We start from the raw sequence: 139,095 nt of genomic DNA, 5'->3' as shown, positions 1-139,095 counted from the left end.
ACAATTAAAACCAGCAGACAGTGCATCCTTCGAGGACTGGAGTTTGATTGCGATCCTGATATAAAACTTTTTTTTAAATCCCAGTAATGCGCTTTTGGGCCTCCCATGTGCTAGGTGGCGCTGTTGTTGCGTTGAGGCAGACATTTCTCCCAGGGGCTGTATGGGAGGGAAAGGATCAGGAAAAGGATCCCCCCCACGATGAGGATGGCCCCAGCGAAGCCCACACAGGCCACAGACCAGGAGAGCTCGTGGTGGAGCGGTATGGAGTGGTCAGATGACAACAGGGCCAGCACTGACTGGTGAAACACCAGTATAGACAGCAGGACCAGTAGACCTGTGGGAGGGCGGGAGGGAGGGAGGGAGAAGGGGGGAGAGGGAGTAGGAAGGTGGGAGGGAGAGGTGTGAGGGGTGAGAGAGAGAGAGAGAGAGAGAGAGAGAGAGAGAGAGAGAGAGAGAGAGAGAGAGAGAGAGAGAGAGAGAGAGAGAGAGAGAGAGAGAGAGAGAGAGAGAGAGAGAGAGAGAGAGAGAGAGAGAGAGAGAGAGAGAGAGAGAGAGAGAGAGACTGTTGAGGGTCTAAGTCTAAGTCTACTCCCAGAATAGTGTCTGCTCTCTTTGTAGTCTATTTCCCCTTACCTGATAGGATGAAGCAGAAGGAGGCGGGCTTTAGGAAGAAGGGCACTCCTTTACTGAGGGACATGGTGATACAGATAGCACCCATCACCATCATAGACAGCGCTATCATTGCTAGGATAGCAGCCGCTATGTTCAGGTCTGGGAGAGAGAGGGGAGGGGGAGAGAGGGGGGGCAGAATGAGAGGAGGAGGAGAGAGGGATGGAGAGTAAGTAAATAGAGGGAGAAGTGGTTAGAGAAAGAGTGAAGAGTTGTGTTGGAGAGGTAGACAGGGGAGAATGAGGGAGGGAGGGAGGGCAGAGTTACACCTCAGTGAGTATTGTGCATCTGAGAGTGAGAAAACGTCACAGGGGATAAATACAGCACCGTGAGAAAGAGAGAGAGGGGGAGAGGGAGAGGAAGAGAGAGAGGAAGAGAGAGAGGAGGAGGAGGAGGAAGAGGAGGAGGAAGAGGAGGCGAGACTTAAGATGCTGACTTACTCTTGTGGGTCGTCTTCTTAAATATGACTGCGTTGTCGCCATTGGTGAAGAATCTGAAGTAAGTGCAGTTGGATTCTGAGGAGAGAAACAGAGAGGGAACATCACACACACACACACACACACACACACGCACACACACACACACGCACACACACACACACGCACACACACACACACAGTATATTACTGGTCCACAGCAATGTGTTTCCCTATGCATCCATCCCCTCTGTCCTCCTAGGCATAAAGTCCTATTTTTATCTGCTGTGTACCGGGAGATAGAGTACCATGAGAAACACTGCTCACTGCTCCACACAGTCCCACATCCACAGCACATACACACACATATGGTGCCACGAGAGAGAAGGAGAGAAAGGGGGGAGGGGTGGAAGAGAGGGAGAAGGAGAGATAGAAAGAGGGGGCAGGTGGAGGGGGAGGAGAGAAAGCAAGGCAATGTGTAGGGAGGCAGAGACAGAGAAGGAGAGAGCGAGAGAACACAGAGAGCATGAGAAAGAGGGGGAAGGAGAGATAGGGAGTGATAGAGGGGGGGTGAGAACGAATAGAAAGAGGGAGACAGATGGAGGGGGAGGTGAAAGAGATGAAGGGAGGAAAAGAGAGAGAGGATCACAAGGGCTTGGTTAATACTGCATTAGACAGACACTCTTCCTCTCTGTCCTTCTCTCGCTCTCTCTGTCTTTATATATATACAGTACCAGTCAAAGGTTTGGACACACCTATTCATTCAAGGGTTTTATTTAATTTTTAACAATGTTCTACCTTGTAGAATAATAGTGATAACATCAAAACTATGAAATAACACATATGGAATCATGTAGTAACCAAAAAAGTGTTACAAAAATCAAAATATATTTTATATTTGAGATTCTTCAAAGTAGCCACCCTTTGCCTTGATGACAGCTTTTCACACTCTTGGCATTCTCTCAACCAGCTTCACCTGGAATGCTTTTCTAACAGTCTTGAAGGAGTTCCCACATATGCTGAGCACTTGTTGGCTGCTTTTCCTTCACTCTGAGGTCCAACTCATCCCAAACCATCTCAATTGGTTAGAGGTTGGGTGATTGTGGAGGCCAGGTCATCTGATGCAGCACTCCATCACTCTCCTTCTTGGTAAAATAGCCCTTACACAGCCTGGAGGTGTGTTGGGTCATTGTCCTGTTGAAAAACAAATGATAGTCCCACTAAGCCCAAACCAGATGGGATGGCATATCGCTGCAGAATGCTGTGGTAGCCATGCTGGTTAAGTGTGCCTTGAATTCTAAATAAATCCCAGACAGTGTCACCAGCAAAGTACCCCCACACCATAACACCTCCGTGCTTTACGGTGGGAAATACACATGCAGAGATCATCCGCTCACCCACACCGCGTCTCACAAAGCCACAGCGGTTGCTCGTGTTTCTTGGCCCAAGCAAGTCTCTTCTTCTTATTGGTGTCCTTTAGTAGTGGTTTCTTTGCAGCAATTCAACCATGAAGGCCTGATTCACACAGTCTCCTCTGAACAGTTGATGTTGAGATGTGTCTGTTACTTGAACTCTGTGAAGCATTTATTTGGGCTGCAATTTCTGAGGCTGGTAACTCTAATGAACTTACCCTCTGCAGCAGAGGTAACTCTGGGTTTTCCATCCCTGTGGAAGTCCTCATGAGAGCCAGTTTCATCATAACGCTTGATGGTTTTAGCGACTGCACTTGAATAAACTTTCAAGGTTCTTGACCTTCATGTCTTAAAGTAATGATGAACTGTTGTTTCTCTTTGCTTATTATAGCTGTTCTTGCCATAATATGGACTTGGTCTTTTACCAAATAGGGCTATCTTCTGTAAGAAGGCACACCTGTTAATTGAAATGCATTCCAAGTGACTACCTCATGAAGCTGGTTGAGAGAATCCCAAGAGCGTGCAAAGCTGTCATCAAGGCAAAGGGTGTCTATTTGAAGAATCTCAAATCTCAAAAATTTGATTTATTTAACACTTTTTTGGTTACTACATGATTCCATATGTGCTATTTCATAGTTTTGATGTCTTCACTATTATTCTACAATGTAGAAAATATCAAAAATAAAGAAAAACCCTTGAATGAGTAGGTGTGTCCAAACTTTTGACTGGTACTGTATACGGTGGCTTGTGAAAGTATTCAACCCCGTTGGCATTTTTCCTATTTTGTTGCCTTACAACCTGGAATTAAAATGGATTTTTGGGGGGTTTGTATCATTTGATTTACACAACATGCCTACCACTTTGAAGATGCAAAATCATTTTTTTGTGAAACAAACAAGAAATAAGAAAATGAGCCACCTTTTGCAGCAATTACAGCTGCAAGTCTTTTGGGGTATGTCTCTATAAGCTTGGCACATCTAGCCACTGGGATTTTGGCCCATTCTTCAAGGCAAAACTGCTCCAGCTCCTTCAAGTTGGATGGGTTCCGCTGGTGTACAGCAATCTTTAAGTCATACCACAGATTCTCAATTGGATTGAGGTCTGGGCTTTGACTAGGCCATTCCAAGATTTAACTGTTTCCCCTTAAACATTTTTACATTTTTACATTTTAGTCATTTAGCAGACGCTCTTATCCAGAGCGACTTACAGGAGCAATTAGGGTTAAGTGCCTTGCTCAAGGGCACATCGACAGATTTTTCACCTAGTCGGCTCAGGGATTAGAACCAGCGACCTTTTGGTTACTGGCACAACGCTCTTAACCACTCAAGTGTTGCTTTAGCAGTATGCTTAGGGTCATTGTCCTGCTGGAAGGTGAACCTCCGTCCCAGTCTCAAATCTCTGGAAGACTGAAACAGGTTTCCCTCAAGAATGTCCCTGTATTTAGCGTCATCCATCATTCTTTCAATTCTGACCAGTTTCCCAGTCCCTGCCGATGAAAAACATCCCCACAGCATGATGCTGCCACCACCATGCTTCACTGTGGGGATGGTGTTCTCGGGGTGATGAGAGGTGTTGGGTTTGCGCCAGACATAGTGTTTTCCTTCATGGACAGAAAGCTCAATTTTAGTCTCATCTGACCAGAGTACCTACTTCCATATGTTTGGGGAGTCTCCCACATGCCTTTTGGTGAACACCAAAACCTGTTTGCTTATTTTTTTCTTTAAGCAATGGCTTTTTTCTGGCCACTCTTCCGTAAAGCCAAGCTCTGTGGAGTGTACAGCTTAAAGTGGTCCTATGGACAGATACTCCAATCTCCGCCGTGGAGCTTTGCAGCTCCTTCAGGGTTATCTTTGGTCTCTTTGTTGCCTCTGATTAATGCCCTCCTTGCCTGGTCCTTGAGTTTTGGTGGGCGGCCCTCTCTTGGCAGGTTTGTTGTGGTGCCATATTCTTTCCATTTGTTAATAATGGATTTAATGGTGCTCCGTGGGATGTTCAAAGTTTCTGATATTTTTTTATAACCCAACCCTGATCTGTACTTCTCCACCACTTTGTCCCTGACCTGTTTGGAGAGCGCCTTGGTCTTCATGGTGCCGCTTGCTTGGGGTTGCCCCTTGCTTAGTGGTGTTGCAGACTCTGGGGCCTTTCAGAACAGGTGTATATATACTGAGATCATGTGACAGATCATGTGACACTTAGATTGCACACAGGTGGACTTTATTTAACTAATTACGTGACTTCTGAAGGTAATTGGTTGCACCAGATCTTATTTAGGGGCTTCATAGCAAAGGGGGTGAATACATATGCACGCACCACTTTTCCGTTATTAATTTTTTTGAATTTTTTGAAAGAAGTTATTCTTTTCATTTCACTTCACCAATTTGGACTATTTTGTGTATGTCCATTACATGAAATCCAAATAAAATCCATTTAAATTACAGGTTGTAATGCAAAAAAATAGGAAAACGCCAAGAGGGATGAATACTTTTGCAAGGCACTGTATCTTGTCCAGCTGGGGTATATCTCTCATCCTCTGCTGCTCTTCCTCGATCCCCCTCTCTAGTAGTCACCCCTGCATACTCTGTTCGGTCAGAGACGCAGAGGGACCCACAAACACACAGCCACACACACAGCCACAGCCACAGCCACACACACACACACACACACACACACACACACACACACACACACACACACACACAAACACACACACACACAAATATGTTTGTTTTACTATCCTTGTGGGGACCAAATAATTTATTCCCATTCAAAATCCTATTTTCCCTAAACCCTAACCCTATACCTAACCCTAACCCTAACCCTAACCCTAACCTTAACCCTAACACTAACCCTAACCTTAACCTTAACCTTAACCTTAACCTTAACCTTAACCCCAAACCCTAACCCTAACCCTAAACCTAAACCTAAACCTAAACCTAAGCCTAAAATATACTTTTTCCTTGTGGGGACCGGCGAAATGTCCCCACTTGTTCGACTTCTCGTCACCACAAGGATAGTAAAACCAAACACACACACACACACACACACACACACACAAGTACAAACACATACAGCAGAGTCTCCTATCAACCTCAATGCTATTCTGTCTGCAACACTGGTGCATTATAGGCAACCTGTAAATTATGACCACAGATTTATAGTGAGATCTACCTCTCAACCTCTCCACCTGTGTCACGATCGTCAAAAGGAGGAGACCAAAGCGCAGCGTGTTGAGCGAACATCGTAGACTTTATTATAAAGAAACCACGATCAAAACAACAAACCAAATATGACGAAAGTGAAGTTCAATACTGATAATGCCTAACAGCAACAAGGAAACAAAAACCCACAAAACCAAGGTGAAACCACACAGTATAAATATGGCTCCCAATCAGAGATAACGAGCCGACAGCTGACACTCGTTACCTCCGATTGGGAGTCATATGACTAAATCAACATCAAAACCAAACATAGAAATGAAACAACTAGATCCCACATAGAACTACACCCAAATGAAAATGACAACCCTGGCTCACTACTAAGAGTCCCGGAGCCAGAACGTCACAGTACCCCCCCCTAAAGGCGCGGACTGCGACCGCGCCTCACAACCCCACAATAGGGGAGGGCTGGGTGGGTGTTGCTCCCCGGAGGCGGTTCCGGCTCGGGCTTGACCACCACCCCACTATAGTTACTACCCGCCTTCTTAACCTCCTCCCAATGACCACCCTCCACTTAAACCCACCTGGATTAAGGGGCAGCACCGGACTAAGAGGCAGCACCAGGCTGAGGGACAGCACCGGACTAAGGGGCAGCACTGGACTAAGGGGCAGCACTGGACTAAGGGGCAGCACCTGACTAAATGGCGGATCCTGGCTGGCTGGCTCTGGCGGATCCTGGCTGGACGGCTCTGGCGGATCCTGGCTGGACGGCTCTGGCGGATCCTGGCTGGACGGCTCTGGCTGCTCCTGGCTGGCTGACGGATCTGGCTGCTCATGGCTGGCTGACGGATCTGGCTGCTCATGGCTGGCGGAAGGCTCTGGCTGATCCCGTCTGGCGGAAGGCTCTGGCTGCTCCTGTCTGGCGGAAGGCTCTGGCTGATCCGGTCTGACGGAAGGCTCTGGCTGCTCCTGTCTGGCGGAAGGCTCTGGCTGATCCTGTCTGGCGGAAGGCTCTGGCTGATCCTGTCTGGCGGAAGGCTCTGGCTGATCCTGTCTGGCGGAAGGCTCTGGCTGATCCTGTCTGGCGGAGAGCTCTAGCGGCTCCGGTCTGGCGGACGGCTCTGAAGGCTCATGGCAGACGGGCGGCTTTGCAGGCTCAGTACAGACGGGCAGTTCAGACGGCGTTGGGCAGACGGACAGTTCAGACGGCGTTGGGCAGACGGGCAGTTCAGGCGCCGTTGGGCAGACGGGCAGTTCAGACGGCGTTGGGCAGACGGACAGTTCAGGCGCCGTTGGGCAGACGGCCAGTTCAGACGGCGTTGGGCAGACGGACAGTTCAGGCCCGTTGGGCAGACGGCAGACTCTGGCCGTCTGAGGCGCACCGTAGGCCTGGTGCGTGGTGCCGGAACTGGAGGTACCGGGCTGAGGACACGCATCTCAGGGCTAGTGCGGGGAGAAGCAACAGGGCATGCTTGGCCCTGGGGACGCACCGTAGGCCTGATGCGTGGTGCCGGAACTGGAGGTACCGGGCTGAGGACACGCATCTCAGGGCTAGTGCGGGAAGCAGCAACAGGGCATACTGGACCCTGGGGACGCACCGTAGGCCTGATGCGTGGTGCCGGAACTGGAGGTACCGGGCTGAGGACACGCATCTCAGGGCTAGTGCGGGGAGCAGGAACAGGGCATACTGGACCCTGGGGACGCACCGTAGGCCTGATGCGTGGTGCCGGAACTGGAGGTACCGGGCTGAGGACACGCATCTCAGGGCTAGTGCGGGGAGCAGGAACAGGGCATACTGGACCCTGGGGACGCACCGTAGGCCTGATGCGTGGTGCCGGAACTGGAGGTACCGGGCTGAGGACACGCATCTCAGGGCTAGTGCGGGAAGCAGGAACAGGACGCACAGGACTCGGGGAACACACAGGAGGCTTAGTGCGTGGTGTAGGCACTGGTGGTACTGGACTGGAGACAGGAGGTGGTGCCGGAAATACCGGACCGTGCAGGCGTACTGGCTCCCTTGAGCACTGAGCCTGACCAACCTTACCTGGTTGTATGCTCCCCGTCGCCTGACCAGTACAGGGAGGTGGAATAACCCGCACCGGGCTATGTAGGCGAACCGGGGACACCATGCGTAAGGCTGGTGCCATGTAAGCCGGCCCGAGGAGACGCACTGGTGACCGGATGCGTGGGGCCGGCCTCATGACATCTGGCTCAATGCTCAGTCTAGCCCGGCCGATACGTGGAGCCGGAATGTACCGAACCGGGCTATGCCTGCGTACAGGAGACACCATGCGCTCTACTGCGTAACACGGTGTCTGCCCGTACTCTCGCTCTCCACGGTCAGTCCAGGGAGTAGGCGCAGGTCTCCTACCTGACTTCGCTACACTCCCTTCTAGCCCCCCCCCAAGAAATTTTTGGGTAGTACTCTCGGGCTTCCAGCCTTGCCTCCGTGCTGCCTCCTCATATCGCCGCCTCTCGGCTTTAGCTGCCTCCCGCTCTTCACGAGGACGGCGATATTCTCCCGGTTGATCCCAAGGCCCCTCACCATCCAGAATCTCCTCCCATGTCCATGAATCCTTTATGGGAGTCCATAAATCCTGTGTAGGTAGGTCCTGTTGCCGCTTGACACGCTGCTTGGTCTTTTTGTGGTGGGTTTTTCTGTCACGATCGTCAAAAGGAGGAGACCAAAGCGCAGCGTGTTGAGCGAACATCGTAGACTTTATTATAAAGAAACCACGATCAAAACAACAAACCAAATATGACGAAAGTGAAGTTCAATACTGATAATGCCTAACAGCAACAAGGAAACAAAAACCCACAAAACCAAGGTGAAACCACACAGTATAAATATGGCTCCCAATCAGAGATAACGAGCCGACAGCTGACACTCGTTACCTCCGATTGGGAGTCATATGACTAAATCAACATCAAAACCAAACATAGAAATGAAACAACTAGATCCCACATAGAACTACACCCAAATGAAAATGACAACCCTGGCTCACTACTAAGAGTCCCGGAGCCAGAACGTCACAACCTGTCCACCTGTCCACCTTTCCACCTTTCCACCTCTCCACCTCTCCACCTCTGAGCAGCTCAGTCAGTTAGTCAGAGGTTATGGTAATGTACAGTAGCAGTGAGTGATGTATGATGTATTAGTTGGTCTGGCGCTGACAGACAGTGACAGAGAATGACTGTGAGGTTGTTTCCCAGGGACAGGCGCCAGGGGCATGGAAACATGAATGTGAAATAGAGATGCACAGACGGAGAAACTGTTGTTTTTCTCCAAACATGAGGAGTCCGCACACACACACACAACAGAGCCTGTCTGTCAGGCGCTGTGGGCCAACAGTGTTTAGACGCGAGGAGACGAGGAAGTGTCAGAATAGATACTGAATCTACTCCAACACACACAGACCGTCATCGTAAACACAGATGTTTATCTGCTAGACAAGACACACACGGTGAGTCAGACATAGATGTTTATCGACTAGACATCCAAGGTGAATCAGCCCTCTAAAATACCTGAGGCTGATAAACAACGCACCAAATGGATATAGCGTGTAATCTACATTGTAATAGATATGAACATTCATAGGGCTCATCCATCCTAATAAAACAAGCTAACTCAAGACTGTAAAATGAAATATTGCAATTTTATATTTATACAATGTAAAATATATATACATCCTATTCAAAACAATACATACATAATTGCTAGTGTATCACAGCCAACCACTCCTAGCCTGGCTGAATATCAGACTGTTCTGGCAGATAAAGCATGAATACAGGAGATGGCTCCCTCATCCTACCGTAGGCCCTGTCTGGCCCCCTCTGTGGGACTAGTGCTTTAATACCTGCATTCATCCACCACTGAACGATCCCTACAGACAGAAACGGGTCATTCCACAGATAAGAGACTTACATGGGGGAACGTAACAGTACAGCATGGAGTAAGTGGCTAAAAATCTTAATTTATTAGCTTTCTTTTGTTGAAATTTAAAACATATCATTTTTGTTTTTTATAGAGAAGATTTTATGAAAAACACTGATATAATGAGGAATTCCTGCAATCAATATCAGAAATATATTTTTGACTGATCATACAATAAATGAAAATTCTAAAACTGAAAGGAATTTAAATTAAATAATAATAATAATGATCCATTGAAATATTACAAAAGGAAAAGCTCCATTATGCAGTAAAAGGGAAGCATCTGTCTTATATAAACTCACTGAAAGGTTGGATTTTACAAGGACACTGTAAACATCCTTTTCTGACTCACCAGCGATCATAGAAATCTGATACCTATAGCTAGATAACTAACTGACAGACCAGTAGCCACATTCAGATTTGTCAAATTCAGACTGGCTCCATTTCAAGCAGTATTCCTTTAAGGACTCAATTTGCACATTATCTGTAGGATGACCCAGATACACACACAGCAAGGCTGGCATACACGCCTCCTATTCACACACGTTTGCATAAGCACGCACGCACATACACACATAAGCGCACACACACACGCATGCATACAATACACACATGCATACACAGACCCACATATTGCTGCTGCACTGATGCAAATTCCTGGGAGACATCCACCACACTGCTTCCACCTATCCTATGTTTACAGATCAGTGCAGAGGAAGGGGAGGAAGCCCTAACTAACACACACAGCACTGCAGTGCGATCAGGGGTTGGTCATGAAATCAGTGCCCCAGTTACCTCCATCGTTACCTCCATCTCTGCGGTTGTGATTTGAGGGAGTACAGCTACGACCGGAAGTGACTTTTCGTAGCAGTTTAGGAGAGCATTTTAGCTAATCCTAACCCTTTTCCTAACCTTAACCTAAGTCTCCTAACCTGCCATGTTAATTCTCCTAACCTGCGGCGTAAATTCTCCTAACCTGCTACGAAAAAGTCACTTCCGGTCGTAGCTTTACTCCCTCTAGTTAGAACCCATTTTTACAGTGTTGTCATCAAAATGAGACACTAAGGATGTTACCTAGCCTGTCCCCAAAATCAACTCATGGCCTGCCCTAATGCAACAGACAGACAGACAGACAGGTTCCTCACCTCCGGGCAGGTCGGTGGGGCCGCAGCTCTCTCTCTCGGGGTCGATGTCGTCCACCCACAGGGTGCGGGTACACCCCTTCCACAGGCCGTAGTGGGCCGTCTGACATGTCTGGTTGTTGCTCCAGGTCTTGGGCGTGGCCAGCTCCACCCAGAACTCTGTCCCCACCCCCAGCACTGTCAGGGTCACGCCCACAATGGCCACGAAGAACGCCAGCTTGATCTTCCCCTCCTGGCTGTCACTCATCCTAGGGTTCCGCCTTGGAGCACGCCCCCCTCCCTTCACCCCTGCTAGGCCCCCATGGGCCCCAGCTCCTACCACCCCCATACGGCCATCCTCCTCCGGCTGGACAATGTAGTTGGACCACATGGTGACCTCTACCAGAGGCCGAGAGAGGCCGGATGGCGAGAGGAAGGGAGGGAAAGAGGGAAGAGGACGGGAAAGAGGGTGAAGAGAGATAAGCAGGGAAATAATTGAAGGGAGGTGAACTCAAACCCAAAAAATAAGAAAGGAAGGTTGAAGACAGGAGGAAGGTAGAGAGAGACAGATAACAGCAGTTCAGAGGTTGCTGTGGGGATGAAGAATGGAGAACGGAGAGAATGGGAGGAGGAAAGGGGAGAGAGAGATGGACGGTTCAGTATGTTAGTAGAAAAGATGGGAGAACGGAGTGATGGAGAGAAAGGAGGAGGAGAGGACAGGGTGACGAGGAAGGATGGCGTCTAATTGTTCTGGAACACCCCCTGAATAAAAATAAGGAAAGAAGAAAAAGAAAAAAAGAAGCAAACGGTTAACAACAACAAAACACTCTGTCCCCATCCATAACAAGAGAGATGATGATTCCCTAAAAAGGGGGATCAAATTCAGGTGGGAAAGAAACTCTTGACTGGGCCAACACTGACCTCTCTGTGGATAAAACTGCCAGTCTGCCTGGAGTACAGATCCTTTGTTGCTGCCCTATACACCAGAGCAGGAGCCAGATACAGCAGGTAGCCTAGTGGTTAGAGCATTGGGACAGTAACTGAAAGGTCGCTAGTTTGAATCCCTGCACTGACAAGGTGAAAAAACTATCTGTAAATGTGCCTTTGAGCAAGGCACTTAACTTTAAATGCTCCAGGGTTGCTGTTGACAATGGCTGGCTGTGACCCCACTCTCTGAAGGTGTCTCAGGGGGAGTTGGGATATGCAAAACAATTCCAATTCATGTGTGAAATAGTACAAATATAAGCACCCACCAAATTGTTTCTGATTATCAATAAACTGCTAGGATTGGAAATTCTTTGTTGCTGTCCTATGCACCTGAGAGAGTATGAGCCAGATACAAGCTATTTGAGCAGACTGCTGTCAGGGTCAAGGTGAGAATCAAATCCTCTATTAGGAACTATGTTTGCTCTGGACCAGCCAGCCATAATGGAAAGGCTAATGTTTTCACCCAGACGCATGCCAATATCCCAGCCAGGTATCCCTGGGTCAGCCCCTACAGATCCTCGCTGAGCCTGGTAGATAACAGGTTGCTACTAATACCCCTCTGAAAGTAATACTCTGCATTACACTGAGTGTACAAAACATTAGGACACCTTGCTAATATTGAGTTACACCCACTTTTGCCCTCTGAACAGCCTCAAGTCGGGGCATGGACTCTACCAGGTGTCGAAATGCGTTCCACAGGGATGCTGGGCCATGTTGACTCCAATGCTTCCCGCAGTTGTGTCAAGTTGGTTGGATGTCCTTTGGGTGGTGGACCATTGTTGATACACACAGGAAACTGTTGAGCATGAAAAACCCCGCAAAGTTGTAGTTCTTGACACAAACCGGTGCGCACATACACAATCCATGTCTCAATTGTCTCAAGGCTTAAACCTGTCTCATCCCCTTCATCTACACTGATTGAAGTGGATTTAACAAGTGACATCAATAAGGGATCATAGCTTTCACCTGGATTCACCTGGTCAGTCTATTTCAATGAAAATTTTTTGTACACTCGGTGTACATGTATCATGTATACCAACAGATACCATGAATCTTTTGCCCATGTGTGTGCGTGTGTGTGCGTGCGTGTGTGTGTGTCCTGGCTCTCTGTATAGTTTCTGTTGTTCCAAACACATCTAGGAGGAGATGAGGGAGAGGAGCTTAGTGGTGAAGATTAAACAGAGTGAGTGACAGGACACCAAGGGGTGTGTGTGTGTGTGTGTGTGGGTTCTCTACTATCAAACTGCGATCCTAAATCAACCCATTGCCTCTACCCTTTACGCACGTAAGTAAAACTGATGAAAAGTCCTCCTAGCCTATAAGAGGGTAAGTTGGTATATTGCTAATACATACAATCCTCTAACATCTACACAAGTGCCTGAGGGGTTAGGGGCAAGGGTTGAGTTGGGGCAGTGGGCATTCAAGGATGGGAGACAGCAGTTCAGTTTAAGCGTGTGAGTTTGTAAGTTGCTTTGGATGAAAGCGTCCATTGAGTGACCATCTAGATGTGATAGAACTGTGGAGAGGGAGTGTGGACACGCTGTGTAGTAGTGGAGGCTGGTGGGAGGAGGTATAGGAGGACGGGATCATTGTAATGGCTGGAATGGAATTAAAGGAGCGGAGTCAAACGTTGTTTCCATATATTTGATACCGTTCCATTTATTCCATTCCAGCCATTACAATGAGCCTGTCCTCCTATAGCTCCTCCCACCAGCCTCCACTGCTGTGTAGTAATCCATTAGGTGTGTACTCTGCTATCAATCTATAGCTCCAAGCGAAACTCAAAAGGCTGAATACTCTCTGCCCTTTTTAAAATGGTGGACTGAGACGTCCTTCTGACGGACCTGGCAACCACAGTGGAAGGGATCACTTACTATCTGTCAAATAGCATCATGCGCTCCCTATGGTACGGCCCACAGAACCAAAATAAAGAGACATTTATATCAGATATTTCCAATGGCTAGACCAAAACTTATCTTGCACATTGAGTAACCTATAGTTTATATCTATAGCATAAGGCATATCACTGAATCTAATGGAAAATAACAAGAGTAGCTGCTGATAGTTGAATTAGGAGCTGTAGAATTACACACACCTCACATGGATGGATATTCCATTACATCATGCACTGCAAAAAGTGAAATATAAGCAAGCCTAGATATGTTCTATTGAGGGATAATTCACTTAAAATTCGTTTTTTTTACTAAGCAAAATTATCTAACGTCATTGGCAGATCATTTTGCTTATTTTAATAAAACGATTCAATATCTCGAAAATATATCTTCAAATAAGATTACTTATATTTAGCCTTTTTTAGGTTAAAAGAAGCCAAATATCTGCCAATGACGTAATATATTTTAGCTTGGTAAGACAAGAAACACTAATTTTAAGTGAATTATCACTCAACATAAGATATTTAGGCTTGCTTAGATGTCACTTTTTGCTGTGCCATGTCCATGATTTCCTCATGACAATCAAAATAGGCAAAATAACACAGCAAACTGTTCCACAAATCAGATCAAACCTAATCGTGTGTACACATCCGTCAAAACTAAGTTCGACTGCAGAAATGTTTCCTTTCAAAATAATCTGTCCATTACTTGTTGAGCAGTAGAACTAAAACGGCAGACTCTAACTGGTCACACATGTTAGGAGAAAACACATCTGTTTGTGAAAATCAGCAACATTCTCTCCTACTTAACCACCATTACTGCAACCAGCACAACATGCAGCTATAAGCATGATCTAAAGCACAGCACCAATAACAACCATGAGAAAAGTAAGTCTGACCTGTTTGGGGTATGTTGTTCACTTCAGATGGAAAGAAGCTTGAAACTTAATAGAGAGGGGAAAGTTGGGAGTGTTGGCGAGGGAGTGTGTGAGAGAGAGGGAGAGAGAGAGGGGGGGTAGAGAGAGAGAGAAAGGAAGCAAGGGAGAGAGAGAGAGAGAGAGAGAGAGAGAGAGAGAGAGAGAGAGAGAGAGAGAGAGAGAGAGAGAGAGAGAGAGAGAGAGAGAGAGCGAGAGAGAGAGAGAGAAAGAAAGAGACACGTTTACACCTGGTGCTAACATGGGTCCTTTGTCCTGATTGTCTACATTCTGATTGCGCCCACATTTCCAGATTTCCTGGTTACTCCTTGTATGCAAATTAACTGAGAGCTATTCTTTCAAAATCATATTTATTTATTTATTTTAGACACATATTGATGCCATAATTCAATGGTGCCACCTGTCAATGATTTTAGAAGGTGGGATAATGATGATTTAAATGGTTTCTCTGTCCAGATCTGTCTACACTTGTAAGATATCCAGACACAATGCGTGCTTGACTACCTCCGGGGGGTGGTCAGAAAGATCTGATCACAATCAGATTGCAATGCGTCTTTTAATCGTCTACACCTGTCTAAAAATGTGGGCACAATCAGAATGTGGACAAGATCAGGACAAAGGATGCATGTTGTTAAAACCAGGTATAAATGGGGCTAAAGAGAGCGAGATAGTCAGTGTGTGTTAAGGGGGTGGGGTAAGTAAAGGATATGGAAAGAGAGAGTAAGAGGAGAGGGACTGCTGGGTAGGTTGGTTCTGTAGTTGATTAACTCTGTCTACTGGCCTCTGCCCCTCAGAATGTGTGTTTGTGTGTATCCGGGTGCATGTTCAAACTCAACACTACATTTGTTTGAAATCTTTATGGTTTTGTCACAAAATGTAGCGTTGAGTGTGAACATGCACCCGGATAAAAACGTTTGTGCAAAGGCGTTGCTATGAGTGGTCTTCCGCCATGACGACAGGCGACGTTTGTGTGGGTAAAAACATTAGTGTGTATCTGTGTCAGTCTAGCCGTGTGTCCATGCATGTGTCCATTCGTGTCTGTGCGTGTGTGTGTGTATGTGTGCGTGTGTGCGTGTGTTTGTGTGTGTGTGTGTGTGTGTGTGTGTGTGTGTGTGTGAGTGTGTGTGCGTGTGCGTGTGTGTCTATTTTAGAAAGCCACCTGTTAATGACATTAAGTGGTGGCAAAGGAGGGGCCTCTGTTTATATGAGTGGAGGCCAGGACAACACTTCACAGCAATCCATAACACACTGTTAATCAGAGAGAGAGAGAGAGAGAGAGAGAGAGAGAGAGAGAGAGAGAGAGAGAGAGAGAGAGAGAGAGAGAGAGAGAGAGAGAGAGAGAGAGAGAGAGAGAGAGAGAGAGAGAGAGAGAGAGAGAGAGAGAGAGAGAGAGAGAGAGAGAGAGAGAGAGAGAAGAGAGGAAGAGATAGAGGGAGAGAGAGAGCGAGAGAGAGAGCGAGAGAGAGGGCGAGAGAGAGGGCGAGAGAGAGAGAGGGAGCGAGAGAGAGAGAGAGCGAGAGACAGAGAGAGAGAGAGAAAGAGAGAGAGAGAGAGAGAGAGAGAGAGAGAGAGAGAGAGAGAGAGAGAGAGAGAGAGAGAGAGAGAGAGAGAGAGAGAGAGAGAGAGAGAGATACAGAGAGAGATACAGAGAGAGATACAGAGAGAGATACAAAGAGAGATACAGAGAGAGAGTCAGAGCAGACAGAGAGGGATTAGGGAAAAAGACAGAAGGAAAGAAAGGGAGAGTGACACAAACTGCAACTGACAGAATGACAGACAGAAACACACTGGAAAGAGAGCGCTACAGAGGAAAAGAAGTGGTGGAAAGGTGTGGGAAAAGAAGTTGGTTGTAGAAAAAGAGAGTGTGTTGGAGAAAGAGACAACAAGAGCAGGAAAGGTACAACTACCTTTCATACACTTTGATTTCCTGTAGACCAGAATAACCATAGTCGTTGTTCTAAAGCAGAGTGGAACCCCATTCAACATTCTAAAGAATATTATTATTATTATAATTTTTTATATATATATTTTTTTATATATAACTGTAATCACTATTCTAATGCACAGTCAGAACCCTAGTCAGTGTTCTATAGTACAGAACCTCCCTTTAGAGAAGAAGAGTGTAGATAGAGGTCCAGCCTGGTCTCATGGAAGCTTTCCTCATGACCCAGCTCCTGCTCTGCTGTATTGCTCACAGTTTGGGTTACACATGACACGTGGCACAGAGAGAGAGAGAGAGAGAGAGAGAGAGAGAGAGAGACATAGAGAAAGAGAGATAGACATAGAGAGGGAGGAAGGTAGGGAGAGGGAGAGAGAGCGAGAGTAGCGACACCGAGAGGGAAAGCTAATTGAGGTAGAGAGAGATCGAGTGGCAGAGAGTCACGGGGAACTCAGCGAATGAGGTATGGGGCTGACAGGAATACCCCCCCCAGTCACCACTCATCTCAGTTCCCAACCACTTCCTGGGATTGCAGCATATCAACACGCTTGTTCTGTAGGTGGTGATTATTTTCAGAAATTGGACAATATGGTGGACATACGTATCGGCTTGATGAATAGCCAGGGAACGTCCATTCAACTGGATTCATTTTCCTAGCACCTGGGGTGGGTGGGCAAGGGTCCAGAAACACGCAAGGCATGGGGGATGGGGGGTGTCAGATTTCCCATTGAAATGCATTGAATTAATGTGGTATCAATCATAAAAAGGTGGCCTACAGTATTTAATATTGCCTCTGCAAATTAGCTGCCCTGTCAAAATATAATTATACTTGTGTGCTTTATTTCTTAACTTTTTTCTGGTTGCTCTAGAGTGGACTCTGGTACCGTGCCTCACTGTCCTCGCTGTATGGCTTTACCTCACCTCCTCCCTCATATGGTCTGATAGGAAGACAGTGTTTATCCACAGATAATCTCTGGTCTTTAATAATACACTGTATGCTGATGTGAACAGCCTCAGGCTCTCATATACACATCACTCAAAGTCCTCCTGTAACCACCGGAGTGATGCTCACACTCACACTCACACACACAAACAAACACACTCACGCACACGCATACACACTCACGCAAGCACGCACACCAAAACGCACACGCGCACACCGTAACGCACACACACTGCATGATGTCATCTTGAAGATATGCTATAGGTGAACTAAGGACTGCATAGAAGAGAAAGAAAAGACTACGTGTTTATTTGATCTACTGCTCTGTGATGTCATGACAAGAGGAATCTGAACCTTAAACCTATGCATTTACAAATTGTGCTATGCTTTCACACACAGCCTCCATCCCCTGGTGTAGTGTTTAGTGTTGCTCTCTCCCTGTGCTACTGCAGCGTTCCATCTTTCTGAATGAAGATCAGTGGGGAGGCGTGGTGTGGAATGACAATGACAAGCACCAGTGGATTAGACTTCCCACTAGAGGGCAGCAGTGCATGGATCTACTACTGCAGCACCAGACCTGTCTATGGCTGGCTACTGGGGAAAGATCTCAATTGCATACTCCTCGCGTCCTCTCTCGTCTCCTTCTCAAAACCTATTGGAGGAGAATGTCAGAGGGGCGGGACCTCTGGCTTTCTCATCCAATGGGTTTTGAGGAGGAGACGAGGAGAGGATGCGAGGAGTATGCAATTGAGATCTTCCCTGGGTCTCTATCCTGATTTCCATTGGAGTAGGATGAAGTTGTTCCTATACACCGATCTAAGGCCAGTCTTGTTTTCCCTCTTGGGATTGGATTAGGGGTGGGTAAACTGATTTTAGATTCTGTGCTTTCTGGCAACATCTACCTGCCTGGTCTGGAGGGACTGCACCATATTGCTGGCCTTCCTCAGTGGAGTGCAACATTGCAGAGATGGGATATATAGACACGGTTCATTATTCCCATGACAGTGTCATGTCTGTGCTGCACTATACATTTCTGTAGCTGTTCCCTCCTGAATAAGCCCCAGGTGAGTATAGAGGGAGTACTGAAGGCTGCAGTGTCAACCTGTTTTCATGCCACTTAGGCAAGCCACTACCCATGAATACTGCTGACCAGTCAGCTGAGGTTTATGTGTACTGTGGTTCTGAACCTGTCACCTTGACATTTCAATGAAAAAAACTGTACCGTGTGGCTCAGTTGGTAGAGCAAGGTGCTTACAATGCCAGGGATGTGGGTTTGATTCCCATTGGGGACCAGTATGAAAATGTGTGCACTCACTACTGTAAGTTGTGGCTAAGAGCTTTTGCTAAATGACTTAAATGTAAATATACAAGCCCAGTCTATTTGCACTGTTAGTCAACTCCTGCTTTTCAGTGTGTATAACCAGAAATCCCAAGAGCAACAGAAATCCAGTTTAATCAACTTTTGAAAACGAGAAACTAATGAAAGATCCACACTTGTTATAAACTACATGTGGTTTTAGCCATTTTTAATTCCATTAATTCACTTAAGAAATCACATTTTCCCAAAAAAATAAAAGTTGAAATTAAATGACATGGTAACATTTAAAAAGCAAATGTCATAAAGGGCGGAAGTCACATTTCACTGGTACTGCCCAACTCTAGGTCTGAACCGAAAGCATCATGGGAAACTCCCTCTCAAACCCATAGTGTAACCGGTGGTCCTTGGAGTAGTAATGACAAAGGTTGCAGGAGAGATGAGGAAGAAGTGAGACCATATATACACTTGAGGGGACAACCTTTTGAAGACTATGAACATCTTTGTTGAACATTCCAATTGAATAGAACCCTTGAGAACCAGTCCAAAAGACTGCATTCCCCTTCAGTTAAAAAATAATTTGTTTCACATCTCCATCTCATCCTTTGTGACAACAGACCCATTACTTAACTAAACAGACAAGGTGTACAGTCACACAATAGTACCAGACTTTATGTTACTAAAAGCCTGATAACTTGGCCACAGTAAATACTGCATTCTATTTGTGGGCAGTAGAACAGGAGCCATTGGTATTAGTCTTTATACCTTTATTTTGTCTGCTGAGGTGAGACGTTACACAAACGCTACCCGGGCCAAAGAGATATTTCTGTATGAGCTGTCCAATATTCTATAGGTAGGTTTGAAACAGGAAGCAAAAAAGCTTAACAAAAACAAACTCATATTCCAGACAAAGCAATACAATAGTAACTTGAATATAGATTACAATCTCAAATCATTGTTACCTGAAAATACCAAAGCCATGAAATGACTCCATGTATAGACAAACTTGCTAAGCACAGACATGGAGTACTCCATATATTCTATTCTCTAATGTGACATGAAAAATAACATTAAAGCTTTTAAATCAGAATCAGATCAAGCCCTACTCAACACCAATCCTATATTTACCACTCACAATTCAGAAATAACAATTCAGAACTTCAAAAGCCTATCTTTTCTCACTCACTGCCTTTCCCCTCTCCCAGTCCCTCTCTTATGGGTAAGGGTGTAGGGACAGAATTATTTTGCCTGCTAAAAATGGTGATGGATAAATTTACACTAGATGAAAGGTTTCAATCCCAAAAATAAAAAATACAACAAAGAGACAGGCAGTTTTCTAAATGTACGGTACTCCAACTCAAACTCTGGCCCTGGTGACTGAATACAAGGTGTGTGACAGTGTAAATATACAGTATTGGAACCACAACAGCTGACATTCCGATAAATTAGTCCAATATGACATTGGAGTTGGTTATGTATGGTTACAGCTTCTCCCCCTCTCTCTACACACACACAGGGTGAGGGAGAGAGGGATGGGTTTAGTCTGATGTACATGAAAGAAAATAAACATGAGGAAATGTAAAGGTTCAAATCTGAGAAGAAAGAAAAATCCCAAAATGAGGCCATTCCTGTCAATAGCTTTCCATCCTATCCTGTCAATAGCTTTCCCCTCTTCTCTAACAAATCCTCCTTTCCTTCCCCATTTTCTCAACAAGAATCTGATCATGTTATCTATATTGGTGGGTCAAATAAAAAATGTCACCACCTCCCTCTCCGCCTCCCCCAATGAAATGATGAATACTCCTCTATCCATCTATCTATCCATCACTCTTATAAAGTAGACCAGTCCCCCTCTCCTCGGCTCACCTTCCTAAAGTACTTAAAACGGACTTCCTCCATTTAAATACAAACCATAAGGTGTGGCAAGTTCCACCCCCCCGCGCCAGAATGACCCATCCCTTCCTCCTCACAAAGTATAAAAATCATTGACCCCTGACCTGTTACGACACACAATTCGCAAAAATCTTTTAACCCCCCCCCCCCATGACCCTCTTGGTTTTCGTCAGAATACAAACCCTTCTTTCTCCATCTCTCCCTTCTTTTGCCCAATACCAAATGGATCCCTAGCCCCTACCCCCGGGTATTTCTCTTAGCTCCACCTGGCGGACTAGGTGAAACATTATGTCGCTCACACCTTTTCAGGTCAAAACAAGTGCCTAGGTGGTGGGGGGTTAAGGGTCGATTTGAAATGGGGCAATCCACCCCCCTCGCTCTCTTCGTCTGTCGTCATCCTCTACCAGAAGTCTCGGCGGTGGTAGGCGTCAGGGTCGCAGTATTTGGTCACCACCACCCGGTTGGCAAACTTCCTGCCCGTCAGACCCTGCATGGCCTTCTGGGAGTCAAACACTGACATGAACTCCACAAAGATCTATAGGACAGAGAGATGGAGAGAGGGATAGAGATGAAATGTAAGGAGTGTCAACGGAGATTATTCAAAAAGGCATGGTCATAAAGCTGAAGACAGACAGTAGCCTCTCTCTCACCTTGCCAGTGCCGGGGACCTCCAGCCCATCCACAGGTCTGGGGATCTCGATGCTCTTCACCTGGCCGTACTTGCTGCACTCGTCCCTCACATCCTCCACGATCTCCTCGTACTCCTCTTCATCCACCAGCTCCTCCACAGCCACCATGTTCATCAGACACAGCACCTCTGTGGGCAGGCCGGCCATCTGGGTCATTGAGCTGTTCATCAGGCCCGGCACCTGCAGTGTCACCGGGGTCTGGTTTATACTCGTCTGGAGGGGGAGCGAGGAGGGTTGGAGAAGGAGTGTTGATGTATCAAATCAAATTGTATTTGTCACATGCGCTGAATAGAACAGGTGTAGACCTTACTGTGAAATGCTTACTTACAAGCCCTTAACCAACAACTAAATAAACTAAAGTAAAAAAATATATAAAAAGTAACACAATAAAATAACGAGGCTATATACAGGGGTTAACGAGTCAATGTGCAGGGGTACAGGTTAGTCGAGGTAATTTGTACATGTAGGTAGGGGTAAAGTGACTATGCATAGATAATAAACAGTGAGTAGCAGCAGTGTAAAAGTCTGTAGCAGCGGGGGGGGTCAATGTAAACAGTCTGGGTGGCCATTTGATTAATTGTTCAGCAGTCTTATGGCTTGGGGGTAGAAGCTGTTAAGGAGCCTTTTGGATCTAGACTTGGCGCTCTTGTACCGCTTGCCGTCCGGTAGCAGAGAGAACAGTATGACTTGGATGACTGGAGTCTTTGCCAATTTTGGGGCCTTCCTCTGATACAGAACATGCCTTGAGGGATTGGAAAAGTAGAACAGACGCAGCACTGGTCGCCCCAAGGGCACAACATATGCTCCCCCTCGTCTCTCTCTGCTCTATCCAAGATCCTCTACCCCCTCTGCACAAGTGCATCTTCCTCAGATCTCCTGATGGCTCTCTGGATCAAGAGTTTCACTCTACCTTCTACTTCCCTCTCGACTGTATTACTCTATTCCCTGCCTACCCAGCTCTCCGTCTTACCAGAGTGGCGTTCTTGGATCCCACGCTGGCTCTCTGCACCAGGAGTTTTTTATCTCCCAGCTGCATGCCGTTGAGTCCTGCTATGGCCTGTGGGGACAGGGCATCTCCAAGTGGTTAATACAGCTGTCAATCATCAGCAGGGACAAACCCCCAGGGTCTATGCACTTCTACACATTTCAAATTGAATTTTCCCTTTCAAGAACACAATCAAAAGCTGAATTTACTTACTACAGATGGTCATTTTCAAAGGTTTTATTAAGTTTTTACTGCAATTCAGTTCAATCATAACAGATTACCCTGAAATATTGGGAGTGTAACCATATGACATCATTTTGGCAAGAGTTATGTGTCTTGCTGTGGGGGCTAAAGTATTACATGTGAAACACATAATACATTTTATTAATAATACCTCAAGCTGAGGAGCAATATAGTTCCCCTTTAATAACATTAAGAATCTTGAGTTATGCTCCTTCATTTACATTTTTATTGATACGCGAGTAATCAAAAATGTGAAGAGATATTGTACAAATGTGAACAAATCCAAAACCATTACATGGTGTGGGAAAATGAAGGGGTTGCTTAGCTACCTGATTTTCCATGGTGACCTGGTCGTTCAGGTTGACGTCCACATATTCACAGAACGCATAACCCTTAGACAAACCTGTGGCGCTATCCTTGACCAAGTTAAAGGCCTTGAGAGGCCCAAACGATGTCAGGAGCTCCTTGACCTGGAGAACACAGGGAGAGAAGGGGTGAGATTACCATAGAGGAAAAGATGGAGGGACAGGGAAAGGGGACAACAGTAAGACGAGGGAGGAGACTTTGTTGGACACTTAACATCTCAGACTATTGGATGTCTTTCAAGCTGTCTGGCTTCCATCAACAGTGTTACTCCAGTACACTGCTAACCGCGTCCAGCATTGACTAGGCATGTGAGGAAACAGGAGGTTTCCACTGGGCCAGACTGGGACGTCACGGGAGGTGAGCAGTCAGCCAGCACGCCCCAATATGGCCCATTAGGTGGCTCCAGGTGGCCTGGTTAGAAGGCTAAGCTGGTTAAGGTTAGCTCACTGACCTGGTCGTCATTTAGGTAGTTGGGCAGGCCCCCGATGAACAGCTTGTGGGCCGAGTCAGGCACCACTGTGGACACCACACCTACACAGAGAGAAGTTATTTAAAGTCAACCAAACTTTTATATAAACAGCCTACATCCAGACAGGATATAAATGTCTGATCCTAAAGAGGGGTGAAGAGGTCAAATAGGCCAGACTAAGAAGGGTTTAAAGATGGACTAAATAGAGTGAAGTAGCCAGCCAGAGACGTTTGGAGAGACAGACAGGCGGACAGACCAGGCACGTAGACGCTGGGGTTCTCGCTCATGCCGGGCAGGGGCTGGTAGTCATGGGGACGACGGATCTTCAGACTCTGTCCCTGGAAGATGATACCGTCGAACGCCATGGCCTGGGTTGTCTCATCCACTGAGCGGAACTATGGCACGACAAACACACACCAGGTTTTAGAAAGGTAGAGGGTTATCTTTCACCTGTCAGATTATTTCATACAGCTCAGATAAAAGGAAAATAGGTCATTTTGGACTATTGAGGAAGCCCAGATTTCTTCTCCAGTATTGAGTATTGTCAAGTGGGTGTTGAGACCCACCTCGAGGAAGGCAAAGTTCTTGTCCTGGTTGATCTGCACAGCAAGGACAGGGTTTCCTGGAGCCTGAGTGAGACCGCCCAGACGCATCTGAGCGTTGAAGAAATCCATCATGGACTCCTACACAGGGAGAGACATTAAGGCAATACTCTGGAAAAGACTCACTCCAACAACAACAGTATTTACTACTCACTCTCTGATCCTCCTGAGCTTGAAATACTAGTTGATAGAATCAGATGGCCCAGCCCCTATCCTTAAGCTAGAATCCTTAATTTTTCTAGGCACACTGGTCCTCCTAAATTAAAATTCCAGTTCGCACAGCTACATATTTAGGCGCATATGTGAGTAAAATTGTGGCACTGTAGAGCCCTGTTAACCTGTATCTGTGGTTTGGGGCAACTTCTACCTACTCCATCTCTCTGATCTCCGGCCCTACATCCATCCAGGAGCTAACTGACCTCTGTGATGCCGAAGGGGATGTTCCCCACGTAGAGCCGACGGGCTTGTCTGGTCATCTGGCTTCCCACCACAGGGACAGGAGTGGGGGTCACGGCCAGGCCGTCTGGGGTCATGGTGGGCAGCAGGGCCGTGGCTGGGATCTGACCCGCAGCTTGAGGAGAAGTCACACGTTTAAAACACAACATTCATACAGCCTCCACAACAAGACAGTATTAGTAAGAACTCAGTTAAATATGAGGGCAAACGAGGGTCAAAGAGTTTAATAGAGTAGATGAAAATAGAGAGAGGAGAGAGAACAAGGGAGAGAGGAAGAGGATGATGAAGTGAGGCCTCTTACCCTGCATGGCTTTGTACTGCATCACACTGATGTGTTCAAAGCCAGGAGGAGGGACGTCCCAGTACTTCTTCACTTTGTTCTTCTTCTTGGTTTCACGGTGCGGGGAACGACTGATGGAGAGAACACAGGACAGGAGGAGTGAGGACAGAAAGACCAACAAATGAGTGCAGGGGGAAACAGAGATAGAAGTCATTACTTCTGATGTCCTGTGAGTCAAGCCCTAAAAAGACGTTTAGGCCTTTAGAGAAACCTACAGCTTCTCTTTAACCCGTCTATGACAAACCCCAGGTTTACACTTCTGAATCGATGTCTTAAATTAACTATAACTTTTACAAATACAAGTGATTTCAAATTACATACTACTTTGAAATGACATTGATAGTGGATGATGTCACAGAGCCATACAAATCTATCCCATTATTACAGAGTTGACCCTACAGTTGTTTTTCTCTCTCAATAGAAACCCCTTACCAAAACCTTCCCACACAATGGTATACACAGAATATAATACGCTGCCGTAAACATGAGTGGATAGTACACAATCAGAGGAAGGATCACTAGCTAGAGTGACTGGAGTGATATTGTAATAATGCAGAAACAATCTCTGTGTTAGTTTGCTGTATTACCTTACAGCAATCTCTTGGGGTTGTTGTTGGGATGGTGAGCTGAAATGACATTGGAAGGAGTTCACATTTCATTTCACTCCAACCCTGGTCACAGGTAGTTCCACTGCAGGAAGTGGAACTAGAGTGCAATTCGAAATTAGCCCCAAGCCACTGTTTGTATGAACTTCACATAGATCCTAAAGGCTTGAATAGGTATAAGCAATATGGCCTTCTGCTGGAGCTATCACCACATCCACTCCTTTCAGATCTACTAGTAGGGATAGGGGCCGATTTGGAATTAGGCACCTATACTTCTACAGAACACTGAGGTCTAGTAAGTGCACGCTATGGCTCTTTCCACTAAAACAAATGTATCCTAAAACCACTTCAGGGTCCAGGTGTAGAATGTTCAACGTGTGTGAACACTGTTAGATGTGGGTCTTCCTCCACAATGTTGCATCTCACTGTCAGGACAATAGGTAGGCTACCTCAGACAGAGGAATAATGCTGTGCTTGTGAGAGCTTTCTATTTCACATTTAAACTTTTTGCGAGGTACAGTGATTTGCGAGGTAGAGTCAGTGTTGCCTGGGTTGCTTATTTTCCAAGTGTGCTGATACTGTTCACTCATCAGGTGTGCAGACAGTCCTACTTTAACCAGTATGTAGTACCTGCACATACTAGGTCTCTTACACCTGAGAGCGTGCAGTAAGACAATGCTGTAGTTACCTGCGTCTTGGTCTGCGCTCCTTGCTGTCTCCACGGCGATCCCTGCTGCGTCTGTCCTTGTCTCTGCTCCTCCTCTTCCTCTCTCTGCTGCGGCTGCGAGAGGGGGAGCGACGGTGGTGGCGGTTCTCCTTGTCCTTCTCCGCTGGAGGAAGGGAATGAAAAGGGAAGGACCGGTGAAACAGGAAGAGGGAGGAGAGAAAAACAGAGGAGGGAGGAGAGAAAAACAGAGGAGGGTGGAGAGAAGAGTGGAGTGGGAGGGGGGTTGAGTTAAAATAATATAGCTATGCCATTAAGCAGACGCTTTTATCCAAAGCGACTTACAGTCATGCGTGCATACATTTTACGTACGGGTGTTCCCGGGAATCGAGCGCACTATCCTGGCGCCATGCTCTACCAACTGAGCTACAGATGATCATAGAGGTGGGGAGGAGAGAAGATAGCACAGGGGGCAAGAGGATGGATAACGTGTTTACTTTCATAGGATATAGCTACTGTATGGCCAAGAGATGTTAACTTTTCATGGATTAATATTGTAACTGGCAATTTCAACATATACAGAGCTGTAAAACGTTAGCTGGCTCACAACAGGGCCTGTTAGTGACAGAAATAACGTTACTTATAAACAATGGGTTAGCTAGTTATAGCCACATCTGCCATACGAATGTGCCTGGGACGACAGCTGCGACAGTGCGGGCTCTAGCAGCTACTACTAGCAAATTAGCCAGCTTGTGTTGTGATGATATGCGATTGCTAACTAGCTAGTTTAGAACCTGGTTATAAAACATAAGTGATTAACTAACTAGCTTACCTTGTTTGTTTTCAGACAATTGTCTCTCGAATTCGTCGAAATCCGACATTGCGGTTTCTTATTTGACTGTAAAATGGACGGGAATGCGGCGCGGTCGCTAGCGAAAAAGTGCACAGCACACTTAGTAAAGTACTAACTAACTACACACCACCAATGCAACGGTTTAGAAATATCAAAATAAACCACACTTAAACATAAACAACTCCAGGTGAGTTATAAAGATGTGGTTCTAGTTTACACTAAGAACAGACAATAACATTGACGAAGAAAACGTGCTATATTGTGCTAGCCAGCTAGCTAGTTAGATAAAGCAAAGTCCAGGCTGGGGCCTGTTCTTGAGTCGTGGTAGCGAGCTAATGCTAGCAAGTCGAGTGAATAAGGATATGCTGGTACAATTGCACATCCAATGTTATGCCGTTCGTCCTGTTGATGTTATAAGAGTGTTTTGAGTCGTCCCAATATATTTTTTGCAATTAAATGTATACAAGGAGAAAATACGGGATACGTTCGTTATGCCCGCTTTTTGCGTTCCGTCACCCAGGCACCCCGTGACACCGGAAGTTGATATACACCTTTAACTTTTAGCGCCCCCTTTGGGCCTGTTATTCAACCTGCAAAACATGTAGACGGTATATTCTCTTTGCCCTAGCACCAAACAAGAACTTCTTACAAAATGCATGCTATTTTCTAACATTTGACATTATATTATGTATTGGATACGTGAAAGCTACATTCTCTTTTATTGATTTCAGAAACAACCTCGTAGATCTGTGATTACAACATACATTAGTTTGACCCAGGGGAGCTGCATGTTTTTCCTCTAGCAACTCCCTTTCTACTCACTCACTCTTCAGAGAGAAACATAAGTCAAATCATGATTTTTTAAAGAAATCAAATGCTTTAATGGCATTTCTATTTTTACAGTCCATACAATTTGTATAATCAACCAAACATTTTCAGTTTTTGAATATAGGCTACAATATTAAACATTTTTTAACGCTGCACACACAGAGACCGGTATCTTAAAAGATACAGGTTGTACTGCACCTTTCACTAAATTATTGGTTCCTTATTAAAGTCAAAATGACATCTCTGACCAGTATAAAAGGTGTTGGAACATAACATGATTTCAGCAGTTGTACACACTGATACCTGTCCATGGGTGAGTTTGTGTTGTGAATAACTAAGACATGAAGTTTAAAGTGAGAGGTACCCTGGGGTCTCAGCAATTCCTTGTACCAGTATACAGTATAAAAAACACACAATATACCACTATATTACACCATTGCCAATACTACTGCTATTGTTTTTTAACATCATTATTAAGTTCAACAACAGCTCTGTCAAAACAACTGACCAACAAGAGTTAATTTCACATGCAATTGTAATGGGGAACTGGTGATTGATATTGATATACATAGACATATGTTCAAATAAAAATCAACATTTTGCATTTTGTCCCTTTTGTGAAAATCACTGAGCTTATTGGAACACAAAAAAGATAAACCTAATAGTATGCAATCTTTTTGTAATAAATTATTCCCAAGCAAACAAAGTATTGCAGTAGAGGACTGGAAAAATAAAGCACAAATCTCAACTGATAGTGAAACAGCACAGTAAATCATACTACAATTATAGTAAAAAACGAATCTTCGTAAAACAGTACAAAGGGTATGTGATGTTACACTGCACCACACTTCAGTCAAATTACACATCTCACAACTGTATGCTACAGTGGCACTTTACAGTGACAGAATATATTCTGGTGCAAAAGAAAACTTGGTGATGTATTTGTGGTACAACAGCTTAGCCTCACAGTAGCACTGTTCCCAAAACTGTCCCCATCCTTCTTCCAAAGCAAAGAGTATCTGCTTATTCTGTTGTTCTGATGCAGACACAACACCAGTGGTCAGTCAGCTCGCTGACTTGCTTTGTTTCAGAACCTGGAAGCTTTCTGACAGAACACTGGAATTATTCTACTAGAGGTTTGAATCTGAGCAATAGAGCGTGCAGCTATTCTTTGCTTTGTTCAGTTTGTGGTCGTGTCAGTTTCCTTCTCTTTAAGAGAATCCTCTCCTCCTTTCAACCTGGAGAAATGAGAGACAGATCCAAAATCACTAGGTGTGGGCTGTTTGTTATATCTAAATAAGGTCATCATTTAAGTGCACAAATAATACACTTGTTTTTGAAGTGCTAGGAAAAAGACAATGAGGGAATGTTATCCAAACAGCAAACATTTATCTGTAAATAAAGATGTATTGGCATTGCTTTTGTGAGTGTGCAGAATATGACACCACTTTTACATGAAGACACTAAAAGGTGAAATTCTGACAGCGCAAAATAGATGATCGTCAAAAAAGACCGTATTACCTCAAATATAGTCAGCGGGGCACTTATTTCAAGTATAACGAAAATAAAGAGCCAGTTTGGAATGCAACAAATTTACGATGTGATCACTGTACCTTCATACTGCTACTGTAAGTATTTGGGAGTAGCACGGCCTCTTCAGACAATAGCACCACTTTTTGGCGTTGCAAAATGGGGCCCTGTGTATCAAAATTGCACAGAAATAAAGTACTACAAAGTTCAATAGTACTCTGGTCAGAAATAAGGAATGCTATAGTTCATGACCTCTGCTTCAAAAGGATTCTTAACAAATAGTTAAGAATAGAAAACAGATTCTGTGTATGAGATGGGCAACAACCTCCCCTAAATATCCAGCACACCCATACACAAATCGTAACTTTCCATAAATGTCTGAATCTTAGGGAGATGGTTGAGTGACGACCTTCTCCAAAAGTCACACCCTGCTCTTCTCCATGACAAAATGAAGCCCTTCTCCCCACTGAGCACCCCCCCATCACCTTGACTCCCTGATTCCCCTCATCCCCAGCGTCCCTCCCCCCCATCAGTGTCTGAACCTGTAGGAGATGGGTAGTAGCAGGTTGTTCTTCTTCAGGGCCTGCACCCTGCTGAGTGTCTCTTCGTCCAGGGCGATGTAGCAGCGGCGTGCGTAGTCCAGCAGCTTCTCCTTGGACGAGTCAAACTCGCCCACTTCCGCCACCTTCTCCGGGGCCACCAGCAGCATCTCAGCGATGGGCGTGGTGGAGGCCACCGTGTTGCGGTCCACCCCATGAATCTGGAAGGCCTTGGACATGTTCTTCAGCCGCTGGTAGGTCAGCAGGATCTTCTTATAGCGGAACAGCACCCCTGCAGCGTCTTTGACTAGAGGGGGAGGAGATGGGGATTGATTAGGCCTACTTCAAGGAAGGAAGGAACAAAGCATTTCCAAAGCATTCGAACTTGGCCTGAGTAAGACGCGTGTTAACATGGCTGCCATTGTCCCTCACCTCTCTGCCTCTCCCTGGTGATTCGGAAGACCCGCCTCCTCTTCATCCCTGGGTGCCCACCGCTGCTCATGCCCTCTGCCATCACTTCCTCTCCTGAAATCATTTCCTCCTCGTTCATGTAGCCATCCTGCTCCAGGAACTCCTCGGCCTCCCCCAGGAGGGACAGGGAATCTGAACAGACAAACAAGAACATGACAAACAAGACCGTGATAAAAAACAACTTTAGACTAGATGTGATAGACTAGATGTGCTCATAGTCTGGATTAGAGGTTGTCACGGAAGTGAAAATTCATTCCTGTCCCGTCAGTATGAAAATGTATGCACTCACTAACTGTAAGTCGCTCTGGATAAGAGCGTCTGCTAAATGACGTAAATGTAAATGTCTGGTCCTGTCAATTTTTTTCCTGTACTGTCCTGATGCCGCAACAGTTCTATAACCCCAGAACTTTCCTTTCCCATCCAGATAAAAATCCAAAATTTTTACGCACAGAAATCAGAAAGAACTATTAGCTGCTCATCTCTGTCCCCCACTCTGCTTGTGAGTAGTCATCATCAATGACTGTATATATGGTAACCATAGCAACTGGTTCATTTGGCTGCTGCGCAGCGCTCACGAGAGAGTTGCCTGCAGTTCACACACAGCTGATAGCAACCACATTACCAGATTTTGACCCTCAACAAGATTAAATGCCGGAGGCCGTATCTGCCACCCTATCGGCCATCCTACTCTTTACCTCAGATGGCACGGGTTTAGTTAAATACGCAAACAATTGGGCTTGACCGCTAACGTTGTTAGTAGAGCAGCTATGCCGCTTCATGCCGCTTGTCTTGCTCTCCGGTTGGTGCCGTGTACTTGGTTGCTTTGTTGTCAAAGACAACTCTATCACATTTAGCTAAAACATCGCTCTTTCCTTTTAATGGCTCTAATGTTAGTGATGGGTCCTTGGCTGCAACGAGATATTGCAATTCCTCTCTTGAAGGCTTCCTCATTCACTGACGTACGTTGGCATCTGAGGTAAAGTAGTGACTGGCTACAACTGGAGCGAGGCGCGAGAGTGAGCCGACAGAAGGGGGAGGGCGGTATTTACAAATAATTTTTTATAGATTTGTATTAAGTAAACTATATTAGGCCTACACAGTTCGTTTTTTTAATGAAATGCTCCACACATTACATATTTAGAACACCCCTAAAAACCCCCCCCTCACTTTATAACTATTCCTGTACTGCCCGTCCCTGTGGACTGTCCCATCCTGTCCTGAACTTGACCCTAGAACTTCCCTCCCATTCCTGCCGGAATCCCGTTGGACCTGCAAGAGTCCTGTTCCCATGTCAACCTCTAGTCTGGATCCCCTTACCTGGCCCTACACTCCCGTGTGCATTCATGTCACTCATGGTGGTTCTGTTAGTGTTGCTACTGCCACTGCTGTGCCCCTGCAAGAGGGTCTGGGTGGCCCCGGAGCTGAACATGGAGCTCATCGCAGCCATCTGATTGGCTATCGTGCTGGAAGTGTGGTTTTTGGGTGGGGCCATCGCAGTGGGGGAGGGTCTTCGCTGGAATATCTGACGAGAGGTGAAACGCTGTGGCTCGGACTTCTGCTCTGAAAGGGTTAACGATCGGAAAAGGAGAAGATCAATGAGGGTGATCAGTGAACTGAGGCCAGTAGTGGTGAGGTGATGAGAATGTATAGAATATGCTCCAGATCTAGATACAGGCATCATGAACAACAAGGGACTAGTGAGGTAATAAAGCAGTTCTTACCAGCTGGCCGTTCTCCCTCTCTCCTCGCCTTCCATTCAAAACGTCTAGAGTCATAGCCTGCAGGAGGAAAAACAATGGTTCCAGAGAATAAATCTATGCCTGTAAAAAGTATGTTCTCTTACATGCTTACCAAACTGGCTCTGCGCATGCGTCTGCATGCTGATTTTGTCTATCCCCACCAGACGCGTTCATTGACACGCTGGTTAAAATACCAAAACCAACTGTGGACCAACTATATTAATTTGGGGACAGGTCGAAACACACATGAAACTTTCATGGACATTTAGCTAGCTTGCTGTTGCTAGCTAATTTGTCCTGGAAAATAAACATTTGGTTGTTATTTTACCTGAATATGGTCCTTTTTTTAGCGGGATCTTTTTAGAAATGTTACCCATGTTACAGTCATACAAAATCATATGTTCTCTACTCCGACCCTAAATCCACAGATAAAAAGGGGGAAACCTAGTTAGTTTTTCTCCTTGTTCATTCTTCTTCTTCTTCTGTGGATTTTATATGGCGGTTGGCAAACATATTTAAGGTGCATTACCACCACCAAATGGACTGGAGTGTGGACCTCCATTTTTCAATAACCCATGTGGGTATACAGTGGCTTGCGAAATTATTCACCCCCCTTGGCATTTTTCCTATTTTGTTGCCTTACAACCTGGAATTAAAATGGATTTTTTGGGGGGTTGTATCATTTGATTTACACAACATGCCTACCACTTTGAAGATGCAAAATATTTTTTGTGTGTGAAACAAACAAGAAATAAGATAAAAAAACTGAAAACTTGAGCGAGCATAACTATTCACCCCCCCAAAGTCAATACTTTGTAGAGCCACCTTTTGCAGCAATTACAGCTGCAAGTCTCTTGGGGTATGTCTCTATAAGCTTGGCACATCTAGCCACTGGGATTTTTGCCCATTCTTCAAGGCAAAACTGCTCCAGCTCCTTCAAGTTGGATGGGTTCCGCTGGTGTACAGCAATCTTTAAGTCATACCACAGATTCTCAATTGGATTGAGGTCTGGGCTTTGACTTGGCCATTCCAAGACATTGAAATGTTTCCCCTTAAAACCACTTGAGTGTTGCTTTAGCTGTATGTTTAGGGTCATTGTCCTGCTGGAAGGTGAACCTCCGTCCCAGTCTCAAATCATACAATGTGATTTTCTGGATTTTTGTTTTAGATTCCGTCTCTCACAGTTGAAGTGTACCTATGATAAAAATTACAGACCTCTACATGCTTTGTAAGTAGGAAAACCTGCAAAATCGGCAGTGTATCAAATACTTGTTCTCCCCACTGTATATACTGAGAGCATGTGACAGATCATGTGACACTTATATTGCACACAGGTGGACTTTATTTAACTAATTATGTGACTTCTGAAGGTAATTGGTTGCACCAGATCTTATTTAGGGGCTTCATAGCAAATGGGGTGAACACATATGCACGCACCACTTTTCCGTTATTTATTTTTTAGATGTTTTTTTAAAATAAAATATTTGTTTCATTTCACTTCACCAATTTGGACTATTTTGTGTATGTCCATTACATGAAATCCAAACAAAAATCAATTTAATGTAATGCAACAAAATAGGAAAAACGCCAAGGGGGATGAATACTTTTGCAAGGCACTGTATGCTCCTAAAAACCAATGAGGAGATGGGAGAGGCGGGACTTGCAGCACATCAAGCATCTAAAATAGAACCAAGTTCTATTTTAGTGCCTGGCTACGCAGACGCTGATTGACGCGCGCAAGCAGTTTGGATGAAATGATTGAATAACATGTATGTGTACATTTATTTTGCAACGCTCGTGCACGCAACGCGGTGGTGTGGTCAGCATGCTAGAACTTCTCTAATCACAATACATCTTTCTCCATCCTGGTTGTATCCCCCCCAGTGTCCATCCTCCTTCCCAAACCCTCTCCATGCCCCTCTCTCACCGTTGCTGTACTGGCTCTCGCTGGGGGCCTGGTTCTGATGGCCCTGGGTCTTGGTAGAGAAGATGAAGCGGTCCAGCTGGCAACGCAGGAAGTCCCTCTCCTCCTCCAGGTCCTCGATGCGTTTGTGCAGCCACGAGTTCTTCTCCAGGGAGATCTGCAGCTGCGTCCGCAGGTTGGTGATCAGCAGGTACGAGCTGCCTGGTGGGGGGGCGCCTGAGGGAGGGGGCGACTCTGAGAAACACACACAGGGAGTGAATATGAGGATTAATCTTAATCACTAACCGATTCACACCAGAGAAACCAGGTGAGTGGACTCACTGGACTGTCCTTCCAGATGGTCATTCAACTACATTAATCTATGGGCTCTGATCTAGTAGGAAATAAAAGCTTTGATATGAACCGTCAAAACTCTGTTCATTCTGGTTGAAGAAGCCTTGCTGCTCAAAGTTGTTCTCCTCAAAGGGAATGGAGATTTCATAGGCGTCCTCGTTCTTCGGCGCTACAGAGAGGGAGAAATATACTGTAGTCCATGCATAGAGGCACCATTATGGCTAAATAACTGTTATCACTTTGTCATGATGAGATAAATACACAGCTATATCAATGATGCAGATTTTAGAAGGATGTTTCATAATCTTACTCTGCATGGGGTGGGAGCCTGTGTGGTTCTTGGAGGTAGGCACAGTGTCATTCATATTTCCCTCCTGCATCTCGTGCACCCTTCATTGTACAGAAACAATACAAGTTTATTAATTTATTGCATTAGGCACACAACATCCAACGATGGAATACAACTCCCATTGACGATGTTTCGTTGCAAATGTATGCAGTCAGTTTTGTAATAACTTTGAAATGTTACTAGGACGGGTTGCCTTCAGCTTGCTAAGCATTCGTTCATGCAATTATGCCACTAGATATGTAATTACTAGTAGTTACTGTATGGCAATTCTCAGCTGAGACGCAGAAGTTACCTACTTACTTCGCACAGATCGCTTTATTCCCCTTTGTCTAACGTTACACTTGCGAGCGTACTAACAAGTTATATTAGCACATGATTCACGATGTTCTTGGATGACATACGGTTGCTTACAAGATGTATAATTAAAAATGGACACGTTAGCTAGCTAACGTTACATATCAAATTGCTATGAGGACTCTTCTAATCTTACACAGGCTAGCTAGCTAATCAGCAATCAATTAGCTATTTTACTAGTAGCAAGCTAGCTGCTTCTTTTACGCACAAACTATTTTCTGGTGGAGTTCTCCACAAATCAATGATATACGAACCGTTATTCAGTCGTTATAACACCGTATTTCATATGTAAATCCCATTCATTCTGTGCACTTTCGTACCTAGATAGAACAACAACAATTTAGCGTTTATTTTACAAGGCTTGTTTACGTCCTTCGCCGTCATTTCCGGTTACCTAAGGGAGAGTCTATCGTTTACCAATATTTGTTTGTAACGAAAAGGCGCTGCTTTCAGTGTCCCCTTACCAGCTGTCGGTGTCAACCCAGGCTTCGCACTGTAAATACACATCTTTATCAATGGAAAGCTCTTGTGTATTGTATTAATTGTTAATTATTAAATAATAACCCATTATATTATATATTGAACAAAAATCTAAACGCAACATGTAAAGTGTTGGTCCCATGTTTCATGAGCTGAAATAAAAGATCCCAGAAATGTTCCATAAGCACAAAAAGCTTATTTCTCTAAAATGTTGTGCACAGATTTGTTTACATCCCTGTTAGTGAGCATTTCTCATTTGCCAAGATAATCCATCCACCTGACAGGTGTGGCATATCAAGAAGCTGATTAAACAGCATGATCATTACACAGGTGCACCTTGTGCTGGGGACAAAGAAAGGCCACTCTAAAATCTGCAGTTTTGTCACATAACACAATGCCACAGATGTCTCAAGTTTTGAGCAAGCGTGCAATTGGCATGCTGACTGCAGGAATGTCCAAATAAAAAATACAAAATGTGTCACATACACGTGTTTAGCAGATGTTATTGCAGGTGTAGCGAAATGCTTGTAAACCAGAGCTGTTGCCAGATAATTTAATGTTAATTTCTCTACCATAAGCCGACTCCAACTTCCTTTTGGAGAATTTGGTAGTAGGTCCAACTGGCCTCACAACCGCAGACCACGTGTAACCACGCCAGCCCTCCACATCTGGCTTCTTCACCTGCCGGGATCGTCTGAGACCAGCCACCTGGACAGCTGATGAAACAGAGGAGTATTTCTGTCCATTTTGTGGGGAAAAACTCATTCTGATTGGCTGGGCCTGGCTCCCCAGTGGGTGGGCCTAGCGCCCAAGTGGGTGCGCCCCTGCCCAGTCATGTGAAATCCATAGATTAGGGCCTAATTAAATTATTTCAATTTACTGATTTCCTTATATGAACTGTAACTCAGTAAAATCGTAAGACATTTTTGCATGTTGCATTTATATTTTTGTTCAGTAAATACATCATATTTCATATTCCAAAAGAAATGTCAGTGTGAAAAGAATTGAAAAGTAAAATATTGTTTGACAGGTTTTTCTTGCTTTCGTTTAGTGCTGCTCTGATCAAAGGACACCGGACCAATAATATTCGTCAGTGCAGAAAAGCTCAGGTGAGGGGGGAGTGGAGAGGTGTCAGGTAACATTATTCACTCATGAGTCACTGTTTTTACCTGCCAGCGAAGAACCGGAAGGATACAGTTTGAGTGGATTCTACTTATATTTTTAAGAGATAAACATAGAAAAGATACTAATCAAAACGCATATGCACCTGTGATGAGGTGAGTGTTAATCTGTTATGTTTTTCTGTGTTTAAATCTGCTTTTTTACTGGCATCGAAACACAAAAGTGTCTCGGTTGTGCTGGGAGTATCATAGCCTCAGGTGTGGCACCTGTTTTTCCTATGAATAAAGATACATTGAAGAGTATTGTAGGAACCTACCATGTTAGATGAAAAGGTAAAAAAGTGTAGGCCTAAATACACAGACACAGTAAATATTTGAATAACATACTGTAGTTATTTGACCATGGTTACATTATTTCAAACATACCTGTACTTTAATAGCTACAGAACATACATGCCATGGTGTCATGTTTATGTTCATACAACATCCTCCTACTCGACCAGTAGGCCTAGAGAGATCCCCCTATCATTGCCAGAGGTGACTCCATTGTGATTTTACTCTGAGCAATGTCAATGCACAAGATTTATGTCTTTCAATGTGCCACACACCTCACCTCTCCCACCTCTCTGTCCCCCAGGTGAGTGACCATGGCGCAGCACTATGATGGTCTGTCCCACTGTAAGCTGGCCCTGGTGTTTGCCATATTGATGGACCTGCTAGGTGTGTCTGCTCTGCTGGTGGGGGTCTTCGCCCCATTAGAAATTAAGGGACAGGACTTTGGGGACCTGCTGGTGTACTCTGGGGCTCTACTGATGCTCATGTCCCTGGGAGGCTGGGTCATGTGGTACAGCGGGAACATCGAGGGCCTGACCTCCAGGAAGGAGCTAGGGGGAACCATGGGTGCCATGGACCGGCTGGCCCGCTCTCTCAGCCGGAGGATACGACTCCCCAGGAGCCACAGCAGCCCCTCATGATGCTTCATGGCCAGGCGGAGGAGAAGGGCATGGTTGTAGGAGAGGGTCCTCAGTGTCTCCATTAGACTATTGGCCCCTGACAGTCAAACTGCCTGGGGGTCCGAGAGCGGTATTGTTAGCATTGAGGGAGTGCTATTAAATGCGGGCAGGAGGGAGGAGCGCCCTTCTCAAATCGAACAGTAATCTCGCCGCTCGGTCATGTTGTCATCAAGGCAGCATATGTTCACATTTTCAAACTAGTTTCATTAGGAAGGCAGATAAAGCCTTTTTATCAAAAGCAATCATTTTTGTATGTGAAAACACAGAATCCTACTCATTACTCCACTACTTCGTCACTTTTTTTTTTGAGCTGACTTCGATGTAGGCCAAACGAATGTAATCAACGCTAACCCGCTTCACCCGGGGCATTAATAAGATTCCGTTTTTAAGATACATTTTTTTATAGAACTCCCTCATTCATTAACCCAAGTTCTACCGCCTCCACGGTGGAAGAGACTTACATACTGCTTGTTCACTAGTGTCAAGTACAAGATGGAAAAACTGTTGGTCATTGCTTTTTATTGTGACTTGACCTTTGCTAAAACACCTCCGGTAGATAACATACAGTGGGGAGAACAAGTATTTGATACACTGCCGATTTTGCAGGTTTTCCTACTTACAAAGCATGTAGAGGTCTGTAATTTTTATCATAGGTACACTTCAACTGTGAGAGACGGAATCTAAAACAAAAATCCAGAAAAACACATTGTATGATTTTTAAGTAATTAATTTGCATTTTATTGCATGACATAAGTATTTGATCACCTACCAACCAGTAAGAATTCCGGCTCTCACAGACCTGTTAGTTTTTCTTTAAGAAGCCCTCCTGTTCTCCACTCATTACCTGTATTAACTGCACCTGTCTGAACTCGTTACCTGTATAAAAGACACCTGTCCACACACTCAATCAAACAGACTCCAACCTCTCCACAATGGCCAAGACCAGAGAGCTGTGTAAGGACATCAGGGATACAATTGTAGACCTGCACAAGGCTGGGATGGGCTACAGGACAATAGGCAAGCAGCTTGGTGAGAAGGCAACAACTGTTGGCGCAATTATTAGAAAATGGAAGAAGTTCAAGATGACGGTCAATCACCCTCGGTCTGGGGCTCCATGCAAGATCTCACCTCGTGGGGCATCAATGATCACGAGGAAGGTGAGGGATCAGCCCAGAACTACACGGCAGGACCTGGTCAATGACCTGAAGAGAGCTGGGACCACAGTCTCAAAGAAAACCATTAGTAACACACTACGCCGTCATGGATTAAAATCCTGCAGCGCACGCAAGGTCCCCCTGGTCAAGCCAGCGCATGTCCAGGCCCGTCTGAAGTTTGCCAATGACCATCTGGATGATCCAGAGGTGGAATGGGAGAAGGTCATGTGGTCTGATGTGACAAAAATAGAGCTTTTTGGTCTAAACTCCACTCACCATGTTTGGAGGAAGAAGAAGGATGAGTACAACCGCAAGACACCATCCCAACCGTGAATCATGGAGGTGGAAACATCATTCTCTGGGGATGCTTTTCTGCAAAGGGGACAGGACGACTGCACCGTATTGAGGGGAGGATGGATGGGGCCATGTATCGCGAGATCTTGGCCAACAACCTCCTTCCCTCAGTAAGAGCATTGAAGATGGGTCGTGGCTGGGTCTTCCAGCATGACAACGACCCGAAACACACAGCCAGGGCAACTAAGGAGTGGCTCCGTAAAAAGAAGCATCTCAAGGTCCTGGAGTGGCCTAGCCAGTCTCCAGACCTGAACCCAATAGAACATCTTTGGAGGGAGCTGAAAGTCCGTATTGCCCAGCGACAGCCCCGAAACCTGAAGAATCTGGAGAAGGTCTGTATGGAGGAGTGGGCCAAAATCCCTGCTGCAGTGTGTGCAAACCTGGTCAAGACCTACAGGAAACATATGATCTCTGTAATTGCAAACAAAGGTTTCTGTACCAAATATTAAGTTCTGCTTTTCTGATGTATCAAATACTTATGTCATGCAATAAAATGCAAATTAATTACTTAAAAATCATACAATGTGATTTTGTGGATTTTTGTTTTAGATTCCGTCTCTCACAGTTGAAGTGTACCTATGATAAAAATTACAGACCTCTACATGCTTTGTAAGTAGGAAAACCTGCAAAATCGGCAGTGTATCAAATACTTGTTCTCCCCACTGTAATTGTACAGGATTTTAAACGATCAAGCATGATGGAGGCTATTCATAGTTCATACTTGGTTGGTTTGTTTAGGCTTGAATCTGTACAGCATTTGTATTTATATTAATAGTAATCCATGTGATGTGGTTTTCCTTTAATCGTAATAGGGTTTTTGTATTAAATGATACAATTTTATTAAACTATGAAATAACCTACCATAGGGCATTTGTGAAGATTTGGGGTGAAAAGTATTGCATTTGAAAACAGATATTTTATGAAAGTATTTACAAAAGTTTATTTTTCATAGATTTAAGTAGATACATAGATTGTCTTGCATAGTCCAGTTATTATTAACATTTTCAGACATGATTCACACACAAACACACTTTCAAATACTGCATAAAATACTTTAAGTATATTTTGAGACTTCCACTCTCTTATCGCTCTGCAAATGAAAATAACTTCAAACAAAAATTTAACAAACCATATGTGTTTCACAAATGCATGACATAAGATAATTTCTCTGGGAGAAATACTAGCAGTTTTTTTTATAGAATCTTTAAGAGGATTAGCCAATCATTTCAAAAGATAAGACACACACACACACACACACACACGGAGATGATAATAAAGTGCAATTACACTGCAGATTTACCCAGCATGCAATGGGAACTGAAGGCCAGGGTCTTATGCAACAATAGTTATTAGGAACCCAGCAGCTTCAACACTACATCTCAGTATCAATGTAAACAAGTTTGATCAAGGGTATAATGACCTTGTGCCAACGTCATGGAATGATGATATGAATCTGAGTGTGCATGTTTTGTGGTAAAAACAAACCCAACAAACCATTCTTAACTGACCAACCAAAAGGCAGAGATGATGACTCTTACTGTAAAATACTTTGCTACAGTGATGATATTTACCATTTAGCAGACACTCTTATCCAGAGCGATTTACAGGAGCAATTAGGGTTAAGTGCCTTGCTCATGGGCACAGATTTTTTACCTAGTCGGTTCGGGTATTCGAACCAGCGACCTTTTGGTTACTGGCCCAACGCTCTTAACCGCTAGGCTACCTGCCACCCATATATGATTACCATGATGAGGAAACATGTTTCACAAAAAATACAAAACGTTGTACAATGACCAATCTCAATCTCACAGCAACGATTGTCAAATCACATTAAGGCACACATAGAGACTGGGTTAACCAGGTGAGAGGTTTAGTCAAAGGGATGATGGTAGCAACTGAATAACAGAGTGAGACAAGAAGGATTAGGCTGTGATGTCTTAATTTAATCCCAAGATTAAATCCAAATGGATCTCCTAGTGAATGGATACATCTCTGTCTAATCCTTCCTTGTCTCATTCTAGACTGGATGTGGGTGTGGTCAAAGGGCGGAGCTGGGCAGGGAGGGGGTGGGGCTCTGCCAGATTATCATGTGACTGCGGTCTGATCGCAGCGGGGCAGCTTCGGGCGCGCCGTCATTCGCGTCGTCCCCTGGGGAGGGTAGGAGGGAGACAGTCAGTCAGACAACCACTCTAATGACAACCACGTGAGGTCCTCAACTCACCGATGCGGAAGTTGATGTAGCCCTCTCCTCCACTGAGGATGAGCTGAGCGGTAGAGACTAGAGTCAGAGCAGCGCCTCCTGTTGTATAGGAGCTGGTCACACAGCCTGGGGAACACAGATATAGAATACTAATAACCATGTAATAACTGCATAGTATCACAACATAATACTATCGAATAGCTATGCAATAACTGCATAGTATATAATACTGTAGAACAGGGCTATTCAACTATATTCCTACTGGGCAAGATGTAAAAAAAAGAAAGAAAAAGAAAAGTTAATTGCAGGGGGCCGGACATTTTCCACATGCGATTATTCTTTGGAAGAACTGTATAAAAAAAAGCAAAGCACACCACCAATAAAGCACTTGTCTTTAAATGAAATGTTGCTAAAAGTAATTAGGGAAGAAGTGGAGGGCGCTCAACCAACATGAGTCGAGGAACAACCCAAAAATTTGCTCATCATTGAAAAGGAAAAGTCGCAACGCTTGCTCACCATTTTAACTATTAAAAGCTTCTTAAACGTAATTTGGTCATTTTAAAATCTGAAAACTAAGCATCTTGATAAATAACACATAGATGTGTCAAATCAGGTAATGCCAAATTCCAGTCTGAAGGAAGGATGCTTTGAATTCATTTCCCACAGTCATTAGGTGCATGTATTTGTCACACTTCCTTCTAACGAGTCCTTGCAAGCATCAGAGAGGGACACAGAAGGCACGTAGTGTTCCTGAGAGTCGTAGCTTTCAGGAATGGGGTCATAATATTTTGTAGCTTAAACCGTTCACTAAACACTAGAGCCAAATTCATATGAAGAAAACATTATCAACATGCCACATAGGCGCTTGAAACCGTTAAAAAACGCTAGAAACTACACTATAGACAACCACCATAGTGCTTGTCATTTTGACACTGAATGTTGGATTTTGGAGGGGATTTTTTTTGCAGATCTTTGATTAAGGTTCAGAATTAATCAAAGGGCCAAGCTAAATTAATAAATGGGCCCGATATGGGCTGCGGGCCGCCAGTTGAATAGCCCTGCTGTAGAATAATTGCATAATAACTTGATTGTTACACAACAGTGAAGGAATGAACAACGATAGGAGATTCTCACCAGGTGCAGCAATGATGAACTTGACAGCCTGGCGGTGTCCATGGTAACACAGTTGTGCTGCCGCCAAAGAGCAGTATGGTATAGAGGCAGACTCTGAACCTATGGAACGCAGAGAAGACAATTGACATGTGGCCAGTGTAATGTCATAATGGCATTATCTCTCAGGTCATTATGTTGTTGACCTCTGGGGGCCAGAGGTTAGTACTCACTGAGAGACACGGGTATGGAGAAGATGGCGCCACTTCCTGTTCCCACCCACAGCCGGCCAGAGATGACGGTGAGGGAGGAGATCTGCAGCGGGGAGAGAGACAGGAAGGCAGGGCCTGGAGAAGAGAGAGATCCAAACAGTCAGGAATGTATCCATTCAAGCAGAGTGGGTTCAGTGTAGGGGTTGAGGAGGTAAGGATTGAAGCAGAATTGAAGAAAATTAATTCAAAGTTGTACATTAACTTCTATGTGGGCCATTACATGCTCACATCAGCAATATAAACATGAACAGGTTAATGAACTGAGAATCCTGTTCCTACCCAGTGTTTTGGTGACCAGAGGGGTCAGATCCACATCCTGCAGGGGCCGGCCAGTGGACCAATCAAAAAGCCTGAGTGTAGGGTCGAGCCGGCAGGACGTCCACACACCACTTCCTGCCGCACACAGGAAACGCACCTGCTGCTCACTGCGCTCCGAGACGGTTAAAGTTTGCTGAAAGAGAGGTGGGAAATATACACAAAACAATACAAACCATTCTGAATTCACACACACAATACCTTCAGGTTCGTCAAACTCTTTACCTCCACTTTTCGATTCTCGACATCGACTACATGAACCCGATTCCAGTATCCTACCCATAAGCCCGCCCCCTTCGCTAGGCAACAGCGAATGGGCTGCAGTGGAGTTGATCCCAGAGGCAAAACCTCATGTGACTGGAGATCCCAGCCACCTGTCAAATATAGTGATGATTAGTCATCATCAGTCTCTTACAATAACAGGTTGTATTTGGTCATGGATAGATGGGATACAGTTTGTCAAATTGACGTCAAAACATGTTTGTTTTTTTGCATTTTAGCTAACCCTAAACATTTTCTTAACCTTAAACTAATTATCCTAACCGGCTACGCTAATTATCCGAACCTGTTACGAAAAGTCCATTCTGATATAAGCTGTATCCCTTCTAGACAAAACTGTTGTCTCTCAATAAACTTAAATGGTACCACTTCTTCCCTCCTTTGCTTCATATGCACTGATCTGATCCTGAGAGTAGGCTGATCTGATCCTGACAGTAGCCTGACCTGATCCTGACAGTAGGCTGATCTGATCCTGACAGTAGCCTGACCTGATCCTGACAGTAGCCTGACCTGATCCTGACAGTAGGCTGGTCTGATCCTGACAGTAGGCTGATCTGATCCTGACAGTAGCCTGACCTGATCCTGACAGTAGGCTGGTCTGATCCTGACAGTAGGCTGATCTGATCCTGACAGTAGCCTGACCTGATCCTGACAGTAGGCTGATCTGATCCTGACAGTAGCCTGACCTGATCCTGACAGTAGGCTGATTTGATCCTGACAGTAGCCTGACCTGATCCTGACAGTAGGCTGATCTGATCCTGACAGTAGCCTGACCTGATCCTGACAGTAGGCTGATCTGATCCTGACAGTAGCCTGACCTGATCCTGACAGTAGGCTGATCTGATCCAGACAGTAGGCTGATCTGATCCTGACAGTAACCTTATCTGATCCTGACACTAGCCTGACCTGATCCTGACAGTAGCCTGACCTGATCCTGACAGTAGGCTGATCTGATCCTGACAGTAACCTGATCTGATCCTGACAGTAACCTGACCTGATCCTGACAGTAACCTGACCTGATCCTGACAGTAGCCTGACCTGATCCTGACAGTAGCCTGACCTGATCCTGACAGTAGCCTGACCTGATCCTGACAGTAGGCTGATCCTGACAGTAACCTGACCTGATCCTGACAGTAGGCTGACCTGATCCTGACAGTAGGCTGATTTGATCCTGACAGTAGCCTGACCTGATCCTGACAGTAGGCTGGTCTGATCCTGACAGTAGGCTGATCTGATCCTGACAGTAGCCTGACCTGATCCTGACAGTAGGCTGATCTGATCCTGACAGTAGCCTGACCTGATCCTGACAGTAGGCTGATTTGATCCTGACAGTAGCCTGACCTGATCCTGACAGTAGGCTGATCTGATCCTGAAAGTAGCCTGACCTGATCCGGACAGTAGACTGATCTGATCCTGACAGTAGGCTGATCTGATCCTGACAGTAACCTTATCTGATCCTGACAGTAGCCTGACCTGATCCTGACAGTAGGCTGATCTGATCCTGACAGTAGCCTGACCTGATCCTGACAGTAGGCTGATCTGATCCAGACAGTAGGCTGATCTGATCCTGACAGTAACCTTATCTGATCCTGACACTAGCCTGACCTGATCCTGACAGTAGCCTGACCTGATCCTGACAGTAGGCTGATCTGATCCTGACAGTAACCTGATCTGATCCTGACAGTAACCTGACCTGATCCTGACAGTAACCTGACCTGATCCTGACAGTAGCCTGACCTGATCCTGACAGTAGCCTGACCTGATCCTGACAGTAGGCTGATCCTGACAGTAACCTGACCTGATCCTGACAGTAGCCTGACCTGATCCTGACAGTAGCCTGACCTGATCCTGACAGTAGGCTGATCCTGACAGTAACCTGACCTGATCCTGACAGTAGCCTGACCTGATCCTGACAGTAGGCTGATCTGATCCTGACAGTAACCTGACCTGATCCTGACAGTAACCTGATCTGATCCTGACAGTAACCTGACCTGATCCTGACAGTGACCTGACCTGATCCTGACAGTGACCTGACCTGATCCTGACAGTGACCTGACCTGATCCTGACAGTAACCTTATCTGATCCTGACAGTAACCTGATCCTGACAGTAACCTGACCTGATCCTGACAGTAACCTGATCTGATCTTGACAGTAACCTGATCTGATCCTGACAGTAACCTAAGGAGGGGGAATTACCTGGGTTGTGTGAGAAGAATGCAAGCGTCCCATTGGCTAATCCAGCAATTACTTGACCCTGTGAATACCTGAAAGGTTTAGAGTTGAAAGTAAACATAAATAAAGACAAAACATGTAATATTCAAACTGGTTATCCTTTCAGATCTAGTCATCCAAGTGTCCAACTGTAGGGGCTAGTGGTCTATATCGGACTGGGTACAGGAGTACTCACGTGAGAGAGTGCACACCCTCAGACAGAGAGATAGACTGCAGACAGCGCCTCCTAGCTGTGGACGCAGAGTGGACCAACACACTGGGATTGAAGGGAGGAGGAAAGAGAAAAAGAGAGGAGAGAGAGGGAGAATGAGGAACTGTTTAACATATCAGTGAACAGAATGGTTTTGATCTCAATGCCTCACCTTCCTTCCTGAGTTCCAATCCACACAGTTCCTGAGGTCTCACCTGATGACACAGAAACAGAACAGAGAAGGTAAGCTGGATAGCTTTGCCAGTGTTTAAAGCATTGTTAATGGAAATAACTAGTTGAGTGATGATTTGGAAATGATGGTGGCTGTGGTTAACACGTCTACAGAAATCTAAAATTGGTAAGCTGATCCTAGATCTGTGCCTAACGGTAACTTTTACCCGGAGAGTAATAGATAGCACTGACCAGTAGGGGGCACAGCACAGATGCATAGGGCGGGCGAGGTGGGCGGGAGGCTGAACAGATCCAGCACCGTATTGGACCGTGCAGGGTCAATCACTGTGACATCACTACTGGAGGCGGGACCAGAGACCACCCACACAGCACACTGACAGAGTGGATGGAAAAGAGGGAGGAGTGATGACTACTACTGAAACATTACAGATCAACTGTGTTTCCCAAACTCGGTCCTGGAGACTCCAAGGTGTGCACGTTTTGGGTTTTTCCCTAGCACTACACAGCGGATTCATATAATCAAAGCTTAATGATGAGTTTATTATTTGAATCAGCTGTGTGGTGCTAGGGCAAAAACCAAAACCCCTTGGGGTCCCCAGGACCGAGTTTGGGAAACACTGCCCTAGCCCCTACCCACTAGGCATTTGTGTGTAGACCTAAAAGGCTTGGATGGGTGTAAACAGTATGCTAAACAACATGGTTCCATCTGGCCTGTCAGTGGGCATGATGGAGCTACTACCATATTGTTTCTACCTATCAAACCTTCCAGATCTATAAGAAGTGCCAGTAAGGGCTAGGGGTCGATTTGGCATTGAGAATACCATTGGCATGACATGGTCTGAAAATGGTGGTTAGATGGTAGTGCAAGTGGTAGTTACTGTGACTAGAACTAGTAATTCGACGGTAATGACCACCTTACCGTTGTCTCGCCTGAGATCTCACGTGTGACAGCAACAGCACAGTTCAGCTACAGAGAGAAGACACAAGTTAGGGACTGTGTCGCCTGGGTAAAGACTGTCTGGGTTAAAAACCGTAGCACTGATTGTATAGACATGTTTCTGAGTAGTATGTCCTACCTTGGCTGTAGCATCTCTCTGGTCCAGCAGTCTGAGCTGCACTAGGACAGGCACATCTTTGGGCTCAGGGGTCTGCTCTGAGGAGTCCTGCAATAATCACACACAATATACTGTATATACCAGATTAAGGTTTGTGTCTACTTCCACAGTCTGTGTGTGAGTATTTTCACCTCTTTTTCCATATTTTGTTGCCTGAATTTACAATAGATTCAATTGAGAATTTGTGTCACTGATCTAAACACAATAATTTTACAAATTAATAAAAAATTAAAAGCTGAAATGTCTTGAGTCAGTAAGTATTCAACCCCTTTGGTATGGCAACCCTTAATAAGTTCAGGAGTACAATTTTTGCTTAACAAGTCACATAAGTTGCATTGATTCACTCTGTGTGCAATAATAGTGTTTAACATGATTTTTGAATGACTCTTCATCTCTGTACCCCACACATACAATTATCTGTAAGGTCCCTCAGTAGAGTAGTGAATTTCAAGCACAGATTCAACAACAAAGACCAGGGAGGTTTTCCAATGCCTCGCAAAGAAGGGCACCTATTGGTAGACGGGTAAAACAAAAAGCAGACACTGAATATCCCTTTGAGCATGGTGTTGTTATTAATTACACTTTGGATGGTGGATCAATACACCCGCTCAGGGATTTCACCATGAGGCCAATGGTGATTTTAAACAGTTACAGACTTTAATGGCTGTGATAAGAGAAAACTGAGGATGGATCAACAACATTGTAGTTACTCCACAATACTAACCTGCATGACAGAGAGAAATAAGGAAGCCTGTACAGAATAAAAAATAGTTTGCTATAAGGCACTAAAGTAATACTGTAAAACATGTGGCAAAGAAATTGATTTTTTGTTCTGAATACGAAGCGTTATGTTTTGGGGCCAATCCAACACAACACATAACGGAGTACCACTCTTCATATTTTCAAGCATTGTGTAGGCTGCATCATGTTATGGGTATGCTTGTAATCGGCAAGGACTAGGGAGTTTATTTAGGATAAAAAAATAAACTTAATAGGTTGAGTCTGCTTTCCAACAGACACTAGGAGATTAATTCACCTTTCAGCAAGACAATCTAAAACACGAGGCCAAATATACACTGGAGTTGCTCACCAAGACGACATTGAATGTTCCTGAGTAGCCTAGTTACAGTTTTGACTTAAATGAGCTTGAAGATTTATGCCAAGACTTGAAAATGGCTGTCTAGCAATAATCAACAATGATTAACAACCAACTTGACAGAGCTTCAAGAATTTAAAAAATAATAAAAATGGGCAAATATTGTACAATCCAGGTGTGCAAAGCTCTTAGAGACTTACCCAAAAAGACTCACACATGTAATTGCTGCCCAAGGTGATTCTAACAGGGGTTGAATACTTATGTAATCAAGATAAATTAATGTTTTATTTTCCATAAATGTTCTAGAAATATAATAATTTTTCTTCCACTTTGACATTACAGATTATTGTGTGTAGATCTTTGACAAAAAAAAAAGAGACAGTTAAATCAATTTTTAAAGTCAAGAGGTGTGAATACTTTCTGAAGTAAGTGTGTGTGTGTGTGTGTGTGTGTGTGTGTGTGTTTTGTGTGCATGTTCACCTGTGTGTGTGACAGAGGTATGCTCCAGCCATGAACCTGCCGTTTTCCCAGTGCTCCCCAGACATGGGAGCGGATGTCTCTGTACAGCTCCCTCCTCCTGACCCGCGGAGACAGGGCTGCAGCAGGGGAGGCACCACTGGGAGGAAGGAAGAAGAAGAACAGAGGGGAAGAGGAAGCAGGGGATGAGAGAGTGGTTTATTAAAAATATGTACTGTATTATAATAGTTACTAATGTAACATATGGTAGTAGATGAGGTGAGTTCACTTCAAACCTTACAATGTAAAGTACTTTGAGAAGTTGGAAAGAGCTCCATAGACATGTAATCCCATTATCATCATATCAACGTACTCTGTCTGAGTCGTACTGAGAGCCTGTTGCCGTGGAGAGCCCAATGGTGAGTGAGTGAGGGACGGTGACGTCGGCAGGGCCAGCGCTAGAGCAGCGGACGGAACCAAGGGGTTCTTGTTCAGGCCAAACAAACGGTTGAACCTTGAATGGACAGAGAGACGGTTAATGGTTAATTTGACTGCAATGGACCAGAAACCATGACCACCTCACAGGAATACAATAACTCTTACACATACATTTCCCATAGGTTATGTGCTTAGGCTATAGACCGTGTTGCCACTGTACATTTAAGGTAAATAGGAACAGCTATTGAGCTAAATGTTGTGAAGTAAGGGGCCAGAGCCAGGCCCAAGACAAATATGTGTGGTTGTGTGCCTGTTAGCAGTTCAAGGTCTAAAGTGGAAAAAGTGGTTAACAGCATCTGTGGACTTCTTCACTGCAATAATTGCCAAATTAAAAACAGTTGTCTTTTCCTTCCTGATTCTTCACTCCCTCACGCTCACCTCCTCCACACACTAGTCTTCTCTCTCTCCGTGATCCTCTCTTCTTGGGTGGCCCTGAAAAGAAGGGATGACTGATGTTAGAAATGTGTTATTCCCTTCTCTACAGGACTATGAAACCTCCGGTTAGTCTACTTCTATGGGGAAGACAGGCAGGTATGGTTACCTAATAGTCTGACTGCGTCTCACAGCCTCCTGCAGCTCAAACAAACGCTCCTTATACTGATTCTTCTCCATGACAACACGGGACATCTCCGACCGAGTGAACCGACGCAGCGATATGGGCAGAGAGGACTATGGGTAACAGATGAACATTCTAGTTAAGAGTACATCAAGTCCAGTTTAGAAACAGAAAAAGGTTACAACCCATCTATTAGCAGAATATAAAGCGACAACACAAAGAAAGCCCTCTTACATCATCATCTGACTGGTTTGCTTCCAGTTCTTTCCGAAGTCTACATGAGAGCAGAAACACACGCAATCAATGAATCACACCACATTAACAAATATTGTTCGTATACTTTTTTGTTGTTGCTGATGAACATCTCAGTTCTGCCAACCATCAACCACCTGACACTAGAGTTGTGTACCTCTTGGTTTCCTCCTCCATCTCCTTCATCCTTCCCTCCAATCGGGTGACAGTCCCCTGGCAGGATGTCACCTCCAGTTTAAGAGCTGACCTCTCTGGTCAGCTCCTCCACACGAGAGATCAGCGCTTTTCGGGCCGCCTCCACTAACTCACTGGGAGGGGGAGAGGTAGAGGGATAGAATGTAAGAGTGAGTGAGAGAGAAAATGAATGAGAGAGAGAATGCATAAGTGAGTAAATACAGTAAACAAAGGACCCATCGTGCTCCGTTTGACTTCAGGCCCAATGTGCACTCTGTCAACGTATCTAAATGAAACAGAGGCATAGTGAATGGTAAGCCCCCTACACACAGAGTTAGTCACACAGGACTAGTCATAGTAGAGTAATAATAACAGTGTGATAAACGCAGGGACTTACTGGGTGTGTTTCAGTTCCTCATACTGAGAAACAATCTCCTCAAACTGGTCGGTGCTGCCTGCCCAGACAAGAAGAAACAAACAGTTCTCACCACAAATACCATTTACACATACCTTAACCCTAAGTCAACCCTTTTCAGAACAACTAGCTTGTAATTGCTCGTCAGTTCTCATGACATTGACACTTCAGTCCAGTTTAACTAGTGCCTACTGCCCAGCACTGCCTTTGCTACCCCCTCCATCTGCCTCAGCTACTCCTCTTATTTGAACATCCAGCGCAGTGTTTTACTGCAAACAGGGGGTGTAGGTGTGCCCTTGCCTAATGGCCGTACCTCTGACACTGGCCCCCTGGTCCACACTCTCTACGTATTCCCGGCTCAGCTCTGACAGCTCTGAGAACACAGACTCAGTGTTCCTCAGCTCCCATTCCAGATTATCCATATCCTCCTCCTCCTCATTCTCCTGCTTCACTCCTCCTCCTTTTTTGTCCTCCTCCCCCTCTTCTCCCTCCTTCTCTTCCACCTCCTTCATTTCTTCATCCATGCTGGCCTTGGTCTCGCCTCTGATTGGCTCTTTGGCGTCTGCTCGGACCGGGGTGCTAGGGAACATGGGTAACAGAGAAAAGGTTGAGAGGGGGCAGTGAGTGTCAGTTTGTCCAACAGTAAAGTGTGTGTTGTCAAAAGTATTTCTGAACCATGACAGACCTGGGAAGGGAAGTAGTCTGATTTACAGTTAACTAGTTGTGGCTGAGTTGGTTTATGGTTATGAATATGTAAAAGAGAAGCTTTCATGGTAATGCAATAAAGTCAGTCCAGTTCAGTTCATCTTGCACGGTAAGTGCACACACACATACAGGACATACCTGGCCTTCATAAGGCCATGAAACTTTGCCAGCTCAGGGGTGGAGCTTATGATGTCATTGATGAAGGACATATCTCTGTCTGCCTTTACGACAATGTCAATCCCCCTATCGTCCTTGGTTACCGGTTCTTCCAACAGGGCAGAATCAGGAGGTGTTTCTGGCCTTAGATCAGTTAGCTGGAAAAGGGGAGGAGTCAGTAAGGACAACTTCCGTAGAAAAATACTACTACTACATGACAGAACAGAGGTTATCATTCTAGAGAACGTACCTCCTGCCCGCTAACACAGGATTCTGACTGGCCCTGGGTAGATTGTGAATTCTTGGAGCGCACATGGTTACTAAAGACAGACAGACAGACAGACAGACAGACAGACAGGGCCCATTGTGACATCATAATGCAGTGAAAATCATAAACCATCAAATTAATGTACCACAGTGAAAGAGATCTCTACGTCTCTTTATCTCTTTGGAATGTAAAGACTGCATACAGTTCCATGTTGTTGTAGTCATACTAACTGAATTGAGTGGTGGCTAACCTTAGTGGAGATCCCTCCCTCTCTAAATCCCTTTTCCTCTCCAGTAGATCCTTATAACTGAGCACCAACTGAGAGAGAGCGAGAGAGCGAGAGAATGTGAAAATGGAGAGAGAAAAAGAAGGAGAACAGGAGATACAGGGGGATAATAAAATAAATTTCCAATTACATTTACATTCACGTCATTTAGCAGACGCTCTTATCCAGAGCGACTTACAAATTGGATGATGGACAGAAGCTGTTACTGATAGAAGAGTATCCCAAACAGCCTTGTCAGTCTAAACATGCTGTTGTCTGACCTTGTTGTGAGTGTGCTTCAGTGTGTTCAGCTTTCTGCCCAGTCCAGCCCTCTGCTCCTCCAAGGCCACCACTGTCACAGAAACACACAGTAGCATTTAGCATTAGCATCACATACAGTACAGCACGTCTCAATGACCAGGGTGCCAGTCTGATTCTGCTGTAGCCTACTTGCCATGGTCTTACCAAACTTCCTCAGTTTGTAACACAAAGGATATGAATGAAGGAAGTGAATCAAATAATATCAAATAATCTACACGGACATGAAGAGGGTAAGGCATAAAAAGAGAGCGGGAGAGAGAAATAGATAGATGTAACATTGTTACAACACTGTACATAGTCATAATAGAACATTTGAAATGTCTCTATTCTTTTGAAACTTTTGTGAGTGTAATGTTTACTGTTAATTTCTGATAGTTTATTTCACTTGCTTTGGCACTGTAAACATATGTTTCCCATGCCAATAAAGCCCTTTGAATTGAAATTGAGAGATAGAGGAGGGGGGGAGAGGAGAGCGAGAGCGAGAGCGAGAGAGAGAGAGAGAGAGAGAGAGAGAGAGAGAGAGAGAGAGAGAGAGCGAGAGCGAGAGCGAGAGCGAGAGCGAGAGAGAGAAAGCAAGAAAGAAAGAAAGAGAGATGGACACCCAGACCCAGTCAGACACTCACATTGGTCAGCCTGCTCTCTGGCCTTTTTCTCCAGTTCTTTTTCCCTCCTCTCTCTCTCCTTCTCTCTTCCCCTCATCGTCCTCCGCTCCTGCTCAATCTGGTCATCCAACTCCAGATACCGCTAAAGGCAAAAAAACAAACATGTATTAAAATGAATGAAACTATCCTGAATTGACTGAGTTGAAAAGGAATTGACCCCAAACCCTGACCCCATATCATAAATAAAACAAAACAACCATAAACACTTCCATCCCCTCTCACCTCCTGGCTCTCTCTCCTCAGTAGTTTCTCACTCTGGTATCTCTCCAACAGTTCATCTCTCTCTCCTTTCTCTCTCTCGGCCTCCTCCTCCCTCTCTCTGAGCTGGGCTCTGCAGCTGGCCAGGCCCTCCAGGACCCACACCAGGATGGGCACCAGGGACTCCACAACCCCCACGCCATGGGTCTCTATCACTGTCTGTAGCAGGGAAGGAGGGATGGGGGGTAGCATCAGATGAGTGTGGGTGGTGATGGGAGAAGAGAGAAGAATGAGAAGCTAGCTAGGAGAAAGAGAGGCAGGAAAGGGGCGATAGAACAGAAAGCAGTTGAGAGGTGGATATGATGTGATGTGTTTACCTGTAGTTCTGAGTACAGTTTCCCAGCCTCTTCACTCACAATGTCAGGGTCCAGATCAAGCTCCCCAGACCCACACAGGATACTCTCTCCACACTCCATCCCTCTCTATCTCTCTCTGTCTATATCTATAAGCGAATGGGTCTCAGCTGATATGAGTATATGAACTGTGTGTCTGTCAATACACCTCTTCCTCTTATATATAAATACCTACCCAACTAGTTTATCTAGCCCTCTCACACTCATGTCTACTCCCATTTCATCCATCTCTCTATTGTACATGGTCCTTCCTCCATTTATACAGTAAATGACCCTTCTATTCTCCTTAAGGCCTCTTCCTCTGTTCTAGCTGTAGATGTAGCTGATGTCAGGGGGGGGTTGGCGCCCATTCTGAAAGAGAGAAAAAAACAGATTCATAATCATTTCTACAATGTCAGTGGAAATATTTGGGTTTTTTTCAATTTGAGGAAATATAGGCTTGCATATACATACTACATGACTATTTTTTCGTAAAAATCCCTTTACAAGAATCAAACCACCATCACCTGTTTCTCTTTCTGTTCTGTTTCCTGTGTCTCACTTTGAGGGCTAGAATGTGAACTCTAGACATAGAAGTGATACAGTGTGTATCGAGTTAGTTGCTTTATTCACACTATGAGTCTTGTCTACTTTTAGATATGTCTGTTGCTCTCTACAATAACAGGTTGTGCCATCAGGCAAGTGACTTGGCAGTATGCAGAATCAGAATGACTTAACATTTAGCATTACTAAGCAAAATTACTCCATGCACGGTTAGTAGGCCTACTCCTTTTAATTCCCACAAACCGATGTAGGGTTTTCCCACCCTGTCTTGCCCTAGCCAGCACACCTGTCCTCCTCACAGATTCCTTCTCCTGCCACCACCAGGCTCCTAACTGGGGATCAAAACACATGACAGTACCCACTACCCTGGACTAGGCCTCACACCGTCACACCTACAGGCAGTGGATCCCATGTAAACTAGACCAATGTCTGGCAAGCCTTGTCCCTGGATATGTATATCATTGTTGACGTCTCTTTCTTGTTCATTGTTATTCTAAAGTAACTGTCAGATTATTATGCAATCTGTCCTCCAAGACGACTCAGACTGTACAAACACTTACCACCTGTTGCTGAATAGGTAGTCTGTTTTGCTGGGTACTGTATGTCCTACAAATATGCGCGCACACACACTGTATGTACTACAAATATGCGCACACACACACACGAGATATTGAATGACAGCAACACACGGACGTCCAAAGAATAATCGACGATGCAGCCTAAGCCGGCCTAAAGTGCAATAACATGATGATGTTTGCGGTATAAATAAAGCATTGACTGACAACAGTCACTTTATAGATCTTACGAGATCACTTGGCCAACTGTTTAACCTACTGTGGTTCAGAGAACTGAACCAAGACGTTCACTCTGTCTGTTTATATGTTAACTCACCTTTGAGTCTCTTTAGTTCCCAAAACTTTTATATAATTTGTTGAAACGGGTAATAGTCCAGCCGTTTACTCTGGAGAAGATATCAATTACTCCTAAAGCAAGTTTAAAGAAGAGGGTGTGGTTTACTTGCGACTCGGTTGATCGAAGCCCTATTCTGGCCTATCGGAGTAATAAGACTGTCGGCAGTGTCCAATGGCCGTGTACAAGAGGCGGGACATGGGCTGGTCTTGTTTTCCAAGGGAGGGAAAAAAGTTCATAACTTGAACAATGACACGTGACGAGGGGAAGGCTGAATGGTTGTCAGGTGACCTTCTCTAATACCTGTCTGAATTTTTTTTCACATAATACCTTTCACCCCTTTTTCCTAATTTCACTGACTGTATTTCCCAGCGGTTAATCAAGTACAGTATAACTATGTGAACAACTGAACACTGCAGAAGACCAGCAGATGTTTGCAAAGAGGTGGGCAGGTATCAATTTTCATCTACAGCAGTCATTCAATATGTTACTGTAGATTAACCAGATCAGAAATATATTTTTTACAGAAAATCCCGTTGAAATTGCAGGAAACGTTTCCTTTCTACATAACATGAGTGACTACTGTAATAACAAATAGTTTGGGGAAGTGAAGGAAATATGTAAGTGAAACTCAGTACTCCTAGGCAATTCATAGGCCTTTGCATGAACTATAGAAAATGAAACTAGTTTTGAGGATTGCTAGCAAGGGCATGAAGAATGAGCACAGTACATTCGCCAGCAGATGGAGGCAAACACACCCCTCTCTTTGTCTCTTGTGTTGTCTATCTGTATGTACACTGACTGTACAAAACATTAGCAACACCTTCCTACTATTGAGTTGCACCCCCTTTTGCCCTCAGAACAGCCTCAATTCATCGGGACATGGACTCTAAAGTGTTGATAACATTCCACAGGGATGCTTGCCCATGTTGACTCCAATGCTTCCCACAGTTGTGTCAAGTTGGCTGGATGGCCTTTGGGTGGTGGACCATTCTTGATACACACAGGAAACTGTTGAGCATTGCAGTTCTTGACACACTCAAACCGGTGCGCGTGGCACCTACTACCATACCCTGTTCAAAGGCACTTCAATCTTTTGTCTTGCCCATTCACCCTCAATGGCACACATGGAAAATCCAATTCAGTGTAGATGAAGGGGAGGAGACAGGTTAAAGAAGGATTTTTAAGCCTTGAGACATGAAGTGGATTTAACAGGTGACATCAATAAGGGATCATAGCGTTCACCTGGATTGACCTGGTCAGTCCAATTCATGAAATTCAGTGTTTGTATCTCTCTCTCTCTCTCTCTCTCTCTCTCTCTCTCTCTCTCTCTCTCTCTCTCTCATAACCATAGGATGAAATATAAAGTTATTTGAGAGACTAGTTAAGGACCATATCACCTCCACCTTACCCGACACCCAAGACCCACTACAATTCGCATACCGCCCCAACAAATCCGTGGACGACACAATCACCATTGCACTGCACACTGCCCTATCCCACCTGGACAAGATAAATACCTATGTAAGAATGCTGTTCATCAACTACAGCTCAGCCTTCAACACCATAGTGCCCTCCAAGCTCATCATTAAGCGGTAGGCCTGTCTGACTACAGAAAGAGTGAAGAGTGACATGCAATGACCATGTGAAAAGTAATCTACTAAACTACTTGCATCACATAGAAAATGGTGTTTTGTTTTCCACAGGAAACCTCTCATCGTCACCCTTTCCTGTTGCATTCCACCCAGATTGACGAGGGAGATTGAGGAAGATGAAGAGGAGGGAGAAGAGAAAGAGAGATAGAACAGGTCTGTTTATGTGACACCAGAACAAGGGGGAAAGAAGGGGCATTAACACATGGAGCCAGAGATTGTCAAATATTTTATCTTCAAATTACTCAACAAAAATACATTATTATGGTGTTAAACAAGTTCATAACATAGATATCAAACATGAGTGTTCTTCCACTAAATGCTAAAGTGTGACAGTGTGCAACATAGCCAGACCACTATGTGCAATAATCATGACTTTAAAACATCCCTCATCCCCTCTCTCTTTTTTTCATTTTTACACAGTCACAGTTTTTATAACACTCCTCCCTCTCTCCCCTATGAGCACCACCTTCCCATCCTCCCTCTCCTCCCTCGTTATCTCTCTCCTCCTCTTCGTCAGGAAGCGAATGCCCACCACACTGCCCACCACCCCAAAACTGATGGACAGAACCACCAATCCCAGCCCCAGGAGGTGCGAGGTCCGGCCCCCGACCTGCACTGATTGGTCCCATAGTCCCAGGGAAACCACGCTCAGGCCAACCAGAGTGCCCCAAACACCGAAGGCTAGCATGCAGGAGCCACAGGACAGTTCAGCGCCCCCGGTTATCACGGTGATGCCTGCCACGGAGACGACCCCTCCTGGTAGGGTCACCATCTCTGATTTGGAGTCATAGGTCACAGCGGAGGTGGCCCCTGGTAGGGCGGAGGGATCCAGGGTGTCCATCTTTGTTGTTAGCTTTTAGATGTCTCTTTCGCAATCCGTTAGTAGCTTCTGTAAATGTCTTCGTTACTCCTTTTGAACGTTTCTCTTTGCTTTGTTGCTCTCTTGGCTTTGTGTCCTGTGTCCAGTCTTGTGTCCAGTCTTGTGTCCAGTCTTGTGTCCAGTCTTGTGTCCAGTCCTATGCCACAAAGTAGTCAGTTAAAGCACATGGATGGAGATGTGTTCACCTCATCTGCAGTATATTTTTTACAAAGAATATTTGTTCCTATTGAATGATATGATCAAAATGCAATATAATGAAATAGATCTGTGACAACAACCAGTAACAAACAAATATATTACATAGATCACCTTTGTCTATGTAATGTGATAATTGTTTTCTTTATTGCTTCAGAATATCTTCATATAGATATATTTGTCTTTACTTCTCAGGCTTTAGAAGTCCCTAATCAATATCACATGACTCTAGAGCTTTAGCTCAAGCATTCAATAAAGAGTGAAAAAAAACACTGCTTTTAAAGAGAAAGAAAACTATTTAATTTCAGAGAAAATAAATACTCACCTTGATGGCTTCCTATCAATATTGGACCAAAGAGCACATTGGTTGATGTGTCAATTGTTGGTCTATGGACATCCTTTACATTCATGAAAATAATTTGATTACTCAAGAGTCCAAATGTATGGGTTTTCTCGTCTTCAGTAAAGGCCAAACTGTGTTGACTTTCTCTGTGGGGAGATTCTCAAGAAATGGGAGCCGACGACATATCGCTTGTCACCTTTATCAAGTGCGTCACAACCTGAGGCCAACAAAGATGGAGGCGGACGCAGTTGTTATGATTGTTGTTATCATTTGTTTATTTCTACTGGTTCTGTGTATTCAGTAGGAAGGTCTCGTCTGCCATTAAGCCTCATTATGACCCATTAACTGGTATTTATCTAGGCCCCCTCCCTTCCTCTTTCCCTCCCTCTCTCTCTCTAAAGGTTTGGGTTGTGTCCCACCAAGGCATTGTTTGGGTAGACCTAGAGTTTGTTTTTTCTACTTCTTAAAAGGTTTCCCTCTCCTTGTTTCCAATATCACTTCCTCTCTTTAAGTGCTCTTTCTGCGCTATTCTACTGCAAAGAAATCACATTAGCAATGTTGAATTTGAGTATGTTCATAAAAAGCTTTAGAACTCCTTTTTCTACCCCTGTGCTCATATTCAGGGTTTATAGCTGCTTATTTTGACCCTGAGGCATGAGACTTTATAAGTACAGTAGTACTGTTTTTAACTGTATGGAATATGCTTTTCAGTGTACTGCTTCTTGCGGTTTGCTATGGTCAGGAAAAATATATCAACAGCCTGAATTTTGTTATCCATAAGGTACTGGGAGGTAATTGGCCAATGCAGACCTATGGATGACAGAGATTAAGAGGTCACGGAGGTTCAGCCGTATTACCTATGTGTGTCAGTAAGAACCCAGGATGATCCTCCTCCCAGGCCACAGAATGAGGCTCGCGTCTGTCTGAAGACCAGAAGACATCCCTACCACAGACAGACAGACAGACACAGACGTTGACTCAATTAACTACTTGTGTAACGGAGGGGTTTCCTGGCATGTAGCTAATACGACTGTTTACGAACAAACGTGCCAATGTTGATCTGAAGCCATGAAGCACATATAATATTGCCATGTTTCCACCTGAGATTTACCCCAGTGTTTTACCCAAAGGGCTCAGACTTTTATGTTTCATTTTCACGGACCGGCACCTGTGTCTCACTGGGCCATGGCCTCGACGGTCCTGCTTTGACTTGGGGCCAAGATCTGGCCACTGATACTTTTCAGCCTTAATTTGCATGACAATGGTTAACTGGAAATGGGTAAACACATTTCTATGGTTAATACATTTACATTTACATTTAAGTCATTTAGCAGACGCTCTTATCCAGAGCGACTTACAAATTGGACACCTTCTCACAAAGCAACTGTCTTGATGACACAGAGGTTGTTGATTCTGCTCTTTACAAGTCGTTGATAGTCTATTCCTCCCTTTTCGCCCCAAGTCATTCCTGATGGAAACAAAATAACACTAGAGCTTACATTAACATAAACACTGACAACACACTGGTGCTGAGTAAGTCTGAGGTGGAAATTCCGTATTAGAGCTGTTACTGTAACCGTTAGTTAGCAGATGCCTTTACTATCACAAACAGTGGGTATGTCCAGGTCAGGAATCTAACACTGGGCCTGTGGGTATGTCCAGGTCAGGAATCTAACACTGGGCCTGTGGGTATGTCCAGGTCAGGAATCTAACACTGGGCCTGTGGGTATGTCCAGGTCAGGAATCTAACACTGGGCCTGTGGGTATCTCCAGGTCAGGAATCTAACACTGGGCCTGTGGGTATGTCCAGGTCAGGAATCTAACACGGGCCTGTGGGTATGTCCAGGTCAGAAATCTAACACTGGGCCTGTGGGTATCTCCAGGTCAGGAATCGAACACTGGGCCTGTGGGTATCTCCAGGTCAGGAATCGAACACTGGGCCTGTGGGTATCTCCAGGTCAGGAATCTAACACTGGGCCTGTGGGTATCTCCAGGTCAGGAATCTTAACACTGGGCCTGTGGGTATCGCCAGGTCAGGGATCTAACACTGGGACTGTGAGCAACTTCTATCTGGAGAAGCTCAGAGAATACAGGTCAGAGGCCAGGGATTGTTTTTGTGAGGAGGGGAGGGGTAGTAATTCTCTGAGTGATGGGGGTGATGGTAATTGGCTCAGACTGGAGCAGGGCGGGGTATTGGTAATCCAATAAACAAGCTCACTGGGTATATTTATAGAGAAGATAAAATCCTCCTTTGACAGAGTTAGATAGGAACAGGTAAGAATCAGAAGTAAGGGTTAATTGGGAGAGGAGAAAGAGGGATGGTTATAGATGGCCTACAGAATAGGCATAGGAGGAACAAACATTGTCAACTCACACATCCACCTCAAAATAACAAAAGTTATCTCTGGCATAATGTTATTTTACCAACCTTTGTGATTATTGAAGCAATTTGGGATCGTCCCAACCCAAATATGTAAAAGGTTGTTCTACAAAGAGTGCAGTTTATGTCCTTGTGACGTTGTGTGTACATTTTGATAAAAACACTCAATTTAACAATTGGGTTACATACTGTTGTAACTAAACTAAACCATGGTCAAAATGTCAATAGTAATGTGTTTTCATTCATTTACATTTTAGTCATTTAGCAGATGCTCTTATCCAGAGCGACTTACAGTTAGTGAGTGCATACATATTTTTTTTATTTTTCATACCCCCTGTGGGAATCGAACCCACAACCCTGGCATTGCAAACACCATGCTCTACCAACTGAGCTACATCCCTGCCGGCCATTCCCTCCCCTACCCTGGGCCAATTGCTTACCTAATTACTTATAGCAAGCACAGGCACAAAAAAATGTGTGAGGAGGAAAGGGGGGAGGAGAAGGACACAAACTACACTACCACAAGAAAAATTGAGACTCTGGCGGACCTGCTGTAACATGGAGGCAAGGCCCTGGCTACTTTTCAGCTGGCCTTTACAGTGCATTCAGAAAGTATTCAGACCTCTTCACTTTTTCCACATTTTGTTACGTTACAGCCTTATTCTGAAATTGATTAAATTGTTTTTTTCCCTCATCAATCTACACACAATACCCCATAATGACAAAGCAAAAACAGGTTTTTATAAATTTTGGCAAATGTATTAAAAATAAAAAACGAAAATATCAAATTTACATAAGTATTCAGACCCTTTATTCAGTACTTTGTTGAAGCACCTTTGGCTGCGATTACAGCCTCAAGTCTTCTTGGGTATGACACTACGAGCTTGGCACACCTGTATTTGGGGAGTTTCTCCCATTCTTCTCTGCAGATCCTCTCAGGGCTCTGGAGCAGGTTTTCATCAAGGATCTCTCTGTAATTTGCTCCGTTCATCTTTCCCTCGATCCTGACTAGTCTCCCAGTCCCTGCCACTGAAAGACATCCCCACGGCATGATGCTGCCACCACCATGCTTCACCGTAGGGATGGAGCCAGGTTTCCTCCAGATGTGACGTTTGGCATTCAGGCCAAAGAGTTCAATCTTGTTTTCATCAGACCAGAGAATCTTGTTTGTTATGGTCTGAGAGTCCTTTAGGTGCCTTTTGGCAAACTCCAAGCGGGCTGTCATGTGCCTTTTACTGAGGAGTGGCTTCCGTCTGGCCACTCTACCATAAAGGCCTGATTGGTGGAGTGCTGCAGAGATGGTTGTCCTTCTGGAAGATTCTCCCATCTCTACAGAGGAACTCTGGAGCTCTGTCAGAGTGACCATTGGGTTCTTGGTCACCTCCCTGACCAAGGCCCTTCTCCCCCGATTGCTCAGTTTGGCCGGGCAGCCAGCTCTAGGAAGAGTCTTGGTGGTTCCAAACTTCTTCCAATTAAGAATGATGGAGGCCACTGTGTTCTTGGGGACCTTCAATACTGCAGAATCTTTTTGGTACCCTTTCCCAGATCTGTGCCTCGACGCAATTCGGAGCTCTACGGACAATTCCTTCGACCTCATGGATTGGGTTTTGCTCTGACATGCACTGGCAACTGTGGGACCTTATATAGACAGGTATGTGCCTTTCCAAATCATGTCCAATGAATTGAATTTACCACAGGTGGACTCCAATCAAGTTGTAGAAACATCTCAAGGATGATCAATGGAAGCAGGATGCACCTGACCTCAATTTCGATTCTAATAGCAAAGGGTCTGAATACTTATGTAAATAAGGTATTTCTGTTTTTTGTTTTAATACATTTGAAAGAATTCTAAAAACCTGCTTTCGCTTTGTCATTATGAGGTATTGTGTGTAGACTGATGAGGATTTTTATTTATTTAATGCATTTTAGAATATGGCTGTAACGTAACAAAATGTGGAAAAAGTCAAGGGGTCTGAATACTTTACGAATGCACGGTACATAACAATGGCTAACTGTGAACTTTAACACCTTCTCACAAAGCAACAGTCTTGAATGATGCAGAGGTTGTTGATTCTAGTCTTAAGTGTCACACTCCTGAGTGGTATACTACGAAGCAAGCTAGATCTAGGGTTTTCTAAAGCTAGCCAGCTTCAGTTAGCTTCACATTCCAGCTCAGGCTTTATCTGTACTACGACCGTGAATATGTCTCGTCCGCCTGCCGCTAACTCTAGCAGGCTTGTAACTGCGTTTGCATGTCACACATGGCTAGTGTTGGTGAAACCATACAGGAGAGGAAGTACAGAACCAACGACGCTAGACGGAGAGGAATATGTTTAAGCAAAAGGCAGTTTATTAAACAACAGAGATAGCTGGTACTGCTCAAGCTACATGCATGGACCCATTCAGTTGCCTCTTATCGAGACAGTTGAAAAGGGATCAAAAACAGAGTTTTCAGCATTACTTTATACAATGCAACACAAAGGAAGGGGTCCTTCTTCTAGTCCCTTGATTGGTTCCCGAAGCGTAGGAGGCGGGTCTGCTCTGTCCAGAGTAGAAGCCCCATTTTGTGCACGGCAGAGTCCTCTGCCCTAGGCACCCGACCAGTAGAAAGATGTGCACTTTGTGTGTGTGCGTAACTCGTGAGGCATGAGGATGAGTGTGCGTATGCATGGAGATGTGTGTGTGAATGTGTGTATGTTCTCAAAGGAAAGTCTCGTGGGGAGCAACCAGATTGTGGCCTGTGGCGTGGGAGTTGTCCTTGAGAAGATATTGGCTCTGTCCATTGTTCTTGCATAGGAACAGCATTGACTGAAAACAAGCTCCTAACATTAAAATGGGTCATGCACAAGATTTTAGTCAGACCAAGCTATAACATTTTAATATTTACTACGACAAATCCCCCTCTTCACGTCTCCCCAGAGACGTGACCAAGTAACAGTAAAGAAGGAAAACTTGAGACGTGACACAAGCTAACAGTGTAATTGGCAAAATAGGGAAACTTTATCAGAAGATAAAGTTTTTACATTCCCCCTCTTCACGTCTCACAAGAGACGTGACATAAAGCTTAAATGCTGCAATTGGCAAAATAGGGAAAACTTTATCAGAAGATAAAGTTTTACATTCCCCCTCTTCACGTCTCACAAGAGACGTGACAAAAAGCTTAAATGCTGCAATTGGCAAAATAGGGAAAACTTTATCAGAAGATAAAGTTTTACATTCCCCCTCTTCACATCTCACAAGAGACGTGACAAAAAGCTTAGATGCTATTCATCATCCAGATATCCTTGGTCAGCATCGTCAATAGCAAGCAAAGGAAACATCTGACCGTTATCTGCAGGATTTGGATCAATAGCGGTGGTTATAATCCTGGTTGTCAGCGTCCGTATGCATGGAATGCAACAGCATCCACAAAGCACTAGAATTGCAGCAAAAACAGAGATGGATACAAGTATAGAAGAAACAAGCGTTTTATATTTACCAAACGCATCCATCCAAGAGTCCCACATTGAAGTATCCACCCCTGAGTGGCTCTTCATTTTACCATTAAGAGTCCTCAAACCTTCTAGAGCAATTGTCAAGCTTCCATCTGCAGCAGTATTATTAGGAATAAAAGTACAACATTGTTCCCCGAACATAGCACACACACCCCCTCTTTCAGCAAGTAACATATCAACAGCAATTCTATTCTGAAAAGCCATTAATGAAGTTGCAGCTAGTTGTCCATGAACAGCCTCAAAACCTTGTTGAGTCCAGTTTTCTCATTTCTGGACATTAATGTATGTAGTTAATTCTATCGACGTTTTTATTAATAGTACAACAGTCAGCACCCAAAAGACACCCCCAAAAACTGTACTCCATGTACCCATGTTCAAGGACAGTTTCACAGACAACAAAGAGAGAGTGTTCTTATCAGCCTGTTATGTGAAACAATCCATATCAGTACAGTGCTCCTCATTAATGCATTCCTTCCAAGCTATTCATCACATACAGATCCAAAAAATAAAACCCAACAATTTTATGGTGTCACTCTAAACAGAGTATAATCACCCTTAAGAATAACAGGATATGGAAATTAAATCACAACATTTAATGTTAATAAAAAATAAAAATAATAATTTTAACCCTCTATTCCTCCCCTACACCTAACATGTACTGAGTTGGCTACCAGCCACCCAGGAATCCTTTACCTTCACATCAGGAAGAATAAACAATCACAGTGGTTAGTAAAAACATAAGGTAATAAATGAGCAAGAACTGAAAATAAATGCGTGTATGTATTTTACTAGGCAAAACATGGATCATCCAGCTTGGTCTCAGAGTCAGTAGCAGAGTCACCTGCATCATCCTGGGCCGGTAACAACAGCATCATACCCGACGCCTGCACCACTCCTACCACTGACCTCCTGAGACAGGGGACGATGCAAGCAGCACAACACATTAACAGCAAAAACACAATCACTAGGGTCAGAAATCCAGTAACCACCATAGAAGAGTACTCACCAAACCAGTCACTCAGCCAGGAAATAAGGCAACATCCACAAAGAACAAGTATACCCATAGAGGCCATAACTTCACCCAGAATAGTCACAACAATAGTTTTCCATTTACCAAATATGTTATCAAACCAACCGTTTATGGAGCTATCAATACCAGAGTTCTCAACCAGTTCGTTCGCCAGCGTGGTGATGGTCACTCAAGCGCTTTGGTCACGGGCCCGTCCGGTGCTATATTGTTGGAGATGAAAGTACAACACATATATCCAAACAGAACACAAACCCCGTCCCGCTCAGCCAAAAGCATATCTAAAGCTATTCTATTCTGCCATGTCATTAAGCTAGTTGCCGCTGTCTGCTCAGCTAATCCCTTTATTGCATCACGAGTGTGGTTAATAAATCTTTTGCTGGTTATATTAAATATAATTTATCCAATTTACATTTTTATTAATTGTTTGACCACCAGAAAATACTTGATTCAAACCCAGCTGCGATCTGATTGTGGATCCCATCAATATATATCCTTTCATCAAAGGATCCCGGGAGGAGGTCCTACTTTCTATGTGACAACTCACCAGTCTCTGACACGTTTGATTGTTTGCTTATGTAGGTGAGTTCACAATCAGTTATCACCACACATCCATCAGATGTCAGCACGGGTCTGGTTTTTTGGCTCCTATAATCCTCTGGCTGCAACAAAGAGGAGAGATTAATCATGGTCTCTTTTAGTTGTGATATTCTCTGTGTGGGAGCAGGAGCTAAGATGCCCTACCCTGTATCCTATCCTTACTAGTCCTAGAAAAACAATTTAGAATCCCCTGTGACTTCAAACTGAGGCAACCCAGGTCGGGATGATTTTGTTATCGGGGGAAACAGATAGTGCAAGTTACCATAAGACTCTTTCACCACATTCCCAGGTGGCTTGCATGGAGGAAAAACCTGACAGAGAGTTAAAGCCTGTCAAGGGGAACGGAGTAGTTGTTATCCCTGGTTTGGCTGTCCTACAGGCAAAACAGTCCTCTTTAGACATAGTTTTTTTCCGTATACTGAATCCATTCCAACCACAGGTTAAGATTTCTATACCCGTTTCCACCTGTACTACTTCCTCCAGGTCCATAGTTTTGCACTATCTTTATCACAGCCCCGGTCTCACTACCTCCCTCAGAGAGGTTTACTCTAGAATTTCCCCTTTCCCCTACGTCTAGCTGTCTCCTATGCCTTTTCAACTTGTGTTAGGTTAACTACCACTTCTGGCTGAAACAGGAGGGTCCGTGTGTGTTAGGAATATGGCCCCCCACAATCAGACAGCTACCTACCGTCGGGAGACCTGTGAATCCCCACCCTTGCCCTGAGAACATGTCAGATGCCAGAGGCCAACCCATTGCTTTACCTTCTATCGAACTCACACAGGGATGATCAGACAGGGTAAGGGAATCTTCGTTAAGGAGGCAACCCCCGAACCATAGTGGTGATCGGATCTTTCTCCTAACTCTGTGTTTGTTCGTCAGGTGTAGCTGGTTTTGTACAGTGTGTGACATGCACCCAGATGGATCTCTCAGCTATTCTGCTGGCAAAGGCAGTACTTGGTAGGGCCCTTCCCGCCAGGCCTGATTCAGTCTCCTGGTTAGATAGAGTGGGTCACCTTGTCACAGTTCCCTCAGCCAGAACCCAAAAGCAGACCAGGACAAGGAGAGTTGAACGAAGGTGAGGGTTTATTTGATACGACAAAAGGTGCAGAATAATCCAGGGACAGAGCGGGCGGCGTGGTTGAGTAGTTGGGGGTGCAGTGCTGGGTCCAGTGATGGCTCGGCAGCCGCCGACCATCAGGCAGAGGTGGGGTGAAGGTTCCGGACGTGTGACTGCAGGTGGAACAAAAACGGAGGTAAGAACACAAAAACTCAACAAAGTACAAAATAACAAAACTCACGCTAGAAAACTCTAAACTGATACACAGAACACCTACTGTTCATGGCTAACGATCCGGCAGGAACTGGATGTTTGGCCAGAGCCTAAAAAGGGTGATGATGAGGGCCAGGTGTGCAGATTGCTGACGGGATGCAGGTGCGGAAAACAAGAGAGCTCCCCGGAGCGTTCCCGAACCCTCGGGAAACTGGAGACTACGAACAGGAAACACCCGTCACCAGACAGGACCCGACTCAGACTGCCGGGATCGTTACAGTACCCCCCCTCCGACGAACGCCACCGGGCGGACCTCCCGGAGCGCCAGGATGGAGGCGGTAGAAATCCCTGATGAGGTCAGCATCTAGGACCTGTCGCCGCGGAATCCAACTCCTCTCTTCAGGACCATACCCCTCCCAGTCCACGAGATACTGGGAAACCCCGGCCCCGCCGTCTGGAATCCATGATGCGACGCACCGTGTAGGCAGGACCACCTCCGATCATCCGAGGAGGAGGAGGAGGAGGCGGAGGAGGCAACAGAGGACTGAGGAAGACAGGCTTGAGGCAGGAGACATGAAAGGTGGGATGGACTCTGAGCGTCCTCGGTAGTTTGAGTCGAACTGCCACCGGATTGATCACCTTCTCCACCACAAACGGACCAATGAACTTCGGTAACAACTTCCTAGACTCAGTCCGTAACGGAAGATCCCGTGTGGCCAACCAAACCCTATCTCCGATAGTATAGGTGGGAGCGGGGATCCGGCGACGATTCGCCTGGAGCTGATACCGATCCGAACCTCTAAGGAGTGCCTTTCTGGCCCGATGCCAGGTCCGGTGGCAACGACGAATATGAGCCTGAACAGAAGGCACTGATAGCTCCTTCTCCTGAGAAGGGAACAGGGGAGGTTGGTAGCCATACAGGCACTGGAAGGGAGACATCCCAGTGGCAGATGTAGGGAGAGTATTGTGGGCATACTCAACCCAAGGCAACTGAGAGGCCCAGGAGGTGGGGTTGGAAGAGACCAGACAGCGTAGCGTGGATTCCATCTTCTGGTTGGCTCTCTCCGCCTGACCATTGGATTGGGGGTGAAAACCAGATGTGAGACTGACTGTAGCTCCAATGGCCAAACAGAAGGACTTCCAGACAGCAGAGGTAAACTGAGGGCCACGGTCGGAAACGATATCACTGGGCAAACCGTGGACCCTGAAAACCTCCCTAACCAGGATCTCGGACGTCTCCGAGGCAGAGGGAAGCTTGGCAATAGGCACAAAGTGGGCGAACTTGCTGAATCTGTCCACGATAGTCAGAACGACCGTGTTCCCCTCAGAAGCGGGCAACCCCGTGACGAAGTCCAGGGCCAGATGCGACCATGGACGCCGGGGAATAGGAAGGGGGTGAAGTAGTCCAGAGCTGGGCCGATTGGTACTCTTATTCTGCGCACACACTGGACAGGCAGCAACAAAACCCCCGAGTATCCTCGGCCATGGCAGGCCACCAAAAGCGTCTGCGAAGAAACGCCATAGTCCGAGCCACGCCGGGTGACAAGCCATCTTGCTGGCGTGGGGACCATTTGAGGACAGCAGGACGAACCGACTCAGGCACAAACAACCGACCGGGTGGACCGTTACCGGGACCGGGCTGAGTCCGAAGGGCCGCCAGCACCTCCTCCTCAATCTTCCACATCACTGCTCCCACGACGCAGTTCCGGGGGAGAATAGTCTCGGTCTTGGACCCACTCTCCTCCGTCTTGGAGAACATCCGGGACAAGGCGTCCGCCTTGCCGTTCTTAGATCCAGGTCGGAACGTCAGGGCAAACTTGAATCGTCCGAAAAACAACGCCCACCTGGCCTGGCGGGGAGTTGAGACGTTTAGCCGATTGCACGTAAGCAAGATTCTTGTGGTCAGTCCAGACAATAAACGGTTGCTCCGCCCCCTCCAACCAGTGGCGCCACTCCTCCAAGGCAAGTTTCACCGCGAGAAGCTCCCGGTTACCCACATCGTAATTCCTCTCTGCAGGCGAAAGGCGACGAGTAGTAGGCGCAGGGATGGAGTTTACTGTCCGTGGAGCATCGCTGCGACAGGATAGCGCCAACTCCCACATCAGACGCGTCCACTTCAACGACGAACTGACGGGCCGTGTCCGGTTGAGAGAGAATCGGTGCGTTGGTGAATCGCCTCTTCAAATCCAGAAACGCTCGATCCGCCTCCGGATTCCACTTGAAGGTCCTGATACTGGAAGTCAAGGCAGTTAATGGAGCGGCCACACGGCTGTAATCCCGGATGAATCTGCGGTAGAAATTCGCAAACCCCAAAAATCTCTGGAGTTGCAATCTCGTACCGGGCTGGACCCATTCCAGAACCGCTCTAACCTTCTCCTGATCCATCCTAATCTCACCCCCTGGAGATGATGTACCCGAGAAAGGATGTAGTGTGGGCGTGAAACTCGCACTTCTCGGCCTTCACGAACAGGCGATTCTCCAACAATCGCTGCAGAACCTGCCGGACATGCTGGACGTGGTCGGAAGGTTCCTTCGAGAAGATCAGAATGTCATCCAGGTAAACAAACACGAAGAGACCGATCATATCTCTCAGGACGTCGTTCACCATACTCTGGAATACCGCTGGAGCATTGGTCAGTCCAAACGGCATCACCTGATACTCGAAGTGACCCATCGGTGTATTGAAACCCGTCAACCACTCGTCCCCCTCTCTGATCCGGACCAGGTGATACGCATTGCGTAGGTCTAGCTTGGTGAACACAGTAGCACCCTGTAAGGAGTCGAAGGCAGAACTCATCAAGGGCAGGGGATACTTGTTCTTGACCGTGATGTCATTCAACCCCCGATAATCAATACACGGTCGAAGAGAGCCATCCTTCTTACCCACAAAGAAGAATCCTGCCCCCAGGGGTGATGACGAGGACGAACGAGACCAGCAGCTAGGGACTCCTTGATGTAGGTCTCCAACGCCTCACGTTCAGGTCGGGAGATACTGTATAACCTTCCCTTGGGGTAGACAGCTCCAGGAACCAGGTTGATGGCACAATCATATGGTCGGTGGGGAGGAAGTGACAGAGCCTTCTGCTTACTGAAAACTTCCCCCAAATCGTGATATGTCTCGGGAACCAGGGACAAATCTGGGGGTTTAGCCTCAATCACCTGACTGGGAACCGAATGGGGGCAGGCAGTCTTGAGACAGTTAGCATGACAATCAAGGCTCCAACTCGTTACCTTGCCCGTCACCCAATCGAACGTGGGATTGTGTTCCTTCAGCCAGGGGTATCCAAGGACCAGAGGAACATGGGAAGACGGCAGAATGAAACATGAAATCATCTCAGAATGATTCCCCGACAACCGCATCTTAACCGGGTTCAGTCCTCATCGTGATACGTGCCAGACTACTGCCGTTCAGAGTGGTCGCTTCAATGGCTTCCGGCAATTGCTCCTTGGAAAGCCCCAGCTGTTCCACCAACTCGGCATCAAGAAAGCTTCCATCGGCACCTGAATCGATAAAAGCGTTAAGCGCTAAGCTCTGATTCCTGTTCACAAGGGTAGCCGGGAAGCGGGGTCTGACAGAGGTACTGAGAGGTTGAAACTGGCTCGCTAAAAGTCCTCCCAACTTTAGCGAGCCGGGCAGTTTGACGACCGCCGGGAACAAGTGGAGATGTAATGTCCCGAGCGACCACAGTAGAGGCAGCAGTTGGTCTTACGTCTATGTTGACGCTCCTCCTTGGTTAACCCGCTGCCGCCCCACTTGCATGGGTTCAGAATCGGGAGAGAGGTCCTCTCCACTAATCCTTAGTGGTGGAGAATGATCGACGTGTTCTGGTCCACCACCCGACCCGACTGGGAACTGAGAAGCTGATCGATTGGACGGACCCCATTGCTTCTCCCTCCTTCGCTCTCGGACTCGATTATCCACCCGAATAGACAAGGCTACCAAGCTGTCCAGGTCACTAGGCTCCGGATAGGAGATCAACTCATCCTTGAGCTGCTCCGACAGGCCCTGGTAAAAGGCCGCTTGCAAAGACTCCTCGTTCCACCCACTCTCCACAGCCAACGTCTTGAACTCGATCACGAAGTCGGCCACGCTGACGAGTTCCTTGGTGAAGAGAAAACAGACGCCTAGCTGCGTCCCTCCCTCGGACGGAATGGTCGAAGAGCTTCCTCATCTCGGCCGTGAACCCCTGGTATGAAGCCATGCAGGGATCCTGTCGTTCCCAAACGGCTGAAGCCCACTCCAGCGCCTCGACCACGCAGCAACTCAATCAAAAAGGCTATCCTAGCCTTGTCAGTGGCATAAGAGTAGGGCTGTAGATCGAACACTAATCCACACTGCATAAGGAAGGAACGGCATCTTCCCAGCTCCCCCTCATATTTCTCCGGCGTCGGAACCTTGGGCTCACGGAGGGACACAACTTCAGGAGCGGCAGGCGAGATGGGTGAAACCGGTAGTGAGTCCTCCACCGGACACTGGCGTTGGTTCTGGACCTCCGTCAGGCCGGTAGAAAGGTTCCGAACTGACAACGCGATCTCCTGTAGTACCATGCTCTGATGGCCCAACATCTTCTCCTGCTGGGTAATGGCATGGCGAACAGAGTCCAGGTCCGCTGGGTTCATATTTGGCCGGATCGTTCTGTCACAGTTCCCTCAGCCAGAACCCAAAAGCAGACCAGGACAAGGAGAGTTGAACGAAGGTGAGGGTTTATTTGATACGACAAAAGGTGCAGAATAATCCAGGGACAGAGCGGGCGGCGTGGTTGAGTAGTTGGGGGTGCAGTGCTGGGTCCAGTGATGGCTCGGCAGCCGCCGACCATCAGGCAGAGGTGGGGTGAAGGTTCCCGGACGTGTGACTGCAGGTGGAACAAAAACGGAGGTAAGAACACAAAAACTCAACAAAGTACAAAATAACAAAACTCACGCTAGAAAACTCTAAACTGATACACAGAACACCTACTGTTCATGGCTAACGATCCGGCAGGAACTGGATGTTTGGCCAGAGCCTAAAAAGGGTGATGATGAGGGCCAGGTGTGCAGATTGCTGACGGGATGCAGGTGCGGAAAACAAGAGAGCTCCCCGGAGCGTTCCCGAACCCTCGGGAAACTGGAGACTACGAACAGGAAACACCCGTCACCAGACAGGACCCGACTCAGACTGCCGGGATCGTTACACACCTTCTCCTTTAGTTCACCTGTGGGGCACAAAACCTCTGACATACAGGTGTGGTTAATAAACTATCATACATGTTTTGTTTTTTTTAAGTATTTTGTCCTCTCCTTCGTATATATTTAATATTTAATCCAACCATCCCCCTCTTTGACACATGATTTGGCCATGTGTCAATATTACCACCTACCTAAACAATCACTTTAGTTAATATTGGTATTTCATTATCCAATTGCCATTCCTCCACTCTCTCTTCTGTTATTTATGGTTCAAATCAAATATATTATTACCAAATTATAATATTCTTCACAATTTTCACAGTACTATAAATTACCCTCAACTTAGTAAAATAAACTATCTTAAAGTCTTCCTCTCATGCCTTTAGAATGTACTAGTGTGGATGATTAATTAACACCAGAATGTTAAAACAGAGTTCAGAGGCCATTGAAATCATTTAACGAACTGTTTAATCCCATAGTATACTAAACAATTACCATTATTCTAAATATTTCATAAATGTTAGTTATCCCAAGTGTTCATTAAGTCCTCATGACATTCATTCTCATAAGAAATCATATATACCCCAAACTCAGCCAAAACCTAAAAAATCCATAAAATTCACTGTGTGCACCTTTAAGACCTATAACCCTTGACCTGCTGAAAACCCTCCAAAATTGAAACAACAAGGCTTTATAAACATCATACTAGGTGTGTTGTTTTCTATTTGAAAACCCCAATTAAAAAACAACAACCAAACAGCCAGGTCATGAGGACTCCTGATTTCTCTCTTCCCCTTCTGCCTACAGTTTCTTAACTGGTGCCCTTTCCTTGCAGTAACTACACGGTTCCTCACATTCTCTAGCAAAATGTCCCGTTTTGTCACAATTGTAACACTTCCACTCACTCCTGTCTCCACTATTACTATTTCCTTCTTGTCTGTCTTTGCTACCGTAACCTCTCTTCTCTCCTAGGTATTGACTAATAGTCTCACTGTCTCTAATTCAACACAAAACCCCCATCATCCAATTAATTTTCATACCCATTACTGTCAATGCCAAATTAGGTTTCTCTGTTCCTGTTGAAGTGCTAAGTCAATAGTAGCCAATTCAAACACCTCACAATTTGGATCAAAGGGTTCCTTAGTCTTCCCCCCACTAGAGTCTACTATTTCTCCCTCAAGGACTAGTCACGCCTTATCTTCCTCTTTCTCACACTCAAAGCTGGGGGATGGACTTCTCTCTCCTCTCTCCTGTCTGATGGATTGCATGTCTCTCTGAGGCTATTACACAATTCAGTTATTTTCCCAACATACTCTCCGTAATCGGCCCATGGCAAAAGTGTCCTATGGGCATCCCCTGAAACCCACTGCCCTCTAACGGCAGCCCAAACCTTACTATTCCTGTCATGGGGTGGGTCATTCTTTCTACCGCTCTGGCCACGTCCTCTGTGTTCATGGCCTGTCTGCTAAATGGCATATTATTATTATTACTGTATACATCTAAGGTTGCTGGGGCCCCTATCATTCCCCGCCAATAGATTAGGTAAGGCTATCAGTGGGTACTGGCCCCCTCCTACTCTCTCTCTCTCTCCACTGCTTATTTCTCCTTTACACACCTTATGTATCTGTTTAAGCATGGATTCGAGTTTATCTGCGTCCAGACGTCCCTCAAAACCATACCTCTCCCTCCACCTCGTTATATAATGGAGATTTCTTCTATCTCTGGATTCCATTTTAATTACATCAAGCATTTCTCGTCCCCAGTAAATTCTGGGACCTCTTGTGAGGATTTCCCCCCCCATGGTTGGTACTGTTAAAAATCCCTTAGCCACCTCTTCTATATTACAAGTAAATTTAAAGTAATTCAAAATAGCTTCACACAACAACCCCTCATAAGGAGTGCCCAGCAGGAGTCCAATTCCTATCAGAAAACATACATACAAACATTCACACTCCCAATCTCTCCCAGGGGGAAAAGTTATTCTTCACCCTGAGTGAGATTGTTGTTCCCAATAGGGTTTCTTCATTGTGTTGTCAGGATTGGTTCTCGCTGCTCAAATCAGCTCTTACTTCAGACAATGGTCTGGAAGGAGTGGGGGCTGGAGTACAGTGTGTTAGATGGTGCCAGGGTGCGCCTGATTTACCTCTGACCTGGACTGAGTGTGAAGTAACCTCCTTCACTTCGTACGGTCCAGTCCACCTGGGTTCCAGCCACTTTCTCTTGTGGACTTTAACCCTTACCCAGTCTCCCACGTTTACCTTCAGCGGCAGCGTACTTCCCGACAGCTCCCCCTCTTGGGCCTTCTGCACCTGAGAAGAGAGTGCTGCAGAAAATTCCGTCAATTTCTACACATAATCAGTCATTTCTATCTGTTGTACATCAAGGGCGGGCATATGACCTCCCTCCCTTGGTGGACCTGGCATTACTCTCCCTGTCATTCGTTGTTCTAAGTATTCATTGAATTTGGGTATGGTTATGTTTGGTCCTGCCATCTTGCTTTCTCTATCTTGGATGTATTATCGGTATCAAATACAGACTTATCTCATGTACGACACCCTCGTATATAAAGAGGCTGATTGTTTTTATATTATGTGTAGTGCAATCATTATCATAAAAGTCAGAATTCCAGTCACATATACCAATGCAGTAATTTCTACACACAGCACGCACCACACTTTAGTTATCTCACGCTTGTTCTAGAATCATTGCACAACTTCAATATCAGTCTCCCCAGTCCCTGGTTCCTGAAACCCTAGGTCAAATTCAATCAATTCCACAGATTGGTGTTCGGTCTCATAAGTCTCACTATAACTTCCCATCATCCATTACACGTTTAAGATATAACACAGACACGTTAAAATATAAAACACAGCAAATTCCACATAGATCTATACTATGATTCCACTATGCCTTCACATAGATTTAACTTCCACATAGATCTATACTATGATTCCACTATGCCTTCACATATATTTAACTTCCACATAGATCTATACTATGATTCCACTATGCCTTCACATAGATTTAACTTCCACATAGATCTATACTATGATTCCACTATGCCTTCACATAGATTTAACTTCCACATAGATCTATACTATGATTCCACTATGCCTTCACATAGATTTAACTTCCACATAGATCTATACTATGATTCCACTATGCCTTCACATAGATTTAACTTCCACATAGATCTATACTATGATTTCCACTATGCCTTCACATAGATTAATTAATATAAATCACAGTACGAGATATCTCATGTATGCCTTAATTCATTTAGGATGGAAATTATTTAGCAAGTATTCATACTCACGCTCAGTACTTCTGATCAAAATTTGGTATTGGTCTATAATACAATATGCAAGATTTCGTTTTAACAGGCTCTGCATACCTTTTTTAGAAGAGCGCTCTGATCAGGTTCCTGAGCCAAGACGAATAGTTGATTTCTCCAGGATTTTCAGGTCACTCTTCCGTCTGTTTTTAGATCGATGATTTGCCTTTTCCTCTCGCACCAACTTTTAGATCGAATTAAAAACCATCCTCTGCTACCATTTTTGTTGGTGAAACCATACAGGAGAGGAAGTACAGAACCAACGACGCTAGACGGAGAGGAATATGTTTAAGCAAAAGGCAGTTTATTAAACAACAGAGATAGCTGGTACTGCTCAAGCTACATGCATGGACCCATTCAGTTGCCTCTTATCGAGACAGTTGAAAAGGGATCAAAAACAGAGTTTTCAGCATTACTTTATACAATGCAACACAAAGGAAGGGGTCCTTCTTCTAGTCCCTTGATTGGTTCCCGAGCGTAGGGAGGCGGGTCTGCTCTGTCCAGAGTAGAAGCCCCATTTTGTGCACGGCAGAGTCCTCTGCCCTAGGCACCGACCAGTAGAAAGATGTGCAGTTTGTGTGTGTGCGTAACTCGTGAGGCATGAGGATGAGTGTGCGTATGCATGGAGATGTGTGTGTGAATGTGTGTATGTTCTCAAAGGAAAGTCTCGTGGGGAGCAACCAGATTGTGGCCTGTGGCGTGGGAGTTGTCCTTGAGAAGATATTGGCTCTGTCCATTGTTCTTGCATAGGAACAGCATTGACTGAAAACAAGCTCCTAACATTAAAATGGGTCATGCACAAGATTTTAGTCAGACCAAGCTATAACATTTTAATATTTACTACGACACTAGTCAAACGTCAAACGCCAAACCCTTTATTGAGACAATGCTGACATCAATGCATGGGCGAGTCAGTGCCACATTTTCATTTGTGCCGAAATCTAAATTCAGCAGGCTGTGGTGTGAAATAGGCTTGTTGAAGTGCCGTCTTTATTTTATTACTTATCATTAATGCAGTCTTTGGTGTGCTTATCAATGCACGATAACCTTTTTTCCCACTACTATCGATTAAATAATTGTATTGTCATACAAAAGTTTTACTGTGCATGACATTTCAAATGCATTCTGTCAGTACTAAATGTGTAATTTGATAGGTATTTTAACATAAAAAAATGGTAACACAAAAAACGTTTGATTAAATATTTTGTTAAAATCTGTCATCTTCCTCAAATGAAGGGGATGATGACGCAATCATTGCGAGAGGGAGGGAATCTGATTTAATTGGTCCTCAACTCGCAGCTCAGTTGCATTATTCAGGAGAAATAGAGTTAGCCTGCACCGGAGCAGGCTAGTTTTGAAGGATTTGTTGCCATAGAAATGTACCTGGCTAAAAGGTGAGCCACTTTCGTGGTACTGGTTATCCCGAGTTGAACTCTGAGTTGACCAAAGTTACCTCGATAACTCCTCAAACCTGATTCGTAGTATAGGGCTGTGATGGAAACACAATAACACTAGACCCCACATTAACATAAAACACTGACGGCCCACTGGTGAGAGGGTAAGTCTCAATGCAAAAGCACCATAAGGGACTTACAGGGCATTACAGCATTACTTCTGTCAAAACAAACACTAAGAGACTTAGGTTTATACTGTAGAGACAAAACAAAGGCTTGGTGAGAGACAAGCCTGAGAGAGGAGGAGTTTGAGATAAACATCTAGGAGCCGAGCTTTCTGGAAAAGCATGTGCAGGATGGAGAGAAAGGGACAAGGTGGAAGAGACAGAGAGGGGACAGAAGGGAAGGAGACAAGGTGGAAGAGACAGAGAGGGGACAGAAGGGAAGGAGAAAAGGTGGAGGACAGGAAGCAGAGAAGGTGTACAGAGGGGAAGGATGAGGGGACAGAATAAAACAAGTGAAGGGGACAGGAGCAGGGAGGAGATGGATAGGATGGAGTAGCAGAGAACGAAAGGGGAAGAGGTGAAGGAGGAAACGGGACAGAGACAGAGAGGTGATGGAGGGAAGGGGACAGAGAGAGAGGTGAAGGAGGAAAGGGACAAAGACAGAGAGGTGAAGAAGGAAAGGGACAGAGACAGAGAGGTGAAGGAGGGAAGGGACAGAGACAGAGAGGTGAAGGAGGGAAGGGGACAGAGACAGAGGTGAAGGAGGGAAGGGACAGAGACATAGAGGTGAAGGAGGAAAGGGACAGAGAGAGAGAGGTGAAGGAGGGAAGGGACAGAGACATAGAGGTGAAGGAGGGAAGGGACAGAGACATAGAGGTGAAGGAGGAAAGGGACAGAGAGAGAGAGGTTAATGAGGGAAGGGGACAGAGACAGAGAGGTGAAGTAGAAAATGGGGGCAGAGACAGGGTGAAGGAGGGAAGGGGGGCAGAGACGGGGTGAAGGAGACAGAGATGGAGAGGTGAAGGAGGGAAGGGGACAGAGAAGGGGTGAAGCAGGGAAGGGGACAGAGACGGAGGGAAGGGGACAGAGACAGGGTGAAGAAGGGAAGGGGACAGAGACGGAGGGAAAGGGACAGAGACAGGGTCGAGGAGGGAAGGGGACAGAGAGGTGAAGGAGGGAAGGAGACAGAGACGGAGAGGTGAAGGAAGGAAGTGGCCAGGGGCAGAGCTGAACTTCCTATAAAAGACCTGTACAGACCTGTACAGATGGCTGGTTTAGAATTAGAAGGACCTGCTCAGCTAAACCCATTTAAGTGCCTTTACTAGAACATAGAGACCCAAAACCTTAATCAACTACCGCTTACTTTAATAGTCTTAAAATAGAGAATATTAATTTACTAGTGTGACAAATCAGACTTTTGTCCTCCACCATGATGTTTGAAACCGGTGTGAGACATATTTTTTGCTTTACATCATAGACTATAAACTGGTTCAGACAACTTCAGCTTTTGCTCGACACATGAATACAGCACTCATTGTTACAACTAACAATCTTATACTGTGTCTGTATTGGGTTTAGGGTCTAGTGTTTCTCCTGGCTAGGTCATGTGGTAACCAAGCAAAGACAAATCCTCACTTGATTTCTCGTACCTAACTTGTACTTTCAAGTAAATCCTGCATTGAGTTCAATTGGGTTCGAGTTACGTACACGTATCTAAAGTTAGGATTTGGCTATTATTGAGAATGATAACAGGGCCTTGGCAAGAGAGACGGTTTGGCAAAAGAGAAAATGGAAACTACAAAGTTAATTTGAGTGAAAAGCTCAGCCACCTTAAGTCCTGCATTAACTTAATTAACTCAGTCGCCAAAGGTAGCAGTCTAATTCCACCCCCCTCCTTCCCTACTCATCCCTCCCTCTATCTATCTACGTCACCCATCAGAATGACATCAGTCCATCCCTAACACTTCACTTCATACTCTCTCTACTGCTGACACAGGTAGGTCATGTCTCTTTGCTCTGCCTCTCTCTCTGTTCTTTCTCCCTGATAGTGAAGGGTTTTGTTGATGTATGGTTCCTAGTGGTACACTAGGTAACACTCCATTCATTGTAGAGATCTGATTGTGCTGTGCTTGTTGGACAATATCTATTTGTAACTATTTCAGGAATCATTTGGACTGGACAGCTGAGTCAACGTAAGGAAAGGAAGAGCCACAGTACCAGAGGATTTTACCCAAACAAAAGACGGATCAGTGACTCAAAAAGGCCCTACTTCAGAGAGCCTTCGACAATAACAGAGAGATCACAGTACAGTCTACTACGATGGGGAACGCCAAGAGCAGTGCTATTTCAAAGGAGATCCTGGAGGACCTGAAGCTCAACACCAAGTTCACGGAGAACGAGCTGTGCCAGTGGTACGAGAACTTCCAGAAGCAGTGTCCCACCGGACGCATCTCGCCAGAGGAGTTCGAGATGATCTACGCGCGCTTCTTCCCCGATAGCGAAGCCAAGACCTACGCTCAGCATGTGTTCCGTTCGTTCGACACCAACGAGGACGGCACTCTGGACTTCAAGGAATACATCATTGCACTGCACATGACCTCCAGCGGGAAGACGACGAGGAAGCTGGAGTGGGCCTTTTCACTGTTCGATGTGGACAAGAACGGATACATCACCAAGACAGAAGTGGAAGTCATCTGCCAGGTGAGTGATCAAGGAAGGATTCTAACCCACTATTAAGGGGCAAGAGAAGATATCCAACCCCGAACCACTGGGTACGGGAACCTTCTTGCAACAATCAATGATGGTGAGGATAATTTTGAAGATGGGACAAGGAGGAATTGTGGATATAGGCATACAAAGGAGCAGATTTTTCTAACATTTACAGTATGTAGCATGGGAAAAGTGGGTCACCTCCAAATTGACAAAAAAAAAACAAGCCATAACATTTTGTGATGCTTTTTTAGGAGAACAAATGATGGTCTTCTGGGAATATGACTTTTCTCAAATGTAGGTCCTGTCTATATATTGTATATCATCAGAAATCAGTCTGTGGTCAAAAGTGATCGTCTTTTCCTCGGTATGTAGGTCCCAGTCCTAATCATCAATTAGCTAATGTAGAGCTCTTGCCCATTTCAGCCACCCAGTCCTTCCTGATAATCCACGAGATTAATGATTTAGCATCCAGAAAATGTAGGCAACTGTACTTACTGTGGTCCCCATGCTTCTGTACTTATTCAGGGCCTAAAGTATGTAGTCTGTAGATAATCAACTAAGTAACACACATCCCCAGTTATGGCTGCGTTTAGACAGGCAGCCCAATTCTGATCTTTTTTTCACTAATTGGTCTTTTGACCAATCAGATCAGCTCTGAAAAAGAGCTGACGTGAAAAGATCTGATGTGATTGGTCAAAAGACCAATTAGTGTAAAAAAAGGTTATAACTGGGCTGCCTGTGTGAACACAGCCCATGTTGCCTAGAACAGGGTTTCTCAACTTAACCCACTGTATGCAGTTTATTTTTTTGCTTACCAATTACTCCCATTAACAAGGCTTAGTTGAATTGGCAGACCACCATTTGTCTCAAAATAGTATTTCTAAAATAGTTTACTCTCAACATCATTTAGTTCATTGGTTCTAAGCTGAGTTATTAATTAGTATCTTAGGCAGCGTTTACACAGGCAGTCCAATTCTGATCTTTTTCCCACTAATTTATCTTTTGACCAAACGCATCAGATCTTTTCACAGCAGATCTTTTTCAGAGCTGATTTGATTGGTTGAAAGACCAATTAGTGGAAAAAATATCAGAATTGGGCTGCTTGTGTGAACGCAGCCGAAGTGATGCCGAGCTGGAGTGAAATCCAGCATACCCAGTGGGCTGGCCCAGGATCAATGTTGAACAACACTGGCCAAGAACAACAGTCATTTGTTCTTGCAACCTTTAGGGCCGAGTCAACCAACGTAACACAGAGACTATAGTTTTTAGAGGTGTCTGGTTGAGGTTGATATTGTGATGGCATCTCTTTCAGTGTTGATACACCTACTAGCTCAGAAATGTGGACATGGGTGTTGTGGTGCAAAAAAATGGTGGTTAAATAGCCGGTTGCGGTGAAGAAAGTAACACTCCATATACTTTCAATGCATTTTTCCCCAAACGGTGGATAAACTGTCGCGCAAAAAAGAAAAGGCGTAAACTGCGTTTACTTGCATTTACATCCCACTACACTACTGTAGATAGATATGGAGGGGGGAGGGAGGGATGGAGGGGGGAGGGAGGGATGGAGGTGGGAGGGAGGGATGGAGGGGGAGGGAGGGATGGAGGGGGAGGGGGTTGGAAGGGGGAGGGGGGGAGGGAGGGGGAGGGGGAGGGAGGGGGGAGGGAGGGATGGAGAGGTAAATAGTGTCCAGTACCTTTGCCCTGAGGTGAGCCTGTGTCTGTCTGTCTATCTGTCCCTGGCAGATTGCCAATGAGCATGTATAGCACCACCCCTCCCCCAGTGTTAGTGTACCGTACTGGCACCAAAATGTGTTTATTCTCTGTCAAGATTATAGTTGTCAGAGCAACGGGGAACTGGCTGTACTATATAGGCTGTACTGAATAACCTGCCAAGCCAACCTCCCTCTGGTAAAAGTTGGCTTTAGGCACAGATCTAGGATAATTTCACCCAATTCCAATCTTGGATTAGGCCTAGGGGGTAAAACACTAAATTAACCTTAGGAAATACTCAGCCTAAACCAAACAGGGCAGAGGGAGGGAGGGAGGGAGGGAGGGGGAGGGAGGGAGGGAGGGGAAGAAAAAGGAGGAGGACATCTTGGCGATAATCCACGTTAATCTGGGTGTTTTAAGTGTGAGAGATGAGTGGTTCCTGTCTCTAAGTGGGACAAAGCTTTAAGGCCTGACTCTAAAGTGCACAGTCACTCCCATTCCCATTCTGTTACACTCAGATGGCCCCCGATTGACTATTGACTTTATTGTGGATAATTTACACCATAGGTCTATAATCTGTTATTACAGTGGATTTATTAGATTTTGATTGTCATTGCAAAATCACATAATTTTGAAATAGCACTTGATTGGCCAAATAGCCCATGATATGTGTGCAATACAAACTGCAGGTCATTCCTTTATGCAGGTGCCATCACCTGCCTTACAAACCAAAAGAGCAGTAACTGCCTGCTTTATCACGTAGACAAATATCCTGCCTCCACTGTGTTGTGTTTGCAGTAACTGGAAAAAGTTACAGTGAAACCAAGGGAAAAAAGCAGTAACTGCAATCACTCAAGTCAGTTACTGTGTTTTACCTTGGCTTCACTGAGCTTTGGGCTGCAGTTAGTGCTACAGTACATGACACTGTATGACATACAAATACACTAAATAGCCAAAGGTATGTGGACACGTGCTCGTCAAACATCTCATTCCAAAATCATGGGCATATGGAGTTGGACCCCCCTTTTGCTGCTATAACAGCCTCCATGCTTCTGAGAAGGCTTTCAACTAGATGTTGGAACATTGCTGCAGGGAATTGCTTTCATTCAGCCACAAGAGCATTAGTGAGGTCGGGCACTGATGTTGGTGCTCGATGGGGTTGAAGTCAGGGCTCTGTGCAGGCCAGTCGATTTCTTTCACACCGATCTTGACAAACCATTTCTGTATGGACCTCGCTATGTGCACAGGGGCATTGTCATGCTGAAACAGGAAAGGGCCTTCCCCAAACTGTTGCCACAAAGTTGGAAGCACAGAATCGTCTAGAATATCATTGTATGCTGTAGCGTTATGATTTCCCTTCACTGGAACTAAGGGGCCTCGCCCGAACCATGAAAAATAGCCCCAGGCCATTATTCCTCCATCACTCCAGAGTCCAATGGTGGCGAGCTTTACACCACTCCAGCCGATGCTTGGCATTGCGCATGGTGATCTTAGGCTTGTGTGCGGCTGCTCGGCCATGGAAACCCATTTCACGAAGCTTCCGACAAACAGTTATTGTGCTGACGTTGCTTCCAGAGGCAGTTTTGAACTCGGTAGTGAGTGTTGCAACTGAGGACAGACGATTTTTACGCACAACGTGCTTCAGCACCTGGCGGTCCCGTTCTGTGAGCTTGTGTGGCCTACCACTTCGCGGCTGAGCCCTTGTTGCTCCTAGATGTTTCCACTTCACAATAACAGCACTTACAGTTGACCGGGGCAGCTCTACAGGGCATACATTTTACGAACTGACTTGTTGGAAAGGTGGCATCCTATGACGGTGCCACGTTAAAAGTTTCTGAGCTCTTCAGTACGGGCCATTCTACTGCCAATGTTTGTCTGTAGAGATTGCATGGCTCTGTGCTCAATTTTATACACCTGTCAGCAACGGGTGTGGCTGAAATAGCCGAATCCACTAATTTGAAGGGGTGTCCACATTCTTTTGGCCATGTAGTGTGTCTATGAACACAAGTTTGTGTAAAAAATGAATTGTCATGGAAACATATTCCAGTGGGCGTACCAAGCAAGAAGTAAATCTATGAACACAAGTTTGTGTAAAAAAATGAATTGTCAAGGAAACAAGCAAGAAGGCTGAACCCTGTCTAGGGCCAAAGGTAATGTCAGAGGTCAGGGTCAGGGTCAATATGAATACAAAATAACCTCATAGTAAGACAACATATAACCACAACTCCAATTATCTGCCTACAATTAATTTGGACAATTAAAAAAAACGTTTGAAGTCATTTTTCTCAGTTTCACTCTATAAGCAGTTACTGCTCTTTTGCTTGGTAGGGCAGAACACATCTCTGACTATCTCAGGGAGCTGAATATGATGTGTCCCAGGAAGTTTTCTAAACATCCATTCAATAAAGTAGGTCAAACGTTTATCTTTAAATAGTTTATCTTTAAATAATGTGGGCAATTTATGTAGTTCCATAGATAATGTAAGTGAAAGTTAATCTTAGAAAAGACAAGACAAGCTAACTGGTAAATAATGACACACAGGAGTGGTCAAATGGGTTCCTCTAGTGGTCAAATTGGTTCCCTTCAGACGTGTTGTAAAAAACATGTATTGGGATGCCCAACCAATGTTGGCATACAGACCCATGTTAAGGCTATGATGAGAGGCTGCAGGCACCAACTAAGTGATACATGTAAACTGTAGTTAGCAGATCATATGCCATATACAGTATTCTGAACTTGCAGATATGTAAAAGAAGTCTTTGCAATCTTCCTTTATCTGTTCCCCTACTCTCTCTCTCTCTCTCTCTCTCTCTCTCTCTCTCTCTCTCTCTCTCTCTCTCTCTCTCTCTCCATCTCTCTTCTCTCTCTCTCTCTCTCTCTCTCTCTCTCTCTCTCTCTCTCTCTCTCTCTCTCTCTGTCTCTCTCTCTCTCTCTCTCTCTCTCTCTCTCTCTCTCTCTCTCTCTCTCTCTCTCTCTCTCTCTCTCTCTCTCTCTCTCTCTCTCTCTCTCTCTCTCTCTCTCTCTCTCTCTCTCTCTTTCTCTCTCTTTCTCTCTCTCTCTCTCAGGCCATCTTTAACCTAATCCCCAAGGAAGATCTTCCCAAGTTACCTGCCGACGAGAATACACCAGAGAAGAGAGCCAACAAACTGTGGGGATTCTTTGAGAAACCAGACAACGGTAAGAGACAAACAAACATGCATGCATGCACGCACACCCAAACACATTCACACACGCACGCACGCACACACACACACACACACACACACAGGTTCACAGCAGGTTGTTGTGGTAATGAGAGGAAAGGTTTTATGTCATTATGTTCTTTGCTCAGCAGCTGTTTCTCCTGTAGGACGTCCGTCCAGCTTACACAGATTACGTTCTTCATCATGTGATCTCTTACAGGAGAGTTGCCCTTTGGTTTAAGGACATACACACACACCACCCACCTGGGGATTCATTCCCTACCAATACATTGCTTTTTCCACAGAACATTTTTCATCTTATTGAGCCAAATGCAAAGACATACAGTATGTACTGTTGAAGAACTACTGACAAATGGTATGTACAGTACACATACAGTACAGTGTGGTACACAACAATCCCCCTGAGGAAGATTACAGGGTCAAACATTAATCAGTTGTGAAGTAGTAGACATTTTACAACTTCTCTCTGTATCTGTCTTTCTCTCTCTCTGTCTCCCTTTATGTATTTCTCTCTCTCTCTCTCTCTCTCTCTCTCTCTCTCTCTCTCTCTCTCTCTCTCTCTCTCTCTCTCTCTCTCTCTCTCTCTCTCTCTCTCTCTCTCTCTCTCTCTCTCTCTCTCTCTCAATTCAACTCAATTCAAGGGGTTTTATTGGCATGGGAAACATATGTTTACATTGCCAAAGCAAGTGAAATGGATAAACAAAAGTGAAATAAACAATAAAAAGTGAACAGTAAATATTACACTCACACAAGTTCCAAAAGAATAAAGACATTTCAAATGTCATATTATGTCTGTATACGGTGTTGTAATGATGTGCAAATAGTTAAAGTACAAAAGGGAAAATAAATAAATATGGGTTGTATTTACAATGGTGTTTGTTCTTCACTGGTTGCCCTTTTCTTGTGGCAACAGGTCACAAATCTTGCTGCTGTGGTTGCACACTGTGGTATTTCACCCAATAGATATGGGAGTTGATCAAAATTGGATTTGTTTTCGAATTCTTTGTGGATCTGTGTAATCTGAGGGAAATATGTGTCTCTAATATGGTCATACATTTGGCAGGAGGTTAGGAAGTGCAGCTCAGTTTCAACCTCATTTTGTGGGCAGTGTGCATATAACCTGTCTTCTCTTGAGAGCCAGGTCTGCCTACGGTGACCTTTCTCAATAGCAATGCTCACTGAGTCTGTACATAGTCAAAGCTTTCCTTAATTTTGGGTCAGTCACGGTGGTCAGGTATTCTGCCACTGTGCACTCTCTGTTTAGGGCCAAATTACATTCTAGTTTGCTCTGTTTTTTTGTTAAATATTTCCAATGTCTCTCTCTCTCTCTCTGTCTCTCTTTTGCTCTCTGTCTCTGTCTCTGTCTCTCACTCTCTGTCTCTCTCGCGCTCTCTCAGACCGGTTGGCGGAGGGAGAGTTCATCAAGGGGGTGACCGAGAACGAAAACGCCATGCGTCTCATCCACTACGAACCCATCACTGACTAGTCATCCCTTCTTCTTTACCTCTTCCTCCCTCACACACTCTTTCTTCTCCTCATCCTCTATCATTGTCATTGTATTCTAATGTTCTGTCTTTCCCTTCTGTGTAAATACTCTTGTATGGCGGTGTCTTAATTGTCTTCACTGTACCTTCTGATAAAGTAGGGGTTTATGTTGGTTAAAGTAAACATGTCTGTCTGAGCATGTATTTCTATTGGATTGAGGCTGTTTTGTGACCCAAACCAGGGGATAAATATGAAGGTAGTCGGCCGCTATTGTAATTAGTATGTGATGCAATATAAACACTACAGAAAAATTGAGGCACAAATATATGTATTTCTTTCTTTGTATATTGATACAACATTCCTGCTAAATGCTGTTTTCCTATCGGATTGAAGTTAAAATGGCTTTTTGGTACTCTAAGCTGATTGTGAAAAAGTAATGGTTGTCTAGTGTTTTGCACTGTCCTGAATACACATGGACTTGATCATTTGCTCATTGTTCATTCTATAAATTGAATTATTCTAAGAAGCTCTAAATGGTGTCGCTGTTGAAGGAACACTTGAATGGTGCAAATGTGATAAACGATAACAGTTCGGACACAGGTATTTGGGAAAAGGAACTGAAAATCTGTAGAATATCAAACCTTTTTCTACATTAGGAATTTGCATGGTTGTGATGCTGGCTTTTAGATTTTTATCCTACAATTGTCTTATTGTTTTTAGTCATAGAGCTGTACGCTGCATATGGTGGATTAAAGCTTTTGTCATCATTTCTGTGTATAGCAAATAATTGTGTGTGTGTGTGTCCTTTATCTCCCACAAATTAGTGTGTGACCTAAAAAGAGTCTGTTTTCAGTAAGAATAGTAGGGTTTCTATATGGTTCCTATTGTCCAAACAGTGACTTTGTGTATTCAAATATGTGATTCACAAACAAAGGACAAGGGTCTTATGTTTTTGATCATATTTACACATGGTCAGTTAATCCCGGATTTTCTGACACCATGAACATACATGCTGTGTGTGTATTATAATGTATTATACATGCCTGTGTGTGTATTATAATGTATTAAAAAAAAAAATAGCAAAAGTGTGTCCGTGTTCCTATATTTCTTTCCAAGGCCGTTTCTTGACCTCCACATCCTCCTCCCCCTCCCTCCTTACTCCTCCCTTCCCTCCTCAGTTGTTCCCTCCTTCTCTCCATCCAACTCGGGATTACTGTCATAATCTTCTGTTCAACATCGGAAAGCAGACAGAATCAAATTCTCTGTAATCTTTCCATCTCTATCGCTCTTTCAATCTCTCTCTTATTTGTCTCTGTCTATCTGCAGGGGAATTATCTGACCTGTGTCCTCATGTCCAGTGCTTGCGTATTGATTAACTAATAGCTCATTTACAGTGTCTTACACACATAGTGGTGGTCAGCCCCTAATATTGAGCCCCCCTTTGTCTTCAGAACAGTCTCAATTCGTCGGGGCATGTACTCCACAAGGTGTCAAAAGCGCTCCACATTGATGCTGACCCATGTTGACTCCAATGCTTCCCACAGTTGTGTCAAGTTGGCTAGATGTCCTTTGGGTGGTGGACCATTCTTGATACACATGGGAAACTGTTGGGGGGGTGTGTAACAACAGAGAGATCTACAGTAGAGCTACCACAGAGAGATAGAGAAATACAGAGAGATCTACAGTAGCTACCACAGAGAGATAGAGAAATATAATTAATTCCTCTGTCTTACAGAGACTGGACTCTGTTTATCATGCATCCTTGCGCTTTATTACAAATGCCATGTCACTCACCCACCATTGCACCTTGTACCAAATGGTGGGTTGGACATCACTTCAAATGCACACAAAGCTAAATTTGTACAGTGGGGAAAAAAAGTATTTAGTCAGCCACCAATTGTGCAAGTTCTCCCACTTAAAAAGATGAGAGAGGCCTGTAATGTTCATCATAGGTACACGTCAACTATGACAGACAAAATGAGAATTTTGTTTCCAGAAAATCACATTGTAGGATTTTTAATGAATTTATTTGCATATTATGGTGGAAAATAAGTATAATAATAATAATTTGGTCAATACATTTTTTTTCTCAATACTTTGTTATATACCCTTTGTTGGCAATGACACAGGTCAAACATTTTCTGTAAGTCTTCACAAGGTTTTCACACACTGTTGCTGGTATTTTGGCCCATTCCTCCATGCAGATCTCCTCTAGAGCAGTGATGTTTTGGGGCTGTCGCTGGGCAACACAGACTTTCAACTCCCTCCAAAGATTTTCTATGGGGTTGAGATCTGGAGACTGGCTAGGCCACTCCAGGACCTTGAAATGCTTCTTACGAAGCCACTCCTTCGTTGCCCGGGCGGTGTGTTTGGGATCATTGTCATGCTGAAAGACCCAGCCACGTTTCATCTTCAATGCCCTTGCTGATGGAAGGAGGTTTTCACTCAAAATCTCACAATACATTCTTTCCTTTACACGGATCAGTCGTCCTGGTCCCTTTGCAGAAAAACAGCCCCAAAGCATGATGTTTCCACCCCCATGCTTCACAGTAGGTATGGTGTTGTTTGGATGCAACTCAGCATTCTTTGTCCTCCAAACACGACGAGTTGAGTTTTTACCAAAAAGTTATATTTTGGTTTCATCTGACCATATGACATTCTCCCAATCCTCTTCTGGATCATCCAAATGCACTCTAGCAAACTTCAGACGGGCCTGGACATGTACTGGCTTAAGCAGGGGACACGTCTGGCACTGCAGGATTTGAGTCCCTGGCGGCGTAGTGTGTTACTGATGGTAGGCTTTGTTACTTTGGTCCCAGCTCTCTGCAGGTCATTCACTAGGTCCCCCCGTGTGGTTCTGGGATTTTGCTCACCGTTCTTGTGATTATTTTGACCCCACGGGGTGAGATCTTGCGTGGAGCCCCAGATCAAGGGAGATTATCAGTGGTCTTGTATGTCTTCCATTTCCTAATAATTGCTCCCACAGTTGATTTCTTCTAACCAAGCTGCTTACCTATTGCAGATTCAGTCTTCCCAGCCTGGTGCAGGTCTACAATTTTGTTTCTGGTGTCGTTTGACAGCTCTTTGGTCTTGGCCATAGTGGAGTTTGGAGTGTGACTGTTTGAGGTTGTGGACAGGTGTCTTTTATACTGATAACAAGTTCAAACAGGTGCCATTAATACAGGTAACGAGTGGAGGACAGAGGAGCCTCTTAAAGAAGAAGTTACAGGTCTGTGAGAGCCAGAAATCTAGCTTTTATGTAGGTGACCAAATACTTATTTTCCACCATAATTTGCAAATAAATTCATTAAAAATCCTACAATGTGATTTTCTGGAAAAAAAAATCTCAATTTGTCTGTCATAGTTGACGTGTACCTTTGATGAAAATTACAGGCCTCTCTCATCTTTTTAAGTGGGAGAACTTGCACAATTGGTGGCTGACTAAATACTTTTTTTCCCCACTGTATGTGTTCATCTACAAAGCCCTTTTGGGTAAACTCCCTCTTTAACTCTGTAGTCTGGTCTCCTTCAACACAAGCAGTCACCATACCCAGTCTGCTAGGTGGTTGCTACCTAAAGTCCCCAGGACATTTACAGTATTAGGCAAGACTGCCTTCTCGCCTTGTGCACCAGAAGCATGGAATAGTCTACAATCCACGCTTCATCTACAGTACCAGTCAAACGTTTGGTCACACCCACTCATTCAAGGGTTTTTCTTTATTTTTACTATTTTCTACATTGTAGAATAATAGTGAAGACATCAAAACTATGAAATAACACATATGGAATCATGTAGTAACCAAAAAATTGTTAAACAAATGAAAATATATTTTATATTTGAGATTCTTCAAAGTAGCCACCCTTTGCCTTGATGACAGCTTTGCACACTCTTGGCATTCTCTCAACCCGCTTCATGAGGTAGTCACCTGGAATGCATTTCAATTAACAGGTGTGCCTTGTTAAAAGTTAATTTGTGAAATGTCTTTCCTTCTGCATCAGTTGTGTTGTGACAAGGTAGGGGTGGTATACAGAAGATAGCCCTATTTGGAAAAATACCAAGTCCATATTATGGCAAGAACAGCTCAAATAAGCAAAGAGAAATGACAGTCCATCATTACTTTAAGACATGAAGATCAGTCAATCCGGAAAAGTTCAAGAACTTTTAATGTTTCTTGAAGTGCAGTCGTAAAAACCATCAAGCGCTATGATGAAACTGTCTCTCATGTGGACCGCCACAGGAAAGGAAGACTCAGAGTTACCTCTGCTGCAGAGGATAAGTTCATTAGAGTTACCAGCCTCAGAAATTGCAACCCAAATAAATGCTTCACAAAGTTCAAGTAACAGACACATCTCAACATCAACTGTTCAGAGGAGACTACCTGAATCAGGCTTTCATGGTCGAATTGCTGCAAAGAAACCACTACTAAAGGACACTGATAAGAAGAAGAGACTTGCATTGGCCAAGAAACACAAGCAATGGACATTAGACCTGTGGAAATCTGTCCTTTGGTCTGATGAGTCCAAATTTGAGATTTTTGGTTCCAACCGCCATGGCTTTGTGAGATGCAGTGTGGGGGAACGGACGATCTCCGCATGTGTGGTTCCCACCGTGAAGCATGGAGGAAGAGGTGTGATGGTGTGGGGGTGCTTTGCTCGTGACACTGTCAGTGATTTATTTAGAATTCAAGGCAAACTTATCCAGCACGGCTACCACAGCATTCTGCAGCGATATGCCATCCCATCTGGTTTGCGCTTTGTTGGACTATCATTTGTTTTTCAACAGGACAATGACCCAACACACCTCCAGGCTGTGTATGGGCTATTTGACCAAAAAGGAGAGTGATGGAGTGCTGCATCAGATGACCTGGCCTCCACAATCACCCGACCTCAACCCAACTGAGATGGTTTGGGATGAGTTGGGCCGCAGAGTGAAGGAAAAGCAGCCAACAAGTGCTCAGCTGTCATCAAGGCAAAGGGTCGCTACTTTGAAGAATCTGAAATCTATTTTGATTTGATTTGTTTAACACTTTTTCGGTTATAACATGATTCCATATATGTTATTTCATAGTTTTGATGTCTTCACTATTATTCTACAATGTAGAAAATAGTAAAAATAAAGAAAAACCCTTGAATAAATAGGTGTGTCCAAACCTTTGACTGGTACTGTAGATATGTTAGTGCCAGTGAATTAATTTAAAATGTTGATGGGAGACTATGTTACAGAGGAGTGTAAGTGCTTGTTTTAGGCTGGATCATGTTGTTGAATTGTATTGTATTGTTGTATGTTTTAATTCTGTAATGTATTGATTGTTACTGCCTTCTTGGCCAGGTATCCCTTGAAAAAGAGACTCTGGGTCTCAATAGGCTTTTCCTGGTTAAATAAAGGTTAAATAAATAAAATAAAATAAAATACAGAGCGATCTACAGTAGAGCTACCACAGAGAGATAGAGAAATCCAGAGAGATCTACAGTAGCTACCACAGAGAGATAGAGAAATCCAGAGAGATCTACAGTAGAGCTACCACAGAGAGATAGAGAAATACAGAGATATCTACAGTAGAGCTACCACAGAGAGATAGAGAAATACAGAGATATCTACAGTAGAGCTAGCACAGAGAGATATAGAAATACAGAGAGATCTACAGTAGAGCTAGCACAGAGAGATAGCGAAATACAGAGAGATCTACAGTAGAGCTAGCACAGAGAGATATAGAAATACAGAGAGATCTACAGTAGCTACCACAGAGAGTTAGAGAAATACAGAGAGATCTACAGTAGAGCTAGCACAGAGAGAGGGAAATACAGAGAGATCTACAGTAGAGCTAGCACAGAGAGATAGCGAAATACAGAGAGATCGTGGTCCTCTGTAGCTCAGCTGGTAGAGCACGGCGCTTGTAACGCCAAGGTAGTGGGTTCGATCCCCGGGACCACCCATACACAAAAATGTATGCACGCACGACTGTAAGTCGCTTTGGATAAAAGCGTCTGCTAAATGGCATATTATTATTATTATATCTACAGTAGAGCTAGCACAGAGAGATGGATAAATACAGAGAGATCTACAGTAGAGCTAGCACAGAGAGATAGAGAAATACAGATATGGTCTATGTCTCCTATAGGAGAGGAGGGGGAAGGAGGGCTGGGAGTGCATGAATAACATCAGTTCCACTTCAGATGGACACAGAGATTATTGTTTATTTTACAGGTTCAGAACGGGACCCATTCAGACAAAGTGAAAAGCATGTTTTACAAAGGTCAGAAAGTATTGGATACTTATGGTAAAACTATTTCCAACATGGATACATTTACATACATGTATACTGTATAACAATCCTTTACCATTAGGCACTATTGTATTAATTAATGACAATTTGAGGAGTGTTAGCACAAACCATGTATGTCAAGGTGATCTCTGTTAAATGTAAATGAGGGGATACTGTCGCTCTTACAGCCAACACAGTTCCTGTGTCCAATGTCCATAAAGTTCTGCTTCTTCCCCACAAGCAGTGCAAGATAATTATATCAGAATTCCCTCTCTCTCATATCTTATGTCAGAACTATTCCCCTCCCACTTTCTCAGTCTCACTCTTTCTCTGTCTCACTCTGTCTCTGTCTCACTGTCTCTGTCTCACTCTGTCTCTGTCTCACTCTTTCCATTTTGAGAGCTCAAGGTGCATATACAGTACCTGTAATGTGACTACATTACTCATAGTCCTCCTCTGGTCTCTTTAGCCCCACCCATCTCTTATTAACAGGGCGAATCAGCTCTTTCCCTCTCCATGGCCTCCTCCATCTCATCCATCTCTCTCTCACAGTCCTCACAGCCCTCTGGCCCACACCCCCCTACCAACACCAGAGTTGGTACATCCCCGTTCCCCACCCCCATCACGGTCCCGTCAGGCGCCCACGCCACGTCAATCATCCCTTCCGGGCACTGCAATAGGCCGCTGACAGAGTAGAGCCCGCCCCCGGGCACCACCTCATCATAGGGAGGGGCGTGGCTGGCGGCGCGGGCCTCCTCCAATCGGAGCCTCTGTTTGTGGCGCAGCTCGATGATGGTCTTGGTGTAAGAGTTGAGGGTGAAGACTGCAGCTCCCATACAACAGCTGAAGGAGATCCACGCCAAGCTGAGGAGAGACCACAGAGAGAGAGGGAGGGGTCATTAGAGAGAGAGTCCTATGAAAGAAGGGTCTCTACTATTCACTGCTAAGAGTGTGAATGAAAACCCACGCGAATGACCAGCCGTAGTCCCAGGTCTGAGGCCTCCAGTCTTTAGGGCCAACAATGACGGTCATCTGGAACACTGTGGTGTACATCATGTGGGCCACCATCCCCATCAGACCTGGAGTGGGGAGAGAGAAAAGCATTGATTTACTGTTTCATTGATGAATTAATTCAACATCTTGGCTAGAGGATGGGAGAGGCAGACAGAGATAAAGAGGTGAAGTCTGGAGGTGTTGAGAAGGATATGAACAAGAGAAGTGCTCCAGAGGAAGATACAGTAAAGACAGCGGAGGGAGGGAGGTTAAGGAGAAAGTGAAGGAGTGGAGGCGTTACCTGACAGTACGGTGCAGATGGCAGCATAGGCGTTGATTTTGAGAGCGTGTATCTCCTTATGGGAACACAACAGCTCCAGCCACATCAACAGAAAGCCCATTCCCAATAGACCAATGTAAGTGAACTCAGATATCACTGATAGCCATAACACACCTGCAGACACACACACATTTGTTTTACTATCCCTGTAGGGACCAAACAATTGATTTCCATTCAAAATCCTATTTTCCCTAACTCCTAACCCTAAACCTTTGACCTAATCCTAACCTTAACCTCAAAACCCTAACTGTAACCCTAAACCTAACCCCTAAGCCTAACATTTTCCTTGTCCCCACTTGTCCGAACGTCCCCACTTGTCCAAATGTTCCTTGTTTTACTATCGTTGTGAAGACTTCTGGTCACCACAAGGATAGTAAAACCAAACTACACACACACTGTATCAATGGGACGCCCATCCTCAACAGACCAACATGTAAAACTAGACACCACAGGCAGCGAGAGAGAGAGAGAGAGAGTGGACAAACCTTGTGTTTCACCAGGAGTCAGCTCAATAAAGCTGCGACACTTCTCACCTAGAGGAAAGAATTGGAACAATATTAGCGGTTTACAACTTTTTGTGAGAGAGAAAAGTAAAGAGCACTTGTAGCCTTTCTCACCATCAACGTGTTTCTCACAGCTCTCCCAGAAGCCAGTGTGGAAGTATCTGAAGGTGTACTTGTCCTCTCCTGTCTCCCAGATGTAGTGAACAGCATTGGCTAGCTGTCTCTGGCGGATATTAGCCAGTTCATCTCTCCTCTGCGGGGACAGGGTTCTGTTGTACGGGTTCTGAGTTGGGCTCTCTGAGGAGAGTAGAATATTATATTTCCTCTGTGGGGACAGGGTTCTGTTGTATGGGTTCTGATTTGGGCTCTCTGAGAGTAGAATATTATATTGGTATCCATCTGATGACAGTGGAAAAATATATTTTTGTTCACCTCTCTAATGTTCATATTTGTTCTACACAACACATACCTGAACATTCTGAGTAAAACCCAGATGTCTTCCTCTTATCCTTTCTAAGAAGTGACCCACTGGGCACACACTGGTTGAATCAACGTTGATGTGAAATAGACGTTGAATTGACGTCTATGCCCAGTAGGGATTGATTGAAATCTCATCCCATTTATTGTGAATGACACTGGGTCAGCGTGTTGGTCCTATCTTACTCCCAAATCTATACCCCATTGTCTACAACACTAAGGTTTTTATAACATAACTCAGACAGGATCAGCGACTAAGTGTGTGTGTGTATTCGTGTATTCACGTGCATGTATGTGAGCGTGATTGTGTATTCACGTTCATGTGTGTGAGCGTGGGTGTGTATTCACGTGCATGTGTGTGAGCGTAGGTGTGTATTCACGTGCATGTGTGTGAGCGTGGGTGTGTATTCACGTGCATGTGTGTGAGCGTGGGTGTGTATTCACGTGCATGTGTGTGAGCGTGGGTGTGTATTCACGTGCATGTGTGTGAGCGTGGGTTTGTATTCACGTGCATGTGTGTGAGCGTGGGTGTGTATTCACGTGCATGTGTGTGAGCGTGGGTGTGTATTCACGTGCATGTGTGTGAGCGTAGGTGTGTATTCACGTGCATGTGTGTGAGCGTGGGTGTGTATTCATGTGCATGTGTGTGAGCGTGGGTGTGTATTCACGTGCATGTGTGTGAGCGTGGGTGTGGATTCACGTGCATGTGTGTGAGCGTGGGTGTGTATTCACGTGCATGTGTGTGAGCGTGGGTGTGTATTCACGTGCATGTGTGTGAGCGTAGGTGTGTATTCACGTGCATGTGTGTGAGTGTGGGTGTGTATTCATGTGCATATGTGTGAGCGTGGGTGTGTATTCACGTGCATGTGTGTGAGCGTAGGTGTGTATTCACGTGCATGTGTGTGAGCGTGGGTGTGTATTCATGTGCATGTGTGTGAGCGTGGGTGTGTATTCACGTGCATGTGTGTGAGCGTAGGTGTGTATTCATGTGCATGTGTGTGAGCGTGGGTGTGTATTCATGTGCATGTGTGTGAGCGTGGGTGTGTATTCACGTGCATGTGTGTGAGCGTGGATGTGTATTCACGTGCATGTGTGTGAGCGTGGGTGTGTATTCACGTGCATGTGTGTGAGCGTTGGTGTGTATTCACGTGCATGTGTGTGACCGTGGGTGTGTATTCACGTGCATGTGTGTGAGCGTGAGTGTGGATGCACGTGCATGTGTGTGAGCGTGGGTGTGGATTCACGTGCATGTGTGTGAGCGTGGGTGTGTATTCACGTGCCTGCGTGTGAGCGTGTGCGTCAGGTGAGCCTCTTGCTGTGGTTAGAGGTGCTGGGCTCTGGCCAGAGTACATACTGTACACTACAGCTACAGCTCTCTAACTGGATTAATGTATGGTTATAGAGCTGTTCATCTCAATCTCACGGGATTATGCACAATACAGACCAGGGAGCAGAGAGGACAGAACAAAACACCAGGATTCATTTGCATTCCTCACACCCAGCAGATTACAGCTCAGAGCAAAGTTGTTTCAATGAGGGATGTGGAGGCAGGTTTGGGGGGATAGATTACATATGTACAGTATCATAAACCTTGAGACAATAGGGGAAGAGGCCACATAAGTGGGCCAGAATGTACTGCTGGGATGACAAAAAATGACAAGTTCTTTGAAAACAGTTGGTTTGGCGTAAAAAATTCTGAATGGTGTCTTTTGGGTGTTTGGCCATGTGGGAACACTTGGATGAGGGTTGTGATTGGGTTTCAACCCAAGTGGGCATGAAGAGCCAGGCAGACTAACACCGAACACACATACAAGCATGCACACATACAGAAGACACTCTCACTCACACACACCACACTGTCAGAAGACAGTATGTCATAATTGGCTGGCAGATGTCACCATGTTGTTGAAGTTATGTAATTCTTATGTTAAACACTGTTCTGCTACTCATCTAACACTCAGATGGGTACTTCAACCAAATTCATGCAGTTAAGACTCCCTTGTACATCCAAACCTTTTAGATAATAGCTTAGAGCTGGTAGGATCCGTAGGGCTGACTAGTGATGACAGTAACAGGATATACATATGATCACAGCGAGGGGTGGGTCATTAAGTTAAGGTGACACTCTGGAACTGGGTGTATTGAGAGTGCCACAGGAAATGACATCACAATTACATAGATGACAGTTACGTAGGCATACCTGTGGTGTAGGGTTCACTGTTGTTCTGACCACAGTTCCTCATCTTGACCGGAGACAGGCAGAGAGGCTTGACCACCTTGTGAGTCCCTTCACACCAGTAGGAGGTGCAGAGAGCCAGGATGGACAGGGCCAGAGCCAGAGTGGTCAGGGACAGGGACAGCAGGGAGCGGGACCGACGAGACATGTTCTCCAACATGGCCACACAGGGAGGAGGGGAGAGGGGGAGAGAAGGTCAAGAAGGAGGGATAGGGCGGGAGGAGAGGAAGTGTGTAGAGACACAGGGCAGGGGAAGGAGAAGAAGAGGATGGTGAAAGACAGATGGACAAAGGGAGGAAGATGGGATATAATTATCAACAGCAGTATGTGAGGATGAGGTTGTTGTTGGTGATGTAGAGGATGATGAAGAAGATGACAGTTCTGGTGATTGATTGAAATCAGTGAAAGAGAGTTTCAACAAGAAAGAACAGAGTAAAAGAAACAAGAGAAGATAAAAACAATGTAGAGAAAATATTAGAAAAAGTATACAAAGGGAACGCAAGATTAGAGAGAGAAGGGGAAAGAGAAAGAGTTGGATAAGATTGTTTCAAGTTAAAAGAGGGATGGAAAATAACAGATGGACAAATGAACAAAGGGATTTAGCGGAGGAGAGGGGTCATACCAGGAGAAAAGAAAGGGATGGGAGGAGGACACGTCTGTCCGACCAGGACTAAAAGTTTATGCTGTTATAGATCCCTATGGCTCTTCTCTCTAACCATTCAACAGTAATGGGAGTCAATAGATCACTAGCCCCTAGCCGCATCTCATCATAAACCTTACATAGCTATCGGATATGCTATCTAGATCTCTGTCGCCTAACTTTTCACTCTAGTCCTACAGTGGGAGGATACAGTGAGTTTTGATCATACAGACTTGATACAGATACTATTAGATCCAGACCTATGATGTATCATCAGATGGAGAGATATGATTGGAATACATTTTGCTTTGGCATACAAGTGTTTTCCGTATGATCACATCTTAGGGCAGATATATATATAGTATATCTTACTCATTGTAATGCTCAGGGTGATGGGTCATACAGGTCCAAGAGTTCCATGTGTGTTTGCAGATGGTTATGGAGGTATTAGTAATCCATACCGTTCTGTGACCCGCACCACGTTAACTTTCTACTTCCTGATTAAGAGGTTCTGGCCTGCCTCTACCTCTCATGGCATCCTCCTCACGACTTAAAGTAGAGGAGGAAATTATTAGTTAAGCCTCTGATCTAAATCATTTTTCTGGTAATCCACGTTAATCTGCTGTAATCTGTTTGTGTTAGGTGTGTTGGAGTGTGAAACCCACTCTGGCTCTCTCTCTCCTGGTCTCTCTCTCACACTGCTCGCGATCCCTGCACTGTTAACACAGGATAGATTAACCAGTTAGTCCCAGTGGCATAGCCACGGGAAGTAGGGGTGCTGAGGGTGCTACAGCATCCCTAGAAAAATCCCAATGAAAAAGTAGTGCACTGGGACTTTACTAGTTCTGTATTAGAAGACCGATTTAGCCGTCTGTAGAGTGGGCAAAATAAAATCACAGCACCCCCACCCCCAAACTACTTCCCGCGGCTATGCCCGGTGGGCAACTTTTCAGATTGCAGGTATTGTTTACATAGGTCATTACATGGCTCTGTGGAAGAAAACCCAGTTCAAGTGTAATACCCAACACATTCTGTAACAGTCAATAAACTGAAATCCATTGGCATAACAAATGGCCAATGAATCAACAATTCAAAATGCAAAACACTAAATGACCTACTGTACGTTAAAAACCCAGTGCCATTTCGCTACACCCGCAATAACATCTGCTAAATATGTGTATGCGACCAATAAAATGTGATTTTCACTATAATCCTCTTCTCCTCTGTTACCTACAGCATTATCATCATTCTCTTTGTCATTTCAGTTGTCTTTTTTTTTACAGAAAGACTGGACAGTACAAGATATATAAACAACCATACAGAGCACATCAGGAAGTACATCATTATTTTTCTCCATTTCAAACTCTTAACAGCTTATTCAGTTCTAGGAACTACTAATTCTTAGCCTGAAATTTGGCAACAAATCAAAACTGCATCGTTGCCTCACTACAGAAGAAAGATAACATCCATCACTACAATGCAATATTTCTACTGCTATCTTTTGCTGACATTTATTTTCCTCTATTTTCTTCCATCACAATCTTTCTTTCCTATCCTCTTTCCAATGTCCCTATTTTACCCTCAGCCCTCTCTGATATGCTGAGAGACATTTACGTTGACCAAGCAATTACTTTGCACAAATTTTCCGGCATTTTTGTCATCCCTGGGTACCCAAGTAGTCTCTGCTCTACTCCTCTCTCTGACTAATACCTCTGTCAGAATGGGCAGTTGTGACCCTTACCTCTCCAGCAGGATGCTCCTCTCCCTTTATCCTCCTTTCCCACTCTCTCTTATGCTCCAGGATGAGTGCGAGTCCCCCGCCACACTCCTCCTTTTTCTGTCTTTCTTGGGAATTTGTGTCACAGACCCATCCCGAATCCATGTAATCCCTCTAAATCCATCTGTTACTGTACTTTCTCTCATATCAGTCTCCCTCATTCCCTCCATCCATCCATCCTCTGTGGTACCCCCTCTGCCATTCTTGACTAACCCCAGCTCAACATTCACCCTCTCTTGGCACCATCCCATGTCATTATAGTGTTTGTGTTTAAAATTGATGCAAAGTGTTAATCATCTCAATCTGTGTGGGGTTATATTTAGTGTAAGTATCCTAGCCCGACGGGCTATGCCCCTGTTCAAATCAAAACTGCATTGTTGCCTCACTACAGAAGAAACAGAAGTATTTTTTTCTAAATACTCTCAAGATAACATCCATCACTACAATGCAATATTTATACTGCCATCTTTTGCTGACATTTATTTTCCTCTATTTTCTTCCATCACAATCTTTCTTTCCTATCCTCAGTGCCATAACACTACAAAGCCAAATCCTGAGTCCACAGAGTGAGTTTTCATTTTCCTATTAATGTATAGAACTGTCTGGAGACAACCCAGGGGACAGAGTGAGTTTACTTTATATAGTCACAATTTATTTACATTGGGTTATGTACAGCAAAACACAAACAAGAAATTAGCAATGACAACATTAGTTTTGACATGGAAGGAGTAAAAACAATATTGTGTGTGTATGCGGGTGCGTGAGTTTGAAGTGAAAAAGGCAAAAAAACTTAACCCCAGGCTTGAGATTTACAGTAATGTAGAACCAGCTTCCCATCACTGCCAAAACACTGAAAAACAGAGAGGGTAAGAGTTACTCTTTTAGAAGAATAGGAAAGGGAGCACAAAACATCAGCTGGAATTTTTAGCAGGTCTTTAATAGGAACGGTCAAGGCCATGGGTCAAGACGGGGTCAAGTGGACACTAATACCCTGACCGTTTGACTCGGAGAACTGTGCCTTTACCCCAGTGTTAACAGGTCTGAGGAGAATTAGACAGTAAGTCATATGTGATGCTGGCTCCATCATGCAGGCTTGCAATGAGCTTAGTGGATCTTCTGCCAAACATCTATACAGTTCCTTCTGATCTGCAAACACTGAAGGGGTAGCCTAGGGCTAGAGGTTATTTTGTAACCAAATTCTCAGAATCACCTCACACCTTTTCTCACGCAGTCACGTTTTTGCCACGTTTATTCTGTTACAGACACCTTAATGCATACTTTTAAATTATATTATGAGCTAAACATATAAAGTAAAAAATAAATAAATAAAATACTTTTTTTTAATTCTCTCAATGGCTAATACATAGCATCAGCAATCCAGGGTTTATATACATAATTGGTGAGTACTCAAGGCCTGTACTGGCCCCAGGGAACAGTAGTCACTGTGAGGATAAGAACAGTTCCGTCTCACAGGGAACTGCTCACTTAGACCTCCCTCTGGTGGGCAACTAACTCACCACAGGACAAATAAATAACAGAAAAACTGCATTTCCCAAGGCCTCCAGAAATGATTTCAAATGAAAAGTACTCACTTCAAATAGGACTCCTACTTCCTGATCAGGTGAGGGAGAGAATGACTGGTTGACATAAATGAACTGTGTGTGTGGTGAGAGAGAGAGAGAAAAAAAAATGGGTGTTAAGAATCATAGAACAAGCTGACACACTATAGTCACAGGTGAAAGGGTAAAGTGGGTGCATATCAAGGGGCCAGGGGGCAGTAAATTACGTTCAAAACAACGGTCGGCCATCTTGGATGCTTTCTCCAGTTCATACCTCAGTCACAGACAGAAGGGGTAACCCAGACATGTCACAGGGCTATAAAGCTGAAGCATCTGTTTAGATCGTTTTCTCACCACCAAATATGGTAGTGAGAGGAAGTCCAGTCGCGGGTAGTGGGAGAGGATGGAACTAGGTGAAACTGGGCCGACATTCTGCTAATTTTCTCATCAATTAAATATCTGATCTCAATACATTTTTTATGTTCCCAAAACTAGAATATGTTACGAACACAGTGCACTAGGTTTTATAGACTTGACGCTTTGCCAAAGTATTAAAACATTGCATTGTTTAGGAGTGCAAGGTCGAATTGAGTTTGTGTACACACGCACCTAACAGAAATATGCAAATACATGCTACAATGTGCCTATAAAGCCCCACAGTGGAGGGGTCATAATACCCATAAAACCTAGCGGTCAAACAGGGAAATGGTTCCAGTCGTTTTTCCATTCATTTTTCCCATAGGGGATTTTAGAAACACTTAAATTAAGGTCTGTGTTTCGTGTAGGCTTACCCTGTCGTGACATTTTGATAACCATGTCAATCTCTCTCAGACAAGGTGACTTTTATCAAGATATTAGCCTCTATTTATTCTCAGATTTGAATATGCAAATGTACATCAAAGTACACATCACGCAAGACTACAAATCCCTGCAAGCTCCTGCACTTCAACTCTAGCTGGCACATTTGCTAACAGGTACATTTTAAGAAATGTTGCCAATTTATTTATTACTACATTTAGCTAACATTAAATAGTTAATCCAGAGATTCTTACCTTTGCCTCGATTCGTCAGTCTTGTCAAGATCAACATGGCATTTGTCGTTCTTTATGATAGCCACATTAGCAGTTAATTAGCATTTCATTTGTTGGTGGTAAATACTGGCGAATATATTGATAAAAGTCACCTTGTCCGAGGGAAGTTTACACGGTTATCAAAACTTCACGCCAGGGTAAGCCTACACGAAACACAGCCCTTATTTTAAGTGTTTCTAAAATTCCCTATGGGAAAAATGAATGGTGGAAAAACAATTGGAACCATTTCCCCGTTTGACCGCTAGGTTTTATGGGTATAATCACTCATACTGTGGTACTTTATAGGATCTTGCTAGCTCATCCTTGGCTTTATTTGCTCCCACTGTAAAACGACACAGATTAACTATCTTGGGTTAGTTATAAATATATTTGCCTCATTGGTGCATATACCGGAGGTATCACCTGTCCACTTCCTCTAGCTGAAGGGAAGGAGACAAGAGACAACTATTGAGAAGTATACACAGAATAACTCACCAGCTGTTCATTGGCCTCCATCTTGAGGAATCGAGAGATGAACTGAGAGAGCGATTGCACTGTCCTCCCTTTCTCTACCGACCATTTCTTCGTCTTCATGATGGGGGTGTCTCCTACTGCCTTCAACAACACATCAACTAGGGAGAGAAGAAGGAAGAGAGAGAATACATATATATTTTGCATTGCATAACGATAGACTACTAGACTAAAGTGAATGCCCTGATCAGTGTTATTAGCCACATAACCTAATTTTGCAACCTAAACTATCATAGGTTTCCAGCTATGTTATAGTTAGATGGAAAAATAGGTAGATCTTGGACTGTGGGATCATTTTCACCATGACACAGGCTGTAACGTCTGAAAATTGATTTTGGCATGTTCTGTTTGATGCAGTAAGAAAGAAAAAAAGATGTATCAGCCTTAAAAATTTTTTTGATAATGTGTTAAAGTAAGAGGTAAACTTCATTTGACTGCATCTTTTACAGCATGCTAGAATGAAATGCTAGCTAAACGTTGCCATTCAGCCAGTACCTGCCCTCTTTAAAATGTATGGACATTCCTGATCAACCATTCGCTGTTTACAAAATTGTTTAAATTCTATTGACTGAGACAACTGTCAATCAACCTCTTCCAGGTCACATTTGCGGAAGTGTAAACAGTCGATTTGCTTGTAAACAGAAAGCACGATATCTTACTGTACATTTAACTGTGAGTCAAACACTCGCTCATAACTAACTTTTTTTCTTCTCGTCTGCCGTCCCCGAGTCTTCCGTAGGCTGTTGTGGGGTTGAAGGCTCATCTTTTTGCGTTTCTGTAGGGGACTCAGCATTGTCAGACATCCTCAGCTGTCCTTATCATGAGTGTGTGCACTAGATTCTGAAGCGCACTCGTTATGGGGAAAACGCTGCATGCTATTGGCCGAAACAAATGTCAATGCTCAATGCATCTCATTCGATTGGTTTATTGGATGTGAGGGGCGTTTTAGGGTAATTTGTGTACAGCGGTCGAAGTTGAAAGTAGATCTCATGTTTATTTTCACCTAGACGTGAATTTATGAGGTGTGTTGTGAATGCAATTATTTCTGTCTCTCTGTTTAGCCAATATATTTTACAGCTTGATCTAGTAATCATTGTCTAATTCTATGACAGTCTCGGTCTTTTATTTCGCGTGCTGAATGTTGGTTGTGTACTGTATGTGTAACCTAATTTGCTCTGTCAAAAATCAAAACATTTCCTACATTTTGCTAATAAGGAGGGGGCGTCATCTGTCCGGCAGCTGTAGAAAGTTGGACCTTCAAGTTCAACCATTCCACACGTCGAACCCCCACTCAACAGTACGTTTGATCCCTTTGCCTTTTCTTTACTAATTTAATGCTTATTTACTTTCTTTTGAAAGGCATTCCTGGACATGCATTCCTTTAAAGTTGACATACATTGAAAACATTACAGTGAAATATAAAATCTGCATTGACAAATCTGCACAAGCTGCAATATCTATGTATACAAGGTTGACATACGAATTCCCTGTGAGCGTGCCTACAGTACACATACAAATACAGCTTGACATTGAAATAATGACATGCATTGAATCCTCTTGTTGTCTCATCTGTGTCTAGAGTTGAATTAACAAATGTTGAGAGTTGAGAACATGATTTTGCTGTCACAAATGTTTGCTGTCACAGTCCTCTGAATCTGATCCATTGAGCACCCTTTTGATATAGTACTTCTAGTCTATTCTAGTCTCATTACATATTGCTCTCTCAGTGGCAGGGATTGGCAGACTGTCAACAAAGGGCTCAGTGCTCTTACTGTGTGACATGCAGGAGAAGTTCAGACCCAACATCTTCCAGTTCACCAACATTGTCAGCAACGCAGCCAGACTGCTACAGGTAGACACACATACACACACACACACACACACACACACACACACACACACATATTCATACAGCTCATTACAAGTTAAAGTTTGTTGCCACCCACATAGCATTCAATACAAATTCAATGTGTCTCTCCCTCTCCTTCCCTCTCCCCCAACCCAGGCAGCCCGTGTTCTGGGCATCCCCTCCATAGTGACAGAGCAGTACCCTAAAGGCCTGGGTCCCACGGTGCCTGAGCTGGGGGCTGGCGACCTGACAGCCCACGCCAAGACCAAGTTCACCATGATGATAGAGCCAGTGGAGAAGGAGCTCAAAGCCCTGGGAGACCCCAAGATAGCCATCCTCTGTGGGATAGAGACACAGGCCTGCATCGCGGTGAGACCACAGGTTCAGATATGACTGGAATTGGTCCGTAAGCTCAGATCTGTGATCAGTTTTTCCCTACCCTACCTGAATCTGGAGCCTTGTTCAGACTGATCCTTGGGAACAAGTTCATAATTAATTGAATGTACTGTAAATAGGGCTCATCTATCTGTTCTTCTCCCACTAATTAGTGCACAACCTTTGACCTGCTGGAGAAGGGTATGGAAGTCCATATCGTGGCTGATGCCGTCTCATCCAGAAGGTACTACTGTGTTCCCTACTATTTCTCTTCAGTATTTTTCTTCAATTACTCACATTTTCACTGGTTAAACATTTCTGGTGCTGAGATATTATTTTCCCTTCTCTATTTCCGTCTCCAGTCAGACAGACCGGTTGTTTGCCCTGTCCCGGTTGAGGCAGAGTGGAGCCTTCCTGACCACAACAGAGGCCGTCCTTCTACAGCTAGTACAAGATGCCAAACACCCCAACTTTAGAGAGGTACTGTACCATGTCGCCTCCACCTTTCAGAATACACACACCACCTATTGTCTTATCAGTTAGTGTTGTGATTACACAATGTCACTCAGCCTGTTACATGTTAATTACATAGGTTATTACACAAGTCGTTACTCTTGTATAAGCCTATGTAATGTAAATAGTGTCCAGCAGTGGATGAATCATGTTTCCTTCCACAGATCCAGAAGCTGTTGGTCCAGCCATCCCCTGACACAGCCCTGCTAGCCTTCTTCAGCTCTCTGTAGAGAAGACAAGCTCCTTCCTGTTATCTGTGAATGCATCTGAAACACTGTGTGAACACAAGTACGGAAATAAAACCATGCTGCTGTTTTCCATGCTGACTGCTGAATGTTGATCATCTTTGAAATGGTGTTAGAAGGGGGAATGGAGAATGGAGCGTATACAGGAGCCCTTTGATGACATCATATTACTTTTGTGGGTTTTGCTGTGCTCTGTGTGTGCTGGGAGGCTTACATCTGTCCTACTCCAAATCACATTTTATTTGTCACATGCTTCGTAAACAATAGGTGTAGACTAACAGTGAAATACTTACTTACTTCCTAACAATGCAGAGACAAAAAATAATGAAATAGTAGACAAATAATAACACAAGGAATAAATACACAATGAGTAATGATAACTTCACTATATACACAGGGTACCAGTACCGAATCGATTTGCAGGAGTACGAGGTAATTGAGGTAAATATGTACATATACACTGAGGGAAAAAAGTATTTGATCCCCTGCTGATTTTGTATGTTTGCCCACTGACAAAGACATGATCAGTCTATAATTTTAATGGTAGGTTTATTTGACCAGTGAGAGACAGAATAACAACAACAGAATTCCAGAAAAACGCATGTCAAAAATGTTATAAATTGATTTCCATTTTAATGAGGGAAATAAGTATTTGACCCCTCTGCAAAACATGACTTAGTACTTGGTGGCAAAACCCTTGTTGTTAATCACAGAGGTCAGACGTTTCTTGTAGTTGGCCACCAGGTTTGCACACATCTAAGGAGGGATTTTGTCCCACTCCTCTTTGCAGATCTTCTCCAAGTCATTAAGGTTTCAAGGCTGACGTTTGGCAACTCGAACCTTCAGCTCACTCCACAGATTTTCTATGGGACTAAGGTCTGGAGACTGGCTAGGCCACTCCAGGACCTTAATGTGCTTCTTCTTGAGCAACTCCTTTGTTGCCTTGGCCGTGTGTTTTGGGTCATTGTCATGCTGGAATACCCATCCACAACCCATTTTCAATGCCCTGGCTGAGGGAAGGAGGTTCTCACACAAGATTTGACGGTACATGGCCCCGTCAATCGTCCCTTTGATGTGGTGAAGTTGTCCTGTCCCCTTAGCAGAAAAACACCCCCAGAGCATAATGTTTCCACCTTCATGTTTGACGGTGGGGATGGTGTTCTTGGGGTCATAGGCAGCATTCCTCCTCCTCCAAACACGGCGAGTTGAGTTCATGCCAAAGAGCTTCATTTTGGTCTCATCTGACCACAACACTTTCACCCAGTTCTCCTTTGAATCATTCAGATGTTCATTGGCAAACTTCAGACGGGCCTATACAGTGGGGGAAAAAAGTATTTAGTCAGCCACTAATTGTGCAAGTTCTCCCACTTAAAAAGATGAGAGAGGCCTGTAATTTTCATCATAGGTACACGTCAACTATGACAGACAAAATGAGAAAATCACATTGTAGGAGTTTTAATGAATTTATTTGCAAATTATGGTGGAAAATAAGTATTTGGTCAATAACAAAAGTTTCTCAATACTTTGTTATATACCCTTTGTTGGCAATGACACAGGTCAAACGTTTTCTGTAAGTCTTCACAAGGTTTTCACACACTGTTGCTGGTATTTTGGCCCATTCCTCCATGCAGATCTCCTCTAGAGCAGTGATGTTTTGGGGCTGTCGCTGGGCAACACAGACTTTCAACTCCCTCCAAAGATTTTCTATGGGGTTGAGATCTGGAGACTGGCTAGGCCACTCCAGGACCTTGAAATGCTTCTTACGAAGCCACTCCTTCGTTGCCCGGGCGGTGTGTTTGGGATCATTGTCATGCTGAAAGACCCAGCCACGTTTCATCTTCAATGCCCTTGCTGATGGACGGAGGTTTTCACTCAAAATCACACGATACATGGCCACATTCATTCTTTCCTTTACACGGATCAGTCGTCCTGGTCCCTTTGCAGAAAAACAGCCCCAAAGCATGATGTTTCCACCCCCATGCTTCACAGTAGGTATGGTGTTCTTTGGATGCAACTCAGCATTCTTTGTCCTCCAAACACGACGAGTTGAGTTTTTACCAAAAAGTTATATTTTGGTTTCATCTGACCATATGACATTCTCCCAATCCTCTTCTGGATCATCCAAATGCACTCTAGCAAACTTCAGACGGGCCTGGACATGTACTGGCTTAAGCAGGGGGACACGTCTGGCACTGCAGGATTTGAGTCCCTGGCGGCGTAGTGTGTTACTGATGGTAGGCTTTGTTACTTTGGTCCCAGCTCTCTGCAGGTCATTCACTAGGTCCCCCCGTGTGGTTCTGGGATTTTTGCTCACCGTTCTTGTGATCATTTTGACCCCCACGGGGTGAGATCTTGCGTGGAGCCCCAGATCGAGGGAGATTATCAGTGGTCTTGTATGTCTTCCATTTCCTAATAATTGCTCCCACAGTTGATTTCTTCAAACCAAGCTGCTTACCTATTGCAGATTCAGTCTTCCCAGCCTGGTGCAGGTCTACAATTTTGTTTCTGGTGTCCTTTGACAGCTCTTTGGTCTTGGCCATAGTGGAGTTTGGAGTGTGACTGTTTGAGGTTGTGGACAGGTGTCTTTTATACTGATAACAAGTTCAAACTGGTGCCATTAATACAGGGAACGAGTGGAGGACAGAGGAGCCTCTTAAAGAAGAAGTTACAGGTCTGTGAGAGCCAGAAATCTTGCTTGTTTGTAGGTGACCAAATACTTATTTTCCACCATAATTTGCTAATAAATTCATAAAAAATCCTACAATGTGATTTTCTGGAATTTTTTTCTCTCAATTTGTCTGTCATAGTTGACGTGTACCTATGATGAAAATTACAGGCCTCTCTCATCTTTTTAAGTGGGAGAACTTGCACAATTGGTGGCTGACTAAATACTTTTTTTCCCCACTGTATATGTGCTTTCTTGAGCAGGGGGACATTGCGGGCGCTGCAGGATTTCAGTCCTTCACGGCGTAATGTGTTACCAATTGTTTTCTTGGTGACTATGGTCCCAGCTGCCTTGAGATCATTGACAAGATCCTCCCGTGTAGTTCTGGGCTGATTCCTCACCGTTCTCATGATCATTGCAACTCCACGAGGTGAGATCTTGCATGGAGCCCCAGGCCGAGGGAGATTGACAGTTCTTTTGTGTTTCTTCCATTTGCGAATAATCGCACCAACTGTTTTCACCTTCTCACCAAGCTGCTTGGCAATGGTCTTGTAGCCCATTCCAGCCTTGTGTAGGTCTACAATCTTGTCCCTGACATCCTTGGAGAGCTCTTTGGTCTTGGCCATGGTGGAGAGTTTGGAATCTGATTGATTGATTGCTTCTGTGGACAGGTGTCTTTTATACAGGTAACAAGCTGAGATTAGGAGCACTCCCTTTAAGAGTGTGCTCCTAATCTCAGCTCGTTACCTGTATAAAAGACACCTGGGAGCCAGAAATCTTTCTGATTGAGAGGGGGCCAAATACTTATTTCCCTCATTAAAATGCAAATAAATTTATAACATTTTTGACATGCGTTTTTCTGGATCTTTTTGTTGTTATTCTGTCTCTCTGTCACGCCCTGGCTCTGGGGACTCTTATATGTTGAGCCAGGGTGTGTAGGGTCTATGTTTTGTGTTCTATGTTCAATTTCTAGTTCTTGTGTTTTCTAGGTTGGCCGGGGTGGTTCTCAATCAGAGGCAACGAGAATCAGCTGTTGCTTGTTGTCTCTGATTGGGAACCATACTTAGGCAGCCTGTTGTGCACTTGTGTTTTGTGGGATCTTGTTCCGTGTTGGTTTGTGTTGTTAACCGAGGACTTCACGTTTCATTTGGTTGTTTTGTATTTTGTATCGTGTTGCCAGTACACTATTAAAAAGATGTACGCATATCACGCTGCGCCTTGGTCCAATCATTATGACGATCGTAACACTCTCACTGTTCAAATAAACCTACCATTAAAATTATAGACTGATCATGTCTTTGTCAGTGGGCAAACGTACAAAATCAGCAGGGGATCAAATACTTTTTTCCCTCACTGTAGGTAGGGATAAAGTGACTAGACAACAGGATAGATAATAAACAGTAACAGCAGTGTATGTGATGAGTCAAGAGTTAGTGCAAAAAGGGTCAATGCATATATTCCAGGTAGCTATTGGTTAAGTATTTAACTATTTAGCAGTCTCATAGCTTGAGGTAGAAGCTGTTCAGGTTCCAGACTTGGTGCATCGGTACCGCTTGCCATGCAGTAGCAGAGAGAACAGTCTATGACTTGGGAGGCTGGAGTCTTTCACAATTTTTAGGGCTTTCCTCTGACACTTCCACTCCACCTTCTACAGTCCACAGGGGAGAGATGAGACAGAGGACTAGGTAAAAATTCACAAATTACCCTATAGGCACTGAAATAAGTGTAGTTTTGTATTTTCACTCTAACAGCCCACGGAATGAAGGTATGGTAATCTAATCCTAGAACTGTGGCAACTTCCTCAAGCAGACAAGGGGTGTAGACAACCCTTGAGAGGCGGAGGAACAGAATCTGATGTCACAGAGAGGGAGGAGTGGATGATCTCATTCAAGGGCAGACTGAAAGAGAGGGGAAGAAGAGAGCGGGAGAGAAAAAGGAAGCAGAGTCTGCTATACGTTTTCTTTTCTTCTCCACACTGAAACAAACTTTCAAAAAGAGAAAAGACGATAAGAGTGCTGGTGAGGATCAACCGATTGGGAATGAGAGAGTGAGATAAAGAAAGAGGGAGGAATAACACTAACCTGACACTCAGAGTCGTGCACAACTGATGAGAACATCAAATATTACGTGTTTGAGGCCTTGGGGCCTTCAGTGACCAAGGAGGGAGAGGTAAGTCAGTCACTCTTACTCCTAACTAAATAGAAAACTCGAAACAAACACTTGAAGTGCTATGACACATAGCAAAGTCAGTCTCTATTGTGAGTGTTATATTTCCATTGAAACGCAACGTGACATGTAAACAACACCATCTAAAACTGCAGTGCTGATGACAGTATTGCATTACTGTGGTGAATCTTACTATAATGTTGTTCTATAGAACTGTTCTTATACATCTTATATTCTACAGCAGGTGGGCACTTCTGGTCCTGGAGGGCTTCAGTGTGTGCAGGCTTTTGTTCCAACTCTCAGTGCCCTGAGAGAGAGAGAGAGAGAGAGAGAGAGCATGTCTTCTAACTTGGACTCCAGTCTAACCAGCATAGACTGGCTCCCCCAGCTGGGAGTCAGCTCACTGCGATCAGGAAGAGAGAGAGGAGAAGAGGGGGAGAGAAAGAAAGAGAGAGGGAGGGAGAGAAGTGATCTTCCTCCCCCCATCCCTGCCCCCTTTCTTTCCTCTGGATCCAAAGCCAAGCCCCCTCACAGCTACGCCACCCTCATCGCCATGGCGATAGGGGCCGCCCCTGGCAGGAAGTTGAGTTTGAATGACATCTACATGTGGATCAGTGACATGTTCCCCTACTACAGCAGATCTGGCAGGGGATGGAAGGTGCAGTAATCAGAAATACTCCAAACACTCCATGTCCAAACTGTCCAAAGTCGAGTGTCCAAAAATAGTGTTAATGCAATACATGTTCATGCTTATTTTGCCTCCCAGAACTCCATCCGCCATAACCTGTCCCTCAATAAATGCTTCCGGAAGGTTCCTCGACCCCAAAGTGACCCTGGGAAGGTGAGTCATTCTAAAAACATTCAAACAGGGCCACATAGATGCCACATGTGAAGACGTTAGTGGCCAGTACACTCAGTGATCCACTGTTCTCTGTGAAATACAATACCTAGGCTAGAAATAGATAAAAGTATGATATTTCAAAATATACTGAATATATTACAGTTTCATACTTTTTTGTACTTTTGTAGTAATACCTCTAAATTGTGAGAACCCTCCACCTCTTGTGTTTCCAGGGTTCCTATTGGATGATGGACAGCCCCTCAGAGCCCAATCCGCTGAGTGGAACCAAGCGTCCGTTTCCAGCTGAAGAGGAGGAGGGGTCCATCCAGGTCCCCCATGTCTCAGTGATGCAGGCAGAGAAACAGAATTCACCCCAGACAGACCTTTATACGCCTTTAGCATCGCCACAGGAACCTAGTCAACAACTATCACCCCACCAACATTCACTATCCCCCCCACCCTGCAAGGTAGAGTAAGTTCAGTCCCAACAAATGTATCCAGTAGATTGATAAAGATTACAACCAAATAACAAGCTGTTGTTGTCTATCACCTTGATTCCACAGCAACGGCCACCCTATATGCAGTCCCCTGTCTCCTCTCTCTCTGTCCCCCATGCGACTGTCTCCCCATCTACTGCCCCTGCTACTCTCCCCTCTCTTTCTGTTCCTCACTCTCTCCCATCTCTTTCTATCCCTCACTCTCTCCCATCTCTTTCTTTCCCTCACTCTCTCCCCTCTCTTTCTACCTCTCACTCTATTGTCCCCTCTTCTGTCTCTCCTCAAACTCTCCCTTCTTCTTCTGTTCCCTCTCTTTCTGTCCCATCTCTTTCTGTTGCCCCTACCTACGCCTCGTCTCACTCCTGTGATCCCCATCTCCGTTTCTCCTTCTCTGATCTGAACCTGCCAGACCTCTACACCTCCTTCCAGTCCCTCTGCAGAAGCGTCAGGGAGAGAGTGGCCTCGCAATGTACGTTCTCTCTCACTTTCTAAATGTGTTTTTATATGTATCTCTCTGTGCTGTCAGAGAATGTGTGTATGTGAGTGTTTAACTCTCTCTCTCTCTCTCTCTCTCTCTCTCTCTCTCTCTCTCTCTCTCTCTCTCTGTAGCGGACGTGGGTCCCTTATTTATGTTGACCAATGACAGTACCCCACTGCACACCCCAACCCTCCCCCCTCTCTCCCCTCGTCCTGTACCCTCTGTAGCGCCTGGGCCTCCTCCTGAGGCAGACAGACTGTCTCACAGCAGTGGTGATTATAACAACTCAATACTTGAACACTCAACACCTGAACACCTTAGCACTTCAAAAATCTATTCAATTGTGTCTGTAGGCTTGTCACTGCACTATGTGAATATGATACAGTAACTAAGTCTTTGACAAACTATGCCACCCCTCTCTCTCTGTTTATCTCTGTAGTGGTGCCAGCAGACTGGTTCAGTACTACAGACACTCTGAAGGAGAGCTTTAGGATCGCCAGCAGTCTGGACTGGGCCAACATTGACCTCACTAGCCACCCAGGTCACTTAACAAACGACATGATTATTATAGATTAATGCTACCCATTTATTTCTACATTATGTCAATGTGATAACTATTTTTGTCAATCTTCCTCTTCCGCCCTGCTATTCTTTCCCCCATCCTCCCTCTCTCCTCCAGACCTCCTGGAGAGCATGCGCCAGGCCGAGCTCTGTGATTGGGCGCTGGAGCCAACGCTCTTCACTTCGCTCTGTGATTCGCTGAACCGTTTCTTCACTCAGAAGGGCCTGATTGGCTCCTCCTCCGGTAACAACTCCCCATTGGCCCACGGTGCCCCTCAATCTCTGCTCCTCCCATCCCTTACTCACAACACCCCCACCCTGGCCAGCCTGACTCACCCCTCTCCCCTGGCCTACCCCCCTCTGGTCCCCCCTTCCAGCAGTGGGCAGCCCCCCAGGAGGCCCCTCCACCCCCAAACCCAGAGTCTACAGAGGCCCCACCTGACCCAGCCCGGAGCCCCTCAGACCAATGGTGAGACCTCAGCCATGGTCACAAGACGCCTTTCTAAACTAGTTACACAGTACTTTAGCTCTACAACTTCCAGTACACAGTAGTGGTGTTTTGGCAAGTTTTTTTGTTGCAAAGCCTATTTTTGTTTGTTTTACAAAAAGTAATATTTTCTATCAGTGTAAAGCTTTGCTTCGCTCAATGGTACAGGTTGGGGTTATTTAGTCAAATATAGTAGGCATGCTACAGTGCATCACTCTGATGTAATCAAATGGCTTCCTGTTTCCTTGCCTTTGTTGGCCTCAATACCACGAATGTAACAGGGACAGGGCTGGGTTGGTAAGGTGGAAAGTCCACCCCAGTCACCTCATGACGTCACATTGTGAAGGAGATGAGGAAACGGGAAGTGATAATAGGGAAGTGAACATTAAACTGCTTTGAAAGGGACTTGAGTTGTACTCCTTGTAATAGTTTGAGGTCTGTGCAGTTCTTTCCTAGTCAACAAAGGAGGCTTATCATAGTGTCTTCCTCTCTTCTCCACTCTCACACAGCTGGGATCCAACTTCAACCTAAACCCCGTCCCCCTATGAAACATCTCCATAACAACAGTGAGGAGATCCAAGATGACTTTGACTGGGACTCTCTGATCGCCTGACACAGAGTGGATTCTGTTTGCCCCACGATTCCATTCAGGAAGCCTACTGGATCAGTGTTGCCCGCTGGCACAGATCTAGGATCAGCTTACTCTCCCCCAAAAACAAACCTGGACCACTGGGAGGAAACATGCAAAACTGAACTTAGATCAGTATCTAGGGGAAACTTCCTCCTACTCCGAGGGGGCTCACATACAAAACACTACACCCTATATTCAGCTGCCTCACCACAAACACACAGACACTACTCTTGACAGTGAGGATGGTCATTGGTACATTGATTATGACTGAATGCTGTATGCTTATTTGCTGCAATTGTATCCCCATCATCTGGAAGTCTTCACAGAAGCTTCTGGACATGCATTAACTTCACGTTAATAAAATATTATAAAAATGAATTATTGTCCCAGTTTTTCCCTGTCCAACAGCATTGGCACATCAAACACACAGTACACCAAACAGACAGATTTGTAACGTAAGGCGACATACCCTTTGTGGATTTGTTTTATTTCTTAAATTTCTTTATTTTTTTTCATTTTACTTTTCAAATGTGAATGTTCACAGTTAACACCACACAAAATGACCTTACCCGATAAAAGAGAGATCTTTTAGTTGATATAAAATAACAATCAATTCATCAAACTCAATTAAAAGAAACAGCATGGAGCATGTTATCAAGTCCCCTGTTGTTAAAGTTTTTTTTCTTTCATTCATTGAATTAATTGTCTTTTTTTCAAAGAAGCATCTGTAGCGCTCCCCCCGTAGGAACGAGGGATAAACAGAAAGGAGGTGCCAGTCATGCCGAGAGAAACACCTGCAGACTAGGCATCCTGTATGAAAGAGTGAGAAAGACTAATGCTTCTGATTAATACAAAAAATGTGTGAAATAAAATTGGCAGAAAAATGTGACCCTTATAATACCTCATTTGAAATCCCAACATCACATAGCATCGCTACAAGTGACAATTTTTAAAAACAAAAATAATAGATCTTGCCTTCTGAATCACAAATAAGCGAGGACACAGAATGAATGGAGACAGACACATTGACACACACACACTTACATGCTTGCACACACTCATTCTCTTCCACACAACACATTCCATCTCTCCTCAACCAATATGATGCCTTCTTTTGATTTCAATGACAATCAGTAAGAAAAATAAGCATTTGATTTAATGGCATAATTGCATATTTTTTTTCTTCCTTGTTTATTCATTCCCAGGAGCAAAAAAATTAAGAAAGAAATGACATTAAACATTCAATTAAAAATAGAACAGCTATTGAATGATTTGACTATATTGTGCCTGAACTGTTAACATAAGCTTTTTCAGTCCAAATCTTGTTCAGGAGTTCTTTATCCTCCTTCATGCACTCTTTTCATTTCAATGTTCATCCTTTCTTTTCTTCTACAGACAGAGAGAGGAAGCGGCAGGTACAGGAGTTTGTTTCTGTTTCAGTTTGTTAGTGGCTATGTCCCCTCTCTCTCTCTCTCTCTCGGTCAGTGCAATAATACAATATTATATCAGTGACATTACTGATGAAGCCTAACTCTCAAACACCCACACATTTATTTCAGAAAGGACTGAAAGAAACTAACACACATTAAAACTAAATAAAAATAAATAAACGTCTATTTCCCTCCCGCTACATCCCACTGAAATTAAAGGAACCAAAATAAACAAGATTTATTTGTTGTTGAAATTCATCTGAGCTAAGAGAAAAATACATGTAAATGCTTCTGAAAGAAAATAACAAATTTTGATTTTCTTTTTTTTCTTTAAATATAGAGATGTACACGTTTCTTTTTGGAAACATAAATTGTTTGTGTTGAAGGAGGATCGCTCTGGGGGGAGGGGCAGTAGATGAGCCAGGGGGCGGGGCAGGGCCTGAATTGGGTGTTGAAGAGGAAGGGGGAGTGCCGAAACGTCCTCAAAGAAGAAAGGGATTGGTGCTGGCGCCCGTCACTCCTGCCCCTCCCACTGCTCCCCCGGCCCCCATCACTCCAGCCGCCCCCGTAGGCCCCCCAAAATTCAGCTGTGGGGGCGGTGCCCCTCCGGGCCCCATGAAGTGAGAGGACACAGGAGGACCCATGGGCGAGAGGCCGCCGTAGGGGGACATTCCCATGGGGCTCTGCATCATGCCCATCCCCAGGCCTGGTGCTCCCATTCCCATAGGCCCCATGCCCATGCCAGGGTATGCCATGGGGATGGGCGGTACAGGGCTGGTGCGGAGGCCGCTGAGCCCCAGCGTGGAGGGCTGTGGGGAGATGGAGGACATGGGGACGGCCGCGCCAAACGGGTTGGAGGTGGGGGGTGGCGTCGGGGAAACCCCCCTGCTGGAGATTGTGCTGCCCGGGGTGACAGCCATGCCAGGAGCTGAAGACGAGGCTGGAGAGGAGAGAATACTTCAATCAATCTACTTTCCTTTCATTTCTTACAAACACATTTGTCACAAAGTGCTTAAAAATATGTGTGTGTGTGTGTGTGTGTGTGTTTTATCAGTACCTGTGGTCTGGAGGAAGGGATTGTGTGTTGAGGAGGATGAGATTGATGGAGGTGGTGGTTGTTTAGGTTTGGGTTTAGAAGACACCAGTGAGTCCAGGTCCACCAGAGATGCGTTGGGCCCCAGGAACGACTCGGGGGTCTTACGGACAGGAAGTGAAGAGCACAGAGATGTGAGGTCAAAGGGCACTGGAGAACCCGCACTGTCGCCCGTTAACTGACCTCGCAGTTCTGGGTGTCCTACAGAGAGAGAGGGAGGGAAGGAGAGAGAGAGCGTGAAGATGAACATTGAGTACTGTATTTATAGTGACTAATCAGATTAGACACCACAGCATTATACCATTATTACTGAGGGAGGATGGAATGCAAGGTGGGTGAATGGGGGGGGGTCAGTGAGCATCTCATCCACGTGTCCGTGCCATTATGTGTGTGTGTGTGTGTGTGTCAATGTGTGTGTGATTGTACCTGTACCGTTAGTGTGTTTGGCGGAGTCGCTCCATGGGTCAGAGGTGATGATGGGGTCAACCCCATCCCCAGCCCAGGGGTCTATTGGCCCCCCAAAAGAGGAGGAGGTGGAGAGGGGCACAGAGGGGCCCCAGGGGTCGACACTGGGGGGGGTCACAGCTATGGGGGAAGGAGACACACAGGGGTTTGGGTCACATACAACACCAGGGTCAATTCTATTTCAAGTCTGTCAATTCAAAAGATGAATTGGAATTCCCATTCAAGATTTCAAAAGTGCCATTTATTTTCAATGAGGATTGTTAATCTCTTGAACTGAACAGGAATGGAACCCACCCCGGCACAACACCGTACAATATACAGGGAACAAGGAGCTGGGCTGGATCCCAATAGTCCAATATGTCTTCCTTTCTCTCATTTATATGTACTGATATGGAAGAGCTGGACAGCCAGTCTTTTCACTTGAAAGGAGGTAAGAACGGACAGAGATCTTTTATTGAAACCAGAGATATCCCTGACTGAGATATGGAGGGTCACATTCCAAATGATCTAAACATGCTGGTCATTTGAAGAGTATTGGAAAATAGACCAAATGTATTGATGTCCATCCAGACTGAGTAGGTAGGGGTGTGGGACGAGGAGACGGAATGAGAGTAACAGGTGTAGATGAGGCCAGGGGAGTAAAGGTCAGAGGTCACTAACCTGAGGGTCCCCAGGGGTCAACTGAGTTGACTCTTGAGGAGGCCGTCTCTCCCCAGGGGTCTGGCGGGGGGGCTATCGTTGGGGGGGCTGTCCCTCCACTAGCCCATGGGTCTACGTTGGGCGGTGTGGCGGGCGACGAGGTGCCCCAAGGGTCTGCGGGGGCCAGGCCCCAGGGGCCAGAGGCAGAGGGGGCTGGGAGGGGGACTGTGGGAGGGGGTGAGGGGCCGGCAGAGCCCCCAGAGGCAGCAGCAGGAGCCCCCCAGGGGTCCACAGCACTCAGCTCCATTAACGCACTCTGGGAGAGGATAGTACACAGGTTATAACACACACTGATGTTGTAGGACAGACACCAAGATAAGTCAATGAGCTCAAGGCTAGTGTAGTCTCTGTCTCTCATACACACAAAATGAAAACCACAGAGCATACGCTCAGTTAACATACATACACACACACACACACACACACACACACACACACACACACCTAAACAAATCTTGACGCACAGACCACACACACACACACAGTTGCCTTGATAAAAGCAGAGGATGAAAGAAGGGATAGATCAACTAGTACCGGAACTGGAGAGCGAGTGGTGTTTCTTGTTTCTCAACCTGTGGTCTGGGGACCAGCACCGGTCCGTTGGGTATTGATGTTGCTGACCGGTCACTGAGATAATTGGCAAACTCATTCAGTGCTCAAGCACAAGTTTTAATTTAAAAAGCTTACGAATACCTGATAGGGTTCAGAAACACTTTTGGTGTAGGCCTACACTACCTTAGCTTTCAGTTTTCTCCACTCACTCAACACACACAGAACACACAGGTGAGAGACACAACTACAGCAGGTAACACCAGGAGAGAGAATGAGGAACAGAGTGGTACTGTCTAAAGAGTGTGTGTAGCCCCCATCCATCCCTCCCCTATGGCTGGCATACACACACCTCCTCTGGCTTGGCCTTCTGCATCCTGCTCTCCTCGATGGCCATCTGCAGTCTCAGGTCGTCCCCCCTGCGCAGCCTCTCCTCCTGCCAATCACATACAGCTGTGATGTCATCACCTGCGACAAGCGCTCGGGCAGGCCAGCCCATAGGCACAGATCTAGGTTCAGCTTACTACCTCCAAATTGTAGCCAAAGCCATTTGGGGTGAAAATGCTAAACTGACATTAGATCAGTGTCTAGGGAGAAACTTAATTTCACTCCCCCAGGAAGCATATCTGACCCTGATGCAAAGCTCCAGGAGAGATGCTGCCTTTAGTGACTGCTCTCAGATCAGCTCTCCTCAACCCACGTTAGGGAGTTGGAAAACATTCTCCCTTCCTTGAGGAAATCAAAAACTGATTCTAGACCAGCCGCTATGGGCAGCTTCCAACTTCACCATCTGAAGAAACTGTTCAGGGTCCCAGCCACAGTGGACAGTCTGCCAGGGCTTTCTATTCAACCACTACCTGTATCTAGCAGTGTTCATGGGCAGACAAACCAACAGTCCTCTTCTTGTGCTTCTACAAGGAAGTTGACATTCTAGAATGACGTCGGGATTCTAGAATGACATTGTGGTCCTAGAATGACATTGAGGTTTTATCTATAATTAAGAATTACATTCGCACACACTGTATATATATATTTTCTGTTGTATTTTTGACTTTATGGTTTTGTTTACCCCATATGTAACTGTGTTGTTGTTTTTAAATCGCACTGCTTTGCTTTATCTTGGCCAGGTCGCAGTTGTAAATGAGAACTTGTTCTCAACTGGCTTACCTGGTTAAATAAAGGTAAAATAAAAATAAATAAATTAAATATAACTTTGTGAGACAAAAGAAAGTAAACTGGGATAAAACAACCTGTCTTTATATTTAGGTAGAGTGTTGGTTTGCCTTACCCTCTAAACTTCTGAATACCGGTGTTGGTTGAATACTGCCCTCCAATTTGCAGAGTGCTGGCACTGGAAGATGCCTTTAACTGAGTGTGTTTAAGTATGTCATTGTGTGTGTAGTTTGAGGCATGCTTTGAGAACAGAGTCATTTGCAATGGAATAATAAAATGGTAGTAATCCCTCATTCAGAAACTGCTACGGGTTAAATTGAGTCATTCCAATTATGAAGTCTTCGCCATGCATAATCTTACACAGATGAAATCATAGGAGAGTTATTTTTAAAACTACTTATTTCCTTCTTACCCGCTTATATTATTAACCCATTGACATTTGTGTGTTTGGAATTAATGAAACAACAGATAATTCCTATGAATATCATTCATTTTGATTGGGATTAAGACTCGATGGAGTGACCGCCGGCTGGGTAGACAGATTGACAGATAGATAGGTAGATTATGATCGGTCGGTCAGGTGGTGACCTTTGCCCCCTGACCTGTTCTTGTACTTCCTTGCTGAGTGTGAGTGCATAGCGGAGCTCTGCGTCCTCCAGAGGGGCCACAGTAGTCTGGGGGTTAGGGGTCAGAGGGTAAAGGTGAGTGAATGGAAACACACATTGTCCTGGGTTAACCTTCCTATGCCCGGATACTTCTGTTATGGACTGTAGATAAGTGTCATATAAACTCAGCAAAAAAATAAACGTCCTCTCACTGTCAACTGCGTTTATTTTCAGCAAACTTAACATGTGTAAATATTTGTATGAACATAACAAGATTCAACAACTGAGACATAAACTGAACATGTTCCACAGTCAGTCCCCTGCAGCTCAGTTGTTAGAGCATGGCGCTTGCAACGCCAGGGTTGTGGGTTCGTTTCCCACGGGGGGCCAGTATGAAAATGTATGCACTCACTAACTGTAAGTCGCTATGGATAAGAGCATCTGCTAAATGACTAAAATGTAAAAATGTGACTAACAGAAATTGAATAATGTGTCCCTGAACAAAGGTGGGGTCAAAATCAAAAGTAACAGTCAGTATCTGGTGTGGCCACCAGCTGCATTAAGTACTGCAGTGCATCTCCTCCTCATGGACTGCACCAGATTTGCCAGTTCTTGCTGTGAGATGTTACCCCACTCTTCCACCAAGGCACCTGCAAGTTCCCGGACATTTCTGGGGGGAATGGCCCTAGCCCTCACCCTCCGATCCAACAGGTCACAGACGTGCTCAATGGGATTGAGATCTGGGCTCTTCGCTGGCCATGGCAGAACACTGACATTCCTGTCTTGCAGGAAATCACGCACAGAACGAGCAGTATGGCTGGTGGCATTGTCATGCTGGAGGGTCATGTCAGGATGAGCCTGCAGGAAGGGTACCACGAGGGAGGAGAATGTCTTCCCTGTAATGCACAGCTTTGAGATTGCCTGCAATGACAACAAGCTCAGTCCGATGATGCTGTGACACACCGCCCCAGACCATGATGGACCCTCCACCTCCAAATCGATCCCGCTCCAGAGTACAGGCCTCGGTGTACCGCGCATTCCTTCGACGATAAACGCGAATCCGACCATCACCCCTGGTGAGACAAAACCGCGACTCGTCAGTGAAGAGCACTTTTTGCCAGTCCTGTCTGGTCCAGCGACGGTGGGTTTGTGCCATAAGCCATAGGCGACGTTGTTGCCGGTGATGTCTGGTGAGGACCTGCCTTACAACAGGCCTACAAGCCCTCAGTCCAGCCTCTCTCAGCCTATTGCGGATAGTTTGAGCACTGATGGAGGGATTGTGCGTTCCTGGTGTAACTCGGGCAGTTGTTGTTGCCATCCTGTACCTGTCCCGCAGGTGTGCTGTTCGGATGTACCGATCCTGTGCAGGTGTTGTTATATGTGGTCTGCCACTGCAAGGACGATCATCTGTCCGTCCTGTCTCCCTGTAGCGCTGTCTTAGGTGTCTCACAGCACGGACATTGCAATTTATTGCCCTGGCCACATCTGCAGTGCTCATGCCTCCTTGCAGCATGCCTAAGGCACGTTCACGCATATGAGCAGGGACCCGGGACATCTTCCTTTTGGCATGTTCATTAAGTGTTTATGGTTCATTGAACAAGCATGGGAAACAGTGTTTAAACACTTTACAATGAAGATCTGTGAAGTTATTTGGATTTTTAAGAATTATCTTTGAAAGACAGGGTCCTGAAAATGGGACGTTTCTTTTTTTGCTGAGTTTATATGAGTATATATTCTATGTATAGTGGTTGTAGGGTGTACAGTGCATATATCCTATACAAATCAACCCGTTTATCAAACCATTGGACCTCAGGTTAACAGTGTGGTTGGCCAGCGGGGCTCTGCCTACCCTCCACCAGCTCCAGGTTGGCTGGCTGTACTGTATACCTGTTCCGCCTCCTCCTTGCTCATGGCCAGGGCCAGCTGCAGCTGCAGGTCCTCCTCCCCGGAGCTCTGTGGCCACGCCTGCTCTGGGTCCGCCCCTCCAGAGTGAGAGCCCTGAGACAGAGCTCCACCCCCCAGACCTGGAGCTGAGGGGGCCGAAGAGGCTGGGGGACGGGATGAGGGGACCGGAGGACAGGGAAAGGTGGGGAAAGAGAATATTATTGTTTGCATCATGGCATAGTCAGAGCTGGGCAGGAACAAAAGCCTGCAAACACCACATGCATCTCTCCAGGATCAGGGCAACTCTGCATCACAGCAGACAACTTAAAACGACATTTCTGTCTGTGGTTTGCTTTCCTCCTTAATCCCTTTCAGATCCCCTGGTGGCTGGTGCAGGATGGATAACGTAGATGTCTCTCACCACTGGTGGTCTGTGCCATCTTTTCTTTGGTCTTGAGCGCATGGATCCTCTCCTCTCGTAGTCTCTCCTCGTCCTTCAGCAGTGTTACCAGTTGTTTGGCCTTCTCCCGCACATTTACCCCCTGACACACACACACACGCAGGTGAAAGCACATCCGTACATACAACACTCAGTGCACAACCTTCATAACAACGCAGCTGTGTCCCTGAATTCTAACAGTTGATAAATGTCAGTTATTTACCTGCAAACTAAGTGCTACATCCTACATTCCTGTTTTCAGTCTTTCCATTTCCATGCAGTGTTTTCCCTGTGACCTGCTCTATTGTTCTCCAGCCATTACCAGCCCATAAACATGTTACTGTTGGCTTTTCACTCTGTGTTTGTATAAGAGGTCACAGTGAAAACATTGTAAAAAGTCCTTGAATGAGAGGCGAGTGGTGATTCTGTACCAGTATGTGTTTGGGAATGTGTGTGTGTGTGTGTGTGTGTGTGTGTGTGTGTACGCGTGTGTGCATGTGCATGCGCGCGTCGTACCTGGTCCTTGCCGTCTCTGTCGATGAACTGGAAGTCCTTGAGAGTCTGGACAGCGTAGATGTTCTCTCTGCACTGCTGAGCCACGCGCTCTGAACCCGTCTTTATGAGGTACTCCATGAGAGTCATAGCCTGGAGAACACACAGTACAGTAGAAACCATACAGATCCTATTAAATTACTAGAGAAGCTATGTCATAAACCCTCAAAGCTCCAGAATGGGACGAGAATGGCAGCCATAGATGCGGTAAAGAGGTCAATCGAACTCGACCAAAACAATGGAATTGCCATGGAAACTAGTGCGGGAAAGGGCAGTGAAGGAAGATCCTGAATCTCCTAATTTCCCCCAAGCAAAATTACCCTACGTTTAGGCTATTGTTTATATGTGTATTTCACACTATGTTGAGGTAAACATCTGAGTATAATGCTTGAATGGATGTCAACCCCAATACAGGTTCATGTCATCGTCACCAAGCAACTGCATTACAGTTCAAAACTACTTTGATTACCACCACCGATTTCTGTATGCTACACTATATCTCTCATATCTATCTATATCTATATATCTATATATATATATACACAAAAGTATGTGGACACCCATTCGCTTCACCATTTGGCAGTCCGACGGACAAATCTGGGTTTGACGGATACCAGGAGAACACTACCTGCCCCAATGCATAGTGCCAACTGTAACGTTTGGTGGAGGAGGAATAATGGTTTGGGCTAGACCCCTTAGTTCCAGTTAAGGGAAATCTTAACGCTACAGCATACAATGACATTCTAGACGATTCTGTGCTTCCAACTTTGTGGCAACAGTTTGGGGAAGGCCCTTTCCCATTTCAGCATGACAATGCCCTCGTGCACAAAGAGAGGTCCATACAGAAATGGTTTGTTGAGATCGGTGTGGAAGAACTTGACTGGCCTGCACAGAGCCCTGACCTCAACCCCATCTAACACCTTTGGGATGAATTGGAACACCGACTGCGAGCCAGGCCTAATCGCCCAACATCAGTGCCCGACCTCACTAATGCTTTTGTGGCTGAATGGAAGCATGTCCCTGCCGCAATGTTCCATCATCTAGTGAAAAGCCTACCCAGAAGAGTGGAGGCTGTTATAGCAGCAAAGGGGGGACCAACTCAATATTAATGCCCACAATTTTGGAATGAGATGTTCGACAAGCAGATGTCAACATACTTTTGGTTATGTAGTGTAGCTATGCTACCAGCTTATATGAACAGGAGTTAGCATTTAGCAGTCAACTTCTTCTAAACCTGAAAAGGAACTACATCGAAATGTTATGCAGTGAAAACAGCCAAATCGGACTTTAGTAATCACATTGTGAGCCTGTTACAATACATCAACCATGACGGATTTGACGAATATCCACCTTGTTAGATCAGATTGGTTGAATTTGCACCAATCCGGCGTCCTTATTCTATTCCCCACGGTCTGCGTTCCATTGACCTCTTTACCGGATATATGGCAGTTAATTTTAAGAATTCATGGAATCATTGATTCCACTAAAACGGACTGGCTAGATAACAAGCATAATGCTCAGATAATCTTCAAATTCATTGTTTTACACAATATCTTATCACTGGCTGACCTACTCCCTGACCAAAATGGCTGATCTTTTATACTGTCAAAAGAAGCCTTATGTCACAGATAGAACAATGAGACAGATATTTCACCGGATGTATAAATGTGAAGCATCCGTTTGGCGTTTCCACTCACATTTGGTAGTGAGAGGAAGCCCAGTGTCCGGCAATGGGAGAAGATGGAATGGATTTGGCAGACATTCTGCTAATTTTCTCATCGATAAAACAATTGATCTCAATACAGTTCTGTTTCCAAAACTAAAATCTGTTATGAACAGAGTGGACTAAGTTTTGTAAACTTTACCCTTTGCTAAAGTATTAAAAAAATATGCATTGTTTAGAAACAGTGCAAAGGCGAATTGAGTTATTGCAAATATGCAAATGCATGCTAGAACGCGCCAATAGGATCTCGCTAGCTCGTGTTTGGCTCTGCCCACCTCCTTGCTTGTTCTGCCCACTATGACACATTTGTTCCCATTTGAAACGACGGGCTGTGGTTTATCTTGCTTTAGTTACACAAATACTTGGTTATGTCCATTCTAGTATTCTAATTCCTATTTCTATGTGCACACATAAAACAGTGAGAGTGAGTGTGTGTGAGCCGACAAACGAGACAGACAGACTACATGTCACCCGTTCTTGTTATGGTCAATATTGAACAGACATTCGCACAACTTTCCTTTTCACTTCCTCTCTCACCACCCACACAAGCAAACCTTGTAGACGTGTCTCCAGTTCTTGCCGTGGTCGTTGAGGCGTTTCCACACCATGCTCATGATCTCAGAGAAGGCCACCACGTTGTAGGTCAGGTCTGCTATCTCTGACATCAGAGAGCTGCTGGGGCCCCATGGGTCATTGGACGTCGCCTCCCGCACCTGGAGACAGGGGGAGCAAAGACCAGGGACAAGGGGGGGGGCAAAGACCAGGGACAGGGGGGGGCAAAGACCAGGGACAAGGGGGGGCAAAGACCAGGGACAAGGGGGGGCAAAGACCAGGGACAAGGGGGGGCAAAGACCAGGGACAATGGGGGGACATGGAACATCAGAAAAACTTCAAAGCAGTCAACATTGAACATTCAAAGTTGTGATTTAGTGAGCAATTAATTGATTAATCAACTGGTAGTTTATATCAAGACAACAGACTATTCATTCCCTTGGCAAGCTCAAGCCAACAAAACATATTACGATTTGAAGCTCACGACTAAACATGTAAAAACAGACAAAACAATTATGCAAAGTACTTTAATCAAATGAACCCCTGATAGGTCCACAGCCGTGATCGTAGGTCACCTTAACTGATCATCTCTCCTGCTCTCAGATTTGTGGAGAAGAAGTGTGAGAATACACAGGCTGGATAGAACCATCATGATGAATGGATAACATTATTACATTAACCCAGATAGAGAGAGGAGGTGATGCAGGGAGTACACAGTGGAATGTATTATTTGAAAAGTACCAATAGATAAGAGAAGTCAAGACAGAAGGGAGGAGAGAAAAGGAAGAAAGAGTTGGAGAGGGAGGAAGCAGGAGGAGGAGGATGAGGTGAGATAGCCTTGAAATAAGTGGTGAGGAAAGGAGGAAGAGGACAATGGGAAACGGAGAAGAATAACATTTAAAAAAAGATGTGTAGGTGGAAAAGTGGTCGGAGAGGAAGAGAGAAAAGAAAGGGGGAAGAGGACGAGCGAACCTTGATCTCGGCCTCTGAGAAGTTGTGGACAATGTTCTTCATTTGTCGCCGTAGCGATGAGGTCGACATGGCAACCGTCTGGCTGTCGGGTTCCACTGAAAATCTGACTCACACAGAGAAAGAGAGAGAGACAGTGGTTGTAAAACAGTTAATACAATACAAAACAAATAGCAGCCAGGGCAAAGTGTACAGTGAGTTAATACAGAGAGAGAGCGGCAGAGAGAGGAGGAGAGTAGCCTAACTCAGAGAGGAGGAGAGTAGCCTAACTCAGAGAGGAGGAGAGTAGCCTAACTCAGAGAGGAGGAGAGTAGCCTAACTCAGAGAGGAAGAGAGTAGCCTAACTCAGAGAGGAAGGAGAGTAGCCTAACTCAGAGAGGAGGAGGAGTAGCCTAACTCAGAGAGGAGGAGAGTAGCCTAACTCAGAGAGGAGGAGAGTAGCCTAACTCAGAGAGGAGGAGAGTAGCCTAACTCAGAGAGGAGGAGAGTAGCCTAACTCAGAGAGGAGGAGAGTAGCCTAACTCAGAGAGGAGGAGAGTAGCCTAACTCAGAGAAGAAGAAATTAGTAGAGAAAAAGAAAAGCAGCAAGATAGAGAGAGACATCAAGATAAACAGGCAGACATTGGGTGAGAGAGAAAAGCTAAACCAGCAATCAAATTGAGTGGACATAGTGCTCCTTTACTATGTCAACAGAGAGAGAAATTCAGCACACACACACTCACTCTCTCACTCGGTTTCTCTCTTTCTGGCTCCACTCGTTTACAGAGCGCTCTGTCTCAGGCTGTCCATCTCTCCTCACAGAGACATTGAGTCCCAAAACCACAGATTTAGGGTGATAAAAAACCTGTGGAGCGAGAGATGACAACACTAATCTTACCGGTATGTGTTGAGGGCCCCAAAGTGAAAACCCTGAGCTTCTCCTCACCCCAAACACAACGTAGGCTAGGCTATGTATGGGCTAGGCAGGGTTTCATTGGAATTAGGCAAAGTGTTTTGGGCAGGGGCGCAGCAGACTTGATGTTCTTGTCCACACATACAGTACCAGGACAGGCATGGTTGACATTATGAAAAACTCAAGGGCCCCTACTTTAGTTTTGATTCACTTTCACTATCTGACCCACTTAATGCTGTCAGATGGGCATGGCCATCGCATGCAGGCTTGAACAGTGTCACTATTTGACGTCATTGAACTACATGTTAGTACTCTGTGGGCTGTTTAACAATGCTGTGGCATGAATAATCCCAGTGGGCTTCATTCACTTCTCTTTTTGACCTGCACTGTTGGAGCTCAGAGCTTAAGAATTTCACTGTGCCCTGCATTTACATCTGTGACCCTGTGTATGTGACTAATAAACTCATCTAATAAGTAGGTACAACATATTCCTATATGACTTTACCGTCTCCTCTGCCAAAATTGTTCCAGTGCTTCTGAATAACCCTAGCACAGTGTGGCCAACTAGACTAATAAGGAGTGGAAGACGACAGGTTGTACTAATAGGAGACTAGGTTGCATAACACAGCAGAGAGATAACCATTCCAAAAGTCAGTTTAGAGATTACTGGAGCAACGTTCCAAAGTTCATGCAAGGCATCTACCAAGACTGAATGTAGATAAGGGACAAGTTTAGTCAATATCTCTCACAATTCAACAGGGTTCAGGCCAATTCTACGTAAATTGAGGAAATTATCTGAAATTCCAATTCAAGAATTGAGAAATGCTCAGAAAAAATAGATCTTAAATTCTTGAAACAGACACCTCCTGTGCTGAATTTAAATGTCAATGACCTCAACCCTACACATCATAATGTGGAGCACTGCATTAGCTAAGCTCCTTATTAATAGTTGAACTTGACAGTACAATAACATAGCTACATGCAACAGGACAGGAGACGTCCAGGGGTTGCATGTAGCTATGTTATTGTACTGTCAAGTTCAACTATTGATAAGGAGCTTAGCTAATGCAGTGCTCCACATTATGATGTGTAGGGTTGAGGTCATTGACATTTAAATATTCAGGACAGCCTACAGTGGAATAAGTATCAGAACTTGCTTGGAGTTTCACTGACACTTTAGCTAGACATTAAAATGTGGATTCAATGGCAGATGCATTATTGGCAAGCAAACCCCAACATGCAACTAGCTAGCTGAAGCCAGACAAACTTAGCTAGTTGGCTGAGTCTAATATTAGCTAGCTAACAAACTATTGAACTAGCTAGCAAGCCAAAGCTATGGCGCTAGTACTAGCCCATATTTGTGCTAACGCCAGAAAAACAAGGGCGGTGTAACGATCAAGACAATGTCAGAACTGTGGCCTCTACGCTCGTTCCCACTTCCTAGTCGCTATCAGACAGTCACACCCTCCTGAGCCAGAGACCCCCACCCAATTAGCATGCTAACCAGTTATCATCTCTCACAACAGTCTACATAGCGATTCAACACCAATGCAAACATTACTACAGGAAATACTTGAACTACTACTGCCAAATAACAAAATGTGAAGTGTAATGAACTTGATTGGCAAACTTAGAAGGCCATCCAAACCAGATAAAAGGGGTCACTAACAAATTAGTTAGCTAGCTAGGCTGGCTAACGTTAGCTATCTGGTACCACCCTCCCAGCTATCAGCTGGAAAACGTTAGCCACTTACCGTTAACTCCTCTTCTCCTTGGCTCTCTCAGTCGCAATCACTTTTAACGTTTTACAATTGTTGTGGGGGTTAAGGGGAAAGCGTGAGAGAGAAAGCCGACTAACTAAATATTGGTATTCCTGTCACGACACTGAATGAAACATTGCCATTTACCTAGCTAGGTAGCTGATGTAGCCGATAGTAAAAACATATGAGATAACGTTGAACCCTGTTGCTAGCTGGCTAGCTGCTCAAGTGGCAACAGAATACGAGTGGTATTTATGATCTGATCGAGTGACACCACCATCCTTAACATAGAACCGATGGTTATGGAACGTTCACTATGTCAATATTACTTATAATATTTAATAACTGTTGACAATATACCATAATGAACATCTAAATTAAGTCTATACTGACCCTGTTGTAGCTCGAATGGTACAAGGAGATGGCGGAACTTCCGGTTCCGTTCCCGACTACAGGAAAGACCGCACCCCTTTGCACGCTCCCATCATTTAATATTTATCAAATGGGCGAGGCTACACAGTCATTACGCATAAAATAGTCCGAATTTGATCTCAAATTCTAACCTATTGCATTGTCTGGATGGGAATTTAGGGCTATTTATCACATTTATAAATAAGCTTTATACTGTAACATAATGTCAAACTGACCATTGCTATTGATTGTTTTGTATGCAGGAACATGTCAAGTGTAGCCTATAAAAGCACCCCTCAGACTTCTGTAATTGTACCTGAAGGTGTGTGTTGGTTGAGACTGTGTGGCTTCGGTGCTGTGCATTGTCTGTTTAAGAAACATTTGAGGACCAAGAGAAATGTAAGGGGTGTGGTCGAATGTGTTCAGAAGATATGTGTTGAGCAAGGTTGCCAATATTCAAAATTTGTATTTTGTTAAAGGGGAAATCTGCAGTTGCTACATAGATGTTTTGACATATGATATGTACCCATTCATTCTTGAAGAATATAACTTCAAAATGCCTCATGAACTTAGTTCAACTGTAGTACCCCATCAGAACCAAAAATATAAGCTTGTTTTACTCCAATATTTGTAAACAAAGTAAATGTAGACAAACACTGTATAGCCTCAAAACATGGTTAAAACTATAATGTTGATATCGTGGATGCTTTAACCTCTACGGGATCAGTGTCCCATACATGGGACAGTTGAGCTAACGTGCTCTAATGTGAATAGCATGACTGTTGTAAGTAACAGTAAACTTTCCAGGACATAGACATGTCTTATATGGGCAGAAATCTGTCCAATTTATAGTAGCTATTACAGTGAAAAAATATCATGCTATTGTTTGAGGAGAGTGCACAACAACAATTCTTACATTCAGTAATCTTGCTCTGATTTGTCATCCTAAGGGTCCCAGAGATAAAATGTAGCAAAGTTTCGTTTGGTAAAATCCATTTTTATATTCAAATGTAGGAACTGGTTTCTACAGTTTGAACCCCTGCTGTCTCTGGCTCCACACCCACCCTGCCCGGCCATCTAGATGTGTGAAAGTTTGTGTATAAGCTAATGATCCATCGTGTATGACATTCCTGGGAGTGTGTAAACTTGCATCCATAGCTCTGTCTATGAATTTGAGAGTGGTTACATTTCTCCAGACCCATCCTTCAGATTTTTACAGAAACAGTGGTGGGGATGCGCTTTGTTATTGTTTCAACTGCGGATTTCCCTTTTAAGTTATGCCACTGCAGTAATGCCATTTTTTTCCTTTATTTTTTTCAGTTGATTCCAGTTGGTTCCATGCGCTTCCAGATGCTTTGGGGGTGAAAGCATTAGGCCTAATTGAAACTGCCCTCTAAGGTGAATGTCTGTTGATATTAATATTAGCTGTTTGTGTGAATGCTGTGGCTAACTGGGCTGTGGCTAACTGTTCTTTTCTTTCATTCAGTAGTTTTGTTTGTCACTGTTTTGGTTTTCTGAGATTTTGGTCAGTTTTGTGTAGAGGCCGAATGATTTAGGTTTTTTGGGTCGGATAAGATTACATTTTTGTGGGGGACAAAACATACTGATATATCTGCTGATATATTGTTTTACAGCCTGGAAATCATCATAAACTGCCATCCCTTAAGAGCAATTGTCAAAGAAATATGCTTCAAAATGTTGATTTCTTGCATTGTGACTATAATGACACATCATGAGAATGGCCGCAAGTGTTCAGATAATCATGAGATTCCCTTTTTTCATCCTATTTATTGAATATTGGTTATCAGTGGAATTATCGGCCGATATCGATATATTGGTAAAGGTCCAATATCAGCCGACAATATCGGTGAACCGACATATCGGTCAGGCTCTACTTTTGTGTAACTTGGTCATCAATAATTATAGTCCTGTGAAAGCAGCACTTACTTATGCACCAATGTCAGTTCTATTCAGTGGTGTGATCTAAGAAGCCTTTTGTGTAATTGTGCTAATGTGCTTTGATTTTATCCTGTTTGTATATATGGTGTATATAAAACCTGAATCTCTTAATATACTTAGCTTGACTTTTATATCTGACTCCTGACTGTTTCCAAATGGGCCTAGAAACCGTGATATGAAAATATGTTCAAATATGAATATACTTTAATAATATAAGCATATTTCAAAACGTATATTTCAAGGCATTTATCAAATATGACAGGATAAAATACCGGCCAACACAACACAAATTACCAAATTGATATATTACTAAGGGACAGTAAACAACAAATCATTGAGATTTGTCTGACATTGATTTCAAGAGGGTTAGGCTTGTACTGTGTGTCGGTTGACGTTACTGCAGGCCTACCTCCTAAATTTAGCAGCAAAACCAGTAGCAGATATTCAGCTATAAATAAAATCACCTCCTATAAATCATCTCGTTATGAATGGAACTATTCCTCTCATCCACATTCTTCACATTCAGATTCACACAGAAGTGTGTTATGTAATTTTATTGTTGCTCTGGTTTCTGCTGGTATGAATAGTAATCATAAACACCTCTCCATTTTCCCCTGCGCTGACTGTCCGTCAACACAAAGCATCTATCCTGTCCTCCTCTGGCACAAGTCCCTGTTCATGTGCATATCATTATGAATACTATAAAACATTATCACAATAAAAGAGAATCATCTTTCAACAGGCACAATTCCGCAAACGCTGTGACGTCCACCGGCATCAATCACTAACATTTGTATTATACATTTGTAGAGCTCTTTTTACAAATACACTTGTCACAAGTGCCTTACAGCAACTGACACGAGTACAGTCAGACAGTAATGTCCGGAGATCACGTTTCCCAGTTCTAACTCCAGAACCTCAACCTACAACCCTAACCCAACAGGACACCTCTGAGCCTGGGACATTGTGTGTCTGGGACATGGGCATGTCTGCTGTGGGCGGCTGTGTATATTGCCATCAATTACACTGCTGTAGCACATAGCGTCCACACAGAGGTAACCTCTAGCCTATTTTACAGAGATGTATAGTATAACGTCAGAACCCAGTTGAACTATATTAATGCATGGTGGCCAACAGATCAGACAACCATTATAAGAGCTGCTACACAGTGAGGGAAATAAGTATTTGACCCCCTCTCAATCAGAAAGATTTCTGGCTCCCAGGTGTCTTTTATACAGGTAACGAGCTGAGATTAGGAGCACACTCTTAAAGGGAGTGCTCCTAATCTCAGCTTGTTACCTGTATAAAAGACACCTGTCCACAGAAGCAATCAATCAATCAGATTCCAAACTCTCCACCATGGCCAAGACCAAAGAGCTCTCCGAGGATGTCAGGGACAAGATTGTAGACCTACACAAGGCTGGAATGGGCTACAAGACCATCGCCAAGCAGCTTGGTGAGAAGGTGACAACAGTTGGTGCGATTATTCACAAATGGAAGAAACACAAAAGAACTGTCAATCTCCCTCGGCCTGGGGCTCCATGCAAGATCTCACCTCGTGGAGTTGCAATGATCATGAGAACGGTGAGGAATCAGCCCAGAACTACACGGGAGGATCTTGTCAATGATCTCAAGGCAGCTGGGACCACAGTCACCAAGAAAACAATTGGTAACACACTACGCCGTGAAGGACTGAAATCCTGCAGCGCCCACAGAAGGTCCCCCTGCTCAAGAAAGCACATATACAGGCCCGTCTGAAGTTTGCCAATGAACATCTGAATGATTCAGAGGAGAACTGGGTGAAAGTGTTGTGGTCAGATGAGACCAAAATCGAGCTCTTTGGCATCAACTCAACTCGCCGTGTTTGGAGGAGGAGGAATGCTGCCTATGACCCCAAGAACACCATCCCCACCGTCAAACATGGAGGTGGAAACATTATGCTTTGGGGGTGTTTTTCTGCTAAGGGGACAGGACAACTTCACTGCATCAAAGGGACGATGGACGGGGCCATGTACCGTCAAATCTTGGGTGAGAACCTCCTTCCCTCAGCCAGGGCATTGAAAATGGGTCGTGGATTGGTATTCCAGCATGACAATGACCCAAAACACACGGCCAAGGCAACAAAGGAGTGGCTCAAGAAGAAGCACATTAAGGTCCTGGAGTGACCTAGCCAGTCTCCAGACCTTAATTCCATAGAAAATCTGTAGAGGGAGCTGAAGGTTCGAGTTGCCAAACGTCAGGCTCGAAACCTTAATGACTTGGAGAAGATCAGCAAAGAGGAGTGGGACAAAATCCCTCCTGAGATGTGTGCAAACCTGGTGGCCAACTACAAGTAACGTCTGACCTCTGTGATTGCCAACAAGGGTTTTGCCACCAAGTACTAAGTCATGTTTTGCAGAGTGGTCAAATACTTATTTTCCTCATTAAAATGCAAATCAATTGATAACATTTTTGACATGCGTTTTTCTGGATTTTTTAGTTGTTATTCTGTCTCTCACTGTTCAAATAAACCTACCATTAAAAGTATAGACTGATCATGTCTTTGTCAGTGGGCAAACATACAAAATCAGCAGGGTATCAAATACTTTTTTCCCTCACTGTACATGTTGGTTACAACTCTTCCTTTTATCCACTATCTACACTGAACAAAAATATAAATGCGTCCTGTAAAGTGTTGGTCCCAAGTTTCATGAGCTGAAATAAAAGATCGCAGAAATAATTTATCGCACATTTTGTGCACAATTTTGTTTACATCCATTTACATTTTAGTCATTTAGCAGATGCTCTTATCCAGAGCGACTTACAGTTAATGAGTGCATACATTTCCATACTTGCCCCCCGTGGAAAACGAACCCACAACCCTGGCGTTGCAAGCGCCATGCTCTACCAACTGAGCTACAGGGGACTGTTAGTGAGCATTTCTCCTTTGCCAAGATAATCCATCCACCTGACAGGTGTGGCATATCAAGGAGCTCATTAAACAGCATGATCATTACACAGGTGCTTCTTGTTCTGGGGACAATAAAAGGCCACTCTAAAATGTGCAGTTTTATCACACAACACAATGCTACAGATGTCTCAAGTTTTGAGGGAGAGTGCAATTGGCATGCTGACTGCAGGAATGTCCACCAGAGCTGTTTCCAGAGAATTGAATGTTCTGAAGCAAAGCTGAAAATGTCCCAGTTCTTCTATTGCCTGCATACTCACCAGACATGTGCCCCATTGAGCATGTTTGGGATGCTCTGGATCGACGTGTACAACAAGGTGTTCCAGTTCCAGCCAATATGCAGCAACTTCGCACAGCCATTGAAGAGGAGTGGGACTACCTTCCACACGCCACAATCAACAGTCTGATCAACTCTATGTGAAGGAGATGTGTCGCGCTGCATGAGGGAAATGGTGGTCACACCAGATACTGAATGGTTTTCTGTTCCACACCCCTACCTTTTTTAAAAGGTATCTGTGACCAACAGATGCATATCTGTATTCCCAGTCATGTGAAATACAAGAATTAGGGCCTAATGAATTTATTTCAATTTACTGATTTCCTTATATGAACTGTAACTCTTAGCATATTTATTGTTACATCTTATCCTCTCTCTCTCACCGCCGTAACTCCTGACACTTTGTTTGATCCCCTACTTGTGTTGAAAAGAGGGTTTCCATAGGGACCATTAATAGCTTGTATGGGGAAACCTGAGGTGCAGCAGGCTTCTATGAACTTGACCAATATAAACATTGCCACAAATACTACCGGAGTCACAGACAACAAAACTCCCCTGGCGCCCTCTCTCTCTCTCTCTCTCTCTCTCTCTCTCTCTCTCTCTCTCTCTCTCTCTCTCTCTCTCTCTCTCTCTCTCTCTGTCTGTCTCTCCCTCCACCCTATGCTCTGTCAGGATTGCTGGGGACACTTGAGAGGGTGTGGGTCCCACACTGATCAGACAGGCACATGGGAAAACACACAAATATGCTTTGGTGTTTCAAATAAATATAGTTTATGCTAGAGTTGCATAGTATATACTGTATTAGTATTTCTCAGAAGGTGGGTTGGTTGCTCTTGGGTCATGCCCTAAGATTGGACTGTGTTAGGGAGATTTTATTTTACATTATTTGATGGATCTCATGATAGTTAAAACAAGTACGCCACAATATATAACAAATGCTAACCATTACTTTTAATGCAAAATTGATTAATTGCAAACATAAAGTAGTTCTTATTCTGCCACTACTGTCAAGAGTGCTGTATGCAGGCGCAGGACACAGAACCTGTTACATTGGCGGTGGCACAATGCTGTCACATAACTGAGTGTGTGTGCGTGTTTGTGTGAAATCAAATCAAATGGAAAAGCAGAGAAATATGGTCCATTCATAGTAGTGATGAGACATGATCCAGGGAGTGGGTGGCAGGGTTGTCACAGCAGGTGCTTAGGTAGCCCCCAGAGCAGACCCCCCTGCCCGTCAGGCCACTCAGCAGCTGTAGTAACCTGAGTGTGTATGGGTGGTTGTTATAACAGCCTGTGTTTTAGTAACACAACACACAGAGAGAGAGCCCTGGGCAATAATAGTACAGTAGTATGTAGTATCAGGGGAAATCTGAGTAGACAAAAAGAGAAGGAGGGTGTCGAGGGAGAGAGATGTAGAACAGGGCCCAGTTCGTTGGCACCAAGCGGGGAAAAGGAGTTGGCATGTAGACGGCACTGTGGTATTAAGCTGTTTGGTAAGGTAAAGTTTCAGCTGTTAGCTTTGTCACTCACAGATGAAAAAAAATAATACTGTGGGAGAAAGGAGGAGGGGAGGAAAGAGGAGAAAAAGAGAAGGGGAGAGGAAGAGAAGTGGGGAGAATGGAGACAGCCAGACGTGGTTTTGAGGGCTTACCAAAAATATATGTTTTATTATGATGAAAAATAGATGACTAATGCATTAGGCTTTTCTAAACATTGTAGCTGACTAAGAGTTCAGAGAAAAAGAGAAAAAGAGGAAATGGTTTTTAAAAATAGATTTTGATGCACAACACTTGATTTCACTTCACTGCCTGAGAGAGCAGGAGGCAGAAAGAGAGAGAGTGTATGTGTCTGAGAGAGAGAGAGAGAGAGAGAGAGAGAGAGAGAGAGAGAGAGAGAGAGAGAGAGAGAGAGAGAGAGAGAGAGAGAGAGAGAGAGAGAGAGAGAGAGAGAGAGAGAGAGAGAGAGAGAGAGAGAGAGAGAGAGAGAGAGAGCGATAGTGAGGGAGAGACGAGAGAACAGAGATATGTTGGGTAATAGGGGATTTACTACAACATGCAGATTGGCAGGAGATGTCATTGGAAGCTAAACTCCATCAGATGCAGTGATGGTGGAAACAGCTTGTTAGCTCATTCAGACCATCCTAATCCACCACGTCTGTTGATTAGATACGGAATCCAAACACTGTGGAAGGAATTCACGGAGTAAGAGGGTGAGAAAGCCAGAGGGGAGAACAGAGGATGGGGAGGGGTGGTTGTGTATGGGAGGAGAGAGACAGGGAGGGAGTAAGCGAGAGAGGGAGAAGAGTAAGACAGAGCGAGAGAGAGAGAGAGAGAGAGAGAGAGAGAGAGAGAGAGAGCGAGAGAGAGGGAACACAACGAATGGGTTACAGGGTTAATGAAGACAGACAGACTGACAGATTGGGCACATTTGGACATTAACACTGACGCTGAGAGGGCGGGGGCGGGGGGGGCTAGGGACACCTGGAGAGAGTGAGAGGGTTGGAATACCTTACAACTATGGTACATGCATATTTGCTGGAAAAACAAGTGGGGGAACTTAGAGTGAGAGAGAGAGTGTGTGTTAGAGACAGAGAAAGAGGGAGAGAGGAGGGGGAGAGTGGGAGGAGGGGGATAGAGAGAGGGGAGGAGAGAGAGAGTGAGTGAAGTGGTGGTCTCCCAGGGAGAGAGACACGGTCAGTACCAAGGTCCCTGAGGGATAGGAAGGTAGATATACCTCAGTGTCTGCTATAAAACTACCAGCGCATGGACCTGCCGAGACAAAGCAACAATAACAGCGCCGATATAGATCTCCTATAGAGCTAAAGAGTAGATCACCAGTGAAAGACAATAGTTAGGGACAGAACAGAACAGTAGCAGATCAACAGCAGACCTACACAGGGTCAGGAGGGTGTTGAAGTCTATTTAGATGCTGACGAGGACCCAGACAAGCTGAACAGAGACAGACGTGCCCATTTGAGAAAACTCTACAATGACAGTAAGTTAAACTTTCTTTAAAATTCACCTATTGTTGTCCTTATGCAAATTGTATGGAAAGTGACCTGTGTGTCATGTGTTTTAATTTCCACCATATCAACTGCAGAAAAATTCCATCGCAAAATAGTCATAAAGACATGAAGACAACTATGTGATTTTTTTATACAGCCAATGTCAAATGTCTTCCTCACCCCACCATATCGACAGGAGGCTGATATGACATTGCAATATAGTCATATAAACATATAACCAGTGTTTTTACCAGTAGATCCATGATTTCTTGTTTAAAATTTTGAAATGTTTAATTGTGTTCTTGTTTGACATTTTTACTGCATTGTTAGTAACACACGCATTTCGCTGCACCCGCTATAACATCTGCGGAACTGTGTACGCGACCAATAAACTTTGATTCGCTTTTGATTTGATGTAGTTATTCTGCTGTCAGATGTTGCATTGTTCTTAGTCTGTTTTTGGGGTCACATTCTATGGACAATGGCATTATGTTTATGGGTCTGTAAATACAGTACATTGACCTGCTACATCAACTGACACGATCCAACTAGGTGGAAGATCTGTCGAAAAATTGCTCCAGGGTCGCCGTCAATAATGGCTGATGCCTGGCCATGACCCCACTCTGCAATATAGACATGTGTCTTCATATGGGGGCATTCAGTTGGGGCTGTCAGTGGTTGCCACGGGCACGGGTCCAGAAAGAAGCACATTGTAGAGAAGCTTTTCAGCTTCCAGTGTTTATATCTTTACTGGTTTTACTTGTCTTTAAATCTGTTAATAGCGTTAGTCTTCCGACAGCTCATAATACTGTCATAGAGGCCAGTATTTCAATTACAGCCAGCTCTTATCGACAGGGGGATTCGTTGACATATAAGGGATTAATTCATAATCACCTCAGGTTACAAGGACACAGTGAATGTCAGGTGGGTGAGACTGGGGCAAATGTCTTCCACCTGCTGCAGCAACAAGTTACGCAATTGGTGTTAATTGGGAGAAGTCATTGGACATTGTGATCAGTGCTAGCCAGGGGTAAATTTCATTTAAATTAAGAGTGAATTCAATCAATCAATTGAAAAGTCCTCATAGAAGATAATTTGGTCAACGTTCAATTCATTCTCTGAATTGATGTGGAAATTATCCCATTCCTGATTGTGATCCAAAGGAGTTAATATTTTCAGTGCTTTCAGATTAAATTGGGTTGAGGGAAATAATGACCTTTGACCCAATGTAGCCTATGTTAGAAATCTGTCTTTTATATTTTCTCCAGTGTGCCCAGCAGCAGCAGCCGATTCAGACTGGTTGGACCCTGCTGGCGTATTCTTGGCTTCATATCAAATGTTTGGCGTTGTTTAGTGGCAAGACACAGACAGTTCAGATAGTCCACTAAAATAAAACTCCACTTACTCAAAGCCAACTCACGGATAGATTAACTGAGCATTTGATCAGATGGAAGATTTTGCAGCTGCTGTATAAACGGGGGAACACAAAGTTAAAACATGTAACTGCTGTTTTTTACACTTGTTCCTAAGACATTTATTTTTTTACTCTGTAATGTACAGGTGCAAACTTCTAACCTTTGCGAATGCTTAGTAAATCAAGACTTTTGTCAGTTACTTCCCAAAGTATGTTACTCCCAACTCAAGCTAATAAAGCTGTTAGAGCTTTGGGCCAGTAAACGAACGGTTTCTAGTTTGAATCCCCGATCTGACTAGGTGGAAAATCTGTCGATCTGCCCTTGAGCAAGGCACTTAACCCTAATTGTTCCAGGGTCGCTGTCAATAATGGTTGATGCCTGGCAGTGACCCCACTCTCTGAGGGTGTCTCAGGGGGAGTGAGATATGCAAAAAACACATTTCCATTTCACACCATACACTTGTAAGCACCCCCTATTTGATTTGACATGTTGATGCTCTATTATGCAACAAATATATGTGGTATATAAGGTCGAACTTATAAATATACCATGGTGCTATTATAGCTTAATCCATTGTGTTACGCAAACAGTCTTTACATCCCTCACTCATTTGCTGGGGTGTTACTATAGGCGGGGGGGTCCTATTTTAATGAGGTCAGCAGATGTATATAGGGGCTCATACTGATGATATAATAGACACAGGGAACCGAGGGGACAGTGGGAATGTACATACAGCATATTCTGGTTGCTCCAATGTGACACTCATCCGATCTCCCGTCTCATCATTTTCTCACATTTTATGGTAATCCCTGAGGTCGCTGGACATCCTGTAGCAGTACATCTTATGGTGACACTGAGCCCTATCCACCCAAGCATACATAC

The 139,095-nt window shown here is 44.7% G+C and overlaps 13 protein-coding genes across 27 annotated transcripts in view; 4 read left to right on the top strand and 9 right to left on the bottom strand.

Moving 5' to 3' along the window:
• Nucleotides 1-14,601, bottom strand: part of LOC121556469 (voltage-dependent calcium channel gamma-6 subunit) — a 15,924-nt gene extending 1,323 nt beyond the window's left edge. The window contains exons 1-6 of one of the 3 annotated variants that reach the window (XM_041870355.2): nt 14,485-14,601; nt 11,629-11,720; nt 10,732-11,469; nt 1,110-1,184; nt 634-771; nt 1-334 (exon numbers count right to left, since the gene is read on the bottom strand). The exon at nt 1-334 is cut by the window's left edge and continues 1,323 nt beyond it. In XM_041870355.2, coding sequence (XP_041726289.1) covers nt 111-334; nt 634-771; nt 1,110-1,184; nt 10,732-11,098 — 804 coding nt within the window. In that variant the 5' untranslated portion in view covers nt 11,099-11,469; nt 11,629-11,720; nt 14,485-14,601 and the 3' untranslated portion in view covers nt 1-110. The remainder of the gene's footprint in view (nt 335-633; nt 772-1,109; nt 1,185-10,731; nt 11,470-11,628; nt 11,721-14,484) is intronic. The other 2 variants (XM_041870356.2, XM_041870357.2) reach the window with 2 other exon arrangements.
• A 4,310-nt stretch (nt 14,602-18,911) lies between these two features.
• Nucleotides 18,912-27,421, bottom strand: LOC121556498 (splicing factor U2AF 65 kDa subunit-like). Of its 2 annotated transcripts, XM_045213574.1 has the most exons (13): nt 26,862-27,421; nt 26,402-26,455; nt 26,054-26,195; nt 25,348-25,386; nt 24,722-24,831; nt 24,384-24,535; nt 23,929-24,045; nt 23,619-23,757; nt 23,345-23,424; nt 22,857-22,997; nt 22,270-22,356; nt 21,261-21,512; nt 18,912-21,145 (listed from the first exon to the last, which is right to left on the bottom strand). In XM_045213574.1, the coding sequence occupies exons 1-13, from the start codon at nt 26,908-26,910 to the stop codon at nt 21,011-21,013; spliced, it is 1,497 nt and encodes a 498-aa protein (XP_045069509.1). In that variant the 5' UTR covers nt 26,911-27,421; the 3' UTR covers nt 18,912-21,010. The 2 variants fall into 2 exon arrangements, with proteins under 2 accessions (XP_045069509.1, XP_045069510.1); XM_045213575.1 differs by lacking the exon at nt 26,402-26,455.
• A 314-nt stretch (nt 27,422-27,735) lies between these two features.
• On the bottom strand, nt 27,736-35,342 carry LOC121556477 (coiled-coil domain-containing protein 106). Of its 3 annotated transcripts, none has more exons than XM_045213591.1 (9): nt 35,270-35,342; nt 34,557-34,636; nt 34,317-34,415; nt 33,917-34,147; nt 31,972-32,028; nt 31,568-31,810; nt 30,212-30,382; nt 29,783-30,086; nt 27,736-29,407 (listed from the first exon to the last, which is right to left on the bottom strand). In XM_045213591.1, the coding sequence occupies exons 2-9, from the start codon at nt 34,624-34,626 to the stop codon at nt 29,326-29,328; spliced, it is 1,257 nt and encodes a 418-aa protein (XP_045069526.1). In that variant the 5' UTR covers nt 34,627-34,636; nt 35,270-35,342; the 3' UTR covers nt 27,736-29,325. The 3 variants fall into 3 exon arrangements, with proteins under 3 accessions (XP_045069526.1, XP_045069525.1, XP_041726295.1); XM_045213590.1 differs by having other exon boundaries at nt 35,204-35,333; XM_041870361.2 differs by having other exon boundaries at nt 27,737-28,948; nt 35,204-35,333.
• A 1,274-nt stretch (nt 35,343-36,616) lies between these two features.
• Nucleotides 36,617-38,180, top strand: LOC121556503 (transmembrane protein 238-like). The gene is made up of 2 exons (XM_041870388.2): nt 36,617-36,706; nt 37,188-38,180. Exon 2 carries the CDS (start codon nt 37,198-37,200, stop codon nt 37,522-37,524), a length of 327 nt encoding a protein of 108 aa, XP_041726322.2. The 5' UTR covers nt 36,617-36,706; nt 37,188-37,197; the 3' UTR covers nt 37,525-38,180.
• Nucleotides 38,181-40,731: 2,551 nt separating this feature from the next.
• On the bottom strand, nt 40,732-50,103 carry LOC121556484 (C-Jun-amino-terminal kinase-interacting protein 4). 2 transcript variants are annotated; one of them, XM_041870369.2, is made up of 18 exons: nt 49,993-50,103; nt 49,818-49,857; nt 49,569-49,696; nt 49,406-49,459; nt 48,831-49,043; nt 48,554-48,689; nt 46,939-47,025; nt 46,782-46,829; nt 46,094-46,235; nt 45,843-45,885; nt 45,656-45,736; nt 45,445-45,512; nt 43,194-43,342; nt 42,933-43,104; nt 42,615-42,728; nt 42,406-42,504; nt 41,293-41,397; nt 40,732-41,219 (listed from the first exon to the last, which is right to left on the bottom strand). In XM_041870369.2, the coding sequence occupies exons 1-18, from the start codon at nt 50,019-50,021 to the stop codon at nt 41,110-41,112; spliced, it is 1,818 nt and encodes a 605-aa protein (XP_041726303.2). In that variant the 5' UTR covers nt 50,022-50,103; the 3' UTR covers nt 40,732-41,109. The 2 variants fall into 2 exon arrangements, with proteins under 2 accessions (XP_041726303.2, XP_041726304.2); XM_041870370.2 differs by having other exon boundaries at nt 48,903-49,043.
• Nucleotides 50,104-50,135: 32 nt separating this feature from the next.
• LOC123483468 (C-Jun-amino-terminal kinase-interacting protein 4-like) lies at nt 50,136-54,937 on the bottom strand. The gene is made up of 11 exons (XM_045213584.1): nt 54,847-54,937; nt 53,377-53,763; nt 53,024-53,218; nt 52,763-52,883; nt 52,100-52,170; nt 51,804-51,871; nt 51,536-51,605; nt 51,268-51,443; nt 50,738-51,003; nt 50,407-50,464; nt 50,136-50,295 (listed from the first exon to the last, which is right to left on the bottom strand). Exons 2-11 carry the CDS (start codon nt 53,473-53,475, stop codon nt 50,136-50,138), a joined length of 1,284 nt encoding a protein of 427 aa, XP_045069519.1. The 5' UTR covers nt 53,476-53,763; nt 54,847-54,937.
• Nucleotides 54,938-56,732: 1,795 nt separating this feature from the next.
• On the bottom strand, nt 56,733-58,219 carry LOC121556491 (transmembrane protein 100). Its single transcript, XM_041870378.2, has 2 exons — nt 57,920-58,219; nt 56,733-57,535 (listed from the first exon to the last, which is right to left on the bottom strand). The coding sequence occupies exon 2, from the start codon at nt 57,358-57,360 to the stop codon at nt 56,932-56,934; it is 429 nt and encodes a 142-aa protein (XP_041726312.1). The 5' UTR covers nt 57,361-57,535; nt 57,920-58,219; the 3' UTR covers nt 56,733-56,931.
• A 20,280-nt stretch (nt 58,220-78,499) lies between these two features.
• On the top strand, nt 78,500-86,016 carry LOC121556489 (recoverin-like). The gene is made up of 4 exons (XM_041870377.2): nt 78,500-78,604; nt 78,771-79,308; nt 84,096-84,207; nt 85,631-86,016. Exons 2-4 carry the CDS (start codon nt 78,928-78,930, stop codon nt 85,717-85,719), a joined length of 582 nt encoding a protein of 193 aa, XP_041726311.1. The 5' UTR covers nt 78,500-78,604; nt 78,771-78,927; the 3' UTR covers nt 85,720-86,016.
• A 5,896-nt stretch (nt 86,017-91,912) lies between these two features.
• Nucleotides 91,913-99,494, bottom strand: LOC121556480 (germ cell-specific gene 1-like protein). Its single transcript, XM_045213573.1, has 6 exons — nt 96,495-99,494; nt 93,932-94,114; nt 93,800-93,847; nt 93,276-93,428; nt 92,949-93,060; nt 91,913-92,845 (listed from the first exon to the last, which is right to left on the bottom strand). Exons 1-6 carry the CDS (start codon nt 96,688-96,690, stop codon nt 92,467-92,469), a joined length of 1,071 nt encoding a protein of 356 aa, XP_045069508.1. The 5' UTR covers nt 96,691-99,494; the 3' UTR covers nt 91,913-92,466.
• Nucleotides 99,495-99,577: 83 nt separating this feature from the next.
• Nucleotides 99,578-103,027, bottom strand: LOC121556483 (ubiquitin-like protein ATG12). Its single transcript, XM_041870368.2, has 4 exons — nt 102,808-103,027; nt 102,072-102,208; nt 100,540-100,602; nt 99,578-99,797 (listed from the first exon to the last, which is right to left on the bottom strand). The coding sequence occupies exons 1-4, from the start codon at nt 102,908-102,910 to the stop codon at nt 99,738-99,740; spliced, it is 363 nt and encodes a 120-aa protein (XP_041726302.1). The 5' UTR covers nt 102,911-103,027; the 3' UTR covers nt 99,578-99,737.
• On the top strand, nt 102,717-105,170 carry LOC121556481 (isochorismatase domain-containing protein 2-like). 2 transcript variants are annotated; one of them, XM_041870367.1, is made up of 7 exons: nt 102,717-102,779; nt 103,323-103,404; nt 103,835-103,959; nt 104,113-104,325; nt 104,505-104,575; nt 104,694-104,811; nt 105,009-105,170. In XM_041870367.1, coding segments are annotated over exons 2-7 (594 nt in total). In that variant the 5' UTR covers nt 102,717-102,779; nt 103,323-103,403; the 3' UTR covers nt 105,075-105,170. The 2 variants fall into 2 exon arrangements, with proteins under 2 accessions (XP_041726301.1, XP_041726300.1); XM_041870366.1 differs by lacking the exon at nt 102,717-102,779 and adding an exon at nt 103,050-103,129.
• Nucleotides 105,171-111,520: 6,350 nt separating this feature from the next.
• LOC121542942 (forkhead box protein J3-like) lies at nt 111,521-113,793 on the top strand. Its single transcript, XM_045213589.1, has 5 exons — nt 111,521-111,727; nt 111,868-112,008; nt 112,176-112,277; nt 112,416-112,766; nt 113,294-113,793. The coding sequence occupies exons 2-5, from the start codon at nt 111,888-111,890 to the stop codon at nt 113,395-113,397; spliced, it is 678 nt and encodes a 225-aa protein (XP_045069524.1). The 5' UTR covers nt 111,521-111,727; nt 111,868-111,887; the 3' UTR covers nt 113,398-113,793.
• An 88-nt stretch (nt 113,794-113,881) lies between these two features.
• On the bottom strand, nt 113,882-128,665 carry LOC121542937 (epsin-1). Of its 8 annotated transcripts, none has more exons than XM_041852572.2 (13): nt 128,195-128,636; nt 126,271-126,392; nt 125,552-125,654; nt 124,582-124,740; nt 122,269-122,397; nt 121,735-121,855; nt 121,317-121,477; nt 119,427-119,498; nt 118,004-118,087; nt 117,064-117,358; nt 116,365-116,523; nt 115,903-116,139; nt 113,882-115,785 (listed from the first exon to the last, which is right to left on the bottom strand). In XM_041852572.2, exons 3-13 carry the CDS (start codon nt 125,618-125,620, stop codon nt 115,328-115,330), a joined length of 1,944 nt encoding a protein of 647 aa, XP_041708506.2. In that variant the 5' UTR covers nt 125,621-125,654; nt 126,271-126,392; nt 128,195-128,636; the 3' UTR covers nt 113,882-115,327. The 8 variants fall into 8 exon arrangements, with proteins under 8 accessions (XP_041708506.2, XP_041708508.2, XP_041708507.2 ...); XM_041852574.2 differs by having other exon boundaries at nt 128,594-128,610; XM_041852573.2 differs by lacking the exon at nt 126,271-126,392 and having other exon boundaries at nt 128,594-128,665.
• Between the last annotated feature and the right edge of the window lie 10,430 nt (nt 128,666-139,095).

Source organism: Coregonus clupeaformis, unplaced genomic scaffold (assembly GCF_020615455.1).
Source record: "Coregonus clupeaformis isolate EN_2021a unplaced genomic scaffold, ASM2061545v1 scaf0125, whole genome shotgun sequence".
NCBI classification, from domain to species: domain Eukaryota; kingdom Metazoa; phylum Chordata; class Actinopteri; order Salmoniformes; family Salmonidae; genus Coregonus; species Coregonus clupeaformis.
Note: the sequence above shows the minus strand (reverse complement) of the source record. Positions and strands in the feature narration are given on the sequence as shown.

What these genes read in the sequence shown, in the direction of transcription:
- LOC121556498 (XM_045213574.1), bottom strand. Translation starts at nt 26,910, where the DNA reads ATGTCGGATTTCGACGAATTCGAGAGACAATTGTCTGAAAACAAACAA. An exon ending in ATTGTCTGAAAACAAACAAG is followed by an intron (nt 26,456 to 26,861) that starts GTAAGCTAGTTA and finishes GATCATCTGTAG; the next exon opens with CTCAGTTGGTAGAGCATGGC. An exon ending in CCCCAAGAGATTGCTGTAAG is followed by an intron (nt 24,832 to 25,347) that starts GTAATACAGCAA and finishes TCTCTCCATCAG; the next exon opens with TCGTTCCCCGCACCGTGAAA.
- LOC121556477 (XM_045213591.1), bottom strand. Translation starts at nt 34,626, where the DNA reads ATGCAGGAGGGAAATATGAATGACACTGTGCCTACCTCCAAGAACCAC. An exon ending in CGAGAGCCAGTACAGCAACG is followed by an intron (nt 32,029 to 33,916) that starts GTGAGAGAGGGG and finishes TTCCTCCTGCAG; the next exon opens with GCTATGACTCTAGACGTTTT. An exon ending in ACACGGGAGTGTAGGGCCAG is followed by an intron (nt 30,383 to 31,567) that starts GTAAGGGGATCC and finishes TTGTCTGTTCAG; the next exon opens with ATTCCCTGTCCCTCCTGGGG.
- LOC121556503 (XM_041870388.2), top strand. Translation starts at nt 37,198, where the DNA reads ATGGCGCAGCACTATGATGGTCTGTCCCACTGTAAGCTGGCCCTGGTG.
- LOC121556484 (XM_041870369.2), bottom strand. Translation starts at nt 50,021, where the DNA reads ATGAAGGAGATGGAGGAGGAAACCAAGAG. An exon ending in AAGACTAGTGTGTGGAGGAG is followed by an intron (nt 49,044 to 49,405) that starts GTGAGCGTGAGG and finishes TGTCCATTCAAG; the next exon opens with GTTCAACCGTTTGTTTGGCC. An exon ending in TCGAGAATCGAAAAGTGGAG is followed by an intron (nt 43,105 to 43,193) that starts GTAAAGAGTTTG and finishes CCTCTCTTTCAG; the next exon opens with CAAACTTTAACCGTCTCGGA.
- LOC123483468 (XM_045213584.1), bottom strand. Translation starts at nt 53,475, where the DNA reads ATGGAGTGTGGAGAGAGTATCCTGTGTGGGTCTGGGGAGCTTGATCTG. An exon ending in CCTGTGTTAGCGGGCAGGAG is followed by an intron (nt 51,444 to 51,535) that starts GTACGTTCTCTA and finishes CCCCTTTTCCAG; the next exon opens with CTAACTGATCTAAGGCCAGA. An exon ending in GAGGAACTGAAACACACCCA is followed by an intron (nt 50,296 to 50,406) that starts GTAAGTCCCTGC and finishes TGTTTCATTTAG; the next exon opens with ATACGTTGACAGAGTGCACA.
- LOC121556491 (XM_041870378.2), bottom strand. Translation starts at nt 57,360, where the DNA reads ATGGACACCCTGGATCCCTCCGCCCTACCAGGGGCCACCTCCGCTGTG.
- LOC121556489 (XM_041870377.2), top strand. Translation starts at nt 78,928, where the DNA reads ATGGGGAACGCCAAGAGCAGTGCTATTTCAAAGGAGATCCTGGAGGAC. An exon ending in AAGTGGAAGTCATCTGCCAG is followed by an intron (nt 79,309 to 84,095) that starts GTGAGTGATCAA and finishes TCTCTCTCTCAG; the next exon opens with GCCATCTTTAACCTAATCCC. An exon ending in CTTTGAGAAACCAGACAACG is followed by an intron (nt 84,208 to 85,630) that starts GTAAGAGACAAA and finishes GCGCTCTCTCAG; the next exon opens with ACCGGTTGGCGGAGGGAGAG.
- LOC121556480 (XM_045213573.1), bottom strand. Translation starts at nt 96,690, where the DNA reads ATGTTGGAGAACATGTCTCGTCGGTCCCGCTCCCTGCTGTCCCTGTCC. An exon ending in GACTCCTGGTGAAACACAAG is followed by an intron (nt 93,429 to 93,799) that starts GTTTGTCCACTC and finishes GTGTGTCTGCAG; the next exon opens with GTGTGTTATGGCTATCAGTG. An exon ending in CATCTGCACCGTACTGTCAG is followed by an intron (nt 93,061 to 93,275) that starts GTAACGCCTCCA and finishes TCCCCACTCCAG; the next exon opens with GTCTGATGGGGATGGTGGCC.
- LOC121556483 (XM_041870368.2), bottom strand. Translation starts at nt 102,910, where the DNA reads ATGTCTGACAATGCTGAGTCCCCTACAGAAACGCAAAAAGATGAGCCT. An exon ending in GGCAGACGAGAAGAAAAAAA is followed by an intron (nt 102,209 to 102,807) that starts GTTAGTTATGAG and finishes TTCTCTCCCTAG; the next exon opens with TTGATGTGTTGTTGAAGGCA. An exon ending in TGGAGGCCAATGAACAGCTG is followed by an intron (nt 100,603 to 102,071) that starts GTGAGTTATTCT and finishes CCACACACACAG; the next exon opens with TTCATTTATGTCAACCAGTC.
- LOC121556481 (XM_041870367.1), top strand. An exon ending in AGACACAGGCCTGCATCGCG is followed by an intron (nt 104,326 to 104,504) that starts GTGAGACCACAG and finishes CCCACTAATTAG; the next exon opens with TGCACAACCTTTGACCTGCT. An exon ending in GATGCCGTCTCATCCAGAAG is followed by an intron (nt 104,576 to 104,693) that starts GTACTACTGTGT and finishes TTCCGTCTCCAG; the next exon opens with TCAGACAGACCGGTTGTTTG.
- LOC121542942 (XM_045213589.1), top strand. Translation starts at nt 111,888, where the DNA reads ATGTTGACCAATGACAGTACCCCACTGCACACCCCAACCCTCCCCCCT. An exon ending in CAGACTGTCTCACAGCAGTG is followed by an intron (nt 112,009 to 112,175) that starts GTGATTATAACA and finishes TTATCTCTGTAG; the next exon opens with TGGTGCCAGCAGACTGGTTC. An exon ending in CGGAGCCCCTCAGACCAATG is followed by an intron (nt 112,767 to 113,293) that starts GTGAGACCTCAG and finishes ACTCTCACACAG; the next exon opens with CTGGGATCCAACTTCAACCT.
- LOC121542937 (XM_041852573.2), bottom strand. Translation starts at nt 125,620, where the DNA reads ATGTCGACCTCATCGCTACGGCGACAAATGAAGAACATTGTCCACAAC. An exon ending in ACTGGAGACACGTCTACAAG is followed by an intron (nt 122,398 to 124,581) that starts GTTTGCTTGTGT and finishes TGTGTTCTCCAG; the next exon opens with GCTATGACTCTCATGGAGTA. An exon ending in GATGGCACAGACCACCAGTG is followed by an intron (nt 121,478 to 121,734) that starts GTGAGAGACATC and finishes CCCGTCCCCCAG; the next exon opens with CCTCTTCGGCCCCCTCAGCT.